The 144,179-nt window shown below is 32.4% G+C and overlaps 6 protein-coding genes across 8 annotated transcripts; 3 read left to right on the top strand and 3 right to left on the bottom strand.

Moving 5' to 3' along the window:
* The first annotated feature begins 9,123 nt into the window (after positions 1 to 9,123).
* Positions 9,124 to 36,561, top strand: LOC125069947 (runt-related transcription factor 1). The gene is made up of 5 exons (XM_047679575.1): positions 9,124 to 9,306; positions 9,563 to 9,779; positions 26,120 to 26,317; positions 35,747 to 35,908; positions 36,054 to 36,561. Exons 1-5 carry the CDS (start codon positions 9,124 to 9,126, stop codon positions 36,548 to 36,550), a joined length of 1,257 nt encoding a protein of 418 aa, XP_047535531.1. The 3' UTR covers positions 36,551 to 36,561.
* A 693-nt stretch (positions 36,562 to 37,254) lies between these two features.
* On the bottom strand, positions 37,255 to 48,937 carry LOC125070126. Its single transcript, XM_047679826.1, has 15 exons — positions 48,535 to 48,937; positions 48,298 to 48,452; positions 48,025 to 48,185; positions 47,531 to 47,656; positions 46,346 to 46,442; positions 45,028 to 45,174; positions 44,333 to 44,590; positions 42,466 to 42,571; positions 41,854 to 42,039; positions 40,390 to 40,523; positions 39,954 to 40,114; positions 38,509 to 38,631; positions 38,247 to 38,352; positions 37,988 to 38,134; positions 37,255 to 37,547 (listed from the first exon to the last, which is right to left on the bottom strand). The coding sequence occupies exons 1-15, from the start codon at positions 48,869 to 48,871 to the stop codon at positions 37,272 to 37,274; spliced, it is 2,520 nt and encodes an 839-aa protein (XP_047535782.1). The 5' UTR covers positions 48,872 to 48,937; the 3' UTR covers positions 37,255 to 37,271.
* A 1,944-nt stretch (positions 48,938 to 50,881) lies between these two features.
* LOC125069903 (carboxypeptidase B-like) lies at positions 50,882 to 52,870 on the top strand. Of its 3 annotated transcripts, none has more exons than XM_047679510.1 (8): positions 50,882 to 51,036; positions 51,169 to 51,348; positions 51,607 to 51,740; positions 51,812 to 51,972; positions 52,104 to 52,229; positions 52,311 to 52,416; positions 52,501 to 52,630; positions 52,719 to 52,870. In XM_047679510.1, exons 2-8 carry the CDS (start codon positions 51,201 to 51,203, stop codon positions 52,784 to 52,786), a joined length of 873 nt encoding a protein of 290 aa, XP_047535466.1. In that variant the 5' UTR covers positions 50,882 to 51,036; positions 51,169 to 51,200; the 3' UTR covers positions 52,787 to 52,870. The 3 variants fall into 3 exon arrangements, with proteins under 3 accessions (XP_047535466.1, XP_047535467.1, XP_047535469.1); XM_047679511.1 differs by having other exon boundaries at positions 52,501 to 52,647; positions 52,719 to 52,869; XM_047679513.1 differs by having other exon boundaries at positions 52,732 to 52,869.
* A 259-nt stretch (positions 52,871 to 53,129) lies between these two features.
* LOC125069934 (carboxypeptidase B-like) lies at positions 53,130 to 55,623 on the bottom strand. Its single transcript, XM_047679561.1, has 6 exons — positions 55,498 to 55,623; positions 55,140 to 55,300; positions 54,277 to 54,402; positions 53,901 to 54,006; positions 53,672 to 53,818; positions 53,130 to 53,501 (listed from the first exon to the last, which is right to left on the bottom strand). The coding sequence occupies exons 1-6, from the start codon at positions 55,621 to 55,623 to the stop codon at positions 53,253 to 53,255; spliced, it is 915 nt and encodes a 304-aa protein (XP_047535517.1). The 3' UTR covers positions 53,130 to 53,252.
* Positions 55,624 to 76,282: 20,659 nt separating this feature from the next.
* LOC125070127 lies at positions 76,283 to 78,172 on the top strand. Its single transcript, XM_047679827.1, has one exon. The coding sequence runs from the start codon at positions 76,283 to 76,285 to the stop codon at positions 78,170 to 78,172; it is 1,890 nt and encodes a 629-aa protein (XP_047535783.1).
* A 29,151-nt stretch (positions 78,173 to 107,323) lies between these two features.
* LOC125069943 (runt-related transcription factor 3) lies at positions 107,324 to 133,549 on the bottom strand. Its single transcript, XM_047679570.1, has 5 exons — positions 133,099 to 133,549; positions 118,331 to 118,444; positions 110,112 to 110,228; positions 108,820 to 109,002; positions 107,324 to 107,946 (listed from the first exon to the last, which is right to left on the bottom strand). Exons 1-5 carry the CDS (start codon positions 133,514 to 133,516, stop codon positions 107,324 to 107,326), a joined length of 1,455 nt encoding a protein of 484 aa, XP_047535526.1. The 5' UTR covers positions 133,517 to 133,549.
* Positions 133,550 to 144,179: the final 10,630 nt, after the last annotated feature.

Raw genomic sequence — 144,179 nt, forward strand, 5'->3', positions numbered from 1 at the left:
TTTAAAAGAGTTTGTATGACGCAGCCTAACGTCTGAAATGAATATCCGACAACTGTCAAAATTGGCGCGCTCGTCTTGAAGATCGCGCAGGCGTGGAAAAGCTAGGAAGCAAGATTCGACGTCTCTGTCTTACCCAACGAGGTCTGCGGGTCGCGGCTAACCTTCGGCGCGAGGTTTGCGGCGGGAAAAATGTGTGTTTCGGTGTGCCGATAGCGGAGCGCCGCATCCCCGCAGCCCCGCCCAGCGGCCCGCACCCGCACCCGCGCCCTCTAACGCGTCTTGAGCCACTTAGTCGCTAAGACAACGCACACACTGCTCTATTCCCTATCTGGGTCATTCGTATGGACTCTTGTTTAAAATAAGGAATACACGTAACGTATGTTTTTGTATACGGTAAGGTTATTTTACAAGCTAGAATTATATTTTCAGCTTCTTTAAATGAAAAGATTGAATACATATTTTAATCAATTTAAGATAAAGTAAGTTATAAGTTTTTCAAAAATAAACAATAGTTGTAATTTTTTTTAACTTCCAAACGATTTTATCAGTTGATTTTGGTATCTATTTCATGAGGTTATTTATATATTTTAGTTTAGGACCGTTAGTTAGTATTATACCGTCAATTATTTAGGAAATTTACCGACAAGTATACCACGATAGTAATGGTATAATGTAAAGTTTTTAATGTGAACACTGTCTTAGTTTTCGGCCAGATATGGAGCCACGAGCTGTCAAAATGGAGTGGGAAAAAAGGCGGGAATGTGGCGCCGCTTTATGTGAAGCTCGTCATTGCGTTAGAACGAGAGACCTTGCATAGTTCACTGGGACAGAGTGAGACGTCGAACACAACGTGGTTTATAAGAAAACCGAAGACGTTGGGCGTGTTTGGCGGGTGGGCGTGTGGGTTTCGACCTCGTAGTTGTGTGTTGTGAATGTGTGAGAGTCCGTAAATACGTGCGGCTATGCGGTTACAGGTGTGTGGGTGTAAGACGACTGGTGTGGGCAAAGAGGTTTCCTTTTGTCCACGATATGACGCCGGCTTGAGGCTTTAGTTATTAAAGTCCGTACTTAAATTTTACGACGATATAAATTTTCATTGTCGGCTTTCTAAAAGGCGCTAAAGGTCTTTAGCGTTACCATATTAATGCAACATATGATTTTATGACCAAATTAAAAAAATATATTCAAATATAATTGACACAAATAATACACCGCTTTTAATTTTATTAAAAAATTTTAAATTGATTTAATGTTCTGTTCAAAAATACAAACAAAACTGGGCATTTTCTTATTTTTTATATTTGCTCGTTTATTAAAAAAAAAAAAACATTTCATTTTTGTATCATTAACTATATCTTAGCGTTTCTTACTTTCTTATGAAATAATTTTCAAATATAAGTAGTTCACATTTTGAACCTGAAACAGTATTTTATCTATTCATAACTATTGTACTCTTTCACTTAATTCTATAAAGATCATATATTATTATGAAAACAAATTAAAATACCGTTGATAAATTAAATTATCATAATTTTATGAGTTCACAAGTTCCACCTATGTTGAAATATCAGCATCAAGCTAAAACAGAATCAATGATAAATAAATATTAAATCAATAAATCATAAATTTTATTGATTAATAATTAATAAATATGTGTTAACACATTTATAAAAAAGCAGTTTTTTTTTCTTATTGGAATGGTTAATTTGCTATCTTAAGTTGATGTCGACGTCATACGACATAGAGTATTATCAGAATTCATTTATTGATTGTAAATATATATAATTGGGTATTTTTTATATTAATATTTTAATATTATTAATATTGTATTTTTTAATTTATTAAAGCATTCTTAAATACTTAAACATGTTATATAACACACACCTATTATATATTTAAAGAGGGAGTATATAATTTCATGGAAATGAGTTGTTTTTATTACATACTATTATTTTTTTGCTATATATTTTATATTGATGTTTTTTTAATTCGAAGCAACAATTATTCCATAGGTCTTAAAATTAGTGAAACTTAATTATGAAATCGTTTTAAATTACATATTTTTTAAAGTTTTCTATATTTTTTATTATATTCTACTATAACGGCAATTAATTTTCTACGTTTAAATAAATACTAGGTTTATTTAAATAAAAATAAGGTAAAATATTACCATATCAAATATATAGAACATTTTCTTGTAAAATAACACTTTTTAGTTATAATGTAGGTGTAGTATAAAGATACGCGAAGACGATCTCTATAGCATTGTACACCTTTTTAAATTCCTAGAAAATGTCTCTAGAATTTTCCGTAGCGGCCCCAGCGGCACATAATGTTGGTACGTAGAATGTACACACTTCGCGTACTTGTCCCGCACCTAACTATCTCTTTTAATACTTATTTGTACCAAGGGTCGCACACATTTACAATTTTCCCCCCGTGTCGCGTCGCTGCAACACTTCTCTGTGTGAGTGGACTTCTTTCCGTGCCCCTGTGTGCGAGTGAATTTCTTTCGAGACGTAATAAGGGGACCGTTTCTTTCCCGCTAAGGTTTTAATGTCGACCACGTTTCGGTGGCGGACGCGCGCCTCTCGCGGTTTCTTGAAACTTTTTTTGTGTGCGGGTTCAAGTGTTTAGTGATAGTGCCAATAGAGATAGGACTTTATTATTTTTTTAAGTTAAAGAGTAAGTAAATATTCTTACGTCGTGTGTATGAAATGTAGTTGTTTAGCGTTGAAAGTTATAAATTTAATTAATGGAAAGTTTGCGTAAGTCCGCAAACTTGGGCGGGTGGAGATGCGTGTTGTTTTCTCAAACCGCAGGCTCATTAGCCTCCGCGCTCACTACGCCGCGATTAAACTGCGAGATAGGCACATATTGTGATAACATCGGGTGAAGCGCTCGCGAACCAGATTAATTAAAGTTTTGTTTGTCTAAATGTGTAGTTGTTACGCGTAGAAAACTATTTTACATATAACATTTGTCCTTTTTTGATTTTTTTCGAGAGATATAGAACATATTATTTTAAATGTTTTTTTTTTAATACATATTTTTTATAGTAAATCAAATGTTATGTAAAGGGTAATGCATAATTTATTCGAAAACTTAACATTACTTTTCTTGATATGATATGTACTGTAATATTTTATTTTGGTATATATTCTTCGTATAATAAAACCTTTTTATTTATTACATTTCGAAAAAAACATCTGTATGGAAAATGTTTTGTAAGCTATTTCAATTACGCACGGTATGAAGCGAGCCTTATTAAAAACCAGTCCTAATAAAACCTGTGATTTGACATTAAATTAAAAAAAAACACTGATTTAAATAATTTTATAAAATTTTGTATTATGATACATGTCACAATAAAATATTCGAATTTGAAAATAGAAATCGTTCCATTAAAATTAATAAAGCCGAATTACGAAGCGGCACACCATTATACCTCCGTAACCTTGGTGAGGGACTTGTTAAAAAGTAAGTGCGAACTCCCATTAGACGCTCCCCTAACTTTCACCTGCACCTAATTGACGCCTTACGTTTAACTCATTGGACTCTATGACAAGGTGACAACTTCCTACGCGGAGAATGAACTGAGCAATTCTGTTCATTTCAACGTATCAAATTTTATAAAGATTAATATATTTGTGTTCGATAAATATTTGAAAGAAATTATGAGATGGAAATTTTGTTAATAAAAATTCCAATTGGCATTGTTAAGAAAGACCTAAGAGTATTATACTGCTTTGAACATATTTATAATTACATGAACGGGTTTTCATGGTTTCTTTTTTTTATAAAAAAATGCCTTTCATATCTAGAGATATATGAAATTGTCCTATATTACTTGTAAATTATTAACCGGACGATAAAAATAACTTATTTTTTATGTCAATGTCATTGTCAGCAGTTTAGAAGAAAATCACTTTGTACGCAAACGCAGCTTAAAATATATGTGTCACTGTTGTAATTAATCAAATAGATTTTAAACGATAATTATTATTCTCAGCTAAAATAGATAATAGTATTTCAGCTCTCAGAACAGACTATTATATTATTATTAAACCTCTTTGGATTATAAAATGTATATATAATTTAATTCAATTTTAAAATAAAATAATAAAGTGCAAATTTTAATAAATTATACTACCTTCCTTCCTCCTTATTATGCAGATAATAGAATACCTTTATAAGGAGAGTTAATAATTATTTTGTTTGGGAAAAATGTCATGAAAATTTTAATCATTTCATAATTGTAGCTTTTTTAAAAATATAATTTCCGGTAGCGAATAAATACCAAGATAAAAAAGATAAATAGTAAAACAATAATTTGAGTTATCGTTTTATCAAACATGTTTATAAATAACAATAAATTATTTCATATGCACAAACACTTTTAATAAAACATTAGCCTTTAAACGAATCCGATAATTTTATTAAAATACACGTCAAATAACTTAGCGTTGTGCTAAGAACTCATTAATTCCTCTGTTAATTCCGTGAGAGGGTGGCAATGTTTGCAGACATCTTGTTGTATTCACGAGCTTTGAATTTCAAACATTTTAGAATCTTTGTATTTGACACATTTATTAAATATTTTAGATATAATGTAGTTCTATGTATTCCCGGTATTACTTTCACTGGGGTGATCGTATGTTAAAAAAATAGTAAGTACTTATTAAAAAGCCATGTAACAATAAAAATGTGACGAAATTTTATCTTGCTATGGATAGGATTTTTTTTGTCTCAGTCCGTATAATAGTAAAATTTAATTAAAAAAAATAGTATGTTTTTATAATCTGTATCATATACCCTATGTTTAATATTGTAGGACAAACTATCAGTCATCACGTATTTAAGAGTAATATTTGATAAAAATATATAAATCATAATCATATGGCAGCAACAATACCTGTCTGTCAAATATGATTTAGAAAGTGCAGTTTATAATATATTAAAAACATTAAAAGAAAATATAGTAATCAAACTTATATCATATTTATGAAACGCTAATTGGTGGTAGGGCGTTATATAGGACGGTAGGGTAGCCTGTTTGGGTACCACCAACTCCACTCATCAAATATCCGTTAAACAGTAATACTTAGTATTGTCGTGGTCCGGTTTGAAGGTTAAGTGAGGTAGTATAATTACAGGCACAAGGGACATAACATCTTCGTTTCCAAGGTTGGTCTCGCCTCAGCCGTTAAGTCTAAATATTCTATATAATAATAAAAATTCTAATCAGTGTCATTCTCTACAGTGTTCATTTTTAATCTAAATCTAACAATAGGCGGGAAGTAAGGTAAAAATTCAAGTCGTACATTTTTATTTGAAAGGCTTGGATGGATTTTTTAATAAATGACGTCACTCGCATTCCGCGCGGTTCTTGTTTAAGTGCTTGATTGTGCGATGTTGTTTATTGTCACCAATATTGCAAGGGTCGACCCTCTCTGACTTTTTATGTGTATTGTACTGTTTTATATATATTACATTCATACATATCCGTACAGCCTCATCTTTCCACATGACAAGATTAAAAGGCTTTGTCTGTAAGCTTTGTAAAAAAAAATATAAGAAAAGTTTATTACGCAAATACTTTTATACTAGACAAATATATTGTTTAAATTAAGTACAGGACTATGCTAAGTAGATTTAAAGATTGGCTTGTTTGTGCGTCTTTTTTGGACGTATATTTTACCTTTAAAGCATTCATTAAGAGTAATCTTAAAAAGGTATCGATGTCTATGTCATAAATTCCCAGCCATCTATGTTACGAACTAAGATATTCGTTTGAGTATATATTTTCATAAGATTAATTATCATGTCGTACTCGCATGGATACAAAACTCGCTTGTAAGCAAATTCTTTTTGTTATGTTTAATTTTTAATACATCAAAGACGACAATCAATGTATTTTCAAATATTCGATTTATCATCGTGACAACTTTAGCTAAATCTCTCGAAAAGTCAACGTTCGAGTGAAATCAGGATGTCCGAGTTCACCATCTTAGCCTCTATTTGAATATCTCACGTAGGGTCCGGACGGATATTACATTTGCTAACCTATTTGTAACCGTCGCTAGACGATCATTATCCATGTCCGAAAGGTCTCTAGGGACGCCCTCAGGAATTTGTGCCGGTATTGATTCCCTTCATGTTGTCTTCTATGGGGTCGGTAATAGGCGTTAGCAATGGGTTTTCATTTCCAAGAACATATGCGACACGTTTATTGATTAAGTACTTTTTAAATCGTTTTATATATAAGAATAAATCAGTCAAACATTCTAAGATAAATGGTGCACCTAGTTTATATATAATACAAAGTTAATAAAGGATCAATTAATTTTGTAATTAACAATAAACCCGTTATGTATTTTAAAATAACAATTTTAATAAATCCCTAATTGATGTATAATTATATTAATGCAATACTTAAGTACGTAAAGATTCATAAAAAAATCCAAGATTAAAAAAAAAATGTATCTTATGAAAATAATATCGGACAATAGCGAGCAGTGAAACATAAATGGTGGATGTAATGTATCTTTACCCCATTTCCCGGTTCCTTTGTGGAAGGGTGCAGGGCCGAGTAACGAGCATTACCCACTTGGAGGCCCCTACATGCTTTATTATTTACGACCTTCGCCCTATGGTATGTTTTTAAGCTAAGATTTTATTGTTGCTCTATTCATGAGCTAAATCCACTGTGAATCTCTGCAGTGTTCATGGAGCTGTATTTCAAATTTGTAATTTAAAGACGCGACTTGTTTTTGAAAATTAATTAATAACTCGCGAAGTTGGCATTAAAATTATAATATAACTTTTTAACCTGTTTTTATTGCCTTTAACTGATGTCGTAGAATGAGTATAATTGCTATAACTATTGAAATAAAACACAAAAAGCAATAATAATTACTTTTAATTACATTGAGTACAATAATAAATACGGTACATACATTTGTAACAATTCAATTGAAATATATGAATATTAAAAGCTCGATTAAGACTCGTTAAATTAAAAAGTATATTAAGTCAAGTAAGTACTTAGTAATCATTTTACGTAATGATTTATTTTATAAACATTTGCCATTCGATATTTACATGATAAACAAGAATTCGCTCATTCCTCAAACACATCTATACGTTATTGACAAAAATATCACCAGAAGGCTTTATCGAGTCGAAATCAAAGTAAACACGGGAAAGGCAGTAAAAAGGCACATTGTAAGGGGTTCACCCTTGTAGAAATTAAGTTTAACATCCCGTTCGACATATCGCGTTTCGCAAACGTGTAACAAGCTATTCGATGTGTGATAGGGTGCCGCGACGGTTCACGAGATACATTTTATAGTAATTGGTTGGTTAGTTGCCAGGTTTCACTGGATAAAAGATTTTAATATTTTAAATTATGTTTTTACTTTAATTATCTTCGATAGAATGTGAAACTTTGGATGCAGAATTTGATGAAAAGATCCAAAACTTTGTATAATTCAGGACTTGAAAATGCTCATGTAATATTGAGTCAAGCTCAATATGAATCATTTGATTAATGTCAGACCTATTGGAATTTATGTTAGCCGAACGTAAAGTAATTTTTAAAAGTTATAGTTTCGAAAAGGGATGTTATTTCCTTTTATTCTATGTATCTAATGCGGAAATGTGAAAGAATTTGAAGAAACATATGAAAACTCTGTGGTGAACAGGCAGACTTCAATTAAGAGACTTCATACATGTTCGCACTCTCGGCCACCTCGGCTCTTAATCTGTTTGGTATTCAAAATCAATCAAAATGTTAAATTATTAAGATTCAAAAATTTCGCTGCTATGAATATTTATAGTATACTGTAATGAAACCATGTAGTTTATGAATGAAATTCAACAGAGTTTATATCAAAAGATCAAAGAGGGTTGAGCCTCGTAATATGTCTTGCTACAAGTTCGTGCGGGTTAGCCAAGCGTAGGTTGAGACGAGTTTCTTTAACGAATTCATATTTTATTCGATAATTATTTGTATGGCACTAAATTATATTAAGTACGTATTTAGACACCTATATTTAAAAAAAAATGTACTTTGTATATTATATATTTAAAATTCGAATTGTATGAAATTGCTTAGGTTTAGAAAGTCCTACTGTAATTTCTTTAATAGTATTTCGTATTTTAGGATAAAACGTTCCAAATCAATAACTACTTACGAAAAATTTAATTTTAAATCACTTTCTTTAATAATATCAGGAATAAAATATTAGACTATGTATTAAAAGCGATCATGTTTTGAAGTAAGCTTGTATAACATGTAAGGAAAACATTCATATTTTTATTTTATCCGGTCGACTAAACACCTCGGATATTTCACCCTTGTCGTTCATTGTGCCCACTCTTTTGCACGAGAACTTTTCACGTTATACGACTGTCAATGAGCCAAAGCGAATTTGTATTGCCATGAGACATTCGAATCTTATTATCATACTTAAAAATTTTGACCGTAGCAATCATAAAAATTGTATAATATTTTTCAACCAAAGCCAATTGCTAATATAAATTATGGTATGTTTGCAAAAATTAATGTATTTTAAACAAAGAACAGAATTAATTACTAAGTGTGTTAATCATTTTTATTTAGTTTCCTAACATTTATGTGATGTACGTTCTACATTTTAGATTTTTTTCTAATACTCTAGTTTATGTGTTTTGCTATCTCTATAGATGCCAAAATAAACAAAAAAAAAAAAAAATACTTGGAAATCATTTGATTGTAGCAATCCGTCACATTAATAAAGTTTAGTGTTTTTAGGAAAAAAGTAATAAACTATTTAATGTTACACACAAACAAGTAATAACGATTTAAATTTTATGAATTATGTTGTGTGGCAAAAGAAACTATCTCAGTACAGCTGACTCAAAGCACTGAACTAAATAAGCAAATATAAACCTTTTAATTTCTTTTCAGGTAAAATGACGACGGCCTCAATCTATAGAGTAATGCGTTTCGAAAACTGTGATGTAACGTATAACATCTATCGATGTCCACCTGAAGTTATGTGACAGATATTGTGAATACTTATAGACTACTTTTATTTAACAATAAGTTTTAAATGTATACGATATAATCTGTGGACGATGCATCTATCGAGTGAAGTGAGTTCGACTACAAATGGGTTGGGCCATGAGGCGCCGTCTTCTAGTTATGGTAACGCTTTGCCAAGTCAACCGCTGACGGCAGAGCTACTGGCAGAGAGAACGCTGGAAGGTCTGCTAGCTGATCATCCCGGCGAGCTAGTCAAAACCGGCTGCCCTCATGTAGTAAGTTTTTTTTAGTTCGAAAATACAGAGCGATTCTTCCGATTTAAATAATAATGTTAAACAATATGATAAAACGCGATCGACTAAAGAAAAAATTTGTTCTTTTTGCTTCTAAATATGGCTAATTTTTTAGTTGATATAGATTTTTTTTTTATAACGTGTCCGCTTAGTTGATAAAGCTAAAAGGCCGTCGCGTCGTTTTGGACATGTGATTCTATTAATTTCTGAGTTCTGAGTAGGTATATCTTTGTTTTAGGTTTGCACAGTATTGCCACCACACTGGCGGTCAAATAAGACGCTACCAGTGGCATTTAAGGTGGTAGCCCTTGGCGATGTTGGTGATGGCACGTTGGTGACTGTGCGGGCTGGCAATGATGAAAACTGCTCTGCTGAATTGAGGAATTGTACTGCAGTGATGAAGAACCAAGTGGCTAAATTTAATGACTTGAGGTTCGTCGGTAGAAGCGGCAGAGGTAAGTCTAATCATAATTGGTGTAGTGAATTTTAAATTTTCTAATTTCTACGTTACTTAGTTGTTTCTGGTAAAGGACTCTGCAAAATCCATGTTGAACGTCATGCCACTATTAGCTATTAAACCAACTCCTTGTAAATTATCCTCGTTTAAGTTGTTACCCACAAAGGAAATGTGGTTTATTGTGGTTTTTTTTTATTTTTTCTTTTTTCTTTAGGAAAAGTGTAGTTTAGTTTTTGTTTTCTTATACTTTAATTTCATTTATTTTAATTTTCGTGTGCGCGTGTATTTGTTTATGTTCACTCAGTAGTCAGGGGCCATCTGAAAATCAGTGTTGTGCATTAGCACAGCATATACTGAGATGAATCCCTTGCTACCTACACTGTTTTATTATATTGAATTGTTAAACATTTTAATGTATATTTAATAATTGTTTTTCTTGAATTTAATTATTTTCTTGTGTACTATCGTTGTAATGTATGTATATGAGTAGCAAAAATAAATGGTTTAAATGGTTTAAAATGAGCATCGACTATCAGGTAGCTCATTTGTCTACCTACATAATTATATAATACATAAAAAGTTAGAAGGAAAATTCGTAAAAAAAAATATTCAACCTTTGGCGATCAAGAGTACTTGTTAGAGTTTACTTGAATTAAGTATTAGTATTAGTTTGATATTTTAAATATCTTTCTTTCTCTTTTCCTTTCTAAGAAAATAATATACGGTCATTTAAAGCACGCAGGTGCCAAGCTTAGTCAGACAGTTCAAACTGTCTTATCGTGTTTAAATCCACTTATCTCAGTAAACTGATATTCTAATAGGTTCTTATTACTAGTACAGTTTTGTGCAAGCTTGTCAGGACAGGTACCACTAGTCAAGTCATTGTCTGTTATTTTATAGACAAAGAGCAACGTTTTTTTTAGGACGTGTAATTCTGTTTCATAACATGCACTAGGGCTTTAACACCTTAGTAATAAAAATGCAAAAAATAATATGCGTTCCCTTGCTCTGTGAAAAAAACAAAAATAAATCTATCGCTCGGGAACCGTACATTTTTTCGCGATAAAAGCCTATTTACTATTTCAGACTATAATATATTTCTGTACCAAATTTCATCCAGATCCGTTCAGCCATTCTGGCGCGATTAAGTAAAAAACATCCATCCGTACATTTATATCATTAGTAAGATTAGGAAACAGCAATAGTCAAGTGCCGAAAGTGTTCGACTGCAACCCGAAAATTCGATTCCTCGAACGCACTTCTGATTTTTCGAAATTATGTTTTATCTCCAACCAGTAATGGATCTGTTTTGGTGAACTATGACTTTACTAGAACTATTCCAATACTAAGAGGAAGGCCCGTGACCAGTATTAATAGCTCATTTATTTTTTATTATTATATTTATTTAAAGTAAAGAATTTTAATACTTGCAATGGTTCAAATAATAATGAAGGATACCTCATGGTTACTTACAACCATCACGATCACAAATAATTTTAGGTAATGTAGGTAAATCAAAGGTAAGGTAAAGTTGCTAAAAAACATTAAAATCACGTTATATTTAAATATCTAATCACTTCTACAATTTAATTGTGCCTTTACTAACTTCAAAAAAATATATTACTTAATTCATTGAGTTTCCCTATTTAAGACCCATTGGAACTTTTAAAAAACCTTTATATCACTGCGTGTTACTTGCACCGAAAGGCTTAAATATAAGTGTTCATATTTCTATTTCGGCCTAGCCATAAAAGCGTTACAGACAAATAGACAGACGGACAGAGTTACTTTGGCATTTACATATAGACATATTTCTTAGGTTAGATTACACCGCTTAAAATTTCAATCGATCTATTTGCTCATTCTGCCTTCATGTTCTGAATTTAAATATATTTTTTTTCTAACTTTTTAGCTCTGGCTTGGGAGTTCTTTTTTAAATTATACAATATTTTTTAAAATAATAAATTCATATTACCATTTGACGAAGAGCCTTATTAATCGAAGAGACTATAACTAACAATTAAATATTATTAAATATTCTTTTGACCTAATTAGTTGATTAATGAACATTAGAAATGAAACGATTCTATAGGAATGCCATGCCAAATTTAATTTATACAATGATATATATTTCAACACTTTAAAATTAACAATCATTGATATAATAATTTCATAAGTTCAAAATCCGTAAAGTACCATGGAGTTTTTATAAACTAATTTTATTTATAATGTTTTTGTTTTTGTGAAAACAACGAGAGATAACTTGGAAAATTAAGAAAAAGTCTTCTACTACTACACCTACTTTATTTAGTAGTTTGTATACTAAAAAATACTTCGAGACAAATTAGGAATTGGCATTTTTATAAGCTATATAATATATTTTTTAAATTCAATTATAAAGACATTTTTTTTTTTAATTTCTTAATAAATTTTATAAATTAAAATAATACTACTTTATCATACATCTTACTCGATATAAAAGGGTAGTTTTTATGACTTCAAAAACATTTTATTCGAAAGGGCGAAAAGGGCATTATAGTAATTTATAAGGCAATCGAATACCCAATGGTTTGCTCGGAATCACCTCAAGTGTAGACGTCGCAAAATCGACTTATGTTGAACACAATTGACCGGGTTATACTTATCCTAAGTATAACCCGGTCAATTAGAACTAATTCAATAAAACTTTTATTGAGTTAATTAGTTTAGAGAAAAGTTAATATCTTAGATGAAGTTATTTACATATAACTCTGTAAATTTGTTGAATATTATTTACAAATTAATTAACATTTAATAAACTTTTTTTCATTATATTAATAATGCCTAAAATATTTATCGTCTATGGCTCGTCTAAAATATTTAAACTTTACAACTTAACACAAAAAAAATCACTTCAATCCGTCGGGTGGCAGTGAAATCGTAAAATTTGATAAAAAATCCATACTCAAAACATATTAAATATTTCATACGTTCGCTCCGTACATATATCTGAATGTTTACGATAATGCAGACGTCTTCTCATAAAAAATCCCCCCTCGAGTGCACACTCAAAAACAAAGCCCGTGCGCCTTCTCTGCTGAATATTTCAACAGGTCTTCTCTTTGTCGGAATATTAAGTCAATGGGGGTAATTGATCTGTTAAGATTCAACTACATTAGGAGTGAGACATCAAAGTTGCTTCGTAACGCTATCACACAAATAGGTCAAAATCATTTCGATATTGTTTGCGCAATTTACATTCATCCATTTTTGATGGTAATTCTATATTCGACAGTTAAAATGTTTTTTTTTTTATTCGGTTTAGTTAGTAAATATCAAGCACGTGCATAAAAAAAGTCTACAAATAAGGTATTTAATTATACAATATTTTATTCTATACGAGATGATATTCAGGAACAACAAGCGTGTAAGTAGTTAGTATTTAGAGCTTTTCATGCGGTATATATGTGCCGTGCCATACCGTGCCGAGATGGCCCAGTGGTTAGAACGTGTGTATCTTAACCGATACACGTTCAAACCCAGGCAAGCACCACTGAATTTTCATGTGCTAAATTGGATATTATAATTCATCTCGTGCTCGATCATGAAGGAAAAAATCGTGATGAAAACTGCATGTGTCTAATTTCAACGAAATTCTGCCACATGTGTATTCCACCAAGCCGCATTGGAGTAGCGTGGTGCAATATGCTCCAAACCTTCTCCTCAGAGGGAGAGAAGGCCTTAGCCCAGCAGTGGGAAATTTACAGGCTGTTAATGTATGTTAATGTAATGCGGTATTTATAAAAATTGTATATGAATACGTATATATGTGTATAGTTGACAAAAAAAGAGTAACTACTGAGGATCTTGTAGAATTTAGTACCAGTGATACTAGTCGAAAGTGTTCGAATATCGATTAAATATTTTATTTTAATGAAATGTATTTTGAAGTCGGCACTTTATTGTGACAATAAGATTTGTTTTTTCCAATTATTCCTTCAAATAGTTCAAAAGTACAACTATTGAATCTGCATTGTATGACCAATGTAACATAAAGTTTTTGTGAAGCTACTACTGGTTAGCTTCCGGTAGAAATTAGAAAGGCTCCTACTAAGGCATTGTTCAAGCGTCGTTTACAGGATCATCTTATTAAAAACCTCTCTTAAGTGAAAACCTAAAAACTATTAAACCTCTTTCTTTCTTCTTTCTCTCACTACGCTGTGTTTTTAAAATTTCTATTATGTCTGTTAATTATAAATGTGTATTCTCATGCATATATATAATATTTTATCTATGTTTCTGTTTCAATATTATTATTATCGTATTTATTGTAAAATTTATTGTTACCGCCTTCATGACTTTCTGTTTGGCCTAAAGGTTGACTGGTAGAGAATGCCTTCAGGCATTAAGTCCGCCTTTTGTTCTAACTTTTGTTGTTGGTCAATAAAGTTTTTAAATAAATAAATAAAAATAAATTCTCTTTAGAAAATTCGGTAAGATACATAGCGTATACTGTGTGTTTCTTGCGATATGAGAAACTATTCATAATGTTTGATGTATTATAAACATCGATATAATGAAGATTTTTCTTGGTTTTATTGAACGTTGTCCACGAAGCGTCCTGATAAATCGTAGCCTATACCTACAGCTTAAATAATATACACTATTAAGTCCTGTATGTTTGGATATCATCATGTAAAAGTACAGAATAGCAATATGTCACTTGTAAATTGTTTTCTGTTCCGAGTGTCTGATAGACCAGAAACTAATCGCCGGTTTAATTTAATACGCATTTAGGTTTAACCGACTTAAGTCTAGTACTTTAGACGCAGACATTGCACTTATAGAACTTCGCAATTACGGATCTTCTTACCAAATGAAAATGATACGAAGTATTTAACCCTTTGTTTAGTGAAACTACTAACTTTAAGAAAACATACGGTCTATTAATAGATATACCTGTTGTGGGAATAGACCAGAAACTATTTACTTCGAAATAGTTTTCAAAACAGGATTCCACGTGGCACTACAATTCCATTAGTAATATTATTATTTTTAGAATATATGATAAATTTATTTTACGATCGATTCTTAATTAGTTGATTTTAATTGTTATTACAATTATCTACGTAATAAAGGTGTAAAGTTTGGGTGTAGGAGGTTATCTCTATTATAAAAAATTAGGCCAAGTGCGAGTCGGACTCGCCCGTGAAGGGTTCCGTAGCAGCAAGTAACAAGGTCTATGTTTATGAAATATATTTTTTTATTTTTTCATTTGAGTCCATTGAATGAGGGTAAATTGCGGTTTACGATTTATGACGTTTTAAAAAAAACTACTTACTAGATCTTGTTCATAACGATTTTCGATGGAAGTTTGTATGATAATGTACATCATATATTTTTTTTAGACTTATATTTTCTTAGTTTAGAAGTTACAGGGGGGGGGACACCATTTTGTAAGTGTCTGTTTGCCAAATTATTCAGTTTAGAAAATAAATGATATTAGAAACCTCAATATTATTTTAGAAGACCTATCCATAGATATCCCACACGTACGGGTTTGATAATTTTTTTTTAAATTTCAATTCTAGGTATCCCCATACCTAGAATTTACCAAAATTTACTGTTTTTTTTCTATTTCTGTATGAAAATCTTAATGCGGTTTACAGAATATATCTACTTACCAAGAGCCAACTGTATAATTCTCATAGTTTCGGAAAAAGTGGTTGTGACATACGGGCGGACAGACAGACATGACGGATCTATAAGAGTTCCGTTTTTTGCCTTTTGGCTACGGAACCCTAAAAAAGAAAGTAACAGCCTGTAAACGCCCACTACTGGGCTTAGGTCTTCTCTCCCTTAGGAAAGGATTGGATGTTCTCCAATGTAGAATGGATATATATATATATGACAGAATTTTATTGACATTAGGCACATGCAGGTATCCTCGCGATTTATTTCTTCACCGATTTATGAACACAAACTAAGTACATGAAAGTTCTGCGGTGCTTGCCTGGGGTTGAACCCGCAATTACCTATCAAATCACTGGTTACTCTAATTCCAAAATACCTTTGATAAATCTTTAGAACAGCTCGACGATGTAAAAAATGTCTTAGATTTTTGGACCTAGTCAATGTTTTTTAGGTGACGTTGGCCACTGATATCAAGTGGCCCATTTAACCGTCTACACTGTATACAGTGAATCCAAAAATCTTTTTACACTTTTTTAATAAGCTTGTTAAACTTAAGACATATCTTGTCATTCGAATTATATTAGTGTCTGAAGTCGAAAGTGTTCGAGCAATGTTGGATACAATACAAAATTTGAGACGTGGTCTATTGCCGTCGGACTTGCAGCAAGCACAATGTCGCTCAACGTGCTTCGAAAAAAGTATAACTCGCTATTTTCTTACGCGACCGAAATGGTAATGATCTTAAGTAATGCTAATGTCGCAATGGGAAGGTCAAGGTCTGATAAATAACGACAAAGAAAAGTCCTCCAATTGACGTCACGATTGCCATAAAAGAGAGTAGGTTCAAGAAGACTATCTTAATAGTACATCGTGAAACTGTTGGAATGTTAGGGAATATGACAAAACGAAGACTAATTAAAGGTAACCTGTCGTACAGCAGTAGACCTGAACCGTTGATGTATGGATGAATATTCCTGCTCTATTCCATTAACTTTATTAAGCAATTCGAAGCCTAAACATATTATTGTCATGCATGTATTTATATTTGAGATTTCAAATTCTCATATTACAAATACTATGAGACATAGATTTATGACAAACTGTTGGCAGCATGTAACTTATTACGAGTAGGGGAAAGGATGAACTATTTCCATTCAATATTCAAACAGAGAGCATGTAAAACTTAGATGCTTAGGGGTCGCGAACGGAACATCGAACTGTAAACTCCGTCTCATATTCAAATAACAGGGAGCTAACGAAGCGGGGTAACGGAAGCAACATCAACAGTGGGGGGAAGAAACTTCGCCATGTCTTATTGTCATATGCATACATATCTTCTACTGAATATAGAACAAAATCAGAAGTGTGAATATGATGTTAGTTGTCAGTACTACAAACGCAAAATGTTGTCTGTAAAACTGAAGTTAAATATTAGGAAATAAACTATTTTATGTTCTGTAGTAAACTAGTAAAGTACACGATTTTTAGATACGACCTTTTGTGTTTAGCAGCGCTGTGAATTCATGATAGGCTTCAATTACAAGTTTTTACTAGCGTCATTAAAAAAAACTATCATATTCCACTCTTCCACTATATCTATACAAACAACACGTAAATTTGTTACTTTATTGCTTTTTAAAATAAAGACAAACTACAAAGCTTGGATATTTATAATGCAGGTAAGGGAAGTAGTTGCTAAAAATAGCGGTTTTGTAATAAAATGCTATAACTATACTTACTAGCTATAGAAATAATATATTAAATCATGACTATGAACTTAATCAAATAAATACAAATGAAATTTAAAAATAATTACTCAACAAATCATGACCGCGTGGAATGGTGACAGGAATGCTAGCAAAATTTTTCCTTTGTTAACACTTTTGTTATCTGTAGTCCAATTATATGAGAAGTCACTTCGTATCACACTCGTGATATAAATAATGACAATTGACTTACGGTGATACGCCATTTTGTTATATGTATCCTATAAATTTCATAATTTTATTATAGTCAATGTCGCATATCACATTTTGACATTACACGCTCGTGATCTGCGGTGAGTTTCGAGTTTCTTCTTATAGAATAGCCCTACAGTTCAAATATACCAATTAGAAACGACATTTAATTGAAAATTTATTTCTGAAATAGTTAAAGAATATGTTTGTATAAATTGTGAACAGAAATTGTACTCGACAACATGAACTGTAAATATAATCTGAGATAACTATATCAAGTATTATTAGTATTTTTAAAAACAAAATCTGTTTTGCCTGTATATAATGTTTGACAATACAATATTTTGTCTTCTTTAATTGAATGTGAAATGGATGAAGATAGAAAGAGAAGTTATTGCTAAACTAAACACCGTATGCAAATAAGTTCGTATCTTTCTTTATTAATTCTTTGTTTTATTCCATAAAAACCTACATAATGTTTTATAATACTTTACAATATCTAGAATCGTTAATCATCTTTACGGAAACCGAATTTTGTTGAATAGTCAGCCAATTTGCTGTTAGTGAATTGATGTTCCGGAAATAAATTCCGAATTAATGATTTCGATTGGTTCGTTAGTTTTTAAGTTAAACGGCGTTCGAAAAATTTTAGCTTATTTAAATATCAGGTATTAATTCTATTTCCAATGATCGAGATATTGGTTTATAATGACAATATTAGTTGAAATTATACACTCGAAATTATGTTGCAAGTTGTATTTTTAAAATATTTCTTGATTATTAAAATTTAAAAAGATTGCTTAATGAAATTTGATTAATAATATAAAGTTCGATTAGAATACTTTTGTCATATTCACAATCGTATGCAATTAAAAAAATAATAAAAAAAAATGATATATAAGCCCTTATAATTATCTATAAGTAACTTAGTCATATTTTTTCCTTTCCAAGCCGTAGGTTACTTTTACTTTGCCTATTAGTAAGTAAGTCTACGTGATCTTCATTGAATAAATAAATTAGAATTTTTATCTAACTGATTTTCACCAACCCGCATTCGAGCAGCGTGGTGGAATATGCTCCAAAACCTTCTCCACAAAGGGAGAGGAGGCCTTACTTAAATTTCCTACAGCTGGGCAGCAGTGGGAAATTTACAGGCTGTAATGTAATGTAATGTAATGTAATCTACCTAATTGAGTATTTTGATGGTATCCAAGTAGTATTCTCAAAAAAACATCGAATAAATTTCATTTTACAAGTCAGTTCACATTACAGGAACAGACAATTGATTAAACGTTTTGTCGGATAACAAATATTGCTCTAGGCTCGCTCCTCGGGGCCTTAGCCGAAGTCGGTCTTTTCTACTGTAATATGTCGGTAATAATTCAACTTTTGTTAGAATAATATATCAATATACTACATGTTGTGCATACACAAAAAAATATAGAATGGCGTTTTATTAATTTATTTTTAAAATTAATAAATTTCAATTAACACTGAATCTTTTTATTAGTCGTGAAAACCATAGATAGGAGACAATAATTCTAAAATCAAAAAAAGAGTTCAAATTGCTTATTAAATAACATTTTGATAATCCAAAGTTAATATAAATATATTTCCAATGGCGCGTCTATAGTTTACTAATACTTTTTGACGATATTTAGAAATCGTTGGAAGACAAAAGAAATTTTGTAAGTCTAAAAGAAGGTAACTCATTAACATTTCTTAAAACAAATAAAAGCTTCTGGCCGGCGAGTGTACAAAAAACCAATATAGCCCTAAACGGGAAAGTGGAAAAGAAGTTAAGAGGTGTCTATTTGTCACGTTCCTTCGTGAATAACGCTCTGCTTTCCAATTAAGGGTAAGCGCTCTCTTTGTTTATCTTAAATTGCGAGAAAATCTCACTCAAATTATCGAGCTAAAGGACCAAGGGGAGATCGGTAGAACACAACTTTTGTTACGACTCAGTATAAAAAAGTTCCCTGATACTGACGGACAGGGCGCGGGGAATTTTTAATAAGCGAAAAATTTAATGAGGGCCCTGAACGGCCTTGCTCGTCGGTTTTCGCGTGTCAGCTTTACTTAAAATCTAAGGGATGTCGGGGATGGTTTTTAGGAGTTTTTTTGGCCCTATCTAATTATCTATTAAGTTCTTCATTAAATTTAACGATTTATCATTTTAAGTCTTGTTAATCTATGAAGATAAAGATTTACATAATTATTATGTAACTTTAAAATAAATAGACACATATTATTATTTTATATCAGAAAGATATAATGAAATCAAGAGTATATAATAAAACACATGAATTCTATTTATAATATATATTTAGCTTTGAGTTAAATTAACGTTAGTATCTAGGAATCAGAGGTAAACGAGATCGTCCTTATTATCTCCCTCGCAATAAGGGAGCAATTTACTGCATCAGTAGTCAGAGGCGACATCTGCTAATCGATTGATTGACCCCGCTTTAGAGCCTTCGATAAAAAATTATGGGGTCTAGACTTTAGGTCCTTGTATTTATAGTTAATATTCATGTTTTAAAGGTAACTCTATAGAGTTAAAGGTTGCACAAATAATATTAAGACTATTTTTTTAACTTAAATACTTGATATTCTTTTTTATATATTGCTTCTTTGTTCAAAGTTCATAGTAAAATACGCAGAATATTGTACGAGTGATGTTGATAAAAAAAAAAACATAAATACGTATACGTAAGAAAGTAGTGTCACTATTGTTTCGTGTCAAACTAGAAGAGCCTTGTTAGTCAAACATCGTTGGTAAAACGACACAATAGCACCCCTGCCCTCCCTCAGGTGGGAAATTATTTTTGTATGAAAGCGTAAAAAGATCTCCGCCTTACCTTCCGTTATTAACTCGAGAGGTTCCCTTTGATGCACCGCATGGTTACCCCTTATATATCTAATGGTTTTAAATTTGCCTTATTATTAAGGAATGTGAATATTATTTGGAATATAAATTACCCTTTGCAATTACAATTAGCGCACCGCTGAATAAATTTATTTTAAAGGCTTTGTCAGTTGAATATAAAAGAAGGCGTAAAATAAAAACATTTTTAGGAACGTACGTATATTAGATTAGAAGCATCTTCTTTTACATCTATATTATATGTATATATATTTTATTATATTGCTTTTATTAAGGGCCTTTCAGTTGTTTATTTTGTAGTACTATATGTATTTGTAATCTGAATAACAAATCCGTATGAAATAAAAAATGTAAGTAACTCTCTTTACATTAAGGTGTGCGTTTATTTCAATTTTTATTAATTTAAAAGTGGCTCTGTTTAATGAAAGAAATTTATGCGCGGTGATGAGAGAGACTGATTGTTTAAAATAGAGGGTTCCTTTCGTGAGAAAGGGAGGTAAAATTTCCTTTGGTGGCCGTCTTTTGCAAGTTCTCTTTTCCGTTTTTAATTATTGAACCACTCATTCCTAATTATTATTATTAGCGCTGGGGAGTGGTGAAAATTGAGGGTCTCCGAGAGTAATATTGACCGCTCGGCTTGAGGTGCGTCTCGGGGGAGTTTTTTAATTGTACACGCTTTTGACTTTTCTCTTGTTCTTTTGAGACGCTTCAATAAACTTGAATTTTATGGTGTCTCGATTGTAGACGTACACTTTTATTACGGGGGCAACTTCACGCGCTTGTACCTGAGAGTATTGAGTTTAAAAACGTTATATTTAAAGCAGTAGCTCATTTCATTCATATAGAAATATTTAAACTTCTATCATATAAATGGCTTTCACAGTAATCGATAACCCGTGACTTTTTAATAGGCTAGCACGCATTACACAACATAAAGGTCTTCATTCAGATATACGTAATACATTCGTACTCCGCAGCCAATCCGCTAATGTCCCTAAAGCGTATCGGTTCGCATTAGGTATTTTATATCCAAATTGCCGCTCTCTAAGCTTAAAATCCCCAGTAAGCCATGAAACCGAGATCAAAGGAGCTCGCTGCCATTACGATTGTGGCTCATTTTTTATTTAGCCGGCGGAGAACTCTTATCTTAACGCCCCCGTCTAGTTTATGACGTTATAAAGCTGATTTTTAATCTAACGAGAAAATTGCAAATTCTATTGGGTTGCCGATTGTGCAGCGTTTTATTTCAAAGTTTAATTCGTATTTAACTATATAAGTAGGTTTATAAATATATAGTATAAATAGATGGACATATAACATTCAAGACAAAGCGATAATTGAAATAAGTTATTGTCAAAGTTGAGCTATTTAGTTGGATCTTAGTGATTTTCTCGTGTGTGTGTATTCAGACATTGTTCTTTTCCAACATATTTTACTAACTTAACTTACTTATGTGTGCGTTAATTTCTGCTAATGAATGATTGTAATTCAGTTTTATTACGTAGAATAAATTAAATGTTTTCAAATAGAGGAAGGTAATAAATTCGGCTTCATACATAGAAGGCTTTTTACAATGTATACAAAAAAAAAACATTCTTATTTGTACTTACAAAGAAAAACGTTATCAAGCTTACATAGTGTACTTTACTATATTTACCTTAATTCAAAGCTATGTTTATGTATTTACAGATTTTAAAAGAATGTTGCTTAAATTTGAATAATAATATTTGATAAAACCGTAAATACAATATTATTAAAAAACATTATTACAGAAGCTAAACCTTGCATGTAATGTAATATTGAATTTGTATTTGCTAAAACCTGTTTGATCTTGATCCGTGTTATACGATGCAAACATATTTTTATGAAGAGTAGCGCCCCTCGGGATCAATATCCGCAGTTTATGAAGTGTCGCACGTGCAGCCTGCAATATGTTCACGGCTGGGGAGACGAAAGTCTTTTTATGAATAACTTCAATGATTTATTAAGTGTACGCTCAACGCATTTTTCTGTGTGCCCTTTGATACAAATAATTCTCGGGAAATGGTGTGATTCGGTTGAAAGTCAAGGGCCTTCGAATAATTCATATATTTAGGGATATATCGTTTTTAATAAAACTCGAACACTTTGAAATATTAGTGACTGCATCATTTTCTTTTTATTTTATGGTATAATAATATATTGTAGTTCCTAGTCTATAAGTTTAATATATAAAATAAAGATAACAAAAAAATAAAGATAAAATAGATTGACTGCTAGGACGTTTTAGATTCTCAACGACAATTAATTATTTCATTGTGAATTGTCGCGCGATCATTATTATATCTATTTAAAAATATTTAAAATTGACTCACTGTCATAAAACGGACAGCCTAACTCGGTAGGTCTAATAGGATGAAATTTTGAACAGATCCTTATGAAACGTCGATGAGTACTAAGAGAGGAAAAATATGATTTATTCAAATATGAAAACAGAAATACAAAGCACTCTTGAATCACCTTGTTATTGAATAAGAAGTGAAGCCAACACGGGTTCGGAATTTAGAAATAATTTAATGATTATAAGCAAATATATAACTCGGTCGCTCACCAACACATGAGTTCGCGAGGAATAAAAAGATGTACTAATGTACAAATTAAAACTTATTTGCATTTAAAAAACCCAATTGATTTAAATAAGACAATGAGAATTTAAATCAATATACGAGTATAATAAAGAGGGAGAGCCCAGATAGGCGAGTGGTTACCCCGCGTGTATCTTAACCGATGAAACAGCACTTAATTTTCAGCTGCTTAATTTTTATTTATAATTTATCTCATGCTCGACGGTGAAGGAAAACCTGCATGGGTCTTCTTTTAATGTAATTCTTCCACAATGTATATACCTTCTCCTAGAACGGATAGAAGGCAGCCGTGGCTTAGTCCAGCCGCGGGATATGTATGCTGTTACTTGTTGTTTACTTTTATAAGAATATATACAATTATACATATATTTATTTAATAAAGTATTATCAGATTGGAGGCAAAAGGCACGTCAGTCTAGATAATAACCACCACCAGACACCAAAGTAATTGATTAGTTTTAGATATATTAAAATATTGTTCTTAAAATTTTAATTGAAGTACCTATATATGCATGCAATTTTTTTTAAAAAATAATCTTAATATTGTTTTGTGTAAATGTATTTTTCAATCTAATAAAGGTTTGATAGACATCGGGTCAATATCCGCTTAAAGAAATGTATCTTTTGGTAGACAGCCAACGGCGAAGCATAATACCTACCTGTTTTCTCAAACTTATACAGTATTTTATTTCTCGACAACTGATTTCGACATATTGACTGAAGATTATTTATTAAATGCATTATTTTAACAACATTCCTAGAAAAAGTGTTTCAAAATAATATAACTATTTATATTTTGGAAAAAAATCGATTAACGTAGTTTAATAACTCCAATCGATTAAATAGTGGGTACCTGTAAGTTTTATACGGTCACCAAGGCTCGTTAAATCATCGGCGTGCATTAGTAAGTGTTTAGGTCTAAAAGTAAGTCATAGCCTGTCAATATCTCACTACTGAGCCAATACTTACTTTCCTTCTCCTTTGAGAGAAGGTATGTACCTCATTCCATTGCCAAACAGTAATACTCAGTATAGTTGTGTTCTCTTCTCTCGTCGTATTCTCTGGGTACCCCTCAAACCGAAACCGGTGTAACACATTCATTGGTGTTTTAAGGAACGATTAATATTTCTTACTGACTACCATATCATAAAAAACCACGTTGCTCCGATGCGGTCGTTTATTATAAACGTGGCAGATTTTTATTCGATATTTCCTCAGAATATTTTCCTTCATTGCCAAGAACAAGATCAATTTTAAATACCAAATAAGCACATGAAAAATCAGCGGTGTTCATCAGGGTTTGAACCTGCAATCTTCGGTATAGTTGATGTTTTAGCTACTGACGAAATAATAAACTGAAATTTAATCGTATTCACAATAAGTGTCATCATCGAGTTGTCTCTCAATGCGCCGATAAAGCGTACGATCGATGATTTTGAATAACCGAACCAAAACATGGCATTATTGCAATTCAATATGTCACTACCGCAAAACTTTATATGCTGAATGAATGGCATAGTCAGTATCTGTTTACCGCTTATGAAGCCTAGATTGCGACCATGAATTTCACCAGAATTACCATTAGGTATGTGTCGATATGGCAGCGATTGTTCAAACGCTTGCCGCCGTGTTTGCGGCTGCTCTGCGGTGGATGTGTTACGATGGCAATTCCGCTGCGTCATTGCTCCTATTCCCGATACTTATTACCTTAATATTCAGTATATAATCTATAACATAAATTGCATTGCCTCTTTTGTAGGAATAATGTGATTCCATAGTGTAATGGTGCAGCAATGTATACAACTTGTCAAGTCTTGCTCGCGGTTCTTGTTTTGATATCACGATATATTTTCTAAACACTTGTTAAGTGATAGGTTAGGCCGCAGTCACGAAATCGAATCATTTACATTGTAATGAAATGCTTCAGTAGTAACTTAATATAGCAATCAATTTCAGTAACAAACTTATATCAAAACATTTTCGTTTCAAACTATTAATGCGTTAAAACTTAAAGTAATCTTAAAAGGTTATTTATTTTCAAAATTAGATTGAAATTGTTTTTGTAACGGAGTTCAGTGTTTCTCAATCTTGGGTATATTTATATTCTGGAAAAAATTCTTTTGCACCCCGAATTTGGGTGTCTTCGGAACGCAGAACGTGCCGGCACGCGCATTTCTTGGTGACAGCCACAAATCAGCACAGAGTCTTGAAATCTTGACTATTTCTTGCATTTATCTTTCACGGACTTTAGATATCTGAAGAAACTTTCTAATAATTTAAACTATTTTGATACATCTATTGTTTTTTGGTTTTCGTTCATCTATACTAATATTATAAGCATATAAAATTTGTTTGTTTGTCTACTAATGATCCAATTCTATTTATTTTACTGGTAGAATATAATATTATTACATTATTAATATATTACGGAACAAATTATATTTATATCATATCGTTTTCTTTATGCCGAGATTCAAACCCAGGCAGGCACCACTGAATTTTAATTTATGTTTATAAATCATCTCGTGCTCGGCGGTGAAGGAAAACATCGTAAGGAAACCTGCATGTGTCTAATTTCAACGAAATTCTGCCACATGTTGTATTCCACCAACCCGCATTGGAGCAGCGTGGTGGAATATGCTCCAAACCTTCTCAAAGGGAGAGGAGGCCTTTATCCCAGCAGTGGGACATTTACGGGCTGCTAATGTAATGCTAATGTTTTCTTTATTAATAAAATGCACCCATGCGAACTCGGGTCGTGATGTTAGTGTGTTATATTTATCTAGACTACATGGTTTTGTTTGCGTATAGCGTTATTTAAATAAATAGTAACAATTGATACCTAGTAAAGGTCATTTAATCCAAACTTAGTTCACGGTGAAGTGAACTTTGCTTTATAAATTCTATCAAAATTTATGTATATAGTCTTAAACTCGCTTAACTGTAATATAGGTATGTAATAACAAAATTAGTATTGGGGTATTATCAGTACATCAAATATTGTTTTTGTTTCTGACATAATTATATATTTTTTAAATATTACATAAGTACTTTCTTTATTAAAAACAAAAGAATATGCAAAGACATCTGTCTGACTAACAAGGTTAGTTCTTTTTTTGGGACACAAAACAATTTTATCTCTACGCCAATAAACTAGAAATTCGTAAAAATAATTGTATATTTATTTTGTTAACAGGAAAATCCTTTACGTTGACGATAATGCTGGCGACGTCACCACCTCAAGTAGCAACCTATCAGAAGGCGATCAAGGTCACAGTAGACGGTCCAAGAGAGCCTCGCTCGAAGACCCGTCATCATGGATTTCACCCCTTCCATTTCGGTCCACGTTTCGCACCAGATCCACTTATGGGGTCACTACCTTTTAAATTATCAGGTAAGGATGATCATTTTTAACAAGAATAGTTACAAATGTGTACAATACTAGGTACAATAAGTCTGGGTAGATCCACCCAGTTATCAGACAAACCGTAGTACTCAGTATTGTTGTCTTCCGGTTTGAAGGGTGAGTGAGACAGTGTAGTTACACTCAAGCACAAGGGGCATGACATCTTAGTTCCCAAGGTTAGTGGTGCATGGGCGATGTAAGGAATGGTTAATGTTTCTAACAGAGCCATTGTCTATGCGCGATGGTGACTGCTTACCATCGGGTGGCCCATATATCCGCCTACTTAAATCATTAAAAAAAATATTTTTTAATTATGGTTGTAAAATTAATATCAACTAATTAATGAAGTGACACAAAAGAAGGAGTTTGTAATTAATTCAGCGATTGAAGTTACGTAATAAACGTTCTTGAGAATATTTGAGCAATATTTTCTTATACAAAAGCAATATCACGAGTCTAAATATTTATGATATTAGGTAACTTTTAGACGACGATATAAAGATGAATAGCATCAGGAAGGCGGCGTGCTCTCGACACGATCCGCACACTCGTGGATATTAAATTGTCACCGACCGTTGTCACCCGTCGGGTCCGACGCCTCAAAAGGGGATTTCATTTGGCCGAAAAGTTCTGCTCTGCTATTAATTATCTATTTCCTTTAACCCTCTTTCGACACTTCCAAGATATTGTCCTTATAATTTTTGTTTTGCAACAAATGTTTATGAATTAATTATTACCAAATGTTCTCCGATTCTTATTAGACTCGAATAAAGAGTAGATATTACAGAGTACAGGGCAATTTGAAAATATATTAAGTATATGCCTAATCTGACTATTTTTATTTTCACGGCCGTAACAAAAATAGCGTATATAGGAATAATACATACATTGAAATGTTGATATTTGTCCATGGTATGATTTTGACGTATGACGTATTTCCCTTCTCGTGTGGGCCTCGGCAACGTGTGTAACTTTAGTGCGCCGCGCCTAAAAGTTAGCTAGTGTAACGAACTATTATGCTTCTCCTATTCTACAACCCTTGGCTTGTGTTCTATGAAAGCTCATAAAACCTTTGCTGGTCACACGTCTAATCCCTTCAGCCAGTCGTCATTCATGTTGGAATGTCGTCCCATCAGTGGGATTGTTTACTTTTAAATTGCACCTGTTTTTACATCTTCTGCACAGGTGAGAATAACCGCCATTCTCGATATCGCTCAAGAGGACTTCATAATCTAAGTAATTTTTTGAGGTTTTATTAAAATCTTTAAAATACATTTTTTAAATATAAGGAGTAATAAAAAAAATGTAAACAATGTATATTTTCTCCGACTTCGATAATAGTAAACAGTTATTACAAATAAAAATACTACTGAATTTTGCTTTTAAATGTTTGCTGAAATACATTCTTGAGGATATTTTTTTATGTAGATTTGTTTATTTTTATATTATTTTGATAAAATTGGATTGTTATTAAACGGCTATTTTATAAATCGTAAATCTGCGACGCGACGTCGCACCGTCGCTCAGTTGCGACGTTGCTAAGCATCACCTTACTTCGTCTTGTAAAAGATTATTATGGTGTTTCAAATGTAGCTTTACATAATATTAAATGTTTACTTAAGAGCTTGAATAATAAAACTAAATGTGTTTCTTTTGTACTAGAATAACCAATTTTTTATTTAAGGCTATTTTCGGCTTTATGAAAAAAAAACTTGAGTATAATTATCATGTTAGACTTGAAATTTTAGTATTATTTGTATAATTAGCAGAAACCTCGCATAGATTTTGTAGATTGGTGTGATACAGGTGGAATACACTACACTATTTTGTTTGTACTTATTTGTATTAAAAAAAAACGCCTTCTCAAAATATATTTTTTTACAGTAGGTGATAATAATTATGAATTCAAGGTATAACTTCATAAATGTCTGTCAAACCAAATTATTTCTTATGAATACATAGGCATTGAATTTTGAAAGCTATATGTCACCCTTCATTTTCTAACATCAACAAAACACAAACTGAAATTCCCTTTACTTACTGAACTTTCAGTAACGTAATCTATTTGTAGGTACGTGTAGTTGTCACCTCTATTGTATCGAGGAATTTAGTGTAGGAGACGCAAGTGGTAGGCAAACCTCGTTAGGACGGGCGTCAAAGGCCCCTAACCCAATTATTCACCTCTCTTACTACACTAAGAAACGAGAATTATAACTCCACATCGGTATTTTGTAAGTCACGTAACGTTTAAAATTCGATAAAAATAATTGTAATGTTTTAATCAAACATATTTTAAATATGCTTTTATTTATCATTTATATCTTAGCTGTTTACTCTTTATCTTTATTTAGTTTTATAATGTTATTTTTTTAATTTTGCTTCGTGTTTGATTTTAAGAGCCACTAGTGAATTACATTTAAGTGTTGCCAGTGAAAAATGGCGCTTATATACTTGATCGATATACGACTATTTTTGTTCTACATACACAACTATGACGTAGTTAGTAGGTATTTCGAATGGTAAAAGTTTCTTTGCCATTTTTTATTATAAAATTTATATTTTATGCTTATTACTATGTATATGAAAGTTTAGTATTAATAAGAATAGTTGTTTCTTTTATATTCTACACACTAAAACCTCCTTCCTATTAGTATGATTAGAATTATATGAATTCGTCAAAGAGTATCTGAAAATATCGCGTCTATAGAATCATAGAAAAAACAGTGAATCAGAGAATAAATTTCAAATCAGTTAAAATGATTTGATTACGGAATAATAATAAAAAATTAAAATAGCAAGCAGTACTAACAGTTATGTACCTAATTGAGAACTAAGTTCAGTGTTTAATAAAAATAATTAGTCTACTTTTCATGTTTTTTTTAATTTTGCCTTTAAATATGCCATCAAAATAGATTTGCATTCAAATAAAGTATTAAATGCATTGTCAATACAATGATTCTATTCATTTTCTTTCAAGACTAGTAAGTGCTCTGTGCAAACACTTCAATACGTAAATTCCGCGAGATCCGCGGCAGAGCAGCGTGTCGCTGCCCTTTGCACCAATAACCCTTCCGAAATCATGATAAATTATCCACACTCACGTTTACGCACCGCGTTCTAACTTCTTGGTACAGACCTAAGAATATGTGGATACGGTTATTTTCATTCCTTCTCAAAGAACATTGAATGATTGAATGTTACGGAAACGTATTTGTACGATTATGTAAATCACACATATTAGGTCCGTTAAAGTATATTTCAGTAAAAAATATATAAGCAAGTTGAATGCGCCACTGATTCAGTTTTATAGCATACATTTTGTAGTTTCTTGGTAAAAATAAAATTATAAAAGATTAATTTATTATTCGGCTTTCTGTTGTCTCGAACTGTTCGCTGATATATTTAGCACATCCGCGTCACTCACGTCGCGCGTCGCCGTGTGAGCGCCACTTAAAGTCGCAGCTTTCGCATTATTAATGAGGGAGCCTTAGAGAAAATTAAATATAGCATTAGGCCCGGAAGCCCGGGATTGAGGGGGGAGAGGGGGAAGAAAGAGTAGGGGCATAACCCTTCCGCCCACCACGCGACAATGCGGGTGCATAATTACGCATTTGTAAATTTTAAATGTCCCACCCACCTCATACAGCCTTTTGTACGGCGTGATTCGCGCTTTTACCGAGACTTTAAACGCTTTCAAATGAATTCGTATGATGATGACGCGAGCTCGATTAACTCTAAATGCGAACAATTTTCACGACGCCATATACAATATGCTTTTTATTATGCACGGAAGATTCATAATGGTTTTATAACATAAATGATTGTATTAACGACTGCTCAATTTTCCAACAATTGTAAAATATAATGAAAATGTATCAATCATGTTTTTTTTTTTTAATTTTAAAATGACTTTATTGAACATAATAGTGTAGTCGGTACATCATACGGACTTAATCTTTCCTTCCCCACTAGTCAACCTTTAGGCTAATCTGAAATACATACAAGATGATACTATACTGCAACCACTATTAAATTAAATAGAAACTACAACTATAAAAATATAGGTAAATATTATTGTTACAAAAGTAGGTATCTTTAGTACATTGGTTGACATTATGAAATGAACAATTCCGCTAAGTGTCGAAACTTGCCGCTACTTTACAAGAAAAGGTTAATTAAGCTAAACAAAAAGGGGTTAAACAAAATCAATAGAGGCAAATTCATTAAGTGTTAAGCAGATTGAAGTCCAACATGGCGCGCAAGATGGCGTCGGGTTAAGGCGCGTTGACAAAGCGGCGTCGTTAGTTCGCGAGCCCTCTTATTAACCTTATGATGTACGGGACGCATCAGTCTTGGCTTACGTCAGTGGCATCCCACGGTTTTACTTAAACTATAATATAAATTGGGATATTATTGCGTTTATCCTTTAATTGTAAACTTTGTCTGGTGAGTTGAGAGAGTGAGATGTTAAAAGTTTTAAGAAAAAATAGTTATGAATTAAGATTTATTGCATCGATCGTTTAATTTGTCTAGTATAACTAACAGGTACATAACGCCTGATGAAATGTGATGATGGAAATTCTGCCACATGTGTATTCCGCCAACCCGCATTGGAGCAGCGTGGTGGAATATGCTCCAAACCTTCTCCTCAAAGGGAGAGGAGGCCTTTATCCCAGCAGTGGGACATTTACGGGCTGCTAATGTACATAACTGAAAAACAATTCGATATTTGTATGATCATTGAACGACAGAATATAGGTATATAATTTTTTTTTTTCAAATCATATTTCGTAATTATTGACTTTTAATAATAAATAAACAGACAAACCGCAGGATTCGATAACCAAGGATTGCAAAATCTTAATCGAAAATGGTGGATTTTAATTTGTTAGTTTACTACTGTGTACTACTGAGTTTTCATGTGTTTTATCTGTGTCTATCATTTCCTGTTCGGCTGTGACCGAATATTATGAGAAGTCTTCATGTTTCGAAGGTAATTTTCAATAAGTTTGTATTTAATATTCATTTTTAAATTATTCTATGCCTTTTAAGTCAGAATTAATTAGTTCTTTTTTTCGTGCCTATAAATTCAAATAAGTACATGTTTATATATAATATGCAGGCGGATGATCAAATGGGCCATCTAATGGTAAATGGTGACCGCCCATAGACTGTGTGTGCTGTAAGCAATATTAACCATTATTTACATCACCAATGCGCCACCAACCTTGAGTACTAAGCTGTAATGTGTAGTTACACTGGCTCACTCACCCTTCAAACCGGAACACAACAATACGAAGTACTGGTGTTTGGCGTTAGAATATCTGATGAGTGGGTGGTACCTATCCAGACTGGCTTGTACAAAGCTTTACCACCATGTAAAGTTTATTCAGAATTCAAACATTGCGTTTTGTTATTGATTGTCAAAATTCTACAACCGGTTCGGAAAACGACACCTCATACTTGAGGAGAAGCGGTGAAAGAAACTGCGGGAATTATATTTAAATACATATATTTCTGTCTGATGAGAGTTAAGTGCCTAGCTGCCATAAAAGTCTCTTAACGAAATCAATTCTCACAGACTACAACATCTCAAGATTCGAAGGGATGTAAGATAATTTCTTAAAAGGCTAACCCTTTTTCCTAATCACTGTGAAGGGTCTCAGTCGTTAAAAATTCCCCTAAATCCGGGACATCGGAATCACACTAAAAACGATAATACTTTTATCTACGTAATCCCGGTCGTCTTCACGGATTAGCGCTGTTGAAAAGCGTCAAAAAAAATGCAAGAGGCAATCTAGGAAATGGTATTAAAATGTTTTGGTTCAACCCTCTCGCGTCGCGGCTATTTTTCAAACTGGGAAAAAATCCCTTCAAACGGAGTAATGTAGCGGACTGGCACGTCTTCGGAGGCGCGCCGCCTCGTTGTGCTGCGATGTAAACGTTTTGATACTTGTTTTGTTATAAATAATATTTATTAATGCATGTTATTTTATTTTATGAAACAAGTACTTTTGATAAGTTCTAATGCAAAATTTATTGTTCTATGTAAGGTAATTAGCAAACAACATTTTCGCATTTCGCAAACGTTAGATATGTATATATATAAAGACTACTTTGAAAAGTATTTATATAAGTATAAATTAAGAAATCAATCAGATTCCTTTAGAAGAAATACTTTTCACAGTTCCTCTTTTTATAAAACTGTACACAAAGAATTTGAATCGTATACGTTTAAAAATATATAATAATTTTTTAACCAAATTGTAAACATGTAATTTTGTTTATGTGCTCTATACGCCGATTACACACTATGAACACAAAGCAAAGTATTCCAGCATTTTTAACGAATGCAAATAGTCTGGCGCTACCCTTTCTTCTGCAACTTTGAACAGCAAATACGAAATGAAACAATGCCCTTAAGTTTTAGAATCGAAAACTTCGACTAATATATTCTACGTTGTTTGTGATAAATTGTTTTTACATAAAATTAAAAAAAGGGAAAGAACGTTTTTCTATTTACTTATTTCAAGGTCAGACATTTTATTTAAAGAACGCTTATAAAATTCACTCAGCCATGTAAGTACGCATGTAAACACGGTACCTGCTTTAATATATTTTGCCTACGGTTGTTAATATGAACGACCTTATGCTGTTTAGTTTGCGAACGTCGCGCCCCCTCATTACGATGTGGACACGACGATGGATATTCTAATTACTGTGTACAGAACCTTGTATTATCACACAAGGTGATGTCTATCAATATGTTGTGTACAAACATGCATAATAATATAAATCTTACCATTAAATAAATTAGCGTAAATATTCGACACTCGTTTACATTTTAAGCGTGTTACTGATATTGTAAATATATTAATTATTTATAAAAAAACATGGGACAGTCTAGCCTTATCTTGTTCAGGAGCTAGGACTAAATTGTGTTGTGCGTAATTGTTCCTTTTTTACTATAAAGTTTTATTATTATTTTTTGAAATCCGTATTTTAGTTAAAATTATTAGTATTTTGAATAAAGTTGAGCTATAATCAACAAATTCAATTACACTGCTCAGCCTAAGCCTTTAATATGTATTGAATAACGTTGCTACACTTCCTAAGTCAGCTACGATTGACAGATTGAATTACAATGCGTAGCTTAAGTCTTTCAATATGCATTACTAAGCGTAGCTACGCTTTTCATATATATAACCGATTGAATTTCAATGCGTAGTTTAAAACTTTCAATATATTCACTTAGGTTATAAGGCGTTGGGACACTATTCAAGGTTGCGTGGCAGTCTACAGTCTTACTTGAGAGCAACATAACATCGCCATGAGCTCATGACGATGTTATGGTGCTCTCTTGGTATAATTGAAATTAACTTTGTTTTTAGATCGAACTAAGAAATTAAGTAAATTAATTGAGATTACATATAATTATAATAACAATACTAAATATATTTATGTTTTATTGTCAAAAACGAATTAGAAAATAACGAATTTAGAGGACTCTCGTCTTTTTTATTTTTAAGAAAACATTGTCTTACTAACACTGTATGGGCTAGTCCCGAAATGATAAAAATAAAAAAAGTTTATTATTATTAATTTATTTTGCGATTTGCAAACCATTACCGTTTTACCGCTGTGTTACCGCTTTTTCAAATGTATGGAAGTATGAAGGCAAGTAAATAGAGTAGTTTTTATTGTAACTGCAATCGTCCTGCATGTCCTGAGTTCGGTTTCAGCTTATTTTTTTTTTATAATTATAACGTACTTTCATAATATTGTTCTTCCGTTTCTATAGATTTAAGTAAAAATAGATAACATTTTAAAGACGTATATTATATCACACACGTAAGTAATGTTTACACGGTGATGTTGAACATTGTATCCGTCTTTCCGAAATCTTAAATACCAATTAGGCTAACGATGCGAGCCATTACGAGGATTTAAAATTCGATCCAACTCGCTCAACGAAGATTCAATATCTCGAACGTTATCGTAAAAGCTATTTCCAAGGATGATTAAACGGATAATCCTTAAAAAGCGGCTTTTGTCTAATTGCACCCAACTCATGAAGCACTACACCTATAAAGGCTAAGCGGTCGGATTCAAAATAATGTATTTTACATTTTCGTTGCGACGGTATCAGCGACATAAAATGGTCTGTAATTTATTCTATTGCTGAAAGGGTTGGGTTGGCTCGGGGTGGGAATTACCCAAGGTGGGTGCTAAAGGGTTAAGCCGAATATACGGGGTCGCGGCGCCGGCGAACTTTGTTAATTTATGCGCTTAAAAATGTCAACTGGAAATTATGACGCCGAAACACATTTCCTATTTCATTAACGTGTTTATGATGATACCGTTTATATTTTATTCATAAAAACATAACCAGTTACATACTTTTACGTCTTTTTGTTTTCTTTGTTATCTATTTTAACATATCTAAGATTTCTTAATGATAATGATAATTGTTTTATATATATAATATTTTTCTAAAGTGTGTTCAGGACTAACATTATTATTATTATTCTTTTCATAATTTCTTGTGGTTATTCTACCGAATAATTGTTTGTACATGGAGAAACAATTTGAGCATATCATATAATTTCTTATCATAACTAAGTGCGTTTTTGTATCTAGACTACGATTAAAAAGCGTGAATTAACTTTTGAATCACGTTAAATTTATACGAAATCGACTTTGGCGCTGACTTATATTTAATGCGCTTATACTCCTAACATTCGAAACCCGATATCAATGAAGGTGGCAACAATTGAGGAGTGCCGCGGCGGAGATAAGGCGAGGATTGCTCGTTCTGATGAGGGAGGCGGCTCATTATTTAAATACTTTGACGAGTGCGTTAAGTAGTAAGCGTTAGTAGAGCGCGGCTCTTATTGTTCTGTTGATTGAAATGTTTATACCAGTTTCAGAAATGAACTGGCGATATATAAACTTTTACTTTTGATATTAATAGCGCAGAATACTTTCATGACTATGACGTAGTAATATTCAACATAACTTTATGAGACAGATAATTGAACAATAAGTTCTGTCATAAAATTAGCGTTATGACTCAAGTTAACGTTAGTAGCATGAAGCATCTTGTATTCACATAAATTTAAATTCATATATCTTCATTCAATATAGAAGCATTACATACTATTGATAGTAAAAACAAAAGACTATCACCGTTCGAAGAATAAATTGCTCAGACCAGAGAAATACGACGAAAAAGCACACGATTTTTTTGTTAATATAAAAAAAATATATAGTCAATTTTCAATATTGGAAAGAAATAGCACGGACATCGTTTAATTTCCTACATGTGATATTGTTTAGATAGTCCACTAATTTTAGGTTTTTCTTTTTAATTTATCAACTTAATACCGTAGATTCAGTTTATATATTTTGTTTCAGGTATAGCTCATCAATTAGCTGGTCTGCCCGGTGGCGAGTGGGGAGCGCTCGCTCGTCACTATCCGCCGCCGTTACTACCTACACATGCCCATTTTACACCACATGTCCTACCACCAGCGCACGCGCAACACCACACAGTCCCACCACCGCCACATGAAACAGGTCAGTTTTACTAGTCTGTGAATATTTATTATCTACTTATAACCAGCAGACAACTTTTTTCATGTAAAGTAAAATTTTTAAACAAATACGAGTTTGTTTAATTTATGATGATTAGTAATTAATGGAAAATTAAAATCTTTCCCAGATTTAGCATCAGATAATCCAACTACGATGCATCCTCACAGCACTACTAGTCCCGTTAATTCAAGGCCAAGTTCACCGCAAGACGATGACGATATATCGGTTACCGCTTCCAGCAGCCCGCCACCTGATGATCGTCCAGGAGCTTTTACTTCAGTTACGAGGCCGAGGAAACCACTTCAGCCTCTTCCAGCACCATCTAGTCTATTCCATAGCGCTTTAGCAGCGCAATTATTCCTTAACTCGCCACTCCTTCCAACACCACCCGCTTGGTTGTACTCCCAACTCTACGGAGGCTATGATTGGTGGCTCAGACCTCCACCACAACAAGACGATTCAAATTCAAGTCCCGATAGAGAAGAAGAAGCTGGCTCCACAGCATCCAGCTCGACGAAAAAAAGACCCGCCTCACCAGAATGGACGGACCAAGGTGTTAGAACTCGCAGCAAATCATTAATAACTTCAGAGCGAAGACCGGTCGATGTGTGGCGCCCGTATTAATAAGAGTTTAACTTGAACAAATTACAGGAAGTGTTGTATAGTGTTGGTGTACTGACCGTCCGGTGTGCAGGTGGACTTCATAGTAGTGGTACGTAGAACAAAAATGGATACGAATTCGATAAAATAGTGATAATTGTCGATAGATGTTTTTACGTTAGATAAATGAATGTGAATTTCAAATTGTAATGTTTTAATTATTGTTGATTGTATTATAATGCAAGGTCTGTAAATAAAGTTATTGGAGATTTTTAATCGATTTATTTTATCTTTAAACATATTTGTTATAGCATATGGAAATTGTTAAATAAATATTATCGAAATTAAACTTTTGGCAACCAGTGATGTGAAACAATAAACCAGCGTATTGGAGCTCGTTTGATGGCGTGGTGTGAGGATACATTTTTGGATTGCATCCATATTATTCGAAACCGCAGCGAAATGTATGGCCTTTACGTTCATAATGAACAAAATATACGTTGCATATTTTTATTGCTGTTTGAGTGTTTTCATTAATTTTATATAAATTAAAATATTTAATTAAAAATTAACCTACATATAAATTATTATTCTCCATATTTGTATTAAAATTATTAGTAACGGTGGAAAGGGGAAATTGAACGAAACAATACGTATAGATTTTTTACTTCATAGTTTTCTTTTTGATTTAGTTACATAATTTATATATATTCATAATAATGATTCATCTATTTTGTGTTAATGACTATGATTTTGTACACGCACACGATTGTGTACTTCGACATCGTCTATCAACAAAATCCATCAACCTAATAATACCACACATTACTTCATTGGCTGTTGACATTATTTCTTCTTTTGGTAAGAGAAATCTGTGTGTTTTTCCTCGAAGTTCGATCATGTAGGAGTAAAGGATGTTCGCTACAGCATAGCTCCAGTCAGTGCTGGTACCGGCAGCATAGTACATGAGGTCTTTAGTACTGCCTACTTTGTATGTGTGCCCACCACTACTGAATATAGCCTGAAAATTTATCGGACTAAATGACATATTTTTTATTATTTTGTATACAGAACAAGATGGCGTAGGCTTTTTACCGAAGATCGCAGGCGCAAATAGAGATAAGCACTGAGGTTAAGACTGAGGTTTCAGGTGCCTAATTTGTGTATATAGTTCATCTCGTGTTCGGCTCGTGAAGGCAAACACCCTGCAGAAAATGGTGTGCATAGGAGCAATGTCATGGCTTAAGTTTCAAATATATTTTTTCCAAAAGCATTTACAGGATAGAAGCAGTATTATTATATCAAATACTGTTTCGGTATTCGGTTTAAAAGAATCTCTTAAAAATAGACCTAAGAAAATTGACAGCTTCATATTTATAGAGGAAAATTCTTTTAGGGTCATACGATCTATTGAAAATTTTCTAAATGGTTATTTAAATTTTAGATGGAAATAAAAATTACCTTAGCCATAGCTGTTCCTCCTTCAAGCAATTCTACATAATCAGGACAAGGATCGCCTGTGTATCCCCAAGGGAATATAATTACTTCTCCGTAACTATGGAGTGATAAAAATACTTTAAAATTTGTCTCCGAATCTAGTATTACTCGCTGTAAACAATACAATTATGTTAATAATTTAAAAAAAGATTTTGGTAAAATAAAAAAACATATATAATAATAAGGCTAATTCAATAACGAACTATGTTTTTTTTATTCTTACTTTAAGAGCTGCGGTTTCAGGTTCTGAGAATGGTTTGGGACCTCTGTAAAAGATATTACCAGGATCTTCTGATGAACCCTCTTCGCCTCTTTCGCCCCAACCGTAACTTAAAAATTAAAATAATCGTATAATAATAATAATTTACTTTATTTTACGTATTTATTTGTAGTTTTGTGTCTCTTCTCATATCTTTAACAAGCTATCTGTATAATCTAATAATTTTTGCTCCTACACCGAATAAGCATTTAGAGTTTGACTTTACCTAAAATTTCTATTAAGATCGACACCCACACATTCTCCATATCGCGCTCTGTTCTTACGCCACATACGGTCGTGTGTGTGTGTGTATTCATAGCCGTCTGGATTTAAAACTGGAAGCAAATACCTGGAAAAAAGGAATTATGATACGGGTGTCAGTACTTTTTCATTTAAAATGAGGTTAAATGTTTTAATTTCAATTGACTGTAAAAGTCTCCGAATTGGACAAAGACTTTATCTCTATTCATAAATAAGGTTTTTGAAGCTTATTCCATCATCTTCTTCAGTGCGGATTTCTGAATACACATGAGGTAGAATTACACCAACAACATACATATTTCCTTACGTTATCCTTCAGTGCCTGATGAATTATACGAGATAAATTATAAACACAAATTAAACACATTATGCCACACGTTCACGATCCACATTTTTAAATATTACTCGTTATTGGATCTTATTTATATAATAGCAACACCAATAAAATAAACTTTACCGTTCCTCTACACACAATGCTTTAAAATAATTATTATTAATGATTATTTATTTGATTTATTAGAAAGTAATCGGTACTTAAATAAGATTAAAATAATATACAGCCTTGGTTTCCAAAGTAAGTTTACAGAGCAGAATCTTAGGAAACCAAAAATAAAGTGTCACAAATTGCTACATATGTACTTACATACTATTGACTTATAGCGTGATTATGTTCTTTCAAATATCATGCTGACATTATAAGGATTTAATACGGATTTTCATATTATAATAGTGAAAAGTTATGGTATGGACAAAGGCTATGTAGAATATTTATATTGATCTTATTTTGTGAAGATCGAGCTTGAAGTGGAGATAATAAAATATAAATTCGAGAAAATATAAAGATCACTTCTATGAGAGCTCCGTAAGGTTACTCCTAGAGGGTATATTTTAATAAGGGGTGTATTGTAAAATTAGAAAAAGCATATAATAAAAACTGGATATACCTATTTCAAGAAATCTACAATACAAGATACAATTTTTTTTTGTTTTTTTGTTTTTAATCTTGTTAATTTATTCGTCTTATTTTTTTATAATCATTTAATTCAACCTGTACATATAAATTACTATTTACATTTAAGAGTTGAGCAAAGTACTATCAAATAATATATTATGTGATGTTTAATCGCATGAGAAAAAGTGCGGATTGCGGTATAATTTCTAACACAGTACGGGCGAATAAATTGCTAAGCTCGAAAAAGATTATATATATCCTTAATAAATATATAGATACTTATTTAAAAAGTACAGTAAGTAAAGTCGGGATGGTATCTAGTGTTTTGAAAATATATAAAATCTATCATGATTATAGAGATGCTGAAGTTAATTTAATGTAAATTCAAATATATGTTGCGGAATTAGTACCCTTAATTGTATACGACTATATTCGTATGCAATTAAGGGTAAGCTTACCAATCCTTATTAGTGACGCTCTCGGGTTGTTCGTGGAACGTTCTGACAAGCCGGTCTGCGATGTACGTCACTACCGCCGCACTGATCCATTCGCGCGGATGGATAGATCCGTCAACCCAAACTCCTGTGTTATCGCTTTCACCGTTGGATATTTTTAACATCTAGTCAAATAACACCAATTTTATATAAATGAAATAACGTAAGTTGCCGTTTTTAGTAATTGACTAATAGTAATGCAATAAAAATGTATGTAAAAAATATGGTTTACGATCTCACACTAAAAGCTACGAATCTGGTTGATGTGGAATTATAGGTAAATATGTGAGAAGTTATTTATAATTTTTAAACATAAAAGCCAAAATGCTTGCAAAACTATAACAGATAAAATAACTTTAATATATTCGAATATAAGATAATTTGACATAAATAACGTTACCCGTAAATCTCTTCCTTCGACCGACTTGCCAATAACATTCACTGAACACAAATACGGATACAACGAAGCCAGTTCGTCCATAAACGCGTAAATAACGTCGAGACGGTGATAACTTTTCCAATCCATAGCACGACCTTTGATCACAATATTTAATTAAAAATGAATTAATTCATTCTAAAATAGTCCATATTAATGATCACTTATTCTAGTAACAAATTAATAGTGTTTCGTTAATGGATAAATATGGAGCGATATCTGATTGGGTAATTTTTATTTGGGTTTCGTTCTGTAATAATGTCACTTAAACAGATTTATTTATATAATTTTTTTATTTATTATTATAAGTATAGGCCCCACGAGGCTAAGGCATCCTCTCCTCTTGGTGTTGGAAGACGGTTTGGAGGTTATTTCACCACGCTGCTCCAATACGAGTTAGTGGATTTATTAATTACTTGTGATTGATTTTTTATTGTTTTAGAACTATTTCAAATAACATTTTGAACTTAACGAACATTACAAATGAATGAGTCTATTTGGCAAACATTACTTATAATAAAAAGTGTACGTCCTGAGTGATGGCGCACAGCGCATGTGGATCCGTCAGCATAATGCAAATGGTCATGTGCGCGCCCGCTCGCAGGTAGGACAGGTTCAAACATTTCCAGTATATTTGTTATGTGTGTGGCGGATATTTCATTAAATTATATATTAAAATTAATTTAAAATAGCAAATAAATATAAATAAACAAATGATCATATCTTATATTTTTGTTCGCTTTTCGCATTATTTGGTCTGAATTTATTACTCTATGATATATCAAATTTGAACCGATTTTATATTGCCAGTTGTCTTTGTCCTTGTCCTTCTTACTATTATAGTTTATTTTTTTATAAATATTGGACAACATCACATACATTACTCTGATCCCAATGTAAGTAGCTAAAGCACTTGTGTTATGGAAATCAGAAGTAACGACGGTACCACAAACACCCAGACCCAAGACAACGTAGAAAACTAATGAACTTTTTCTACATCGACTCGGCCGGGAATCGAACCCGGGACCTCGGAGTGGCGTACCCATGAAAACCGGTGTACACACTACTCGACCACGGAGGTCTTCAGAATATTTGTTATTTAATAATTTGTTTTAAAAAAAATTCTTAAACTTCCATCTTTTTTCAAATAAATACTTACTAGTTAGTTTAAGAAACCTAACCATTCATAATGACTTCTTGTTTTCTTAATTCTATCATACCAAGGACCAACTGTTCCAAGTTATATATTTCATTCCATTCAAAATGTAGCTTAATGTTTTTTATATTACTAATATTAACACTTCGAGAGATCGTTTACTAGATACAACAGTTAAGTAATTGTTATACTATATATATACGCCTATAGACGCCTATAGACGTCTCAGAAAATGTAAAAAACTATGATGTGTAAATAGTTAAGTTACCAACTTATTTCAGAATTGCGTCTAGTCTTTTTAATAGCATCCTGTTCTTTTTCCATCAAGGTTCGAAGATCTCCAATGGCTACAGCATACGGAATTTCTCTTTCATGCAACATTCCAGCCACCTGGCTGGACTGCGCCCCTTCCACCATGATGTCCATTGTACTACGCTCCTCTTTCCAAATGTTAATAACTGTAAGATTACCTAGACCTTAAAAACTAATTGAATTCAACTATTTTTGTAATACGTGTCATTTCAACTGTCAGCATCTTTCAATTGATTTATCATTAGAAATATAATTCAAATATCGTAAGTAAAAACTGTGTCAACAAGAATGTATTCATCATAACAAAAATCTAAGATATACAAAATAAATATGTTGGTGGTTAGAAGACGTGAATTATAATCGTTGATTCTGAATTCAAACTCATTCACGGTGGTGAAGGAAAAATTTGGCCAAAAATTTGGCCAAAACCAGCATTGGAGGTCGAGTAAGTTCCAATCATTCTACTTAAAAAAAGAAGTGAAGGTCTACCCCAGCAGTGGGAGATAAACAGATTGTTACTTTAATTTAATTAAATCAGTATCCTTTTTTGAATACTCAAAATAACAACATACCACCAACAGTATCCAACGATTTAACGAAATATCTTTGTCCGTCATTCGCCAATCTTAGTTCCCAAACTTGGGATTTATGACGTATCGCTGCCACCTTGGTGTCTTTTATTTATGACCTTTGAATGTACCCTTTGCAAAACGAACGGTATGCAATTTAATTTTAAAATTTAAGTTTAATTTTTATTTACTTGAAATTTTGACTAACAAGAGGTAAATAACGCATGACATTAATGACAACCTAAATACGGCGAAGAGTTAATATTTAAGAAGTTTTTATTTAATTCTTAATTAAAATAATTTTTTTCTCGTTAAGAATATTGGAGTTGATTTTGCAAATAGATCAAGTGATAGTTATTGTCTGTGCCCAATGATATTTACATTAAAAATGAAGAATCAAAAGTGTTTACAAAAGCGCTTTTATTTCGTCATGTTGTAGTGTAGAATTAAATGTATAGCTACTACCACCGGTTCGGAAAGTAGATTCCAACAAGATCCCACAGGGAGTCTCGAACTGCAAAATTATAAATTGACAGGACAGCTCATTTTTGCAGAATGAAAATAGTTCCAATATCTGTAGCCTTACTCTAAAGTAAGACATAATACTATGAAAGTAACCATTATATACTAATCGAGCAGTATCAAAATCAGTTAGTTGTCTAAATTTTCTAAATGATGCGTATGATGCGGAGTTGAGTCCTCCTGTTAAGGATGATAACTGAGGATACCTAGAAATACTGTAGTATCAATTCTATTTAGATTACTATTATTTAAAGCTTGCTTTAAATTTTGCTTTCTTACATTAGATACGGTAAACAGTACGCATTATGTTTTTTGACATTTAGCACTTTTTTTTTGTTAACTGGCGTTGTATCAGTGATATTGTACAGTATCAGCACCGTTGTCATCGTCGTAGTTAGCTTGTTCGGCAAATTCACGTAACTTCTGATCATCTGATCATTATTTAAAAAAAAACAACACTTTATTGTAAAAAGCGGGCGTAGTAACGCATCTAGATGCATGAATAAATAAGAGGTTTTTTTTGTAGCATTTGGATATTCCTTTAACCACTAACCATTTTATTGAATGAAATGTAAAAAACGACATAAAAACCTATTACGCAAACATCATACATATTAATTAAATAATATCAATAATTATGTCCCTGATTTTTAGTTTTTGAAATAATCAAATTAAAATCGAATATTACATAAGAATCTAAATCAAATCTCATCTTGAAAACTTTTGAGGAAAATACTTCATTGACGCGACTACGATAGAATATCTAAATACTGATACGCTTAAAGTACAGCACGATTCAAGGAAAGAAAAAACTAAAAAGAAACATACGTAGATCCTATTATTGTGTATCATATTTTCGAAAATGTTCTGTTAATTTTGCTGGTATCTATTTCACCTTCATAACCTATCGTCGAACAAATCTTGTATCTATCTTTATCTTCTAAATGAAACAATCCATTGTCAATCAAGACATATTTTACATATGATCTTCACCTGCAAAGCTAAAAGGTTTTTCTATGAATATAGTAGTAGTTGAGAATTCAACTATGCGAAAGACTAAATAAAGACTTTCCCGTAAAAATAGTCGGCTTTAAAATAAGAATAAAAAATCATTTATGTAATACCATTAAATACGCTGTAACTTATCATATTACGATTACGATTATTAAATGTTCTGTTTTAACTTACGTTATTTCTAGAGGGAATGTTTGATATGTTTCGGGATGATTTAGCATCATGTAAATGATGCCTTGAAATATTTTGACGTCGTTCTTTGAAAGACTATGATGTTTCTTAGTTTAATTTTAAGTAATATAGAGCTTGAATAATTTTGATTGATATATTAATTATTATCGTTGTCATTTTTAGATTTGTTATCAATATGGTCCATTAGCGCTTTAACACAGTTTAATATCGCCCTTCCAGTCTCTTCTATTTCTTCTTTCGGTAATCTGAATCTATGTTTCTTGCTTGTCAACTCTATTAGATAGCAATAAGGTATACCGGCTTTGCCGTAACTCCAGTCATTGCTTGTACCAGAGGCTCCGTACATTACATCTCTTGATATTCCTACCTTATATGTATTTCCACTGCTTTCGTATATAGCCTGAACAAATATATAACAAAGATGAATTTAAATCAGTGTGATTGTACACAAACTTTTTTTAAAGGATTATATGTAGGTACGACCTTGATGGAATTTTCAATTTATATTGTTTTTTTTTTTAAATTATGATGTGATTTTTCTTGACCAATATCAGCCACAGGGACCTTTACCAAGATAAGCAGGATATATTATTTTGTAGGAGTGTGGTTACAAACACAAGTGAATCTGCAGTCTTATGATTCAATGGGATGGCAAATCAGACGCGAACTGAAAGCGTAAAGACGCAGAATATACGTGATTTCCGTGCTTTCTAAGGTACAGGACAGTAAAAATTTGAGGATTTTTAAGACCGGAGCTAAGTTAAAGCCAGGTGAGTGCAGTGGCGAAATAGAAGCGATACCATAATAAAAAACACGAATAAAAAATTAGGTTTTAACCTTAGACATGACAGTGGCTCCTTCCAGTAACCGCACATAGTCGGGGCAGAGTTCATCCCTGTACGCAAATGGGAACAGTATTACTTGTCCATAACTATGGAGGGTAATGTACACTTGGAAAGGAATGCCGGATTTATATAATATATCCTAAAAATAAAAAAAGTTTCTTAGTTAACGAGATTTAATTAATAGTAATTGGGATTAGTAAATGTAATTTAGGTATTTGTTATTCTATCTTATAGCTTGAGAATAAGAAAAGTTAAAACTGAAAAAACTGAACCTAAATTGATTTATCTAGTACTTAGTTCTTTTGTAGATCTATCAATGTGATTATTTAGCAGTCTTTTCGTCACACGTCAATTCTGGGCATTTATGGGTCCGACTTTGAGGTCAGTGAACCAATGTAGCATCTAAGATCCATTGATGGTACAACAAGTGCAGTTTTTCTTGAGTTCCGATGTCCATCAGCGAAACCACTTAATATCAGGTGTTTTCTTCGCTCATCGGCTTTGTTATCATAAAATAAAAACGGTCGACTCGACTTATCGACCTCGACTTATGCACAAAAAATATTTCAGGTTTTTTAATATGACAACTATAATCTGGCGTATTCATTTCCTTATGATATCATATCTAGTAGTCATATATTACACAACGGTACAAATATTATTATTTTTAAGTTATACTCTCGAAACTGTTCTACATCGAGTAAGTTTTATAATTCAATTAATCTGAAAACGTAGATTATAATTCCGTCGAGTTGTAAGTTAGTAAATTAATTAAATGCAACAGAATGTTATAAAACCGTAGCAGTGAAATTGATTTACGACTAAAACCTGTTTGCAGTTTAATCTCTGCGTCCAGCGTCGATGACACGATTTCGGTATCAACGGCACATTACAGCTAAATGACGTTGGATTTACATTTACCTGTATTAATATATTGGACTTTATTACATGCATCACTTTGCTTTCATGGATCAATAGCAAAAACAAATAGTTTATCCACTTACTTTTAAATTATTTATATAACTATAAATTCATTAAATACTACTTGCATACTTTGAACATTAATCTAGACATACAAATGTGTAACGCTGTTTAAAACATAATTTATATTTGTGGTCACTCTAGTGCATTACCACTTGTAACTTTATTTATGTATGAAATATATTTAAAGTTCTGAGATTTACATTATATTCACTAATTGATTCCATAATAAGAACAAAATTGCCTTAATCATTTGAACCAGACCTATATTTTCACGTAACTGTTATATGTAAACTAAGAATATAAGTTACTATAGAAATGATTCTTACTCTGATAGCACACGACTCAGGCTCCGAAAATGGTACTGGGCCTCGATAGAAAGCATTGGTTGGATTATCCGAGGATCCTTTGCCTCCCCATCCATAACTAAAAGTAATAAAAATGTTATGCTGGATAATTTTCTCCTTCCAATTTTTATTGTCCTCGTCGTATCGTTTGTATAACTCGCGGTTAACATATTTATTTTATAGTCTTACATATGAATCAACTGAGATACTTAATTTTTCACCAGACGAAGCTAGCATACGAGCCAATAATATATAATGATGGCCATTCAAGCTGTTTCAAGTAATAAAGTATTATCAGTTGTAATAATGTTTTCGCTAACATTTTTTAACTTTGGTTTCTTTTATTCCAAATATTTTTATTACAAAAATAGCCTTTTTTTTGAGAAATAGAGACTAAATCGTTATTTGATGTTTGTCTATCTAATCAAACAGTTATACTCTTTCATGTAATATAATTTCCTATTAATTCTTACTAATATTATAAACACGAAAGTTTGTATTATGATGGTCTGTTACTCTTTCACCCAAACACTACTGAATGGATTTTAATGAAATTTTACAATAATGTAAGCTTATTATATCAGAATGACACAAAGTATATAATTTATAAGGACGTGTTGTTTTATATGTATGCCATTATTCCCAAAATAGAGAAACAAACATACAATGGTGATAATTAAAAATTGATAATTTATTTTTAATGCACCATTTGTAGTAAGAATGTGTTGATCCTTATATCAAATGAATACTTTTATCGCATCCGGTATTGTGTAAATGCGATAAGTCTGTCTGTTTCTCTATCACAGCCATACCACGGAACCGAATTTGATGAAATTTCGTATGAAGCAAAATTAAGTTCAAGGAAGGACATTTTGGAGGCCACTTGAGGAGGCTACTTTTTCTGCCCAATACCAGCCAACTGACAAGCAACTATTAAAACGCGAGCGAAAACTCGGGAAAGAACAAAAGTAAAAAAACCGCAGGTCCAGAAACGTACTGCATCAAAATTCAACAATAAGTTACATCAGAGTGAATAATCCAAATACCTTTTAGATAAAATAGTTAATGGTCCAATTCTCATGGAATGGTATATAAATTTCAAAATATACATCATTATTTTTATGATTTGATGTATCTTTTAATTGCACGATTATATTTTATAAATACCTAAAATTTCTATTAAGATCAACTCCAACACATTGTCCACCAAACCAGGCTCTATTTTTTCGCCACATACGATCGACGGTGTGCGAGTATTCATAGCCGTCGGGATTAACAACTGGATGAAAATACCTGTGAATTGAAATATTGTAATTATAGCGGCAGACTATTATTATATAAGCTCCGTCTATCGGAATAATTATTATTGTTTAAAAGTTTTGGTTTTATTTAAATGATAATATTTTACAAAACGACTTGTTAAAATAGAATGTAGTTCTTATATTAAGGATTTTTGTATTAGATTAAACGTGTTTTACTAATTTCATTCATTCTACAACCATACATAGGTACTGTCTGTAATTGATTCCAACAAATCTTGATACTTTTACTGATAAGAAACGTGTATAATTTGCTTATAAATATCAAAATATCTTGTAGCGAAGTAATACAAAGTTATTTTGATATAATATCAGTATGTTGATAAACATTACAATATTTACCAGTCTTTATTTGTCATACTAGTTGGCAATGTCGCGAAATTTCGTACGATATGATCAGAAATGTAGGTAGCGACGGCGGGTGCGATCCATTCCCGTGCATGGATTCCTGCATCCATCCACACTGCCGAATTACTTGCATTACTGTTTGAGACCTTGAGAATCTTAAAGACAAAAAAAAAAAAAAAATAATAAAAAATAAAATAAAAAGATAACACAAAATTGAATTCGATCATGATGTAACTATTAAATTTTGATCTCATTAAAATACTTTACCTTCAATTTTCTGCCCTCTATAGAATTTCCAATGACTCCTACAGTACATATCGATGGAAAATCATACTCCAGGTCATCTAAGAACGAATGTATTACACTCAACCGATGATATTCAGTCCAATTTATTTGTTTATGTGTTTTGTTTATACTTTTCTCTAAAATAGATAAAAATATAATATTTATAAACTTGAAACTATACAATTCAAACTCGTTTTGTAAGTTCATTCAACTTCGTACTTTCAGCTGTGTCATATCCTTTATTGTGATCGCTTTCGGGTTTTATTGTTGATTTTAATACTGATTCTCCTTGTAGTGTTTCCTTAAAACATGATTCGGATTTTAGTTCTTCTTTCGGACATTCTATGTCATTTTCAGATTTCTTTTCACGAACGTATCTCTCATGACATACTTGCGTTTCTTCATCATTAAAAAAATGAATAGTTTCATTATCAAAAAGTTGTACGTTAGTTTCATTATCTTTCACATCATCATTAAAAATATAAGGATCCAAACAACTCATATCAATAATGGGATGCGTGTAGCCTCTGTTGTAAAAATTGTTTACACTACTCATTATTTAAGTCAAGTATAGGTTTTATAAATGAGAACTGCCTTCAATTTTGCTGTTTATATATTTATAGCCGGTTGTTTGCATTTTAACCCAAAATTTATTTAAACTATTGCATGATTAACTTTTAAAGTATGTTAGGTATCTGTTACGTAATCATGCTGATAGCAATGGTGCTATTTTGACGATTTTGTGAATTGTGACACAATGTAATTCAATTTCTCTGTTTAATGACATCATCTGCACATTTAACGGCAATTAATTCTGGCAACGTCACGTAGCATTGAGCAGGCCATAAATAAAATTAAAGTTTTTTAATTATAATCTTAGTTACAATTTAAAGTGGATTGTATGAATCCAAAATTGCAATATTAATGGTTTTTAATAAACTTTTATGTAATATTAAACAATAATAAATGAGGTCAAAAAATTATGTAACTATATAAAATGTAAGAAGTATACTTATATAGTAATACTTTTACTAAAGCAAGGGTCCGATTATTTTTTTTAACAGTGAAATTTAGAACTAAAATAAAATAACTATAAAGGGATCCCGATAAATCTAACAAGCGAGTAACAAGCTAGAGGGAGGTTGGAGGCGCAATTAAAAAGATAAACGCGTGTAAGACGAAGTCGAGGCGACATTTGGGTGGGGGCGTTTGGGGACCGCCGTCTGGTTAGCGGGTTACCATGAGACCTACCCCTACTATGTTTTTTTATATCACAATGAATATTTACTTAAAGTAGAAGATTATATAATATCTACTCATTTTGGAATACAAATTTATAACCAGGTTTTGAAGTATGAAAAGGAGCACATTTTGCTATACCTACATTTTACAGATATCGATATTTATATTGTTCTAATACTCGTAATTATTTGGTCGAGTAAGAAAAAATGAAAACTTACACAACTTTATAGTCATCACACAATGCCTCCTTTATGTAATTCGCTTTATATACCTATTTTTATTTCAGAAATATTAATATATTATGCTATTTACTTATGACAATATCTCAAAGATAAAATTATTATCATCAACATCATTCTGAATCTCACTGCAAGGTGTGCGATTTACAGGATACAACCGTTGCCAGAAATCTTTGTCAATCGTTTCATTGTCTAGGGGGAGGCCGTCTCACACTACGTTCGCCTAAACTCTGGAACCGCCTCCACGCGAGAACTATCTTAGGTTCGTTTACTCTACGGACTATGTCAGTTGGTATTGTTTTCCACACATTGTGTTTCGGAGTTTTTATTTCCGAGAAATATATAGCTCGCTAAATTATATAATTTGAAATTGAAAAGTAGCTATACTGTCGGTTTCTAGACTATCAAGGTGAAAATCCATTGTTCAATGACAAATCTGTAGGGACTAAAGTATAATAGCATTATCGTTTAGAATAAATAAGATATATAAACACATGAAATTATAATTACTTAACTAAGATTGAGTGAATAGAAAGTGAGAAAAGGAAGAGTAACCGATGGTAAGGTATTTTCATTAAAAGGGAGTGCATAGGCGAGGGACGGAGAGGCGTTTACTGAAAATATCTGATTACATCTAATTATCGAGCGAGTGGCGCGGCTCTTAGCGCCTTAGCTCTTTGAGCCTTCTTGATTACATGGCTATTGTTTGCTCACATTTTTGCGACTGAAGAGTTTTCGATGGCAAACTCTGTATGAGCTTGTGCAAATTATAAAAACAGAGCTGTTAGGCAAATTAGGTATTTTAATGAAATATTTAAGGAAAACATAATGAAAATTGTGAATTTATTTTATATGATGATACGTATCAACAGAAACAATATGAATGGCTCACATAGTTATCTAATCTTAGCTTGAATTACAAATACCTCATTCTGTAATAGTTTTAACTGAAATATATAGTAATCATTGGTATTTCAAGAAATATAATCGGATTATTAAAAATATAGATCCAAGTCTATTAGGCTATGGTTTAGTAGTACAAAAAAAATATCTTACGATTTGTTTTCTGTCAATTATGTCAAAATTCTAGTGACTATTTTAGAAACCTAAAAAAAATTTTAAATTACTGTTTATAATTTGGCAAAAGTGGCACGAAAGGGCAGTCGATATCAAATATGGGACGTAAAATGCGTAAAAGAAGGACAAAAATTATTTTTGAAAAATTTAGATAACAAGGGTGGTAAGTTTTCTTCACGATAATTGAAATTATGAAAAATCTATTTTGAAGATGTGAAAATGCTAAATACTTACGTGTCTTTTAGAAAGCATGAGTGCAGTTTTTCAAAATCGTTAATTAATATTTTTATTTAAGCTATTAACATCTGCAAGGAAGGGACAATTGCTATGGACGTAATGGTGGATGCAAATCGAAAGATGCAAGTTGAAAAATTACTTCGTGACAGAGATATAGAATTTGAGGTCACAGGCACCGACGGATCGCGTAATAAAAGTCCCACCACCGGCTACCTCAGCCCAAGACCAAAGTCACCAAGTAAATAGATTCACATTACCTATTTTTCGATGTTATTTCATACATTGGATTTTTTAAATATTTAAATTTTTATGGCAAATGGTAGTTATGTATAATATATATTTCGTTTCATTTTAGTAGTTGATAATTAGATGTATCGCTGAAAGATTTTTAAAATTGTTTACAATCAACCAAATCTTTCAACAGATGAGGATAAGGCTTTATGTATCTATTCAACAAAAAAAAAACACAAAATTTTATTATTGACTAATTTTCCAGAACGCACACTGGATTGGAAGGATTTCTATCCCCTAAATGTAATCTACAATTTCATGGACAATTTAGAAATTCAATATCCTTCATCGTGTTCCGTGACCTCTATAGGTCAGTCAGTGGAAGGAAGAGATATAAAGGTTGGTAAAAATATTACTATATTCAACCCAGTGCATTATTACGTAATGAAGTAATTGTTACTTGTTCACAGATGTTAAAAATTTCTAACAGTAACGCCGGCAATTCCGGTGTATGGATAGATGGGGGCATTCACTCACGTGAATGGATTACTGTATCTGTTGTAACTTATATTGCTGATCAGTTTGCAAGAAATTTAGACAATCTTCCTGAAAATATAACTAATAAAGATTGGTAGTATATTCTAACATTTATGTTTTTATGACCTAAATTGTTTCATTTTGTGTAGTTGTTGTTTGCTAGTGCCAGAAGTGGAAGCTTATAGTGCTAGCAAAACAATTTCAAACATATATTTTTATTTTTAGGTATTTTCTTCCTGTTGTGAATCCTGATGGCTATCATTATTCTCACACTAATGAACGCATGTGGCGAAAGAACAGAGCTCGTGTTGGAAACTCAATTTTTGGTGTTGATCTCAATAGAAATTTTGGGTATATGCGAAATATTTGCGTAAGCAATTTGTACATATTTTTGGTATTATTACTGACACAGTTTTCTGCTTTTTCATTCAGATATTATTGGGGACGAGGTGGGGTAGATAGTTCTTCTGAAGATCCAAGTCATCTTAACTTTAGAGGATCTGAACCATTTTCGGAACCCGAAACTGCTGCAATCAAGGTGGTTTATACATAGTTTATATATAGCTATCTACATTTTTAATTCTTAGTTTAATTTAGTTGTTGTTACTGTTTTTGGTTACAGGATTTTATTTTATACTCCAGTACTCGCTTTAAGATATTCCTAACATTCCACGCCTATAGTGAGGTCATAAGTTTTCCATGGTGTTTTACGGCTGACCCTTGTGCCGACTATGTTAATCTCCTGGAAGGAGGTACAACGATGTCTAAAGTAAATATTAGAAGAAATAACATAGTTCTATGATAGATAGTTTATATATATTTTTTAATTTTATAAATAAGTTTTTATTTTCAGGCAATTTATAATGTTAATGGTCGTATGTATAAAGTTGGGAACTTTAAGGATTTAATGTATTTTGCAACCGGAACAAGCATTGACTGGAGCTATGGAACTGCGCGTATTCCATTTTCTTATTTAATAGAACTAAGGAGCAGACAACACAAGTTTCTATTACCTAAAGAGGAAATTTTAGATTGCTGTAAGGAGATTCTACAGGGTGTAAAAGCGTTGGCTGAATTTGTTGATAAAAAGAAATGTTTAAATTGTAGCTTGTTTTATAATAAAAATTGTTAACATGTATTTTATTATTTACTAATTTAACATACATTATATACATTGTAAAGTATTATATAAAATATAGATATATTCCCCGATCGCTTATTATACAAGTAAATATTCCATAAATTAAATATTTAACTATAATTGCGATTCATGATGCGAATCGATTGTCATGAAACAAATTTACTTATTTTCTTGTTTTGGATGAATTGTATAGATTTATGGCATAACTAAAAGCAATTATAAATTTCTACTTTTTAAATGCGTGACGGTTGATCAACAAATTCCATTAAAGCCTGCACTGCCTTCCAGTTTTCATTACACGTGTCCAGGATTTGGTCTTTCGGTAACCTGAACTTGTATTTCTTACTTCTTAATTCAATCATATAGGTGTATGGAATTTTCGCGATGGCGTAACTCCAATCTATGCTGGTACCACAGGCGTAGTATGTTAAATCTTTTGTACTGCCCACTTTGTATATGATTCCACTGTATTCAAATATTGCCTGAATAAATAATATATTAATAGTATTAAGTTTGTTAAACATTTCACTAATTATTTGGAAAAATAAATATTTGCTTGTATTTTTAAATTTACTCGCCATACTAAGGTATGGCGACATTTAGATCATGTTTGGTAAATCTACTCTACTAGTTTCTTACGTGGACATGTTACCCTTGCCATAATCGCGCCACCTTCTAGCAAACGGAGGTAGTCCGCGCAGGGCTCGGTTTTGTAGCCCCACGGGAATATGATCAGCTCATAGTAGCTATGAAACGATAGGAACACTTTGAAAGGTGTTGACGAACTCAATATGGTATCCTAAAAATATTATTAAATGTAAAACCTTCTTATAATGTAAACTGTATTTTTATTAAATAATTTATGAAATATATATATTTACCCTGACAGCTGCTGTTTCGGGTTCCGAGAAAGGCTCTGGTCCTCTATAAAACACATTATTTGGCATTTCAGAGGAACCTTCTTCCCCATTGTTTCCCCAGCCAAAACTGTACAAAAATATTGATAATAAATAATTTTGGTTTTTAGTAATTACTCGGACTCAGTTCCCAGAACTTATGCCCATATGAACATGTATACTCATTATGTAGGCCTCAATCACTGAATGGAAAACCAACCAATCAAGCCATGTGAAAATCGCAGGTTCGATCTTGAGCCTTTCAGGAAATTTTGTTTTAAAAAATATAACTTATTAGTTATCACAATAGTTAAAATATAACATCGAAACAGTTTTTCTTAAAATAAATTGAAACAGGAACCTAAAATTTCTGTTGAGATCAACTCCAACAAACTCGCTATCGTGTCGCGCTCGATTCTTTCTCCACATACGGTCTCGTGTGTGTGTGTACACGTAGCCGTCTGGGTTCAACACTGGAACTATATACCTGCATGAAATTGATTAAATAAGTTACTTAATAAAAATAGTCTTTTAGTACATATTCACTTTTATGATACTGTCTTACATTTTGTTTGTTCGGTTAATATCTCACAAGCGAATGAACTCTAGTGTGCTGATATCTAATACGAAAGTTTCCAAATAAAAAAAACTTAAGCATTTTTGTCAAAGTAAAATTTTTGTCAAAGTTAAATTTGTTGTTGGATTTTGCTCAATTAGTCTTTAGACAGAACTCTTACTGTTTTTGTATATTTTAAAATTATCTCAATTGAATTCAATATCATGATTGATATCAGGACTTGGATGGATATAGAAGTAGGGGACGACTAAAGAAACGATGGATGGATTTTGCGAAAGACGATATGGCTAGAAAGAATGTTACTTGTAAGATGACGACATACAGAAAAGTGTGGAAGAAGAAGACATGCTGCGCTGACCCCAAATAAAATCGGGATAAGGAAATAAAAAAATACGCGAGGAAACCTACGTGCTGTGGGATGAAAATCTACTATATATGTATCCAATTAATACACACTGTAGTTTGGAGTAGTATGTTAGAATAAACCTAAAACCTTATCCCAGAAGTGGGATATATTCAGACTGTACAGAATCATATAAAGTACTAAATACATTTAATCATTGCGACGAATAGTTTCGTACTTAAAGTAGAAAGACCTGTATAGGAAAAAGAAGTTGACAATCCTTATAAGTAATAAAATACGTTACCAATCTTTATTAGTAATAGAAGAGGAGGTGTTCTGAAAGTTTCGGACAATAATATCGGCAAGATAGGTCACAACAGCTGTTGTAATCCACTCTCGTGAATGTATGGATCCGTCTAACCACACTGCAACATTGCTTGCGTTGCTGTTCGATATCTTTAGCATCTACCATAGAGAAGAATTGGAATTAGCATCAGTAGAAAGTATTCGACTTATTTATCGTAATGTAATTTTATTCATTGTTCATAATATCAGTGTCTGTTTCACGAAAGCTATGAGAAAATCCAAGTGCAAAATGTATTGGAAACAAAAACAATATATTTTTAATTATACTGATACATATAAATATTTTGCTTTAGTACCTTGATATCTCTACCTTCTACAGATTTACCGATAACATAAACGGTACAGATAGCTGGAAAATCCTTTTCCAATTCATCCATAAACGAATATATAACATCGAGTTTATGGAATCTATTCCAATCCATTAACAGTACTGAAAGTTTTTTAACATTTATATCAATAAATTAATTAACAAGTTTATTACATATATATATATTTTATGTAAGACAAAGTTATTATTTTTTAAATTAATATAAATATATTCCTTACTTCTTCTTCTTCTTGGTCGTTCGGATGGAGCTATTTTTTTATTTTTGCTTGTGTATTTTTGAATCATTCCGCTTGGTATGTGATTTTCTACAAAACGATATTTAAGAAATATATATATTTAAGTTTAAAAAAGACGTCATAATTATAGAAGATTAGGTATGTAACTAACTTGGGCTTACTAATGTACCCCTTCTCTTTCGGAACATCCTTGTTTGTGTACAACTTTCGATTTTTTGAGCTACTTTTTCAGTTTCTTCTGAAGAGTCATCACTGCTAAAGAGATTGTTATGACGGAAGGGACTAATACTTTGTTCAGAATAATTCATTTTGACAATAAATTGATTGATAAACGGAAAACAAAGACAGATGATTTATGTTTGTATTTAAATCGAGATTTTTAATTGTATCAATACATATTTGTTATTATTGTATAAATGTAAAATATGGAATAGTTATTCTTTAAAAACAAACACTAAAATTTTGCACACAAAATAGTCACCAGTTACCTATATACAGGAAACAATAAGAGGAGACGAAATGATTAAATATGATTTAAAGGACAGATAAAGGCAAAAAATATAATTATTCAAACGTCATTTGCAAAAATAGGTTTTATATAATTATGTGTAAAGTTTTTTCAAAAGAAGATGGTAATGAGATAAAAAACTGAAGCCATTTAATAAATTTTCTAAAAATACCCTGTAGATAGTGAACTAGTAAATAAAATGAACTGCTCTCAGCAGTGACTGAAACGTGAACAAATTTCGGTCTCGGATTAGAAAACCGCGGGCAGAAAACTGCGCGTCAACTGCGTCCGCGTCCGCTTGCAATCGCAATCATGATGTCACGAGCGGTGTTATTCTGGAATTTGTTATTTGACGTCCTTAATTAAGAAAAATATAATAACAAATAAATATATATAATTTTATTTTATCCTCATTACATAACTCAGAGCTTTTCCAACAAAGAAAATTAGGAAAATGTAGGTATGTACATTTATTTATATGACTAATTAGTAGTTTAAAAAGAAAATTATAAAAGTACAAAGAGTGTACTCACTTAATGTTGTTTAACCGATTTCTATATGGTTTGGTACGAATATATATTTTTTTCATAGGGAAGATTTTTGTGATATATATTTTAGTGTATGTACAAATATACATATAAATTACAGCACGTCACGTTTTTAAAGGTCAATTCTTTTTATTAAGTAAAATAACATAGAGTAATAATAGTTTATTACTCTACGTTTAAATTTTGTTTTAAGATATAACTTGCTCTTAAAAAGATTTAAAAAAAACCTAGTAATGTAATTCTGTTATAATGTAATAGCTGTTAGAAAACACAGGTCGATGTTTTTTTAAACAAAAATGTTATCGAAATGATATCGTATTAGAATCGATTTTTGGAATAGAATAAGTATCAAAACTTTTACAGTTCAACTTTGAACAGTCGGTGAGCGCAGTCCCGTTAATTGTAGACAAACGAGATTGATTGAAATGGACATGCAATTTCTAGCTACGTCGCTTTTTACATTCCTAATCGACAGGTAAAAATTAGCTAAGGTAAATTACAGTTTAAACAACGATATATTTAGGTAACGTTTGTTAATGATTAACATGTTTTGGGTGTTTAAATTTCAATAGATATTGTTTAAAATTAATGATTATTTACTTTCGTAGGTAGAAACTAGAGCGATTCGTATCAGTGAAAATTTACAAACCAATACTATAATTAGAATAATCTTTTGGTATATATATTTAACTATAATTATCAATATTAATTTTAATGTTAATATTGTTAATAATAGTTTTCATGACGTCATATACGATGTATTTATGTATTTGTTTACGTCTATATCTACACATTTTATATGTACATGTAGGTATGATATATATATTAGAGAGTATTGACTTGATTTTTTTAATATATAATATAATATCTGCGTACTGTTTATTGCAGAGTTTTAAAGTAATATTTAAGTTTAGTTTAAATTTAGCATTTGTTAAATGTATGTATCTATATCCTAAGTATTTGATACAAACAATTAACATAAACGGAATACATTTTAATTTGCTCATATAAGATCATAAAAATGTATTCAACGTTAATCTCGTCTAAAAGGTGTGGGGGGAGGGTTCCGAGTTCGATTACCGGGCGATAATTAACACGATTACGCGGAGATAGTGGCGTGAAATGTCGACATCCCAACTAATTGAAATGTAAGGCATACACTACATTGTTTGGCTTAAGATATTTGACTAAAGATTCTGTAACAACAATATACTAACGAATTATGTATGTTTACTCGTACTTACCTGAGTTTAATTATGTTAGATGTTTAATGTGTACTTTTTGTCGAATAAGAAAACTAATTTATACATACAGAAGAAATTTTAAATTAGCTTTATAATTTAAAATTGTTATTTATACTAACTATCTATATTAAAAGCTACAAGAATTCGAAATGTAGCCTGTAATACTATGAACATCAACAAATCGATAGTTGCTCTTGTGTATGACCAATTAAAGCAGACAGCCAAAAAATCTATGATAATATGAAATGTAAGAATTATTTAAATTGAATTCATAGTAAAAGCTGAGACTATTGCTTGAGGGAAATTTAAGCCTTGTCATTGATAAATTCTGAAATAATAAAAAAAAAAAACAATTGAATAATAACTACGTATATTTTATCTATATTTTCTACTTATATAAGATGAGTAGTTTGTACTTGGAACATCACTTTAGTGAAGACAATTACTCGCTATTCTAGTTAGAAGCATTCAGCGTGTTGCGCGTTGTGTGGAGAAGATTAGGTACATAGTTCGGTCTAGGTGATTGCACAAAGTGAACTGACTTTATCATCTCTACGCAGACTGTCTGCATTTGAATGAAGATATTTGATTCGATTTTGACACTTTGTTTAAATCATTTTGCACTGATACCAAGAAAATAATTCTACGCTATTAAATTCGTGTCGAAATATTCGTTATTAAAACAATTTTAGTATTTTATTATTGTTGAATATCTTGTTTAGGTGCTTACTTACGATCCATATGGAATTCATTTGTAATATATCATTCTACGATTTATGTCTTTTTTTCGCTGGAACGTTTAGGCATTTTCCTCACTTGAAAGTGGGGGGGGGGGTATGAGTCCCACATACGCCATGGGAAACTCGGACCCTAGACGTCAAGTACACCGGAATACCTACTAAAACCATCGGTACGGTCTACGTTTATTCGGCGAGCGCCACGGGATAGCTTTCGCGTGCTACCGTGACGTTCCGGTTTATGTTCCGGCCTGCGTTGTATGTCTATTAATAATTTTAAGTACATTTTTAGGTATCTATAACTGAAGTCCAAATAAACTCGAAATACATGTCACAATCTCTAAATAAGAGCTCGATAAAATATCAATAAAATCAAATTATCATATAATATCGTCACAAGGTATGTGTGCTAAATAAGTGTATTATCCGCAAAAAATGTATAACTTACACTATGGACCAGTGCCTAAAGAAATATTAATGTACGCATAGGAGAACGCAAACCAAAAGATATTCGAAGTCTGGGTACACATGTATTAGTTCGGTAGCCTATTGCCGAATGTGATATCTTGGTGACATTCTCATTGAAATGTCATATTTCTATGTATTACTGTTCAATCTTAGTTGGCTGAAACTCATAAAGAAGTAAATATTAGTAACGTTTCAGCGTATAGAGGGTCAAATTAAATGTGTTATACCGATCACTTATCTACGAAAAGAGTGAATGCCTTGAAACGAATGTACCGTGGGTCGTTTTAATGTAAGTCGATTTCGTGTAAACAACGCTGTCACTGGCTTCCTGCGCCGCTGGCGTGACAAAGAGAAGACGATTTCGCAGACGTGACTTAAAATCGCTAATCTTATGCTTAAAACTTTGTATAGTTGCAAGCATGCCATTCATTCATATTTGTATAATTAAATCAATAAAAATAGAAACTAGATGAGAACTCTACTTCGCTCGGGTAAAATATATATAACTAAACAAATACGGCTTATCCTTTACGTTTAATATAACACGCCCGTAAAAGTCAAACATGGCCGCCGGTCGAACTTCATGTAATTGAATATCGAAATAAATCTATTATAAGAATTTTGCGGATATAAGAATAAATATAAGAAATGTTGTGCATAGGTTTCGATCTATCGTGGACCTGCACAAAATTATGAATATAGAAGATAATTAATTATTACTACTTTAAAATTGTAGTTTCTTAATAATTAGGAAAAACCGTATATTTATTTATTAAATTAGAATAAGAAACTGATATATTTTTTTCAGTGTTTAAGTTGAATATGTATATATAAATATCTTTACCGCATTCGTTTTATGTCAAGGTCTGTTGTCAAGTGTATGATAGCGCGATGTCATCGTTGAAACAAGGTCTCTCGAACGAACCTTTGGATAAAGGACGAATACAATATTTTACTCTATGGCAAGGACATAGAGGGAGACGGGTAGCATCAAAAAATTGTGCTTCCAATAAGGGACATCATTAATTCTCGCAGTCGGGCTTGTCGGGGGATTGCCTGCATTACTCTAATAGCTTCTGAGAAAAATAACGGATCAATATCCGGAGATCCGGCCGGCTTTTGTTGTGGTCGTTTATCTGCCCTGATTGCGTTTAAAGTCCCGTGTTTTCTCATGTGCTATCAAAATTTTTTTATTATTGTTTCTTTTTTTGAATACGAGTTATTTTTTTTATTTTACTTAAATTCACATCTTCGGTCTAATGATGAGATTTTGTGTAAATAAAATTTACGTTTGATGTTTGTTAAATGATGCACTGTCAATGTACCTATACGTGCAATTGAAAAATGCAATAGATTTTCACTAATACCTGTGACATACTTTTTAGTGTCATGTTTTCTTGAAACGTAAAGATTTTACAAAACTGGATTATGTTACTAAGGTTCTTCTATGTACTTTAACGCATATTTAATTCAGTTTTTGCCATTAGGTATAATAGTTAATCTCTTTAAGAATGTTAAATAAGTACTTCTGCGAGATACTAAAACTCTAATAGTCTTGTAAAAATCCCTCGAGTATCCAAGTATTTCTTTAAATAATTATCCGAGAAAAACATCCGGATTTCTTGCGGAGTTCGTTAGGATCTTACGGGCCCTCCCTAAGTAGAATTAATGATTCCCTTTATTGAAAGTTCAATTTTTTGATTAGGGGCCGCGGCCTTTTCCCCGAACATTGTTCAAACACCGGATAACAGGGTTTTATTTGCATTCGGTCAATACTGATTTGATTTGATTTATATAAAGATACTCCGTTTTTAAGATGCAAACAGCATAAAACATGATTGAAGTCGCGATTTTGTTCGTCTACGCGTTTGCTTTAGATTCTAAATGACGTTGTGCTTCGGTTTGAAGGGTGTTTGAAAAAGTGTAACTACAGACACATAGCATCGTAGTTCCCAAGGTGAATTGACGTTTTAAGGGATGGCACGTTTCTTACCATCATGGCATACATGCCAGTCTGGCTACGTATTTCAAAATGAAACTGGAGTCTCGTTTTAAGTACGACACTGTGATATTATATAAATAAAGAGATCAATTATCTTTAAACGAAAGACAGTAAGTTGTAATTGAATAGTCATTATAAAAGTTAGGATTTATGACAAAACATCATATCGTAGATGTTGTAATAATTGCACATCTTAATTCCCGATTAGAATAAGAATACGCCTATTCTTATTGAAGATAATTTTAAAGGATAAATTTCCACCGATGCGGGTATTGGAGTAGCGGGTCGGAATATCCTTCAAATCGCAATATGTTTTTAGAACAGGCCAGTACGAATCCTACAGGCTTTACATTACTTTTTTCTTCGCATCCCGTCGTCTGTACCTTTAGATCTTATAAACAACGGATTTTAATGCGGTATTCATCAATAAAGAGTAATTCAAGAGAAACTTTTATATGTATTATACATGCATATTATAGTAGAGAAAAGCCGATGATTTCAACTCTCTTAGCCGGATAAAAACAAGAATCTTTATCATTCTGATTCTTTTTTAATCTAATAGCTGTTTATAGATCTTTTTGTATCCGTGTGAAGTCAGGGTAGGTAGATAGTACAATAATAACAATTATAGGATATTCTGAAATATGTGAAAGTGTGAGAATTTAAGTGTAGAGATGTAAGTGTGTGAGAATTTATAATTACCAGTATTCATATTAAATTGTTTTCCACTTCCTATGCACCATTATTAAAATTCTAAGAAAATAGTATTGTACTACTGAGCAAATGTGTGTATACATCGTATACCGAGTAACTGCAAGGCTTTTTCTCCCATTCGCGTAAATAAAACGTAGGTGTGATGAGGAGAACAATACTGTTATAAAAAATTCATAGATCGTACGTTCTTTTGTGTAGTTGTGTAGTCTTACAAATGGCAGGAGGCACGGTGGCCGAGTGCTGTAATCTGTTGGCGAGTGAGGCGAATGAAGCCAGTAAGGGCCAGCGCATACCGGTAACTTGATACTAATTCGATTTTCAAATATTCAAATTAGTACTTACAAAACAAAAAATGCTGTTTGTATATCTAATAGATGTTACGAAATAACTCATACAGTAATGGAATCATTTGAAGAATAATTGAGCAAGTCTAAGCAAGCACGAATACTATCAACATGAAAAAAGTTTTTTTAAATATCAAGTTATATATAGGATATTTTATAAAAGTTAACCTAATATTTACAATATAAAGCTGTTATTGGTCAATAAATCAATTTAATACATCATATTCCGGTATTTTTTGCCAAGATCTGATAATGATTTTAATCGAACTGACATTTTGATACGTGCCGCGGTCAAAACTTGTATAAAAAAAACAATGTTTTTTAATTGTATTTATTCATAAAGAGAAAAAGGAATGTCGGCTATGCATTTAATTGGCAAAATATTTTCTCATTCGTGTGTGTCGGTCCTGAGGCGAGTGGGGCGAGGCGGTCCAACGCGGCGGGAATCTAATTTGGTTCAGTAGTCGTCGCTCATTTGTTCAAATTACACCCCACGCCGACGCCGCCGGCCGAGACGCGTCGGAACTCGAGACGTCAGGCTAGATACGAGATTACAACCTTGTAAAATATACGAGTGTATCTCAATTGATACATTTTATCTATAACGGTAGACTTTAGCCTAGAATGTTAAAAAAAAATTATTGTAAAAGTAATGTACACTAATGAGGGGGATGTTTTTCCTGTAATGTCTAACTGACAAATTTGTTAAACCAATATACATAAAACTTTGCCAGGCGTTTTATTTCAGAAGTATATAATAATATTATAATAGTAATTGTGCTTCGTAGTTTCAACTTTAATTAATTATAGGCTGACGCGATGAGCTTACATTTAATGTTCTTGTATCGAAAATATAAATTATTTGCTTATTTTTGTTTTTCTTTAATGTTATTATCATTTGACATTTAAGTATAAATCTATTTTATAAAGTATTCATAATATTACACAATACTTTCACGGTCCTTCGTCCATAGAGAACCCCAGTTTCATAGAGGAACTCTAACTATTCATCCCCGGGGCTCATCTTTTCTTTGTAAAACGATCTTTCCGGCTCCATTGTTGATTGCAACGCTTTGAGGCGGCGCGAGCGGGTCAAATCATTCTCTCCTCAAGATTTTCAAAACACTCTAATTAATAAATATTTCTTTATTTGCAGTTGGCTTTATTTATGTACATATTTAGCATATTTCTTATAGATTTATTATTTTTATAGATATTATATTGGCAGTAACATGTAATTAAAGTCTACGAGGGTTTTTTATTTCCAATTGTTTTACGGTAAGTTTGGTTTGATGTTTATGTTTATTGATACTTAAATATGCTCCAAACCTTCTCCTCAAAGGGAGAGGAGGCCTTTATCCCAGCAGTGGGACATTTACGGGCTGCTTATTAAATATAAATATAATATTAAAAATATGTAATTCGCCACTGAATGTCCAAGTTCTCAATTTGTATATATAATTAATATCTTGCTGGGAAGTGACGACAAATCAAGTCTTCCATACTTGGTGGTAGGGTTTTGTGCAAGCCCGTCTGGGTAGGTACCACCCACTCATCAGATATTCTACCGCCAAATAACAGTATACTGTATTGTTGTATTCCGGTTAGAAGGGTGAGTGAGCCAGTGTAATCACAGGCACAAGGGACTTAACATCTTAGTTCCCAAGGTTGGTGGCGCATAGGTGATGTAAGGAATGGTTAATATTTCTTACAGTGCCTTTGTCTATGGGCGGTGGTGACCACTTACCATCAGGTGGCTCATATGCTCGTCCGCCAACCAATACCATAAAAAAAAAAAAAAAAAACGTGGAGACTCTGCTCGGTACGTTCCAAGCCTTTGTAATTGTAAGCCCAGTGGGACCTACCTATATATTTTATATTCATTTTGTTACTTTTGTTATGTGAATACAGAATCATTTATATATCATTAATATATGAACTGATACTCTTATATGTATATAATATCCAGTGCTAATAACCCCCGTGTACCTTTTGTTTCAATACAACTACATAGCTCAGACATGTATTCTCACGGTGATTGACTTACGTAATGAGAACGGTCCAACGCCTTCCGGCTATACGTAGTAGCTTGTTAGATTGCCTATAGCTATTGTGCGAGTATGTATAGGGCTTTACTCTGGCGTAAAGCATTTACACAAGCTTGGCTTATGTAATGGAATCGCTTTAGCACGTTTCAGCTGTATGCTTTTACATTATTAGTTTTCCTAAAGAAAACATTTATGCAGATTACAGTAACTTTGAGACTTTGAGAAAGTCATTCAATTTAGACGTAATTTTTTAACTTGCTAATCGATTGTAAATTTTGTGTTATTTAATTTAAGTGCGATTATTATTTGATACCGATTATTTTAGATATAACTATTGGCATTCGAATTGTAAATTTCGATTGCACGTTAGTTATCATTAAAGTAATAATATTCAGTATCTATCTATACGTGCGTTAATTTATGTGTTGATGGCGAATAATTTTACATACAATCTCATATTGCAATATTCAGAGCTTACCTTCGTAATAAGCCACATTTTGATGTCGGTATGGAATATTAATAAAGTATTAAAATGTTCGGAGCGAGTTGTTTTCGTAGAATTTTAATGTTTGCCCTCGTTAGGCGATAATAAGGCGGGGCTGTATCAGTCAAATATTGATTTTGGAGCTCCTCATTGATTAGCTTAGCTTTTTACTGCTCCGATCTTGAGATTTTCAAGAAATTATTAAATAAAATATAATTTAATGATTTTAAATCTAAGAGTAGAATTTTGGCATTGAGGTTTTTTATGGATATTGGTTAGAACCTGTGAGGCCACACAAAAATTTAAAAGGGATAAATATAAAAAGATACAAAATACCTATGTAAGATTATATAATAGAGGTACACTTATTATATGAATAACTTTGACGTCTGGTTTTATTTTTGTGGTGTATTATTATTTGTTCGTAGGTATAATTATTACATAAAATTTTAACAAATAGATCGTTACCGCTAAATCTTATGGAATATTTTTAATTATGGCCTGGAAGAGAAGAAAATGATCTCTTAACGATAAGACTGTTTTTCGTTTATACCTTTCATTAAATATTTTTTGCTTATAGTTGAATTTCAATTATCTCTTTTGGTGTACAATAAGAAATATACTATAATTACTTACTATGCTGCAGGTTAATAACTATATATGAATGTAGATAACATATATATTTTGATAGTTACACTAAGTGTTTGGAAGCATATATCAATTTATAATTAAAGTATGTCTGAACATTAAACCAAAATGGCACTTTTGATAGTTGCAGCTCGCATTGTTATCTCCGTATCCGCGAGAACTTCGACAATATCCGACCTAACGTAACTAAATGTGTTTTATTCACCAGAACTAGAGACACCTCGTTCTTTCACTATTCCTTTACATTTAACGCAATTTAGAAGGTTTCGGTCGAATATGAAGGGCCTTGTGTGTGTGGTCGGGAGATGTAACCGTGGGGCGTGTTTTTGCTTTATGTTGCGTGAAATTTTATTGTCGCGGACGCGGTGTCGGCGTCGCGCCAATGTCATATAACCAAACATAGTTGGTAATAAATGACAAATTTTGAGTAATGAGATAGAATTATATTATTTTTTTTGATTCCGTAAATGTATTAAATTACCTACTATCGCACTATGGCTAGTCTTGTTTTATAGAAGAACTTCTTGCTTGTTATCGCCCCACTTAAGTTTTGGTAAATAAAAGGTTTCGATATTGATTTGATAGTAAATTACAAAAATAATGTCTACTGTGTTAATTTTCACGACATAATTGACCTTTTTGTAAAGGACAAATATTTGAAAAAAAAACATATTTTAGTGTTTATTTTTAGTTTTAATATCTAAGTGATGTATTACCAACATTTTAAGGTACCTTTCTGCAGGATTGCGCTTATCTAAATTCATGATGATATTGTCCTCTTAACCACTTAAAATCACAGCGACTATTCGTAAAAGTGATTAGTATACTACGTGAAATATATTATAGAGTTTGTGCGCAAACACAACATCAGTTTCATTATCACTCTTATAATCTGATTGGATCAGATATAATAAGAGCTCAAGAGCAGGACGAACGGTTATACGTGGTGTCCGCTGAACGGCTGTTAAACACCAACTGCGAGACTTCGGGCTGCTACTGAGAATTTATCTACATAACATTCCAATCAATTTTTAATGGTCCGACTCAGAAGTTTAGCCCATGACCTCTTAATATGAGGCCTTATAAGCTAGAAACTAGATTAATGAAGCAGTCATCTTCATTAATGATGATTAAGACTGCTATGAGGCAGTTGAATACACATAATATGCATATACGTTCTCTAGAGTGTCTCGACATGCTAACCCATTAATTACAAGCATTAAATTGTTATCAACGCTAACCAATAAACCCAGGCTCTGTGATCCCTAATATTATCCTTCTTGCGATTGCTCGCTCAAGTGCATGTTACAATTTACCTTCTTCGTCTTACGCGATTGCCTCGTTGGTCTAGTCACTAGTGCGTAGCTTATAATGATACATATCACGAGACCCTGTGCTTCATCCTCGGGTTGAGTCAATAAATAATTGTAAGATTTTTTCATAAAAACAAAAAAAAGTATCAGCCGAATTTCAGAAGTCGACAGAGCTTATATTATCGAGAAGCACTTAATTTAAGTCGCTAATTTTGGTCCTGGATACTCTTTCCAGTTTCCGAGTTCTCGTCGTAAGTGAAAAAAAATATTCAAAAACAGATTTGTCTTAGATATACCTAATTCAGGAAACACACCGACAATTTTTTTGAGGTCGTTGCTAACCAGCTCATATCAAATACAAATTAAAAAATATACTTAATAAATAGCAAATATTAATATTTAATATTAACACGCATTTGCTTCTGGCTGGCAGTGCTATAATTCAATCCTAACAATGTTACATACATACATGTCGAACTGATATTTTTTTAATGGCGGTTAAATGAAACAGAGTTTATTTTAGTTTATAAATGTACATACATAACTTTACTTATCTTGCATAATTGGTTACGATGGCCGTTGTGACATCACCATCACAATTAAACTTTAAAATAGAACTAATTATTTTTTTCAAATTAATACACACAATACATATTTAAAGAATACAAGGCCTCTATCAACAATGTTAAAATTTACTAATTGAAGAAGTCGAGAATATGTAAAAAATAAGTCCATATTTGCTTAACATTATCCAAATGAGACGGCGCGGCTTTGTCGGACGTCTAACTTGTTAAATGAGAGCCTTGCTAAGTAAACAGAGCGGCGAGTGGGTAAATACGGTAATACGGTAATACCTTCAATGTCCAGTCCGGACTCGGAGATTCGACTTTATAAAAGCTTCTGGATGCATTACAATATATTATTATACAAAAGACAGAGACAGAGCGTACTGAATCAATGGCATACATAATATTATTTGTAAAAAATACATTAATAAAAAAAAGTATAATATTTAATACATGATTATATAGATGATAAAAAAGCGTGGAGCTAATGCTTGTTGACTTCCAGGCAGGATATATTATATAGATATATAATTGTATGTAATGTACCTACATAATTAACTAACATAACTTTTTATTTTAAATATTGAAAAAGAGTACCTACTACTGAGTTTCTTGCCGGTTCTTCCCGGTAGAACCTACATTCCGAACTGGTGGTAGCATCACTCAATATAGTTTGTAAAATGGCGATTCAGAGTGCTTGTAAAAGCCTACTTGAATAAAGTATGTTATGATTAATAAAGCTGTTGAAATAAAAAACGATATCCAGTGGAAGTTATTTAAAGGAATATTTAAGATTTCACAGTTATATTGGTCAATTTGACTTTTCTTTACTAATTTTATAATTAATAACTTCAGTTTTTGTTATTCCACCGCAACGCAACAAAACTGATTTAATTAATTTCGTTATGTAATAATGGTGTTTTAAAAAATGTGTTAAATACATTGTATTACAAGCTTCGCTCTATGAAATGTTGTAAAACTAGTGTGTAAATATTCCCATGGAGATAATTCCAAATCGATAAAGTTTTTCGGAAAGCAGATCTTATAAAGACAGCGAGGAGAAGTATGTACTTTATATCAATTATTCAAAAGTACAGTACAGGATACGAATATTCCGACGGAGACGAATTGGAAGTCACTATAATTGATGTCGAAATTCTGAAAATTTCTATTGATCAAATTTCTGTAATTTAAGTAAAACGAATTTTGAAACCGTTCATGTTTGTCAAGTAACTCTTCATTTGCATCTAAATAGCAGACATCGGTAAAATCGATAATGACAAGCAAAAGCGACTGACCCAATAGAATGTTGGTTAGATACTTTGAAATCACTTCAATGATAATGATATATTGCAAGTCTTAATTGAGATTATTATTGTGCGGTGACAATTTTTTATGATGGTCAAAAATGCAGCCGAATTTTGTAGGCGAATTAGTCGATATCATATTACATTACATACTTTAGCAGCCTGTAAAATTCCCACTGCTGGGCTAAGGCCTCCTCTCCCTTTTGAGGAGAAGGTTTGGGGCATATTCCACGATCCTGCTCCAATGCGGGATGGTGGAATACAAATGTGGCAGAATTTCGTTGAAATTAGACACATGCAACCTGCATTTGCATCCTTCACCGCCGAGCACAAATTAAGCACATGAAAATTGAGTGGTGCCTGCCTGGGTTTGAACACGAAATCATCGGTTAAGATGCACACGTTCTAACCACTGGGCAATCTCGGCTCTCAATATCATATGTAATCTATGCAAAGATAAGGTATTAATAATGCTGCATACTTCGCAAGCTGCAAAAAACTACAACGTTAGACTTATTTAGCAACCGAATAAGCCCAATTCTTAATTGATGATAAAAGTTACTTAAGATAAGATCGATAAGATTAAATATTTCACATGTTTGTAAAGTTGCAGCTACCCTGCATACGGCTAGTATTAGAAGGGAATGATTATATCTTTGTAAAGATTGAAAAGATAACAGGATATGTAACGCTCCTTTGCAGTACGCCAGCAAGGAGGTTAGTTCAGTCAGAGTCCGCCTTAGCACATATTGAGCACATGAAATGAAAGTGGTCACTAAGCCACCGTGCTTTAATTTATAAAATCGTTATCGCAATCGATCGTTATCGATCGAAACTATATAATTTTCCAATTAGTATTGAATTCACGTCAGAAATTGTTACAAAGTATAAACGTATTTCGTATGAATTATGATAATTTCCGAACGGACCATTACCGTTTGTCGTTACTCAAACGAGCGCTGTTGATCAATATTCAAAGCGAAGTTCAACTTTTTACGTTAGAGTATTTTTCTTATATACACAATCCATTTCGCTGTCAGGAAATCACATTAACCTGTTACTTGGCATTTTTTTTCTATGAATCGAGGCGTCCCACGAGACAGTTCCATCAGCGTCGGCCCTGAGTCGGAAGGTGGATGCTATTGTTGAGAAAATTAAAATGTTTTGTCGCGTTAACTTAACAAGAGTGACTTGTAATTGTGTAATAGCATATTGAAGATAGATCGCAAAATATACTAAATTAAACCTTCACATTATTATCCTGAAATCAAGATAAAAAACTGTTGTGAATATAAAAAAAATATATAAAATATATAATAATTGACATTCTAAATTTACAGAGCTGATGTGCGGTGGTGTAGTAGGTGTAGTAAATCTATATTCAAATTCAAGCAGTCGTCAGTTTTTTTTTTTTTTTAATGATATTGGTACGCACGGGGAAATGAGTGACATGATGTTCAGTGGTCAGCACCTATTGACATAACTGCTGTAACAAATAAGTTCTATAACGAATATTAACTATCCCTTACGTCGCCAATGCTACACCAATGTTGGTAACAAAGCTCTTACGTTCCTTGTGCTTGTTACACTGACTCACTCACACTTTAAGCCGGAACACAACAACACTAAGTAATGCTGTTTACCGAACTAACATCTGATCAGTGGGTGGTACCTACCCAGATTTGCAAAAATGATTACTAAGTATTAATATTATGTCAATTATTAAAATTATGCTAAATTCGTAATATTATTATTATGATTAATATTACGTACTCACGAAAGATTTATTTTCCTAAAGTAAATAAGTACTATCGAAGTTAGAAGCTCAAGTTTAAAGTTTCGTATTCCAAAGTAAGAATCGATATCGGCTCTAAATATCACGTATTACGACATGAACCCTTCAACTAACAAGTTCGAACTTGTTTCAAACTTAGAAACAGCCTCTCGGATATATTGGGAATATAAATATCCTTCATCCCCAGCCCTTTCTCAGCCACTTAAGACATCCGCCCTGGACCCTCATGTCCAACACTACAAGTACTTAAGCAACGTCTATTTTGAGTTACAACTCTAGCTGTCCCCATGGGAAAGGACGCATTTGAAACGCAAAACTTGATTCTGTCTGTATTTTTCCTCTCACAAAAGGGTAGACTACAAGTAAAATTAAGCGGAAAATCACTTTCAATCTGCTATATTGTAAAAATGGACAACTGTCTGAACTGTAACCTTAGATAAAAATAGTATAAACGATTTTGTAATAAGCCGGTTGATGAATAGTCACCGCGACAAGCCACTTATCGCAGTTTTATGAAAGATAAAAAAACACAAACAACTAATTATAACATTATTTATTTGCTCTTTACCTGGTTTTTGTTTCTTCTATATTTTTATTATTGTACAGCTTTGAGTCTATTTTATATATATATCTATTATAAGTGTTGACAACGAATAGCGATGTACGGATAAATCCAATAGGGTTTTTGTTCCATCGTTCTTAATACAATAAAAATAAATTATAAATAAAATAAATGGTTAATATTTAATTTTTATAGTTAGTAATTTAAAATATATATAATTAATTTATGTTTTTGTAAATATATTTTTTAATTCTTTACGTAACTATTCCAGTCCTTGGAAACTTGATTAGTTTAGGTACTGTTCTATGGTTACGTTTGTTAGTCGAAAAAAAATAAAATCGTATTATAATATATTTCATGTTCGATACATGATACTAAAAAGGCAATGGTACTTTCGTATGCATAAAAATACATGTTTCGAAGACCACAGTTGTCTAGATTGGTTATAATAAAAATAACCTTTTTTTTTTTTTGATTTCTTTGTTTTTGATTAAAAACAAAGAAATCTAAAAACTATCTAACTATAAAATCTACTTTGGTTAAAGTATATTCATTATTTATTTATAAACTATGCAACCTAGCTATGTATTATTATTGATTACTTTAATTTAAAGAGGTTGATTAGGCCCCAGTCTAATACTTCTAACTTATCTTTAATTTTATATTTAATAGTGGTATTTAAAAACAGCAGGACATTGTAGGTATTTAAAATAAATAATAAAAAATATATTAACATTATGTTTACTGAAACAATTTTTCCGTAATTTTTACATGTCAAGTATAAAATTAAATTAAAATAATGTAATCACTTCTATCCATATTTATAATGTTTTATATCCACATTTATGTATAAGAGTATCAAGACTGTTCTGTTCAGCAATACTTAAGATTCCTATACGCCCTCATTTTGGGTCATTGCAGATTGTAGTGATGAATTAATTCTCGTCCTTTTATCTCTCTGTTTACGTGCAGACGAGCGATTAATTTAATAACAACTAAGAGTTACGAAATTACTCTGTTCAAGACTGTAAAAAATGTTTGAAGATCCGCTTACATATAATAATAAATATTTTTTAATTGTTAATTATTATTATATATGTCACCGTAACATTCTCACGAGATTGTGAACTGTTGAGAGATTGTAAACCGTAACATAGTGCATAAAATTTAACACATTACTTTTCGTTAGATTATAATCTACCGAAGCTAATAATTGAAGTTAAATTAATAAAACTCTAACCTTACCGAAATATCATAAACAATCTCAATATTTGACGTTTTATTTTGAGCTAAAATGACAGTTCACAATATTTCGGCAGTTTATAATCTCGCGTGGTAGACTACAATCTAACGGTATTTACAATTCTACGGTATTATATAGCTTTCATGTATTGCATCTCTGACCAAGATTTATTTAACAAGTAAAAAGGTTAGTATACAATTATTTTAATTTATTTTGATTACCATTGAAAATGAAAGAGCGCCTAAAGGAGTTACACAGTGCTGCTTTAGTGATGTGGTCAGTTAATTGCCAGTTTAATTTAGGGCAACATTTTATCGTTCTTACTAATTCTTGTTTATATACAATTGTTACGGAAATAAAAATTCTTAAGAATATTAAGTATCGAGATCGAAATGCAATGCAATGTTTTATATGCAGAGTATTTTTCGCTTTAGTTTTTTTACTATTACCAATAATAAGTTATTGTCTTATTTAATTACTACGTATCATAAAAGAGTCCTACATAACTTACTGGCTTACTGGCAAATATAATAGATAGTAGAACGAAACAAATATGTCGAATATGTCAATGACAAATTACTTAGACATAGACAATTATTCTACTTTTTATTTAAGATATATAGATATACATAATGTAATTATAGTAAAAGTGTAATTGATAAAGAACAAAAAAAAAAAGGAAAAGGTATATTCATATGCCGTATTGATTACTATTTCTTTCGTAAACCAAGTTTCGGCCAACGGTCACAGAGCGCTACTTAAGTTAAGTGTGCAAGTTTTTCTATAACCGAGGGGTGTCCGTCGTGCTCGTTTTTGCGTTAAATTAACGAGATGACAACCGAGAACGAAATATCTACTAATAACTATCGATCGTAAGAAATTACAGATTTAACGTAAATGAAAGCGAATCTTTAGGTTAAGATAGAGTATATATTAATTTATTCAAACGTTCTAGAAAGAAAGTCTTCACAGATTAAATGTGTAGGTACTCTTATATAATTAACGGACGAAAAAAAAACAAAACAAAACTGTAACTATAGGCACGAGAGATACAACATCTTAGCTTTGAAGGTTGTTTCTCATTGGCGAAGTCAGGAACAGAACCTAATTATAATAAAACCTTTTTTGATTTTTTTATGTTTCTAATTTGACTTTATTATTCGTCTTATTTGTTTTATCTTCACTAGCCCGCATTTGAACAATACTGTGGAATACGCTTCAAATAATTTTGTAATTAGGGGAAAGACTTTGCCCAGCAGTGGGTTATTAACACGCCGATAGTACGTGTCCATGGGAACAATGAGATCGATTATTCTAGAAAACGTGTTATGCTTACGCCAGTCTTCGAAGTGGTAATCTTAACGCGGACGTTAACGTAAACGGCGTATAAGCCCGTAAATAAGCTCCCATATTCTGGCTCAGTCACCTCTCAATCTCAGTAGACATTATCAGGGGACATTATCAACACCACCAAAGTCAATATTATTTGCTGCAACTAACACATATAAAGAATGATGATAATAAAGCAAAATACTATTATATATTATAATAACGAAATAAAGTTATATTATATTGAAAATGATAAATTAATATTAAGGGATTTCTTGTTCTTTTCGTTCATATTTCGTAAATGTTAAAATCTACTGACCGGTCGCTAGATTAAACGTGACACACTTGTCGACTAATATACAAATGCCTTCTTATGATCATTATTTCAGTTACACAGGATTCAAAATCGTTTAACCGTGTCTGAATTCGTCGTGCAGACATTATTGGTCTGATCACGGGGTTGACACGTGGGACGGTACATACAAACTTTGCCGACGTCTGCAGCAGAATCAAAGATATCCAGGTGTATTTTAGTAATTTAACGGATAATGTATCCTTGAATCGAAAGCTAAATAATTAGGACTTCACCTTATAATCGGTCCTGGGTTCAGTTGCCTGGTCAATGCCGTCAAATGTTTCATGCATTTTCTTTCAAATAATTTTACACTTTTGTTGGTAGTAGTTGGTAGTAGGTAGCAGATAGTCTTTATACTAATATTGGTGCGTTCCGGTTTAAAGAGTGTGTGAGTAAGTGTAATTATATAAACAAGGGACATGAAATTTGAGCTTCCCCGGTTGGTGGCGTATTGGTGATGTAAAGAATATTTAATATTTTTTACAGCAGGAATATCTATGGGTGTTGGAGATCACTTACAACCAGGTATCCCATTTGACCATTGCAAACTAAAAAATATATGCTAGAAAAAACAGCAGTTTCAGCGTTTGTAATAATAACGAGAAGTGAGAAAATAGAGAGTTCAATCAAAGGAACCTAAGATATACCACACGTCTCCTCTACGAATATGCAGATCTACATACATGTTCGTTATACAAATGAGACCCGTGTCTTTCTTGCAGTTTTTTTGCTCAACTCTCCGAGATATAATATTTATTACCTTCAGGCTTTTAGTTAATACTTTATAACTGATATTTTTTTCTAATATTTACACGTTTAACGACTAAACAATAATCCATCTCCGTCATTATTTAAATATACCTGCTAGTTAACGAATTACTATACAATTAAATTTTCTATTATTATTTTCACTTTCAAATATGTTTCGTGATCGCTTGGTGTCTGATAGAAGTCTCTATAATACTTATATCATTTTTCATGTATCGACATGGTGTCGACAGGTGATGAGTGTTACACAAATATGTTGCTGGGGAGCGTCGCGTCGACTGAAATACCATGCCATTATTGACGGACAAATTTACCTTGTAAGTAATTCAGATTAAGGCATTAATCATTATGCCATATAATATAATAATACCTAAAATACATTAGAAAACATGTACAGAAATATTATTTTGTGTTATAATGATATTTAAATTGTTTTTTTTTTTTTAGAATTTATATTACATGTTTTTTTTGTTCATATTTATAATACAAAGAGTGGAATGAAAATTTAAAGCGAAAAGTTGAATTAATTCGTAAAGAAAAGTTATCGAATGACTAAACAGTGTAATCTTATCACATGACATACTCTTGTAAAATAACGAGTTAAAAATAAATAAAATTTTAATAAAGAATGATTACATTCGGTTAGAAATCAGGCAAGGATAGAACCTACGATTACAGGCACTAAATTGAAAAATACTCTGTACTTACTAGTCGTTTTAAAATATAATTTATTATTCCAAAACTAATTACAATTTTGTATATATGATCTATTATACAATAAGCACATTGTTTGGTCATTAGTATAACTTACGATCTATGTGTAAACATAAGTTAACGATAAGCAAACAGAGTGACCTAATAAACGATACGACATAACCATAGTGGTATATTTTATATATTACTGCTTCTATATATCTTATGCATTAAATTAAAAGCGTATTTGTTGATTAATATGCAGGATCAATTTAATTGTACTTTACTAAAGTACTCCGTAATTTAAATGGTGGAAAAGAGTAACTACTGAGTTTCTCGTTGGTTATTTTCGGTAGACACTAAGGTACCTGACCCATGTAAGGCCCAGTGCCTAATAAAGCCCATGTTTTAAATATTTTAAACTACAAAGTCAAACGGATTGAGCTATCATTGTCGAGTGTCTAACCTTGAATGGCCGCCGTTGCCATAGCTACCGCCTCGCTAAGGCGAACCCGTCGGAACTTGCAGTCGAAAGAAAGGAGCGCGTGCGATCGCTAGTAGGCATTTATTAAATTACGACGTCCAAAAATGTAAGTATTTTCAATATTACTTAGTGAATCTTTATTCTAATTATATATAGTGGTTTATTAGCATTTTATACATGTTGTTATCTAAATTTATTTTTAAAATAGAATTATTATGTACATATATTTCTTTTTTTTGTAAAGTTACTACTCTAGCCTAATAAGGCCCATCAGAATTTGACCTGGGCCTTATTATGACTATGTTATGTAAAGGTTTTTTTTATATTTTTATTTCAGAAGAATTATGGAACCAGTCGATGAATCAGCAAGTCGATGAATCAGCATCTAAACCAAAGCAACAACGTGCGAAATGGTCCGAGCACCAGATTACTTGTGCTGTGAGGGCTGTACAACGAAATATACTTTCCCAAAGAGAAGCTGCTAAAAGATATAACATTCCACGAAGAACATTAAGGAACCACTTAAAAACTGGCTCGATGGAAAGGAAATTAGGTCGAGCGGCCACCTTAACACCAGAACAAGAAGAAGATTTAGTGGGTAGAATAATACGCTTGGCTGAAGTGGGAATGCCTCTAACACCTAAACTTGTTCGAAAGCAAGCATTTGTTTTTTGTAAAAAAAACAGCATACCTAATCGCTTCAGTGATACTACTTCTACAGCTGGCAGAAAATGGCTGAAACTGTTTCTAAAAAGGCATCCTCAACTAACTCGGCGAAAAGCCCAAATGATGAACCCATCAAGGGCCCAAAAGCTAAATAAATTTATTGTCAGTGATCATTTTGATAAAGTAAAAAGCTTACGAGAGAAACTTCATATTGAAAATAGACCGGAATGCCTATACAACATGGATGAAAAGAGTTGCCGTATATCACTTCATCATCAGCAAACCGTGTTAGCCCAAAAAGGGATAAAAAGACTGCATCAAATAGCTAACGAACATGCAGAAAGCGTTACAGTAGTCGGCTGTGTAAATGCTGTAGGAAATGCTATTCCACCGATGATTTTGTTTAGAGGCAAAAGAATGAAACCTGAATTTACTGATAATTTACCAGCAGGTTCATTGGTTAAAATGACTGCAAAGGGATACATGACACATGAAACTTTTATTGATTTCATTGAACATTTGGCTAAACACAAAACTTCTGGAAAATGTCTTCTGGTGTTTGATGGAGCGGCGTGCCATCTCGATTACAGCATAGTAGAAGAAGCTGTAAAACATGATATAGCACTGTATTGCCTTCCGTCAAATACGACACACGAACTCCAACCCTTGGATAAATCGGTATATCGTTCATTTGAGCACCACTGGGACCAAGAACTGTTAAAATTCGTTTCAAAAAATCCAGATAGAAAATTAAATAAATCAAGTTTCAACATGATTTTGTCGGAAGTCTGGCCAAAATGCAAGACACATGATAATATCGTAAATGGATTCAAAGCTACCGGTCTTTATCCATTTGACCCCGAAGTTATACCTGAAGAGGCGTTTGCCCCATCTGCATTAACAGAACTATCTATTCCAGCAAGCAGTGAGAACGTTATAGCGTCCACCAGTCACGGTATTGTACAGAACACAAATATTACCCAGATGACTGGTTTAAATGTCAACACAGGCTCTGAATCTGATTCAGACTCCGATAATATCCCATTATCTGTATTAAGAACCTGTGCGGTTTCTACTACCCCAAGCCAACTAAGTACGGAAGTTTTCGATATCAATGACGAAAACCGCAACCCAGAGCAGCCGTCTTATGAAGAAACTCCTGCTGTTGATCCCTCAGTAAAACATGACAGCAATACAGTCGCGGCCAAGTCACCCTTTCAAACACTCATTCCAACGCCAAAGATCCTTAAGATTAACACAGCTGCTCCACGAAAGAAAGCATTAAATTATAGAGGACAACAAGTAACAAAAGATCTATTTGCAACAAGAAAGGTAAGTACATCTTCTACTAGGCCAAAAGGAAGACCAAAGCCCTCCAAAGATAGAGGTCAGAAATCTGGAGTGACTAGAAAGAATCAGCAGTCATTAGCTGGGACTTGGTTTTGTCATGCTTGCAAAGAAGATAAGATTTTGGACATGAGGCAATGTAAACTATGTGGTGCATGGTTCCACGAGATATGTGTGGGCCTTGATGCCGATGATGAGGATTTCGAATGCCCTGTGGCATGCATTACAAACTAACTTATGGCTTGGTTTTTTGCTTTGAATTTAATAGGATTGTTAGGATTTTAAGAGTTTATTACATTTAAGTAAATAACAAGACTGATTCTCATGAGTAGATATTTACGGTTATTAAGAAGTTCCTAATTTATTTGTTTTTTTAATTAATGTTTAATTTTTTTATTGTTATGTTTTTTCTCCAAAATCAGAACTAAGGTAGATACACAAGTTATTTACAGAAGCTTCAAAAATTTGAATTTATTAACTTTATTGTTCCTTCGAAGTTTTATGAAGGCCTGTTATAAATATTTTTTTTCGTTTTATTTTTAACATATAGTGTATTTTGTATTAAGACTTGATTCCAAAGAAATTACTGAATATTAATGTTAAGATAAACATAATTCTTCCATATGCCATAATAAGGCCCGGGTATGGCCTTATTAAAGCACGGTGGTCTGAATAAGGCCCAGAAGTCTCTTTTTTTTAAAAAGCTTATAGATAATAGAAAACATTGTTTTCTGAAACAAAGGTATATTTAATACATTGATTATTAAATAAGTGATTAAATAAACATTTTTTTTTTATTAAAACATTCATAGTGTTTTTATTTTACCTAAAAACAAATAAGGTTACATGGGTCACCTACCTTACTTTCAGGTGGCATCTTTACATTTCATCATCATCATTAGCGACCCATACTTGTCCACTGCTGGACGTAGGCCTCTCCATTTGCACGCCACTGTGCTATCTATCTATCTTTGGCTACTGGCATCCAGCTCCTGCCAGCCGTCTTGCGCAAATCGTCACTCCACCGTGCCAGAGGACGTCCTACACTACATATTAAATTTAATTTAATTCATATTAAATTCTACCCTACAATGTGACGATTTTAAAGTGTTTTTATGAATCTACTCGAATAAATAATGTTTTGATTTTGATTTTTGGGAAACGCTGGAGAGTTTGTGCGACTGAACTTGGAACTTTAGGGATCATCCATTTTAAAATGAAAAAATAAACTTACCGCAATGCAGGCTGCCTTTTATTGAGGAAAGTTGTAGGTTTTTTATAGCTATGACCCAAAGAAGAAGAGTAATAACCGACATTACATAATACCTACCAATTTAACGAGGTTAAATTTAAGATACAAATAAAAACAAAACGGTTGCAGCCTGTAAATTTTCATGTGCTGGGCTCTTCCCCTTTGAAGAGAAGGTTTGGAGCATATTCCACCACGCTGCTAAAATGTGGGTTGGGAGATACATAGGTAGCAGAATTACATTGAAATTAGACACATGCGGGTTTGTTTGTTGACTCACAATGTTTTCTTTCACCTTTCACGAGATGAATTATAAACACAAATTAAGCACATGAAAATTCAGTTGTGCTTATCTGGGTTTGAGCCCGCAAACATTGGTTAAAATGCACGCGTTCTAACCATTGGGCCATCTCGGCTCTCATTAAAACAAAAAATAAATTAATCATTAATTTATGAATTTAAAGGAATAAGTAACGAAGCTCTCTTAGGCTGATTGCTATTTATAGAGGAATTTCAGAAAGATATAAATTAAATGAGTGAAGTCTCCTCTCTTACTTATGGGTTTACTCCCAGGCCTTGGATTTACTCCCACCATACCGACTCTGTACAGGTTATACAAATGCAACAAAATTTTACCCAAAAAATTCTATAAAGATTGCTTCCTTCACTGCCTAGGACAGTGTATTAAGTAATATTATAGTATACAAATTAAGTAAATGAAAATTCAGTGGGCGGAATTGAACTCACGAACAACGCTTAAGATTCACGTTCGATCCACCTAGCCTTCTCAGCTCTTATTGTATTGTACGTTCAATGTAACTATATTTTAAGTTGTTTTCAGTTGTAAAATCATGTCATTTAAATCATAGCATATTCGATATTATTTTTATATGAAAACGATGTAGGTAATATTATTTTATATGCCATGATGTAAAGCACCAGGCCAAAGGCTTAAAAGCAATAGCACATTTTTTAATTAAAATGTAAACCATATTTTGACATTTGCCAAATTATTTAAAAAATCATAAATTTATTTTTGAATATCAACAATATTACCCAAAAGACATTGTTTTTACCTATACTGATTTCCAAACGTAAGGGTTGCTGATATTGGCCACAGAATTAATTTTAAAAACAATAATTGTGTGGCGTTAATTGCAGATATGGCATTACAACAATATCACAAATTACAGTCAGCGACGGCGGCAGAATTCACGCGGCGACGGCATGCCTCGCGTGCCGATGACTGTCCGGTATTCAAGATATGCGCCCCGATCGGGGAATACCTGGGATACCTGATGTGTTTACGACAAAATGTACTTTTTAATTATTATGTACTATAATCAATTCGCTACTCTTATTTATAGAAAATTGTTTAATGTTATATTTTTAGTCACATAATGTATAACATAAGGAAGAGAAAATATGTTTAGAGTAAGTAAATATTCGATTTTTGAGCGGATATTTCAGCCTTTTTATAATGTTTTAAAAGGTCTTTACGTTAGCGACGGCCGACATTCTATTTAAGGTATCGTTCAGTAAGTATTCTATGTGTGGGTATAATAATATAAGGAAAGATCTAGAATATGAAGTGTAATAAAATTGTAAAAGGTTTGTGTTTTATATAAATTATAGAAACAAAGTAGTTTTTCTTTAAGCTCAGCTGTTCGTTAATTCACAAATGATGAAGACTCTATTGATGGATTTCAATGCTTATATTTACATAACTATATTTAAAGTCACAGTGGAGTTAAATATCCTAATTTCATTATAAATGAAAATATAGATAGATATACTTCTGCTTTGCTAAAATATTCAACTTTAACAATAATGTAACTGTAATTTTATTCTGTAAGTTCAATAAGAAAACAAGTTAATGAGTGACTTTATTTTTTTACTAGAAAAGGTAAATTCAATCAAAGTCAAAGTCAAAGTGAAAAATCTTTATTCAATATAGAAGTATTTACACTTGCTTATTGATGGTCAAAAATCTACTACTGGTTCGGAATTTAACACCTCGGACCTGAGAAGAACCGGCAAAAGAAACTCTGCGGGATATTTTTTTTTTGTTTTTTTTTTTTTCCATTTTGCATGTACAATAATAATTATATTTTAGTTATTTGAAACAGCCTGGAGGCGATCATTTCATTCCCAAGGTGTGCAGTCAACTAAAAAGTCATTAGTGTTGTAATATCCAATATTCTTATAACAACCTAAATGTAACCTTTATTTAAAGTCTAACTGTGAAAAAAAAAATGTAAATTTTTTTTTAAATCTTGTAATGTGTTTTTTGCATAGAGTTTTGTACCATAACAGATATACTAAAATGTAAAAGTATTTTTTAGATTAGTTTGAAGAGGACGCCGCGAGCAAAAATTAAATATTTAAAGTGAAGCAAGGTTTAAGTGCACTCTGCTGGCAAAGCAACGTGGATAAGTACGCGTGAAACTTAACCCATTCTTAGTTGAATCAGAATTTAGGAAATCTTGCTTCGAAGAACTTGAAAGACAAGCTTAATTCCACTTTCGAAACGTTTGGTAAACTGATACTACATGTTCTAAACTCAGTGACTTGCCGTAGGCAGCAGCGAGTTTAATGGTTTGTATATTTTTCAAATTTCATGCTAGTATCGACCATTCAGTCTGGATAACGGCTACGTAGTAATATTGTATATTAAAAAACGCGGGTATTTACATACTATTTAATTTTATTATATTAAAATATATGTTCCAGAAGGAATGTTTAAAGTGTACTACACAAGAGATGTCATTGTTATTTTACAAATGCAGCTTATAAGCAGCAATTGTGATATGTCATACTATTTCAAATAAATTTATCAAATCGCCAAATAAACGAATTTTAATTTGAATATATATCGAAGTCACACCGTAATAACCTCAAAAGGTGAAAATCGAACAAGCGATACGTACTTACTTATAGTTATATCACACCATAATATCACTCTTAGTTATTTTTAAATAAAACAAACATTCAAAGTTTTAAATAATTTAAGCAGTTCAATATATGAGTTAGACTGAAAATATTTAAAAGATCTATCCTTTATCCTTTAAGAGCAAAAAAAGTCTAAGCTTTCTAAAGCTATGCAAATGTACAAAGGTCTTGAGGGTCGAGACGTTAGGCTGGGAGGGGGGTGGCGAGCGGGCAGTGGACAAGGGGCAATGCGAACAAAATGCCATCGCTTTGTAGCCCACGTTAATCCTTTAATAGCAATCGGGCGGTGCACGCTAATAGTATCCTCGGTTGAGGATAGACTCGCCCTCTGTCCTTTGTCTTTTATAATCAGATCGTTAAGCTATTCAAGAAATGTTGCCTGCATTCGTATTAGACCTGTGTATAAGGAGATAAGTGAATTGGCTGCATGTATTGATAATATAGATCGAGATTCGTTTTTTTTTATGATATCTCTCGCTTTAAATTTTATATACATTGCGTATCTTTATGTTTGATTATTATGTTTTATAAAATATATTTATATGATGACGTGATCAATCCTCATACGTAAATGTAATGAATTATTATTTAATGAAATTACAAAGTTTGTTTTAAGGACTTTTTTTTTTTAAATATTGGACAACATCACATACATTACTCTGATCCCAATGTAAGTAGCTAAAGCACTTGTGTTATGGAAAACAGAAGTAACGACGGTACCACAAACACCCAAACCCAAGACAACATAGAAAACTAATGAATTTTTTCTACATCGACTCGGCCGGGAGTCGAACCCGGGACCTCGGATTACCGTACCCATGAAAACCGACCTCCGTGGTCGAGTAGTGTGTGGTGTACACACTACTCGACCGTCCGTCGACCTCCGTCCGTCGTCCTCGACCGTCAGGACTAAGTTGGTCGTTCAATGCATAATGTAGCGTTTTAGCAAAAAAAAATAACCGACTTAATTTTATTTTTTTTAGAGGTTAGAACGCGTGCATCTTAACCGATGATTTCGGGTTCAAACCCAGGCAGGCACCACTGAAATTTCATGTGCTTAATTTGTGTTTATAATTCATCTCGTGCTCGGCAGTGTAGGAAAACATCGTGAGGAAACCTGCATGTGTCTAATTTCAACGAAATTCAGCCACATGTGTATTCCGCCAACCCGCATTGGAGCAGCGTGGTGGAATATGCTCCAAGCCATCTCCTCAAAGGGAGAGGAGGCCTTTATCCCAGCAGTGGGACATTTACGGGCTGCTTATGTTATGTTATGTTATGTAAACTTGAAATTTGGCAGGTAGGTATATAGTAGGTATGTAGTAGGTATATACTCTTATAGGGTGTAGACTAAACTTTGACTCTAAGGGGTTGGATGTTTGTGTTTTATAAAATTCGCACGGATGAAGCTGCAAGTTCAGCTAGTTATTTATAATCACAAAAAACAATCTCAATTGTATTTTTTCATAAGAACAATTAGGAAGCGGGATGTAGGATTGTTATTTCTATCTTCTGTAACTAAAGTCACAGTATTCCCCGAGCTTGTTTCCAGGCCCACCGCGCACTACGTCACGCTGAACACATATCTCATAGACACTCCAGTATTTATCATTTCTTTGTCCACCCCAGAGATTTATTGAGTCAAGGCCCTTCGAGGCGATACTATAACTCAGCGACCGTTTTATTTATGACTTATGTGATTTTGTTATCTTACGTGCAAAATTGGCGTCGACTGTTTTGATTGTTATGTAACTAAATGTACAATACTAGCCGCTCGTCTGGTTTTGCACGGGAATCATTGATATTTAAATTAGTGGGTTTTCAAAAAAAAAAGTAAATTTGTTAATTAAGGAATTACTAATATTCCTATTTACACCTCCTTTTAAGCTTATCGTTAGGTTAGGTTAGGTTAGGTTATTCGTGTTAGGAGTGGGGACGACAATAGCCTTTAAAAATAAGGCTATTGTCAATAGGTGATAAGGCTTTGTGCATGCCAGTCTGGGTAGGTACCACTCATCAGATATTCTATTGCCAAACAGCAATACTTAATGTTATTGTGTTCTGGATTGAAGAGTGAGTGTAAGTACAGCCAGTGTAACTACAGCCACAAGGGACATATCATCTTGGTTGCCAAGATTGGTGCGCATCTGCGATGTAAGGAATGGTTAATACAGTGCCATTTTCTATGGCCGATGGTGACCACTTACCATTATATATATATAAAGGCGCGAACGTTTATGAGAGTTAGGAGATAGAGAGGACACTTGTGTCTGTGCAAAGAACACAAGTCTGTCATATAAAATGTAAATTGCTTAGACTTAGCTTGAGAATTGCAACAGTGACCAAAATCAATCAGTAGGACTCACTTCTAAATGTAAATTTAACGTAAAATCATTGCAATAGAATATAAAATTGAACACAAAGCGTAATATACTTAATACCTTTGTCTTTTAATCAATAATGATAAATTAAAAAAAATAACAAAAGTTTAAAATGCGATTCCGTCATTATTCTTACATAAACATCTAGCAAAATCTCTATTAATTAAAGCTATTAAGGAGTTTCGGTTGTAATTTAATACTTTGTTTAGATTCGTATCTGATTAATTAGTAAGGATAATATGGAAGCCTCTTCGAGTTTGTCTAATAAAGAAACTTCCAGAAAGTCTTTTTGAAACTTTGGCTCTTTGATGAGCGTTGCGCGGGATTAGAAAAGTCCTCCTCAAATATGTTTTCTCGCTGTTCAACAACTTAATTCTTAGAAAGTCGCTTTCCTTTTAACATTTTCCTAATTATGTTTTTCGAACGTTATTGAATTTTACTTTGAATTATTGATAAAAATAGATGTTTAAATAAATACGTATCTAAGATGTTCGTAAATAATACTACTTTGTTTAAATATGGGTAATTCTAAGACGTTTTTATTGTAATTAATGAGTTTATTATTTTCATTAAAATCAGTAAATATTTAACACTGTTATATTATCTAAAAAATTAGTAAATCAGTATTAATAAACACGAACAAAATTATTGTACGAAAAACGCCGATAATGTTCAAGAAAAGCATCTCTCGTGATCAAGAATCAACCAACGTTGGTAAAACAACGGACAAATGTTTCAATGATTCATTTAAAATAATAATATTAAAATAATGATTCATTAAAATATAATGCATATATTACTTCTTTATCGAGTCAATTAATTTTGGCTTTATTCCAACATCATTAAAACCATCTCAAATAATATTTATACCGGAGTTTATTCTTAAAAATCCGAAAAATGTTTAGAATATTCCGTAACAATCGGCTATAAATCATAGACACCCCTATCGAGCTGTTGGCCGCGAGGGATGAACTTATCCCGTCTTAATATACTGCGAGAAAAAGTAACCTGATCCCGCCGGACAAGGAAATACACTTATAAGGAAACTCTACGTACCTATATTTGGACTGCCTTGAATAAACTAAAAATGGGTTCAAAGGGTAATCGATTTATAGTCCTTTACTATATAGTTTTAACATATAATATATATTTTTACATACATTTACAGATTGAAGAGTCTTATTTTTTTGTATGTTGTATATTTCATGGGATATATATCTAGCTTATTAACGTAGTCGAATTGAAAAATCCGTCCGGGCGCTTTCCAAGCAAACGCTGCCAAAACTATAAGCGATACAACTAAAACATTGTAAATAGCCATCCATTGTAAATGCTTATGTTGTAAGGAACTTTCATACTGTAAATTTTCATATCAAACGAACACACAAAATGAATGTCCCCTTATATATTTTGTATATTATTAGTGCTGTCTTTCAAATTACTAAACTAGAAATTGTAAGATTCCATAACCCGGCGGGACGTCATATCCGTCACAACAGAAAGGAGGAGGACTGACCAGGAAGCAGGAATAATGGCATTATGTAATTTTCAAAACACGGAAGTGTAAATATCTGCCAATAGACAAAATTCGGGATGCTATTAAAGTAAAAAATAAAAAAATACAGAAACCCATTAAGATTCGCAGGACTCCGGATTTGACCCTAAGACCTAGACCCCATATAAGCTATTAGACCAACGAGGCTGAACACAGTAATTAGTAGCCAAATTACTTCGATTTCTGTATATGTCATAAAGTATTCTATACATTCAACCAATTTGTAAACAATACAATCGTGGCTTGTAAGAAAAACTACCCACAATCCTTTACCGCGTCAGAGGTCGCAGGCGGCTCGCGGCCTCTGTACAATAAATCAAGCCTCTAGGAAATTGCCGACGGCGGGAGGGAAGGAGGCTTGGGGAGGGATTTAATTAAATCTTGCATCGAACTCCTGAGGCCGCCTAACGAACGACCATTGTATTTAAATAATGCGTGTGTCGACTTTTTGTGTCTGTAAGAATCGCTTGATTTGATTTAGAAAGGTCCCTTTAAAAAGGTATTTTTGACACCAGCGGGATATTTGTATAATTTATGTATGTTTATTTGTTTGTTATTTATAAATGTACATAAATTAATTTGTTCGAAATATGTTGAGTATACAAATATATTATATATTCTTCACAAAGGATGATTTTATTTAAATGTGTTTATTGGTAATTCTATAGCAAATATGTCTACTTATTACGTGTAACTTGTAAGTTAATTTTAATCAGAAGTAGTCTTTATTATAAATAAATTTGAACTTTATGTCAAAGCAGAGGTCGGCAGATATATAACGGCACATACTGACTTGAAACACACACCAAAACAATTTTACTATTCTGACTAAATCGAATCTCAACACAACCATACTAAGTATGTAGATTCTGCTTTCTGACGGTAGAATATATCATGAGTAGGTGGTACCGGCTTACGGTAATACTCCATGTTGATGTATATCTCTGTTGGATTTTTTATTCAAAATATTTGTATTTTGCATAATCACCAAGTTTCGCGAAAATTATGAAGACACTCCTTTAATAAGGTAATACTCCAAAGGAGTGGGTACCACCTACGTACAATACATATTCTACCAAACAGAAATAAATAAGTTGTCGAGTATTTTAAAGATTATAGGGTGAGTGAGCTAGTGTAAATACAGGCAAAAAAAAATCAAAATATACTTTATTCAAGTAGGCTTTTACAAGCACTTTTGAATCGTCATTTAACAAACTATTTAAAGTAAAGCTACCACCGGTTCGGAATGTAGATTCTACCGAGAAGAACCGGCAAAAAACTCAGTAGTTACTCTTTTTCAACATCTAAAAATACAGTTATGTTAGTTAAATAGTCATGCTAGTTAAATAAGTAGGCACGTAACATCTTATATCCCCAGAATTGTGGCGTTTTGGCGATGTCCTTAACCGAGGTGTCATGACTGCATATAGACATTTGCACCTCAATCTACTTATTTAAAAAAAAAAATGAAATGTATATCGTATAATTCGAAATTCTTCCAACTCTAAAAATCGTTTTAAATTGTAGATAAATAAATAGGTATTGTTCATTGTGTTTTCCTGTACGTAGCGTCAAATTATATGAGCAGAAGGGTTGTATGAACGACTGTACTTAGTACTAACTCTCCTCAATTGCTTATATTTCATTTAGGGGCGTTAAATAAGGCTTTATTACGTAAATAATAACCCCAAAATATTCTCTCTAATTAATATAAGGGCTGTAAACCGGCTCTCAGAATAGCTTGTTAGCGCGTGTTTGCGTTTAAGCCTTTGCTTAATCATTTTTCATTTATCTTTAATATTTTATGACATTTTTTCAGTTTTTTTTATAATTTTATTTGAAAAAGAAACTGCCCTATATTTTACTGGCCGTGTGATAAAAAAAAACTTATATTTATTCTTATATATATTTTATATCAAATAAAATTGAGAATGAAAATCATGCAGTCTGTCTGGGGCTATCTTATTACTAGGGTTACAGACATCACTATTTCATATCATTTCTTGAAACAGTCGTATAATTAAATTAATTTTATTACAAAAATAAGTTTCATTTAGTGAAAGGCTCTGAACAATAGAGTTAATGTTTGTTTTGTTTAAAACTCTTTGCCTATTGTTAAATTAAAAAAATGTATAATGCTAAAGTAATACTCAGTTGGCGGTAGAGGTTTCCGCACGCCCGTCTAGGGTACCACTCACTCATCACATATAATGCCAAATAGAAACAGTTATAGAAATAGTATTGTTGTGTTTCGGTTTGAAGAGTGAGTAAGATGGCGTAACTACAGGCACAAGGACATAACATTTTAGCTCCCAAGATAATTGGCTAAGGAAGGATTGGTTAATATTTCCTACATCAACAAAGTCCATGGGCGGTGGTGACCTCATTCATACCATCATGTGGTAGATCTGCCCTTCCATATGTATATTATAAAAATACAAGAATATGGTAATTAAATAGTTTATATTTGTTAATTCGCTCATTATATACATAGTTTAATATTTTTATTTATTTTAGAATTGTATAGTTTTGTATAATGTGTACGATAACGTTAGAATCTATGTTTGGGGCAGGTTTTACTTTACATCCAATTTAATATAATTTTGATTATGATTTTAAGGATTACGCCCAAGAAAATCAACGCTAGTGTCGATTTGAAGAACAAAGAAACAATAAAATTGTTTCTCTTTACAATAAGTCATAGATTCGTGTACGTCATCAAATTTTCTGAATGTATTACGTTGAGTTTATAGAATAGAATGTAACTTTATACAATAAACAGTGGAGTAACAAATCGATTTATGCTTACATTATGTATGGCAAGATCGTCGGTGCATTTGGTAAAGGAACAGATTTACATACGTTTGAAGAGTCCCGGAGCTGACCGGTATTCATTATTCAGGAGGGGCTGGAGGTAAATGTAGGTACTCTCATCATCGTTTAAAAAAATACATAAATAATATATGGAATTTAAAAGTTATTTTATGTTACTACGAATGCTTTCATAAATATTTAACAAAATGAATATAAGTATGTAATATTTTATAACTTTTTCTGTTTGTATATTTGGGTTAAAATTATATATCAATTATAAATAAGTACAAACAAAGCCAGTCAGATCCATCTAACTGATTAAGTTTAGAATTTGAAAATTTTCACCAATCTGTGTGTAGTTTTAAAGCATTGCTTAATTAAAATATGTATTTAAAAATATTGCTTTTCATTTACTATAACTTATTATAGAATTACATATCTCACGAACTAGAAGCGCTTAAATTAGAGGTTTTCAGGGTTGTTAGGCGTTGCTTGACAAAATATTCCATCATTATATAATACTACTAAAATCCTGAAGTATATATCGACAGTAATCCTTATATATATTATATTGATAATAATCATAGCGATCGGCAAAATGGTATAGAAGTCGAGGTGCTGTGTCTCGCCATCTAGCGGCCGATTACCACAAAGTGTATATGACCTCCTCCATCAAAATATGCATCGTTCAAAAGGTTATTAATTTCGAAAATATACCGACAGCCATTTTTTAATGATTTGATAAACCGTCCAAGTATTATGAGTGTGAAGAAACTCGAACCTCATCGTTGAACAAAAGGGTTATATGTCAGATTCTGACAAGCGACATTAATCATAATAGCTTTAAGATGCACGTATCAAAAAGTCGTATTACCGTAAGTCGGTTGTCAACGTTTCACAAATGAATATGATAATATGAATATGTATGTAGTATGTAGGATTTCAGAATAACGCTGTTGATTATTTGGTACATACTGAGACATTTGCGCTCTAAGAAATACTTACCAATCCAAAGTGCCAGAGTCGAGATGGCCCAGTGGTTAGAACGCGTGCATCTTAACCGATGATTTCGGGTTCAAACCCAGGCAGGCACCACTGAAATTTTCTGCTTAATTTGTGTTTATAATTCATCTCGTGCTCGGCGGTGAAGGAAAACATCGTGAAGAAACCAGCATGTGTCTAATTTCAACGAAATTCTGCCACATGTGTATTCCGCCAACCCGCATTGGAGCAGCGTGGTGGAATATGCTCCAAACCTTCTCCTCAAAGGGAGAGGAGGCTTTTATCCCAGCAGTGGGACATTTACGGGCTGCTAATGCTAAAAATGCTCCAAAGTGCCAAAAATCTTGGGAGCTAACATGTTAAGTCCCTTATGCCTGTTACGATGGCTCACTCACCCGAAACATAACAATACTAATTATTACTGTTTAGTGGTAGAATATCTGATGAGTGGTTGGTACCTACCCGCTGGGATAGCACAGAGCCCTACCACCAAGTAAAATGTACAACTCGCTTATCACATAGGTATAACGCTATAAATTTTTTTTTTAGTTTTGATTTATTCCGATGTGAAAGTCTTGTGATCCAGTATAATTACATGAACAGGGGACATAACATCTTAATTCTCAAGATTGGTTGCGCATTACTGTAAAATATTTCTTACAATGCAATGTCTATGGGTAGTGGTGACCTCATATGATCAGGTGACAAATATGAAGACTACATTACAAAAAAAAAAACTAATCGATTAGCTCGATAGACGAGAGAAAATCCGCGGACAGAAGCCGGTAACTTATATAAATACGTAGGTCGTAGTCCCGTGAGACCATGTCCTCTGTTGAATGTTTAATGTGCACTCGAATCACAATAAGACGACGACTTTCAAAGGATATCCATTTGAACATAATGTGAATAGCAAATAAGTATATGATGTGTCGGATACATAATATATGAGACTGTACGCGTTAATGGGTACCTAGTCTTTCCTTTCTATGTCTTGCTTTTCTTCTTTAATTGACTTTAGTTTTGGTCGTGATTACGCCCAGATTGTAACCGAGACGATCCAGACTATAGTACACCAACACTATAAAAAATAGCACAATTTATTTGGGCATGAGTTTTAATGTCTACGATGGTTTTACAATCGTTTTAAGTTGCATGGTCTCATTTCCATTTCTCACGAGGATTGATTCATTATCGTCCAACTACCACAAACTTTCAACATTGTACTCGTATCTACTTATTTATAGCATATATATAGCATATATTTATAGCATATATATATATAATATAGTAGTACATTTTCCTATATTATGGATTATGGATATTGGCCCAGCCTATCCGTGTGAATAACCCGCATCTGTGACTCAAACAATATAGTTGAAAAGTAACATTCTAGTACCTAAGTGTTATTTGCGTAACTACTTGCAACATCATTCTTTTGATTACGACATTATATAGGTATCATTTACATCATTAAAAGCATGCATATATTTACTTGGGGGTAGGGTCTTGCTAGGTACTGCATGAGTGGGTACTCATCAGGTATTCTGCCGCCATACAGCAATACTTGATATCGTTGTGTTCCGGTTGGAAAGGTGAGTGAGCCATATAATTACAGATACACACATAACATCTTAGTGTCCAAGGTTGGTGTCGCATTGGCGATGTAAGGAATGGTAAATATTTCTAACAGCACAAATATCTATGGGCGGTGATTACCACTTAACATAAGTTAGGAGGAGGTAATTGTCTCATTTTCAGCCTTCTCTTCTTTTGAGAAGAGGTTTTGCAGTTTATTCTGACACTAAGCTTGCTCGAATTGCAGGTTAGGAAAGTACAGATTTGTGGCAGAATTTTATTCTATACAAACAGCTTTCGTCACGATATATCCGTCACCGTCGAGCACGAGATGAGTTATAAACACAAATTAAGCCCATGAAAATTCAGTAGTCAATCCAAGATCCGGTAAGTTTTCTTGGGTCATCTGCACTGAGTTTTCATGTAGAAAGGAACCAACTAAAGGTTTCACTTAATTTGTGTTTTTCAATAATTTAAATTTTTCGATTGATAATACAATAAAATTTGTAATATACCTTTATTATGTATATGTAGGTATAATATGTACATCAATGATGAATGACTAGTGATATTATTTCGTTCTTTAAGATATTTATATAGGTATGTCATTTTCTAATAATAATAATTGTATAAATCAATAGGTAATTATTATAATTATTGCTTTTTTATTAAACAAGAAACTACTTCGACTTAAGTGAGCTTTGTAGAGAAAATACGTTGATAAATGTTATTACGATTTTATAATCTAATAATGATTTTATTAATCTTCGGTTATGTTTGACGCAGTGGGTTCGATTCTCGTCCGCTATGAATATTTGTTCGCCTCCGGCGTAAGCTTATTTTACTCGCAAATAGCAGCCATCGTCGTTATAACAAATAACAATATTCTCATTTTAAAACTTGACTATAAAATATTTGAAACGATAGTATTCATTATGTTATTTTCATATGAATTCCATCTCAATGAACTGGAATTGTTTGATTTATGAATACCTATATTTATTATGTATACTGAGCCCTTAAAAAATTATATGAATGATAAAAAAAAATACTCTTATAACTCTACCTATATAAAACTAAATCACTAAAAAAAATAAAGAACTATGATTGTCTAAAATAAATTCTTAATTAGCAATGAGGCGACACACGATTCAATTATTAGTTACTAAGCACAATTCTGTTCCGTTTTTCGATTTTTTAGATTACAATTACCTGAAATAGAAATAGACTGTAAACTGTACCTATTATTACTATAAGTATTGAAAACGGGACAATCATTTATATATAATCATATTCAGTCTCGTGAAAAAGACATTCGTAGATAATGTCGAAATATCGAGCTCCACCAAATATAAATAAAAAACATGGTAAATATCCCGTTTTAAATACTTATAGTAATAAAAATAACCATGTTAATTTAATATCTTGTACCTTTTATTGTTCAAAATAGAAATACGATTAAACTGATACGTATCTAATTTTAGAAAATTACTCTTTTTTTTCCATAACTAATGGATGTGTTTAGATATGAATCTAAGATCATATTTACCGTAGCCAAAAAAGTGGTTTTCTCACGAGTGCAGTGTTTAAAAATTTGTTTTCTACGTGTTTATGTGATTGGCCTTTTCATCAAAATAAGTTATTGGATACGTTAACTTAGACAAAACATTATCATTACGGTTTTAGGTCAACAATATTGCTTGCGTAATTTTATATTCATTGTACTTATAATTTGTTGTGAAAATTCTGAAAGCTATAACGTCACCTCGTGTACAGGAACATACCCGAGGAACATTTTTTTCTGGTGTCTTAGTTCCATCGATCCACTGCGGTTAGAACCGCGCCACTTAATGAAATAGAAATTGGCGACCTCTCGAAGACAAACTCCTAACCCTCACCCGTCCCTCTCCCTCGAGGGGGAATGGTCCGCTCAAGAGCCGAGGGAAAGGGACAAAATATATTTATACAAAGTCAAAGACGACCGACGAGTGGGACAGCTGTATTCATTATGAATATAATGCGGTCGCGGCTGTGTCCGTGCGTCTGTACACCGCGTGTCTGTGTGCGTCGCCTTCTCAACGAAGCCGTGAATCAATATTTCATCTTTGTGATGAAGGACGATGGCCAGTTTAGGGTCGACTTAGTATCTCTTATCCGCAACTTAAACCTCTACCGAATCCAAGCTACAAATACTCGCCACGAAATATTTATTAATGATAATAAATTTCAAACCTCGACTGCATTCTAGGATTGTACACTAGGGGACATCTACATACCATAAATCATGTAAATAACCAACCGCGAGTCCTTATTTGAAAAATGAGCATTGGTGATGTATTAATCGATAACGAGAAGTGAACGTCTCGCGTTGTGGTTGGTTTGCGGTTAAATGGGCGTGGCTTGTGGTTATATTTACGATCCCCATTGGCCGATCACCTGACCTTTGCGGTTAGTCCTGTGGTTTCTAAGATTTTCACCCCGTGGAAAAATATATACCGGAAAATATACGCGGGTGTGACGTGATTGGTCGGCGGTGATAATTTGCGGTTAACCGCGAAAGGCTATTCGTTAAGATGATAATGGGTGGTACGACACAATTGGAAGGATTTGTCATCGGTTTGTTTGGCACGCGTCGAACTTGCGCCGCTCGTTGCGGTCGGAGGTGTCGATTCTGATTCGTCCCGAGTGGCTCAGTGCCGGCTCTATAATTACCTAAACTGTAGTACACCGTATTTACAAGAATATTCTAAAATCAAGAAAATATCAGTCTTATATATTAGTATCTAGTAGTAGTAGTTTTTCAGATTAGAAACTACATAGATTTTATTAAAGTATTTCTTAACGTTGATCCAATATTTAAGTATAATAAAATATAATAATTTAATTACTTATTACTACGTACATTTTTTTTTTAAAATAGAACCGCGCCCTCTTGCGAAAACGGACGGAACTTTGTAGTAACTATTTTTAACAAAACTCCTTCAAGTGCGAACCTTTTAGCTTTCTTCGCCTTCTTAAGAAAGCAAACGCCTTAAGAAAGTTCACGAATAAAACCCCTCATCACGTACACAACGACATAACCCTCCACACAAAGCGAGAGGGTGCAAAAGCTGCGCAAAACAGAAAGGTTATAACGCCTTTTCCAAGCTGTATTTGTAGTACGCCTTTATTTCATTAAAATACATTCGTTATGAATTTTACTTTGGCATAGAACTTACGCCCTTTTGGGTTTTATTTTAAAATTTTACTTTTCATCAACATTATGTTAAAATGTCTTATGTACTACACGTGCAGATATTAAAATGTAAACGTTATTTCGTTTGAGTAAGACTTACATTTGAGTGCACCTTGACTCCGAGTTTCGATAAAGTTGTAGCGTTGTATTTTTGGCATCTTTTCTTGAATTTGTCTGTGTGTGTCTTTATGAATAGGACCTAGAAAAGTGTGTGTACGGTGGCGCTAATGTGCTCAAAATGTAGAGAAGGTCCGTAAGATGGCAGTACTTGCAATCTTTGCGCTTAGATAAGGTAAAGTAGGAAGTTTACTTGTTTCGAATAAACATATGTATATGTATAAAGTGTATTGTCATAGCAGGCATAGTTAGATATTAACGATGTGGTTGTGGAACATAATATTTTTATTAGTAATTTTAAAATTAATTAAATGTAGGAACCTAATATTTTTTAAAATTTTAAACCTAATATTTTATATGAATTGTGTAACATTATCGGTACATATAATTACATTTTTACATTACATTAGCAGCCTGAAAAAAAGTTGAAATATTATTGAGTTCTGATATAAGTTACCTACATAAATGTAACGAAATTATTATGACAAAAGTTTTTAATTTGTTACACTCAAATAGGGTTGTGTTAAATTTAAATTCGTTTAGCACTTTCGTTCAGTCTAGATCGATATGCAAATTCGGAATGATTTAATTTAGTCATAAAATTCGTAAGAGGCTTATACACATTCTGTGACCGTATGATATCGGTATCCATATCCCTGTCTGCATCATAATCTACTATTCAAAATAAGTCTACATTACTATCATCACTGTTGTAATATTCCATAATTAATAGAAATTACACAGAATTATTTTAGAAAAACTAAAGTTATCGGCCAATTTTGACAGATAAGCGAATGACGTTACTAGAGATAGCTTCGTCTATCCGAGAGTAACTTGAAAATGTTTTTGATTACTGGGAAGCACGATTGGTATGAACGTTCTTATCTCTGGTAAGATATCCGTCCTCTCGATGACAGATGACTAGTTTCGATAGGAAATGCTAACAGATTTGGCTATCTTTAGTTACTGAAATTAGGGATAGATAAGTTATTGAAAACGGCCGTTAATGACGTTTAATTTTTTTATTGCAGCACTATTAGCTACCTGTCACCTACTAGGTAAACATTATTGGTAGTATTTTGTTGTGTTTATAGGAATACAGGTATAAGTAACGTCTTATTGACGGATAGACGTAGACGAAGGATGGTCTTGTAAAAAGAACGAAGCATAAAAAAACGGAGTTAAGAGTAAGTTTTTTGTGCTCCCATGTTTACTAAATTTAGTTATATACGTTGTGAGTTTATCATTAAATAATTTAGCCTAGTTAATTTAATTAGTTACATTTGTAAGATAAGCATCAAAACTGAGATTATAAAAGTAAAGGCAAATGGAGCGTGCCGAAAATTATAGTGAAGCAACAAAAATGAATACAAAATCAAAAGCGAAAATGGAAATTTCCGGTACGAGAAGGCCTTAACACGCAGAGGCCATTCCATATTAAGTCCTGGAACTTATTCCTTCACGCTGCTCGAGTAGCGGATATACTCACCTACCAGTGCTATAATTTAATCCGGACAGTTTTCGTCACGACATAATTATTACCTTTTTATCATTGACGAAATTTTGGAAACACTGACGTTCTTGTCAGTTGTTTTAGTAGAATCTACATTCCGACATCTTGGTAGTTTGATCTAAGTATAAATAATCTTGTAAAATGAAGATCAAAATTACTTGTAAGAGTTTTAATCAAATAATTATAAAATTAAGATATGTGATAGGTGATCTTTGGTTACTTACTATAAACGTGAGGATCAAATTTATGGTCAATAGAAAAATATATGAATCTTTAATATAAAACTCTTAATAAAAATACATGTTAATCTAAGTGTCTATGAAGTTGATACCCATATATAAAGCTGGGCCATACAGAGACAAGCGTCTTGGTCTATAAATATTTCGAAGCAACCGAACTGATTAAAGTTGTTTAATTAAGCAATGTGAGCGCAGCGTTGCACCATGAATGGAAATATTTAATTATCGCCCTGCGCGTAAATTTCCCACGACTGCGATAAAGAATAAACATCGGCATTGTCTTGAACCCTCGTAAGAATTACAGCTTTTAGGGTTGCGACAAAGCAATCGTTAAACAAAATTATAATCCGATAAATACTTACTTTTTATTTTTATATAATTTACAATCTCAAAATCATCATTTTTTTTACTTATCTACGAGTAAAACAATGTTAAGACTCGTTTTCTTTAGGAATTATTATGCAAACGACTTTCAACTTACCTAGCCCGGAAAAAAAAGATTTTTCCTTTTTATGTTTTATCTTTAATCTAATAATTGTATATAAATCCTCGTTGTATCTATCAATATTTAAATGGGACAAGATGCTAGTCTTCTATACATATAACAAAAATTGAAGTGTCTGTTTGTGATATTAAAATAACCGCTTTTACTAAATGCATATGTATACACGGTACATATACTAAAAAAAGCATTTTTATTTTTATTTTTACCTGTCTTTCTGTTTGTTCCGGCTAATATTAAATTCTTCACATTAACTTAAGCTATGTAGTTATGTATAGTTTCTATAAACTAAGCGAACAAAATATTTGTCCAACACAAACAGTGACTTTGTTTTATACTATTTTAAGATAAGCATACATAGAGTATGTTGATTTATAATAATCTCTTTTTCTTCTTACGGAGTAATCTTATTTAGAATAGTTTTTATTTCCTACCAAATATTTATTATTATTGATTAAAAATATGTAAGATTTTTATTAGTGTTTTCCAATCGTTATGCTTTAACCCCGGTATTTCGATAAGTCACCATAACCTTTACCCACTAAGCTAAGGCAATTAAAAACACTGTCTTTAACCAGAATCGATACGAATCTGTATTACAGACTAGGCATACATATTTAAGTTAATTTGTGTAAAAGGAACAGTGTAGTTGCTGTAGCAAGACAAGTTGAAATATCAAATCTTTTTTTTTTTTATTTCGTCAATGAACTGGCAAAAGAGCCACCTGACAGTTAGAGGTCATCATTGTCCATGGAGATTGGTACTGTACGGAATATTAATCATTCCTCAAATCACCAATGCAACACAACCTTGGGAACTTCTTTTTCATGTAATAGCTAGGCGGACCGGCAAATGGGTCACCTGATTTTAAGTGGTGGTTAGATATATTTACCATTCCTTACTTCGTCAAAGCGCTACCAACCTTGGGAACTAAGATGGTATGTCCCTTGTGCCTGTAGTTACACTATCTAACTCGCCCTTTAAAAATCAACCGGAAGACAGCAAGACTTTGCTGCTTGGCAGCAGAATATCTGATTGGTGGTAAATACCATCTAGTGGTTAGATTTAAAATCATCTTTGATCTTCGACCAAAATATTAATGTATTAAAAGTTTTATTCGTAAAAAAAAATCGTAATTATTTCGATGAGGAAGTAGCAACCCTTATAAGCAATGTCTCAAGTCGTCGCGGCCGTCCCAAAGGGGCCATTACGCGGTCACCGGCTGATTACCGCCCGCCTTGATTTCAACCCTTCGTGTACCACCACCGTACGCTTTTACGTTAACACTTTAATAACTACATAAGCATTAACGTTATGTCATATTATTTTACTTGGAATTAGCAAATTATGAAATATAGTTAGCAGATCTGAATTTTGCAATTTCACAAGGGACGTAATGTCTTAGTTCCCAAGGTTGGTGGCGCATTGGTGATGTAAGGAACGGTTAATATTTCTTACAACGCCATTGTCTTTGGGCGGTGGTGACCACTTACCATCAGGTGACCCGCTTGCTCGTCCGCCTACCGATATCATAAACAAAAAAAAAATGCAAGTTTTATAATATGTTGATTTGTGTATCAGAATGGTATAGTTTTTACTTAGTTACTTGAAAGACTCTGGTTGTAGCTTTTTATTTAATATTATCTAGTAAAATGATGAAACAAGAGTGCTATTAAGAAGTTAATTTTGAATAATAATTACTTTTTTTATGATAAATTTACAGTGTAATATTCGAAAAACAAAAAAAAAATACTACGCAATAAGTGAGTTACGAATTCAGTGAAAATTTGTAACTAGTACAAAATCAAGAAGTAGTACTTATTTTGTTCAGATATCTAAGCAAAGATTGAACTAAATAAAATTCCTTTTCATAAACTTAAAATAATATATTTTTTAAACGATATCAAATATGAAACAGTGATTTTAATACAAATAAGTAATACTTTTTTTTCGTTTTAGTGATCAGCGTGTCTAATAGGATTTTTCCAGCTGTTTCTGTTTTGCTTTGCCGTGTTTCGACCAAATTGTCGCTCCAATCTTCTTAATATAATTTGTCTATCTTTTTATATGTCTATATGTCTTTATTCCGATCAGATGGTTGGTGTTAAACGCTCAGGATCTATAATATTCTTCCATAAAAGTCTGAATGTACTCAACCACAAAAAAATATTATTTACTTCTTAAATAAACCCTTCAACATCAAATATTTAAAATTGGAACGTGTGTAGATATTTATGCTTGATTATTATGAATATGTTCAAAGCTGAATAATTATGTTCATTAAACAAAATTCGTTCCCTACAAAGTGGCGTCAGACGAGACAAACGAAGCGTACACGGTTATTGTAATAATTGGCGTTTTCATATAAACAAAAGTACAAAGACGGTTGTAATTAAGGGGTCCGTATGAAAGGTCTCGTAATTATGGATACACTTGTCTACAATTGTCAATACAAGAATTAGTAGACTTCGAATTATAATGGATTTAGATGTGAGTGTCTTGTCTTTGAAACTTAATTTTATTTTGAATGCTTGCTTAAAACAAATATAGGTGCACTGTTACGTAGTCAGAGTAAATGTTATATATAAAAAAATAGTATTGGTTGGTTGGTCATTTGACCGATTAACATGAGAGTTGGTGCATAATTATATATATTTAATAGGTTTTTGTACGATCAGCTTTGCGGTTTCTCGCCACGAGATGGCATTGAAGCATATCAACTTATATATCGCTAAACATATCTCCATGACAGTTGGTAAATGAGTACATTTGAGCACGGAGACTATTTTAGCGTATGTCGTGTAACACAATAGTTTACAATGATCTTTAAAGGTAGATTGCAATTTTCGTGCCGAGCATTAGGTAGCTTTATGTAACTCAAAACTAACCCCAACATCTTATCTAGTTGTTAATGAACTAGTGGGGTACTGTTATACTTATCTCCAGGGTACCTATTGGTTCTTTAGAAACATCTTAGTTATTTTGGTTGGTCATGCATTGATCTCGTATCGCTTATCAAATCTCTTTTTTTTTCTTTTTAGTTGTTTTTTCTTTTCTTATTCTATAAGTTCTTTGTTTATTTCAAATTTTTTTGTCAGGATGTTTTTTTATATTTGTCCTAATTGTGCCATGTCCTAAATAAAATATTATGTAATGGTCGTTTTGCGAATTGATCAATTTTATTACAGAACCGATGTTCGCTGTTTTTATTAATTAATAATTTGAAATGATTATAGAAATATTAAAAAAAAAATCAATCCTATAATATTTCTATGATACGCAGCAATATAGACATAGAGTGTCGCTTTCCACTTTACTAATTCTAGACCTTACAGAAAGCCAGCGATTTAGCTTGTTTCTTTTGTTGCTGCCGCTGTTGAGTGTGATTTACATTTAAGTCGTACAAAACGTTGTTGAGGTACTTTGATGTATAGTCTTGTAATGAAATATAAGTATTTTTTGTATCTTCTTCACTATTATTTAATTCATCTGCATATATCCTGTTTTAAATAAAAAAGGTTGACAAAATAAAATACAATTTACTAAATGTTTAATAATAATATTAATAATGGTGTTTGTAATCAGTGCTATTTTAACTTCAAGATTATATAAATTAAAATGTAGTTTTGAAGCAGAACATGTACAGTCTTACAGGTCTAAGTGTGCTTTACTTATTATTAGTAGGAGAAGTAAATGTTGAAGTAGCATAATCATTAATAGTGTTTTCGATACGAAGTGTGACTGAACCAGTTTAATTAGAGACATACCATCATACGATGTAAGAAATACTTATAATGCCGTTGACCATTAACAATGGTCTCGACTGTATCCGACTAGTATCTCCCTGCCTTAAGAAAAAAAAAACAACTGGGCAAGTGTGAGTCGGACTCGCGCACTGAAGTTTCCGTACCCCACACAATATCGAAAGATTTACCGGTTCTCGGATTTTTTTCTTCCTAGATTATCTCTTATTAGATTATATCTTTACTTGTGCTACAAGATATTGCTTCGTGACAATTTTCATGATTCTAAGCGAACGGGAAGTAACCTAAAGTTTTGATTCGACAGAATGCGACATAAACGGTCATGTCTTTTGATTACTATGTTTTTTCACAGCTCCCAGGGACTGCAAACTGTATTTGGTATTAATTTCAACTTTATACCTCTACGCGTACCTGAGAGGAACAGACAGACAGACAATGTAGTGAAACTTTTTCCTTTAGATGTACGGTACCCTAAAAATAGTTCTATAGTAATCACAATAAAAAAGAGTTTCCGTAGAAGTCAATCAGATCGATTTTATCGGTAGTGGCACACTTAAACAGGAATAGACCGCGGTTTAGAATATTGACGGCGACATCGTATCTACATGGCGTGCATTCATAGGCGACACGGCACAAACGAAGCGGCACAATTAAGGCGGGTACACACCGTAGGCACGGCGCATTTGCCGGTGTCACGTACCGACCGCCTCGCACTTAATTTCGCAAGGGGGCGCGCGGGGCGCGGTGCGGTTTTAAATTACGTTCTCTCCCCCATCGCATCGACAGCCTAGTTACGATAGATAGTTCGATGATTTAGTTTCGGAAGTGAATTTTGAATGGCTTTTTGATAGGTATCGAAGACTTTAATTTCATACTTGACTTTAATCTTATACATATTTTCAATGCTCAAGTTTGAAGGTTTGTGGCACTATCATAGCCAAATTATCATAGTTAAATTTTAAGCGGATTACTTAATTCTGAACGAAGCGTTTCATTATAAACAATATCGATCATATTAAACTCTACAAATCACAAACTATTTTCAACAATCACAAAATTTGACCAAACTTTATTCATAATATTGCAGTTCCAAATGTGAAAATTTTAATATCGTCGAAATAGTATAATAATTATTCAACGAAATTTCATCTCGTCCTCTGTATAAAGCTATTTAGACGCCATATATTACGAACGAGGCATAAATCTGTGCGGGCGAAGCCAAAATGTTCGTGTATTTAATGCTAAAAATCAATAATTAAGCGATATATGTAATTAATACGCCGTGCCCGCGGCGCACGCATGCATTATAGAGGAGTGGATACATGCATTATGAAAATGACGATGATAAGCCCCGTCATTCACGACCCTACTTATGTACTTTTATGTTTACTAATATATTGACGTTAAAAGGCTTTAGAGCGAGCTTTGGCTTTGGTATATAATATAAATTTTGCCATAGATTAAATATATTTTTTACTTTATATCTACTATTGACATAAGCCCAACAGTGGGTCATTTACCGGCTCATATTACTTAGTACTACTATTGGCATAATTACATTAATTCGTATATATGTGATAGTGAAGCATAATTATTATTTTTTGTATATTTTTTTCTCTAATTATTATCTATTTTCAACCGTTTTCAGTGACCAGCTTAAACATGAATAGTATTGGAAATAGAAGTTTATTAACATAATAATTGATAACATTAAATGCTTAAATATATACAAATATGAATTAAAAATAATTACTGTATGAATCTTGACCGCGTGGAATGGTGGCAAGAATGCTAGCAGCATTTCCCCGTTGAATCGCAATTCCTATCGTCTGGGCTAAAAACGAACTAGCCCTCCTGTCACCAGTGGAGGCAATAAGGCGAGGTGGAAATTAGCTCCGAAATTACCTTATATAAATAATTATTAAAAATATTTGATGAGATAAGACTTCAGAAAAAAAGGGCGTAATAGTGAGACAAATTGCGCTTAAACTGTTCGCATTGCGCACAAGTCTCTATTCATTCATTCTTATAATCCGATCCAAATTCAACAAGACTGGAAAGATCTTAGGTTCGGGACCAACGGCTTCACGTGTTTCCGAGTCACGGGATTGTGCACACTTCCAACTTCCAGACCCAGAACTGTTACTGAGAATTTTTCGATCCAATAACTTTTTATCAACCCGAGAAAATTCCTAAGACCAGGGTACAAACTCCGGGTTGATCCAGTATAAAGTTATAGGGTCATTCTGATGGGCATTTCTCAGGTCTTAACCGATGATTGCGGGTTCAAACCCAGGCAAGCATCTCTGAATTTTCATTCGTTTAATTTGTGTTTATAATTCATCTCGTGCTCGGCGGTGAAGAATCGTGAGGAAACCTGCTTGTGTCTAATTTCAACGAAATTCTGCCACATGAGAATCCACCAACCCGCACTGGAGCAGCGTGGTGGAATATGCTGTAACATTATCCTCAAAAGGGAAAGGAGACCTTGGCCCAGCAGTGGGAAATTTACAGGCTGTAGATTTTGTTATTGTTGTTATGCACTCTCATGCTTCAGAATATATGTAAAATAATTTCTCCTGCGTCCGAACTCTTTGGTACTGTTGGTTTTTCTGTTCTAGCGGATTATGAGAATGAGAATAATCTTCTGAAATTGTCACCGTGGCTGAAATCGGTAAGGAGGACATAATTAATATTATATTTTTTTTATTATATTCTATACGGAATAACTGCAAGAGTTTTCATCGATGAATCGTTGTTGTGCAAAAACATCTCACTTCTATTTTTTTTTTTTTGTAAATATGACATGGTCTAGAAGGTAAGATCCAGTGGATAGAACTATTCTGAAATTCGCAAAACCTTTATTAAACACAAAGTATATAATTAATATCAAGCTCGACAATGGATATGTTCGCGAGAAACTGCAATTCTACAAAATGCGTGTATATCTTTCAACCCGCACGGGAGTAGCTTAGTGGAATAAATTTGTCCAACTTTGCGATATTATTAGGAATATGGTACGAAATGTTACTTTTGCGTGTAAGGTAGCGATGTATATCTAGTATATAATAATTTAATATATAATGAGCATATATTTGAACAATGTATGTAGTTATGTGATGCCGTTATCTGCCCCGTACAGTGTATTGTAGTTTTCGCTCGACGGAGCGCGAAATTATTGATTGTTGTAATTAATTGCAAATACAACGATAAAATAAATATACATTTAAAAATAATCAACATATCATTTGTATCGGGAATTTATAATGAGAAGTTTTTATACAACCACTATTGGAATGCGCGTTATATTTTATTTTATGTTCATTGTACCACAGTAGAATAAAAATATTTTATGCAAAGCAATTAAAAGCTATGCATCCTCCTTTCTCGGCGAATGCATAATACAATATTTTTTTATTAGGGACTGTAAATATTTTGTACTTTGTGGTAGGGTTTTGTGTAAGCCCGTCTGGGAAGGTACCACCCACTCATAACATATTCTACCAAACAGCAATGCTTTGGATTGCAGTATCCTGTTTGGGGTTTAAATGATGATATAACAAAGAAATATTATCCATATTTCTTTATAATAGTATCATGAAAAGTCATTGAAAATATACAAATTATATATTTTCATAAAGATTGTTTTTTTTATTAAAATTCGGTCTTTGATAATAGATTTGTAACTTAAGCAGTTTAAATTCTACTCGTTGAACGTCATTCTTATATTAAGTGACTGATTTTACGTTACTACGAACTTCTTTTATATTTTATGAGACAAAGAGCATAATTATTCAGCATTTATTTAAAAAAAAAAAAACCTTTTTTTTCATATCATTAAAACGTATTTGGAAATAGTATTGAATATTTCAAACATGCAAACTGATATATTATTGGTTTAATTTGTAATTATAATTAATATCGTCGAATTTTGATCACTGGTAACGAAAGGTTTAAATTCCAAAAAAAACTTATCACTGCTGTAAATCGCTTAAACAATATAACTATAGATAGTTTGAACTCGATAAAATGTGCATTAAAATCGTATCGCTTGTACCGAGTTATACCTGCGGCGCATCCATCACTGCCAGTATCGCACTAATCCTCATTAATTACTTCGCAATTTTAAATCTCATTATTGTCGTCCAAATCGGCCTGCCATCGATTTTTCCCTCACAGATGCTCGGGTGGGCTCGCATATATTATCGTAGGTAATCAGGTGACATACTCTTGTTGCCATCGATTTTGTAACAGAAAAGGACAAACAGATATACAATGTAATCAATCATAAAAAAATGGATGTTAAAATTAGGTAATTTATTTTATACCCGTACCTATAGTGATTTATAAAATAGGTATTTAACGAAATCAGATATTCGCATTATTCAGAGATCTGCGCGGATGATAGGTACTTGTTATAGTGAAATAAACTTGCTTACCGATTTTGCGTCCGCGTCACTGCGGCTTATCGCAAAGAAGGAGCATCCGGCGAACATGGAGATAATACAGGTGCATTAATTGTTTCTTTCACAGTATGATGGGGTGGCAATGCGAAACGTCCAGAGAGTGATTAGGTGGAACACAGCTTTACGTGTTTTTAAAGGCAGGCAAATTTTTGCACTTGAATTTCAAAACTGGTGCCTTCCGATCTGCAGCTGTGTGCAATCAGGCAAATAGAATAATTAAATTATTTTATTTTCATCAAAATTGTTGTCGCTATAAATTAAAAAAAAAAAATGTTAGTTGTAATAGAGTGTAAAATATTTTGATTAGGTTGTCTCTATGTATATGGACAGCATGGTCCGCCTACACGCGTCCGTCTGTCCATCGTATCGCATTGGCGCAAATTAATGAGGGTGGGATATTTATTCCAGGGTTTCGTTTGCCGTCGCCCGACAAAATATCAATTCGCCGATTTGTATGTGTGCGTGACGTCAGGTGATATGCAAATGTTACGCTCCACGGCCGACTGCAGTAATGAGCTCATTAAAGTTGATATACCTATTGAAGTTGCGGCTCATAACGGCTCAACTATTTAACTGCTGTATTCCGGATCACGGTATCAAATTGTGAGCAGACGTACTATCAAGTGGTTTAGTGCACTCTGTTAAATTATAATTCATGAATTTCGATTTTCAGTCAGGATGTTTATGCAAAACGGTTTAGATCGCGGTTGCTATATTTATTATTTATCTGTGTTAATGTCAACAATATCAAGACACGTGTTTTAACACTTTATATTTCTTATTTTATTGAAATAGTTTGTATAACTTTTTTTTTTTAATGTGTAATGTTTGTTTTGAGGGAAGTATTTTAATCAAACAATAAATATTCATTTAGAATTTATTTATACAAAATGAATACCGCTACTTGCAGTGAACATAACGTAACAACAAGCTGTTTCACAAATTAATTGCTACGCAAGATTTACAATTTTAAAAACAACATTACAAAACATAATAAAGTCACTATAATTTTAGTACAAGTTTATTATTGAAATTAATTAACAAAATTATTTATGTATTTAATTATTTAAATATATTGAAATAAACATGTAAAGTGTAAACTTGTTTACTTTTGGCTGATATTCATTTTTTAAAACAACGAAAAATGTGTCACAACCATCAATTTTTCTGCTTAAAAATAACAGTAAAATTCCAAATTTTTTTTCCTAACCGTATATTAATGTTGCCATTTAAAAAATAAAATACATATCTTGTTGCAATTGAAAACAATTCAATTATTTTATTATATCCAAGAACGTATAGCTTAAACATAACGTAGCCAATTTTAAGAATAATAAACTAGTAAAAAATATAAATCTGAAACAATTAAAACCTGCTTTTTAAATAGAATCCTATGTTATTTTGATTATCTACAATGGACAGACTTCACATAATCAACAGATAATGTTCTTATACCTAATATTGTATACATCTACTCAACTTTTAATTGCACAACTATTGCACTTTACAAGATGCATTTACAACAAATTATTCACATTTTTATGTACAATCATTTTTATATTTGAAATTAAACATTAAAAAGCGAAAAATATCGTGTTAGCGTTTGTTGATAACCATGAGCAAATTTCTATTACGAATCGTTTGTAAATATGAAACTGCATATTCATACGATTCGCGGAAAGCATGACTTTCTCCGTCGAAGTCATTCACATTGTTTGAAATCTCGTATCATTGGAGGACGGGGGCGTTTTATGTTTTATGATCGACATCGCCGAATCAATTTCTTTTTTAAGCAATTTCCTATTATTCCTTAAATAAATCCCAATAATTACAATACCTATTTCGTTGCAATAGATTAAATTATACTAACAAATTCATATCTGTGACCATTTTGTTAAAATATACATATTTTTTTATGTTGCCTACTATATTCTTAGACTAGAACTCGAGGTCTTGATATAATGAGCGTGTAAACGACACGTATTGTTTTCGGAGTACAACCTTTTTTTGTTAGAACCCTAATACGGTCGCCACACGGTGTTACTGTCTGGTTGTGGATTACCTCGTTGGCCGAGGCTATTAACCCTACCATCTTCCCCTCTCGCTGCCGCTGCGGCACACGAGTTCCCACCTCCTAATAACAAGTCCCCTTGTCCGTGACTCCCGTGCTGCCTGTGATTGTTAGTCGTTGACGATATTTGATCCATCATCGTCTGCAACTCGTTATGGTGATTCTGCGTCGAATGAATTGAATTCGAATGCAACGGATGAAAATTATGCGTTTGGTTAGCCGCCGTGTACAACTGACTATACAACAAACTTGCCGGCAGAACGGGATACAGGGAGTTGTTACAATTACTGCTGCCGTATGACGCGTTCTGAGATCCCATTAGAGAAGGGAAGTTGGAACTGTTTGAATGATTATGTCCTATATTTGTATTCGAGTTAGAAGTTAGTAAGTCATCTTGAACCGGTGATTCTGGCTGAGAACTGTTGTCGCTTAGCGATCGAGGTCCCGTTGATAAACTGTAGTCAGTGTTGTTGTTGTAGCGTGGCAGGAGGCTACCGTGATGAGACGGCGAGGACCCGACGAGACCCGACAGCTGCTGGTCCAGATCTACTCCCGTCGTATCCGGCAGAACTGCATAAATAAAGACAAATGTTTCTAATTCAGATGCAATATATTCATTTGAGATAGGACATAATGTTTACATTGTTTTAATATGGTTATATTTTTCGTGATGTGCGCGGGCACGCATCGGCAATAAATTCATCGGCTGGATCGGACGTGTCCGAGCTGCTGTAAATTATAATGAGAGCCGGTTTAATGTCCGCTGCGTCGGCGGGCAGGCGCGTCCACAACGTTGCACGTACAGTTTCAAGGAGGATGTCAGTCGTAAACCATGTTGGTACATTTAATTTCACCATTCTGGTTTGATGGTTTGTGTCCTATAATATACTAAACGATAAGCTTCCGATAATTTCGGTCAAGTCTATAAGGAATATTACAATTAGAGTTGTTTTAATTTACAGTTAGTTTTATTGACAAATTTTGTATTTCATTTATTAATGATATTTATATATAATGTATATTATTATTTAATAAAAAAATATATGTAGATATAATGTTAGGTAGATGTCCTAAAAAGTAGTTATTATGAAAGTAGTTTATTAGCAAGATTATGAGCTGATATTCGGTTTAACTCGCTGTAATAACGAAAGTCAGTCGTGTATTGATGAAACAATTTATGAAAATAATCCGATAGATACAAAATGAGGTCTCCATACTAACTTAAATCGCGAATGACGCCGCGGGATTTAACTAGTGCTCTTTATTGTTTAACTGTTTTATTAAACAATACAGACAGATACATTTTTGACACATTTTATAAAAAACTTTATTTTATATTTTTTTTCTAATGTTTCATATGGAGATTAAATCAATTTAATTGAACTTCATATTTCAAACAAAACACGTAGGTTGTGTCACAAGAACATGAAAATCATAATTTACCTGTATTATTCGTAAAGTCTTGCGTAGGCGTCTGGTCCGGAACGGTACCAGCGAATCCGAGAGCTGGTGGGTTAAACTGCGTAGCGGCTGGTGCGGCGCAAGATGGTAAATATGCGGGGTATGCGCCTGCTCCTCCATATCCCCAGTGTGAGTTACTCGAACTAAGACCAAACTGGCTCATATCTGTAAAAAAATTATCATTAGGTCTCATCAAACATAATTCATTGGAAAACGTTAAAAAGAGACAAAATATTTCGTAAAAAGTCTTCGAATTTGACTCATTATTATTGTCAAAGAATTTCCTTTTTAAAAACATTCGCTCCTACATTACAATAGACACAAATTTACCGTTCTCATCTTTCAAAAAACTTGACCGGTCAGCAAAAAATACAAATGCTAAATTTATACCGTGCATCGAATAGAGTCGAAAATAATACGGGCACCACTTATAAAGACATCGAGAGTGGACAAAACGCACGCTACAGCAAGGCAGCTCGCACGTTGCATCCACTTTATTTTTTCCGAAGTATTACAGGCTTTTATTTTTCGGTATCACGGTTCCGTTTTTGGCCGACGATCGGCGGACTCGGTTTTTATACGATACGCGCTCGCCGCGTCGATTTGTGAATGTTTTTTTCCAGTTTTGACTCGCTCGAGTTGTTTTGGGCCGGTCGTGGATTTTAGCGGACTCGATGCACGCTTGTTCGATTGGGTTCGCAGTCAGCTTTCATCTGGATTTTTTTTCGGCGACTGATTGAATCCGCGCTTTAGTGAACGTAGTTTAGCGTATCGCTGCGCGGTTTGGTGACTCATTCACTTTTGAGCTATTGCGCGTTATAAGGTTTAAGTGCGGTTTCCGATTGAGATTCTATCATGCTATAAATGGAAAAACTTTTTTTATGTTTTCTTTAGTTTTGGAATCGTAGTTAAAATACCAACTAGGGACTTTTGTTTGAATGAACAAGCAACTATTTTATAGTAACTGGAGACTAGCGAACTAAAGATAAAGTTTCTAACTTCTACGTAATTTTTAATATACTATTTGTGAATATTCTCTTGTATAGTAGATATATACATATAAACTATTTACTGTTTTATTATAACACTTTATCATATGATTACTACACTACCGTCGTTCTGCTTTTGAGCTAATTATTATTGCATATATTCTTACTAATATTAAAATTTATACAACCTATTGTAACCTGTATTTTGTTAAATTAACACAATTTTATTTAGTACACAATTTAAGTATAGAAAGCGCTCTACAATACAGCATTTATGGTACTTACTTTGACATGTTGTGATAGGTGGCATCCGGAATCCTCCAAGCGGGTCAGGCGGGAAGGGAAATGGTCTCTGACCAAACGCGAAGTGGAACTGCTGTTGCTGCCCTAGCAAAGACAACACTACATCAGTACGATACCGGCTGTTCTAGGTACCAAGCATTGAGATTATTATTTATATATAAGTGACAATAGTAATTTGATACTAATTAAGTATAATACAGTAAAAGGTTGATTTACAATCAAACTCCTTGGTCATTAGATAATTTAATTCATTACACACCTATATGCTAAATAATTGTAGGTATCTATGTGTTTAATAATAAAGCTTCTAATAGAGTTTAAAAGGTCGTGTTAAAATCCAAGTACTCCCAATTACTGAAGAACAAAACGTGCACTAGAGAGTTTTGATAAATTAAATTAAATTAGTTAACTAAAACTTAAAAATATATATGATTTAAAAGCAAGTACAAAAATAACAATTACATAAAATTCTATTATATAATTGTTATTTTTATACTTTTTTAATGCGACATTCCTGAAAATAACATCCAATTTGTAAACAGTCAAGCAGAAACTAAATACAATTTAATATAATTGTATTTAGTTTTTATTTGATTTAAACCTTAAAAAAACCTTTAAAAACTAAAGTAGCATTTTGTATATATACCACTGCTGGTTTTAAACCTCCTTTCCCTTTAAGGAGAAGGCTGGGTGTTTATTCCACCTCTCTGCTGTATTATGGGTTGGTAGATACACATGTGACACATGCAGGCTACCTAGCGGTATTTTCTTTCAACTTAAATTACACTCGAAAATTGCATAGTGGTGCTTGACTGAGTTTGAAGCCCTCAATCCCGATGATTGAGATTAAGATGCATGCGTTCTAACCACTGGGCCATCTCGGCTCTTGACTGAAAATATCTGCTTTGCTTGAATGGGTTTGGACCCGAAATCATCAACAATCTCTAAAAAATGATACACCTGATGGTAAGTGGTTACTGTAGCCATAAACTTGGCGCCGTTAGAAATATTAACCCGTCCTTACAACACCAATGGGCCCAATTTTCATGTCCCTTGTGTCTGTAGTTACACTGACTCACTCACCCTTCAAAACGGTACACCAAAATACTGAGTATTGATGTTTGGTGGTAAAATATGTGTCAAGTGGGTGGTACCAGACGGGCCAGAAATTCTACTACGAATAAATTAATTAAATACTAGTAGATATAAAGTAGTGTACTAGCGAACAGCTGTTTTTTGATAAAGTTCCATTATACAGAAAGCACTTTGATCGGTTGCTTCACTAATAAACACACTTTTGCATTTATAATACGAACAGGGATTTGTACCTGTTAATACTGTAAGGTAGAGGAGCGATGTTATATATTCAATTAACACTCAACACTCGAACCCTCCTGTTTATCAACCGACACTCCACAATTCATTGACACTTGTGTTATGTTCCCCGTCTCGCGTCCTCGTGTGAGGACGACTACTAATACTCTCGTAGATATATTGTCTCGGAGGTTTTTTTTTGGTCTTCCATACAGTATAGAAACATATTCTATGTAGAAAACGACAATACCTCGGTGAATGTAATAAATCTGAATTTTTACTTGGGACATATTTCACAACAACATTCTTAAAAAAATCATGCAGGTAGAATACGGATCGTGAAAGACATAGACTGACAAACATATACAACATATACATATACATATGGCTTTGTGTACAACCGTATTATTAATTAAATTACTCACATGATTGGAAACGTTAAATATTTAAACTGTGAACTCTAATTCAACCTTGAAACTATGCCCTTAAAGCGCAAAGAAGTAATTGAATGGAGGTTCCATTAAAGGGCCATAAAGTAAAAACAAACCAAGTCCCCAAACGTGCCTCGCATGCCATACCGAGTTTGTTCCTGATTCAGTATTTCCGAATTGCGTTACAAACCAATCGTCGACCCTAATCAACGCACATGTATTGACAAACGTAGATGACTAGCAATTACAATTTAAACTTACTTACTCTAACAGTAATATTTACTAACGAATTATTTTAGTGACAAAAAGGATAGACTTTTCATTTTACTTAATATTAAGGAACTGGGGGGGGGGGGGCGCGTGACAATTATTAGTTTATAGCTTATGTATTAAGTCTGAACTATTTGAAATTCGTCTAGCCGTTTTTGCGTGATTGAGTAACGAACATCCAAACATACAAACTTTCAATTTTATTATTTTAGTAAGATGACATTCTTAAAAGGACATAGATTAGAGTGTGGCTTTAAATATATTTATAAGAAAGACAAGTATACCTTAAAAGAAATATCTATCCCATACCTATATCTGTCAAAGAAGCAATTTAGTATTCAACCAATTTTGAAGATTAACCTTCAAACATTTCTTAATACAAAAATCTTTAGTAGCAGGATAATTAAGGGCCTTCCCTATTAGTTTCGGCGAAACTTTCTAGCGATTCATTAATTCATTACGAAAATTATTTAATACCGATTAAAAATCCGACACACCGGTACTTTCACATAAGCGCATTTATTCACTACATTAAATTGACAAATGCACACATTCGAAAACAATTGGAAAGCGCCCTTACACACACGCATCTTATTACACACACATGCTCGTTTCCCGCGTAAAAGATTCAATGTATAAATCAACGGCGCAACAATTACACACTTTCATGGCAAGTTGGAATTAGAAACTGTCATTTGCACCGTTCGAGGGTTGTGTGGGTGGAGGGGGTATGTTACAGATGGGAGGGAAAAATAGGGTGCCGGCAAGGGCTACCGTGGACCTGATTAAAGGATTACACTGGGGTGGCGTCCGGTCTAGTTAGATTTATTATGCCAAGTATTTCAACTAGTTAGTCTTGCTTTAGCATAAGTCCTGTGACCGATACGTAAGTATACTCTGAATAATAGGATGTTTTTTAATAGTTTTCATTAAAATATATTGGTTACAAGTAGAATCGTACTATATTAACGTCCGGACGTGATTTGGAGAATATTACTGTTTTGTTTACAGACTTTATTTTCATATATATTTTAAGTTATCTTTGAATAGCGTTTAAAATGCAATAAATTCCCTAAAAGTTTCCTTAATTTGTCTTTACTTCTGTTATATATTTGTATCAATACATGTTTTCGAATATACAACTCATAAAATATTATAAATTTAATTATATTTAAATTTAATTTATGGAGATAAGTTTATAAGTAACGCGTGAATATTTAGTTCAAGTAAAAAGCCAGTTCGAATGTCACTGTCAAATTGTAAATACCGTTAGTTTATAAACTGTCGAAAGATTGTAAACCGTAACTCATCTCTTACAATTAAAGTATTATTTTTCGATAGATAATATCTCTATAAAAATAAATTTCAGTTAATAAATTATAAAAACTATAATCTAATCTAAAGATTATAAAGTATCAAAATTTTATTATTAATGGAAAATACTACAAGATTCACCTAATCACTATAACATCGATATCTTGAAGAAAGAAAAATAACGCCTAGGATGTCTCTTAATGAAACATTCATCATTAGGAAAATCGTTGCACTTAAATCAAAGTAAAACGACTACATTGAATAGTTATAATTGTTACAAAGATCCTTAACTCAACAAACAAATTGAGTTTGAATAAACAATCATGTAATCATTAAAAAAGTATTGTACTTCAATGTTTGAAATGTTGATAAATATACATCATACGTGTGAAGTACGCAATGAAGTAGAAACGAGCTAAAGTTAACGATTCTTGTAAGCGCGGGTGGTCCGGCGCGTCGACGCATCAAAAATAGCTATGCCTTAAGAAAAACATTGTTTATAGTTTGCTCGATTATTAAATTGTAGGCGGCTACTGCGCGAAGCCGTAAACTGAACCACCCACCCAGATCTGGTAAAAATAAGATTGGGGGAAGAATACATTCCTCCACTATTGTAAGTCTACATCTTAAAATTATCTTATAATTGGATAATGTGTAAACAAATTCACTAACAGTTAAAATATTAAAAATTTTACATATTACATCGTGATACGATACGTTTTTAATTCCTTGATCGTTTCTTTTTTAATTAATTATACCGACGATGTATAAGTAATGATGACTGTTTCATTATTTTCTTTGGTAACAAAAACTATACATAATATTGCTTAAATTTCAATACAACGGATTAGTTATTTTTTTAAATACGTCCTTTCTTGAAAGTAATCTTTCAATGACTAATTATTAGGAACATTTTTACTATTTTTACTTTCTGCTGATAATAATAATAATAATCTGTAAATATTGCCCATATTATAAATTGAGTTCATTTAGTACTTATCAATATGTAATTATAAAGACCTGCACTTTAAAACATTAAACGTATAATAAAAACCTGTACGTTATGAATGTGGAATTCAGGAAAAACTGACGTATTAAAATAAGTACGTTTTTACTGAATAAAATATGTATATTATTTAAAATTATTTCAGACACAAATCCTGTATGTAAATTAGCGAATACCAAATGTAAGATTTTATATATAATCATGAATTGAATAATATAAATAGATTCAAAGATACAACGCACCATCCCACACAACAAACGCATACCGTAATGGTATCTTTTAAGTCATTAATAATCTCACATCTTCATATGGATGTGTAACTCGTCGGAACTTAGAATTAAATAATTTATCGTCGTGGAGGCTGGCATAATAAATCAATATGCAGGGCATGCACACACGGGGAGGTTAGCCCGACCTCCCGACCCGGCCCTTTCTTGACTAATTAATTAAACAACCGATTCATTACAGCCTTCCTTTGTGCCCTCACATTCGTCTCGTGAAGGGGTACAGACAGCAGATCCTTTACATTTTTCATCGGAGATAGTTCGAATAGTACAATCGTGTCTGTTGAATTAAATAGTTGATTAGTTTCTGAACGGAAATACCTTGTATTGGGATGTTTAATTAAAGGATACCTGATGTATTTTTAATGTAAGGCCTTTACAAGATTATTTAAAAATACATATGTTTATATATAGATGTGTACTTTAAAACTGAGCACAATTTGGGAATATGTAGACTTGACTTCATTAAATATGTACGTTGTTGGAAAATATATTTTTTATTTCCTTCATTTTTTATAAATTTACAATTGCAATTCGGTCCCTTCGTGGACTCCCACAATCATCAATACTTTGTTTACGGAAAGAGATAAATCCAAAGATACATCGGGCCGTTAACTGTTAAAGAAATAGGCTTCTCCTAATATCGATCTAATTTTTAAAATATAAGGTATATTTATTGTCTTATGACATTATATTTATGTTTTATGACGTACATTTAATGTATTAAAGATTAAAATGAACTATAAGTTATATAAAGTATAATAATTATTCAATACATTTTAATGACAACTAGTAAATCTTAATGATACGAATTCTATGTTTTAAATATTTCTGTTTTCGAAATATGACGTATTAAGTTAATAGCAGAACATCGTAACGAATCAGTTTTTAATGTATTATTTGATCTTGATTTTAGTATATATTATCTACTCTTGGTTGTATTGTCGTAAATAAATATATAAATATCAACTGACAGCTCATCATCCTTATCTGTCTCCAAAAATCTTTAAACGACTACTGTATTTGCATGTTTATATTTATATCAAAAATATAAACATATGTGCTATATATACGTAATAGTTATATAATCACTAAGAAGATAATCTTGTGTTAAATTAACCGTCTAATGGTGCAGGTAATGTTTAATTATTTTCATTCATTCCCACTATACAGATTGATTGAGCATTCTGCGAGATTCGGGACGGCTCTTGTCCCTCTATTCGTTACCGCTGTATCTACCAAACTATTTAAATTGCTCCACTGAACGTGTGTTGTATCTTGTCTCTAATAATGTATTGTATTTCATTTATATTGTTATATCATTTGTATTGTTGATATTATGATAATGAATCTTTTCCCCAATTAACGTATAAAAAAATATAAATTCGCTACAATGATATCTACTTTTATACTATATTTCTTTGCTAAATAAATTTTAGTACCGTTGACTCTTTTTAATTTTTCGTTATCTGTGTAAGAAATATTACACGCAAATTCAGGTACACTCCCCATTCGATTACTCTCATAATCCTATGGGACGTCAATCCAAACTAAGAGCTTCCTAACTAACTGAGCCTCTAAACATAAATCCTTAAATTCTATTTAGAATTTATTGATCGAAAAATTCAATAATTATATGTTTAATAGAATTTGAAATTTTTATTTATATTTTTTATGAAAGAGTACCTGAATTATTCCTAATAATCTTTATCTGGTAGAATTGACTGCATAATAATATATTATATAATATAATAAAGTAAAAGCCTGAAAATGTTCCCACTGTTGGGCTAAGGCCTCCTCTAACATTGAGAAGATTTTTCGAGCTTATTCCACCACGTTACTCCATTGCGAGTTGGTGGATTCAGATGTGGCAGAAATTAATTGAAAGTATAATATAATTCATAATATAATGTTAGTATAATAAAAAATACTGACAACTGAATGTTAGAACTAATGATCTCGAAATATAATCTACTAGCGACCCGACCCAGCTCCTCACGGGTGCAATGCTGTTACTAAATATACCATGTCTTACAGCGTTCACAGTTTTTCAGTCATTAGACAGTACAAACCGCTGTGTCCCTTGCGCTTTAAATCTGTAATATCTTCGAAAAAAGATTTATATTAAATTCACAAATTATTTAAGGTACTTAATTGGATAAGGATTAATGCTCTAGTGCTTAAAATCGCTTCGAAAATAAGCCATTATTTCTCGTAAAGTAAAGGATAAAAAAATGGTTGTTTTTATAATGTCATTTTTATATGTCTAACTCTTAGGGATACCTAAGAGTTAGACGCCTATACATATACCTTTTTTGAAAACATTTTTAAGATGTACAATACTGTAGTACATTATTGTACTACAGTTAATTGTTTTTGATCTATCTCGTGGTGTTCAGCCAGCGTTTGCAATGTAAGAGCAAAAAATGTGCTTCTTTACGAAATTACTTCAGAAACCTCTAAAATTATCAGGGTTTCTCTACTATATTGCGCATGTTTTATACATATAAACCTTCTTCTTGAATCAATCTATATATTATAAATAAACTACATCGAAATTTGTTGATTATGTATGAAACAATTTACAAAAGCTAATGTAAACTCACCCATACAATGTGTACAATAATTTATAATACTACTCACATTAGTAAATTTTTTTTTGCCATTTTGACTTTACGAAAGTAGTAATAATATATTTGATACTTATAGGTGGATCTCCGTAGTGAGGAATAGTGTATGTTTTATATGGAAAACATTTTTTCTCTAATCCAAGACAGAAATACAAATTATAGCAATTATGGATTAATGTTATGAGAAGTATAGTTGTCGTCCGCGACTTCGCTTACGCTAAAGCGGAACAGATCGTCAAGTGATAGGTATAAAAAAAGCCTGTCCTTCCTTGAGCTCTTGTTTGCTTTATACCAAGTTTTATCAAATTCAATCATTTAGCCGTGACAGAGCAGTAGACAGGCTGCCAGATCAAGTTACTTTCGCATTTATAAAATTGGTATATATTAAATCTAACATACCTACCTACTTGAAAACTAAATGATTTAAAAGGGCATTTTTTAATCGTAGTTTTTTTTAGACCTGAAACAGTTTCAGTTTCAGAATTTAACGTCTATCGAAAAACAACCTACTACGAAATTCCAGTCGTCCATATAATGTTGTACAGGTTTTCTTTGGTTGTAGTTTTTAGTCTGTGTATGAACCACTCATCAGATGTTATATCAGCAAACATTAATAAGCAATTTGTAGAGTTTGTTATTATGTATTCTAGTGGAGGGGGTCATTGTAAATTCTAAGAGACGTATCATCTTAGTTGATATACTGGTTGTTCGATCATTGACGTTACAATAAATTGTTAACACTTCTTAAGAAAATACACTTTGCAGTATTTTTCAAACGAGTATAGCGAATTTAATTAGTGAGTTGAGTAGTTTTTGGGTTCATCCATTACAAATATTTTTATAAACTATCAAATCTTTCTCTTTTTATATTATTAGTGTTGATGAAGATTAGATCAAATATATCTTGAATAATCAATGTGTAATTCTAATTTTATCATTTTATAGTACTAACTGGTCTTTGATCTTGGCTCCCTCGGTCCGTCGACGGTGACTTTGATGGCTTTGTTGTATGTTGTCACTTGCGGTGGCGTTGTTGATATCGTTATCGTTAACGTGAATGATTTTCCTGTAACAAATAATTGCGTTATATTAGAATAAAACCAACATTGATTATTGATATTTTTATACATTTTAAAATTATACAAGTTTATTTACAAAGAGCTGATTCATTCAATTCGTGAATGTTATTTCATACCTTCATCGAATGTGGAGCAATTTTTTTTGCAAATAAGTATAATAAAATTTATAAAAGTAAAAAGTTACAATAAAAATGAAATAATCATATTTATTTACAATAAAATGCCTTCATTAATATGCGTGCTCAAGTTCACCAGAAGTCTATAAGGACAATACCTATTGTATATAATATTATTATTTACAGTTACATAATTAATCAGTTGTTTTTGCTGTAACAAAAAAAAAAATGATGAATCAAAACAGAAGAGGTTTTAGATGGTAAGATACCACACATGGAATAGGTAACCCTGAGGAATACGATTGGCTTGGAAGAATTGCCTTACATTAAAAATGAGTATGTGCACCACACTACTTGAATTGTTTGGATTGAACCGACCACATTTTTTAGCTTTAGATGCCCTAAATATTCGGCTAATATTAAGCTAATTTCAAAGTTTCTTAAACCAATTTGTTGTATCGTTAAGATTGTTGTGAAGAGTTGGTTGCTCAATTTCAACATTCTCGAGATCATTATTATAAATAGCTGAAGCATATTTTGCGATTAGTTTGGGAATTTATTGATAAGCAACATGATTATTCTCGATTTACATCTTAAATAGCCCATTTAATAAAATCGATGACTTGATTTAAATATCGAACTTTGTAAATGTATGTAAACGATAGCTTGTGAAATAGATAGGAAACTGGCAAATTAATAAATTTTCAACCGCCGAGATAATTGGTAAAAATGTTCGGTTGTAATGGAACTATGAAATCGATCAAGCCGTGAAATATTTGTGCAAACTTTTTACTCTGAATGAGTGGAAGCAATAAATTCAATCTGTGGTCGCTACTCTTTTCGCGAGCGCCCAATTTTTGTAGTTCGATTTTGATCGCTTGTTCGAAAAGTTAAAAATTTATTGCAGGTTTGCTTTCAATTTACCAGAATCGAATGGAATTCCAACTAAAAATATTATCACCAGTAGTACCTATAAAATTTAAAATACTATCTCATAAAATCATCAAATGAAACTTTTCGAATTACCGCTCTCAGTCGAGAGTATGCGTAATAAATTAAATCAACCCTAAAGCAATGGCCATACAAAACTCCAATAACTCGCCAACTATCAAAATACCGAACAAATAAGCACTTGAAGCGAAATGACGTTTCAAAGTGGAGAACATAAAAGAGCAACTCATCCACAACATATCAGAGCACGTCACAAACAACAGGCCGACCACTTCATCACAGCATAACGCCGGCAATAAAAAAAACATTTCCATCTGCGGAAAAACCACAGTTAATATTAAATGACCGTCCGTCAAAGCTGTATTGTAGAGCGCTTTGCCAGCCGCTCGCTGCGGGATGCAGCCAATACCGATTTTCAGATTTTTCCACCCCGTTGCGGGGTGGCGGGAGAGTGACATGTAAGCTTTAATGGGGCCTGAAGCGGCACGCCGCTGGCTACACGCGAAAAAACTGAAAAAAGCCTCATTCATACGTGATTTCATGTGTAGGCTACTTTCTGCGGGCACGGTGTGTGCTCGTTAAAAATGGAGGTCGTACACGAGCCGGCTTGTTGCGGCTATCGGAGTTTATTAATGCGGCTCGAGAGGCGCTCACGTCGTTAACACTTATGGGAATACTCGTGTTTTGTGTCATGATATTCGTTGTATGTACCAAGATTTATTTTATTGGGACTTTTAAATAATTTAACATCATCTTAAATTGTATGAATTTATACTAAAACTGTTAATTCTAAAACTGGACTTCCTGTTATAGATATTCTTTATTAATCTTATTATTTTAAATTTTTCGATTTACTATAATCATTTGAATATCATGATATCCATCACAATAGTTTTCAACGAAACAATGCTATGTATTGAATAAGCTAAATAAGTTAAATGAATAAAATATAATCGAAAATTCCTTCTAAATATTTACGTGAAACTGTTAGAAAGAACAATCTAGAAAGTATGAACATAAAAGACGTACATTAAAGTATTCGTGTAAAAAACATTGTGTTAAATAACATGAATGTATTGTGTATCAAACAACAGTTACGGAAGAGTTATTAAAAAATCAAAACAAATAGCTCACAGCACCAGACAAGTGATGTGCCGGTGCCAGTCGCGGGGTACCACGGAGTGCCACGAGAACAGTGCGCCTAAATAAATAACCCCTACTTAATGTACCGGCGCACGACACGGTTTACGAGTTCACAATTTCCTCACACACCCCCTTGTCACACGCTAAATGACGGACGTTTTATTTTTCGAGATTGATTTATGTGCGACTTGATTTTATTACACAAGCTTTGGTGTTAAACGAGAATGTAAGGATGCGAGACTGTTATATTTAATGGTGACTGTATTGTGTTCTGTTGATATTTTAATTGTTTAATTTTAATACTATACGCAATAATTTCTTCAGCAAAGATGTGGCAAAGATCTTTAAATAAAATATGTCTGTTGCTAAAAGTAATTAAAGGTTTTTGATAAAACCTTTGTTGAATCTTTTCCGATGCACATGAAGCACATGAAATCAGTACCAAAAAGATTATAAGTTTTCGTTTTGAAATAATTGTCTCCCAATATAATCTTAATTGATGTCTCTATTATTGATACTATAATTTATTTTTAGTGTCGATTTTTTTTACAGAAATTAATAGGTACCTTTCGTACTTAATATTATTAAAATACGTATAATTATTTTTAAAATAACCCTAATAGCACATAAGAAAGTTTCTACAATAGAGTAATTAAAACACGGAGATTAGAAATACTTATATGAATGTACTGTGTAGTATTGTGTCTTTGTGTTCAAGTCAATTGTACATTTAATTGTACAGCAAGCGGTACACATGACGCAATTAGTAACTAAACTGTACGAACAGCGCTTAGCGCCGCCACTCGCGACTACAACTCCAACTCGTAGGCTGCTCGAATGGACAAAGCTGGATAAGACAATACCTTTGGTATTAATACTTTACAAGTACTATGTTAAATGTATCCCTTTTAATAATATTTTTGGAAATTATTACGTTTTCGTTAAAATATTTTCCATTTTGTTTTATATTTGTATGTCAAACTAAAGTATTTTAATTACGAGAAATGAAATGGTTACGGGAAAGTTGGAACATTTTACGTTAAACGCCCAACATATTCGAGGGATTTATTTAACATCTAAAGATTTATATTCGGAGCAGCTCGAATGACAAATTAAGATAAGTAACTTAAAAATAAGATGTTTTATTCTATATTTTTGTTGTTAATTCCTAAGACATTCGTCGTCGAATTATTTATTTGCTTCTATCATTTTGTAAATGTCTTCTATTATTGGCAAATGTTATTTATCTTATATCTATAGTGAAAGAATTTAATTTTTTAATCACACATTAAACATTTATCAATATTATTATGCCACATCCACACAACAGCGTCGTTCTCTCCGTCGACGCAGACGACATTTCCTAATAGCTGGATGCAATCCAATTTGACACCTGTCAAATACACTCCTTGCCGTGTCAGTCGCGGCGATTACGACGACGTCGGACGTAACGACGTGCTAATGCTTACGTGCGCGCTAATTGACTGAATTAATATGCTGATGTAAGCTGTGTGTTTCGTCTTTGTTCGATGTATCTTAATCACTATGTTTACAACCAAGTTATATTTACCTTTAAAAATTGTGTAATAGTTTTGCGTTGTTCTGATCGTGTGAAACTATTCGTCTGAGCATTTATATTTTAAATATTCTGACCTTCACTCTTATACAATGATGTCGGCTGTGAATCAGCGTGATACCACAATGCATAGTTACGTAACTTGTGGGCCGCGCTTAGTTAGCGCAACTACCCCAAAACCGAGAGGCAACCATAAATGAAATGGTAGTTTTCCGCGGCTAACCGGGCGCAGCCGGGTCGACCGGGCCGGTAAACCGGGCCGGCTGCGGCCGCGTTATGGTTGACAAGGGCCTGTTACGGGCGCCGACCGCGTGCGTGCCACAACCTACACGATGTTTGCGTGTTGGCCGCAACCGCTCAAGTTTGTTTTCTACTTTTTCTTATTTAAGACACTTAGACACGCTTTAGTAACTTTGTAAGCAGATTAAAGAATGTATTTTTTATAACCCGAAGCGCAATATGAAGGTAAAATTAAGATGTTTATTTGAAAAGTTTCGTCGGTTGATAAGTAAGCAAGGAATTCGAGTCGTTCATAAAACGGGATGCAACAGTAATCAAAGCGAGGCCAACGCACCACAATATATTCGTATAAAGAATTTCTTCAAAGGAAAATTTTTATTCAAATGGCTATGTGACCGCAGGCGTGGCTCCGCCTCCGCGAAAGACGCTGCTTTTCCGACCTTTTCTATTGGTTCGCGCGCGGAAGGCGGGCCGTGTCTTCTTCTTCGAGACCAACTTTTCATTTGCACAACTCTGAAATATTGCCAGATTAAAACACTGCGCGAAACTTCTCAATGCGGTTTCTCGAATAGCTTTTTTTCTTCGGAAGATTTCTCATTACTTTCATTACCATAAATATCGAAGCTCCCCCATTCCCTCTCATATGTTATTACTTCATGTAAATTCTTCTTGTTGTTTCTTACATTTTTCATTTCCATAGAAATTTTCGAATAATTCATTTAAAAAAAAATAATATATTTAGAATGAACACAGAACTCATAATGGTTATGATAATATATGTACCTGGGCCGTATTTTATTCACTTTGATCTTTACTTTATACTTTTTTGTACACCACATAGAGAAAGTAAATAAATACAACATGGATCCAGCCCAATAAAAGAGGCGTATAATTTACAATTGATCTTCATTTTAATCAAGAATCATTTTTCTTATCATTGTAAGAAATCTTCGGTTTTTTAACATTCATTATAAATATTTCAAACTTTACTTCTTTTTTTGAGATAACTATATACGAAAGAACATTCTAGAGGTAGACACATATATTTTAAAAACCAAATATGAAACATAACCGATATCACGAATAGACTGCTATAGAGATTTTAAGATTTAAAATTAACATTGATGACATCCATTTTAATTTTTCAAGTTTAAAAATATCTTCGAAATGTAGACTCAGAAAACGTTTGAATTTTTTCAGCCCTCTTATATATATTCCATTTTATATATTTTTATATGTATAATATGTTCCTCAATGTTTCTTTGCTGACTTTCAACCGAACTATACGGTTGCTTTTTTGTTGGATAGATTATACTCTTGAAGTATAATCTATCCACCATAGTAAAATAACAGCTTAATGAGAACATTCTACCCTCAAGAGGATGTTATACCCTTATGTTATTCCTCCTATTTTCATTAAGTAAATTATGCTTAATCATTATTATAGGGAAATAATAAAGTTTTCTAACGATTGCATAATGAATGCCTGCTTTTGTTCCTAAGAACTATGTACCTATATAGTTTTTAGGAACAAATTTTGCCACTTGTATCTGATTTCTGACTGGCCGAGTTAGATTGCTTATTATCACTTTGTAAATGTGAATGGAAAATGCTTCAAAAATCATCTATACTATGTATGCGATATATTAGGTATATAAAGGTAAAATTTGTTTTTTGTTTGTTAGGGGGAAATTACTGGTATTTTTCATTACCAAAGTTTAAGTCATGAAGAAGAATACTACTTAACGTGACTTTATATTATTAATCCTAAAATAGGTATGTAGATTATTAACGGAATGATTATAATAAAATACATACTTATAATACATAAAATAATATTATTTCGTGTTTGTTTTTTTTTTCAACTAAAACTAATATTAGGTAGTTTGTCTGTTTGTAACGTTTTCGTGGTTAAAAATTTGAGAAATTTGCTATGTAGATAGTTTAAAGCAATTGGCATCTGGGCCCGATATTGGTATGCGATATTGCCAAATATAATCCAAGTGATTTCTATAAAACATAAATATAAAACTCAATTCAAGATTTTCCATAAATATGAAGTGGGTAGGTTAAGATATCCTTTGCTTGTTTCCCTTTATAGTATACTTGTAAACATAAGTAATTTATATATCAGGACTCGCTCTAATTGGTGGCATAATGATCAGTCCCGTGCTCTGTTTATCGCAATTTATGGACTTTTTACGGATAACTGATGTGATTATGACTTTTCACGGACGGTTAGTAGTTCTTCGAACACCATACTTGCTCATTGCCACTTCAGCAATCTAAGTTTTCAAGCTTTATCGGTTATCTTCGTTTGTCTTCGTTTTTCTATCGTATAGCAAAATAAAGAGCATTGCTCGAAAAGCTCGTCTTGAATCCGTGTAGCAACACTGTTAACACGTAGTGCTCAAATACTTCAGACTGAATACTGACAGAATTTAGACGATAAAATTGAATTTATTTCCTAACATTGCTCGGCGTCGACCTTTTCTCGAACTTGAACTTATCCTTCTGGATCTTTTGTCCCAGTCACATATAGTCACTGGAAAATTCTAAAGCAATACCTATAATAACAACCATAAAATGTAGGATAAGAAAACCTTATTCTTATTAGCAGACACCCTTATTGAAACACTATTCAGGTCTTCTAGCATGGCATTGAGGTCGTCGAGCGATTACACCGAGATCATTGTCGGTAAAATAAAGGTGTGTTGAAATTCACACTTCAATTAAACAATAGGATTTTTCCACTCCATCCGCTTAAAGTTGCAGTGGTAAACAGTCTTGGGTAAATTCCATTTGCCCGAAACCTTTTTGAAATTGGATGAATTTAGTGCCTTTGTCGTGTACTTGAAGCGATATGATGCATCCTTGAATATGAACTTCAATACTTCTATGTACCAAAGTCCTCGCTGCTCGGGTTCCAGTAACGTCCAAGTCTTGATGGAATCGAATAATTTCTCATACATCATAATTATGGGCAAAACATACAAAATAAAATATTTATTCCTCGATCTTTTGTATAATCTATTATCGTGTTTGTATGTGACACAGAAACACTTTGTATGTTAAATAAGAACAGTTACGTAATATGCTAAAAAAATAATGAGAATTAATGAAATGAATGGAGATTTAACTTTAAAACACCATTGAGGGTGGATCGAAATTAAAAATGAGTGTATTTTTTTAAATTATGACATGCATCCATATTTTATTATAATTTTAATATTATAAATGCGAAAGTAACTCTGTCTGTCGGTCTGTCTCGCTTTCACGCCAAAACTGCTGGACCGATTTTAATAAAATTTGGTACACAAATAGTCTAGAGCCTGAGAAAGGACATAGGCTTTTAATTGGAAAAAAAGGGCTGTAAAGGGTTGAAAAGGGGGATGAAAGGTTGTAAGTTGTTGAAAGTTTTGTTATTTTTAGAACTAGAAATATAAAACTTATATGTACACTTATAAACTAACATATCAGGACACCCACTAAGGAGCGAATTTTGGAAATTCTACCCCTAAAGGGGTGAAATAGGAGTTGAACGATTGTATGGAAGTCTGTTATTTTTTAAGTTAGAAACATGAAACTTTATTTTTGGGATACTGATAAAAAGGAGTAGATACTTATTTAAGTGTTTCTGCATATTCTTCCCCTACGGGGGTGAAATAAGGGTTTAAAGTTTGTATAAAAGTCCGTCATTTTTAAAAAAAGAAATAAACATGAACTGTATTTTTGGGATACTGATAAAAAATGAGTAGATACGTATTTAAGCGTTTCTAGATAATCTACCACTAAGGGGGTGAAAAAAGGGTTGAAAGTTTTTATGGGAGTCAGTCTTTTTTTAAGTTAAAAACATGAAACTTTATTTTTGGGATACTGATTAAAAACGAGTAAATACGAATTTTAGTGTTTTTTGATATTCTATCACTACGTGGATGAAATAAGGGTTGAATAATTTTATGGAAGTACGTCATTTTTTAAGTTAAAATCATGAAACTTTGTTTTTGGGCTACCGATTAAAAATGAGTTGATACGTATTTAGCGTTTCTGGATATTTTACGCCTAAGGAGAGAAATTGGGTACACATTTCGTATAAAGGATAGTCTGGAAGTCCGTCATTTTTGAAGTTAGAAGCTAGAAATTTTATTTTTGGGATACCGATTAAAAATGAGTTGATACCTATTTAAACGATTCTGGATATTCTACCCTAAGGGCTGTAATACACACCAATGTGGTTCACAAAGAGGTCTTACATTAACGTAATATTTTAAGTTAATTTGTTAATATATTCATTATCTACGCGTGTATACGCTAAATTTATATATTTTTTTTAAATTGAAAAATGTGGTAATTGTAATAATCATTAGTTCACCCAAGGTTCATTAATGTGGCAACGGATAAGCTCGCTTCCAATTTTAATTTTTAAAATTACTGGTGGCAGGTAGTGTCTGCTTGGTTAATTTTATTAGTCACTTCTACAACGTTTTATCGCCAAATATTAACACTTATCTACATACATACATATATAAAAGCGATATACAATTCACGGATTAATCACGAAATCTCAGAAACTATAGCACCCAAAAACTTGAAATTTTGCAGGTAGTGTTCTTTTAGGGTGTAGACATCCGCTAAGAATTTTACGAAATCAAAATAGGATATTACGAAACTCCCTAAGGGGGTAAAGCGGAGTTGGAAGTTTGTGTTTTATAAATTTCGCTCGGTTAAAGTTGTAGGTTCAGTTAGTATTGTATAACGCTTGGAAGGGTTGAGTGAGCCAGTGTAATTACAATTATAAGGGTCATAACAACTTAGTTCCCAAGGTTGATGAGCAATTGATGATGATATAACGGATGTTTAATACTCCTTGCAGCGTTAATGTCTATGGGTGTTGGTAACCACTCAAGATCAGATAGCACTTGTAAATCTCAGGCAGATTTACTATTTTGAATAAAAATACTTCTTAGATCACATGGTTGGTATTGACGATGTTACGTATGGTTTAAAATTCTATCATTGTTACTAGATATGACAAGAATTGACTAGAAATAAATAATATCTATGTATGTATTACGAAAATGATGAATGTGTTATGTGTATAAATCTTAAATTTCTATCTCGTCTAGGCTAATAGTTATTGCGAAATAAAACCTTAGCTTTAATTACATTATATTACGTAATCTATGGATAGATTATCTCATTCTATTCCGGGACGGACCGGCCGTTGACATCTTAAGCTGGGAGATATGCGCATATCCCAGTTACATTAACCTAGCTTACTCTATTACATATTTATCTATTAAACGAGACCTAGATAGCCTAATGCTAACCGAATGTCACGTGACAGTCCCTTTGTGCATTATCTAGTTATCCGCAAAACCACCTTGGTACAAACTAGACAATTAAACATTAATATATAGGAGTTAATAGGTTCCGTATGTAATAGCAAGCGAAACCCTATGCGAATGTTTATGTAAATTCGATGATAAATTAAATATGATTTATTTACACTAATGAGTATATCGAAAATCCTTACATCCTTTTTTAGTAGTTTAATCAGCACAGACTAAGCGCATGCTGATTAAGAAGGCAAGCGTATGTACAAGTTATCAATGAGTGAGTTACGTTTTTAATTAGTTATCTTTTAAATGGTTTGGGGCAATTATTGCAACTGAATTAATTAAACCAATTTCACCAAACAAATTGAACTGAATACATTTTTAGTGCGAAGTGATATTTTCATTTATTTCTAAAAAAAATCTATATATTTACTACTAGCAACCCGCTTGGTTTCGCACGGGTGCTATTTATTAATAAAGAAAATGATATGATTTAAATATTTTAAGTGGTACCAATATAGATAGGTATAGGTTTGTACCAATATATGCTTAGTAGCATAGATTAAGAAATTAAAAAAAAAATCGTATTTTCTTTGATTTATAAGAAAAGACTTCCTTGTGTATTCAGTGTCTTGCAGTCTATAATTGCATCCTCTCAGGGGTTCAAAGAACGAAAACAGAATGTCTCGGCAACTTTGAGACACGATGCTAAATGAAAAAGCCATAACCCAAAGCTATTTTTAGGAATTTTAATGTTCTATTTATAAATTAGGATATTTCAAAGTACAATATATGAATATCTATGTATATGAGGTACAATCAAAAATGATGTACTCAAATAATAATCTGACACACAGACAAATGTTATTAAAAGAATATTTAATGTATGAAAATATACTTCATTCAAGTACGCTCTTTTATGCACTTATCAACATCCTTTTACAATGTTAATTTTTATTTTAATACTACCACCAGGATGGTTAATTCTATGGAGAATAACTGGCAAGAAACTCAGTAGTTAATATTTAACTATAAAAAAAATGTAAATGAAATTATTATATACAATTACGAACATCAAAGTGTATTAAGTTACTTTACTATAACAAGCCCTTTTGTTTGTTTTTTTTTTTTTATTGAACTCTAGACAAATGTAAAATGCTCTGCGGAATTTGATGGTAAAATCGAATAATCTACCCCGAGAAGGATATACAAATGTGTGAAGTCGAAAGCTTGCAGTTGAAAATTTATCTTTACTTCTTGTACTTTGTTACAAGGGACAATTAATATCTCATATAAGTTAAGTATGAGTTGACAATATCACAAATTTAAAAAAAAAAACGTAAAAAAAGATCTAATTAATGAAAAGTAGCTCAATTGGGGTAAATATTATATCTCATTAATTTGGTTGTTTTTAGTACAAATATAATTAAATTATTTTTTAAGTATATTTCGCCATAATAATATCATAATATCCGTTTCTTTTGTAATATTATTATTTAGGATTATTATTGGTTATTTAGGACAGCTAGATATGTCAGTTTTTTTAATAAGTGTATCACATTAATTTTACATATAAACAAGTATTAATTAGAATATTCTATATAGATATATGTTTAATTAATAGGACCAATATATTTTAAAATAATCAATCAGCATTAGCGTGATACATGACGGCAGATGTGATCTATCGCGAATAGAAAATGTAGTAAGCGTCAAAGCATGCAATTAACCAAATTTAACAAAAAAATCGCAAATGTCGCCCCTAAATCATGTATAAATCTAAATTATTATCCAGGTTATAATTCAATACTTTAGATTCAACGGTTCGAATATAAATTAAAAAAAGAACTTGCGTCATTGGGTATCAAAATAGTATTTTTTTATTTAACCCATGTTTTTTATCAGTCTTGACAATATAATATAATTTTAACGTTATGAATGTTCTTAATTTAAGCTAAATTACTTTATACAAAAGAAGATTGCTCAATGTCCAATATTTTATGAATATGTATAACCAACATCGGTAGTCACTTATCTTAATAAATAAAAATAAATGTCATTGTATGTAAGTCCATTACGCCTTCCTAAGCCTGGTTGTGACAAAACTTTGTTGAGGTGAATTCTGCGTACAAACATTATTATTATTCTGCGTAACGTTGTGCTCTTCATTCAATATCAACATTTTATTTAGACCCTTATTCACATACGAAGACGGGACTGGTAGCCAGTGAAGATATTATCAAAATTTAATTAATAGTTCATTGATGGCAGTCTGATAATCATGGTTTTACCGATTTTCTGTAAAATGTTTAGTGACGTATTCAAATAAAAATTGATCCATCATAAAAACCTTCTTTAATAGAAAGATTAAATCATCAAAATCTGTCTAGCCGTTTTCGAATAGATTCGAACATGAATATTTTTTTAATTCGATTTTTAAATTGTATGTATTACATTCTAATTATTATTATTACATAATTTATATTATATTATTATATTTTTACTCTGTATTTTGTGTTATTTTTTAATACAAACACTGTGTAGTAGTTGCTTTATCATAGTGCATACAACGCGACAACGATGCATTAAAATATATGCGGGCTTCAAATTGTGCGATACGTTTGTATTTATACGAAATTTTAGTACGATAAAGGCTAATTATTCGCTCTTTGCATAAATACCAACGTAAAGTAAGAGATTCCTAATTATTTTATTTTATTATTATCTGTATTTTCCTCGATTTAATAATATATTTATATTCATAAATTATAATACAAGTCGAGAACATGAAATTCACGCTTGTAATATATATAGTCTGAATTACAAACGAATCTTACATTAAATAAACATAATGTATACCTACTAAATCTTAGTGTTATGTTTATGTTACGTAAATATGTATATTGGTTTAGGAGTTTACCCGAATATTTAAAAAAAATAAAATAAAATGCGACCTATTTGCTAATAATTAATTTACGCTACGCTATCATTTAAATTTTAGTTAATGTTATGTTATTTATATAGAATAACATAACATTATGCTTATAGGTTATTTATTTTTTTCAAGCCGTCGAAATCGTTTCTTTTTTTATAATACCTATATATATACAATATTGTATATATACAATATTGTGAAAGGCCTGACAGGGGTTTTTAAGCGATTTTGTTTTGTTTTATTTTCTTGTATTTGGCTGTTTTGTACAAGTTTATAATTATGAAACTTTAGTTACATACAAAATTGCATAATATTGACGTAAGTTTAAATGAATAATTTATATAGCAGGTAAAACAGACAGATTTGTATTTATGGAGCGCTATAAGAGCGAAAGGGCTAGTAATTTAATAGTCGATTAATGCAAATATCTGTCCTCGAATAGCTTTACTTAACCCGTTACATATATAATTAATTATCCATTTATCTATATTCTATATAAAAATATAAAAAGGGGGGAGGGGCTAATCGAGATAAACACCAAATGTTGTATTATTTATGTGTTTGTTTATGCACGTGCATTATAAAGTTAAACCGCTCCATAGAATTTATCATTTTAATGAAATTGTTATGGAGCTTATATTCAGGATCAGTATAACACTTTTTTCTGGAAATAGGGTTCATATGATATATCAGGCTATAGGTTATATCGTATCACAATAAAGTATCATAAAAGTTGTCACAGGTTGCGCTATTTGTAATAATTTTAACTTTGGTATTGTTTGGTTTGGTATTGTTATTTATTTCAATTGATTTTTTTTCTAGTTCTAGTAAGTATTTAAAAATATTAAAGGATTAAGATATCATTCATCAATTTAAGGCATAATGAAGCACTTGCCTGTGGAAATTGCTTGACTATAAGGACTTTTAATTAGGTTAGTAAATTACTATTAGATAAGTTTTTTGTTGATTTATTTTTTAGTTTAGTATTTACTCATCTAAGAAACTCCTTTATATTATAAGTGATTTTTTTAAAATTCAATATATTTGTTAATATTTTTTATGTACAGACATCAATTATGTTAGTTAATATACAGGTAAATGTTATAGAATATGTATTGAAAATTAATTAATTCTTTATTTCGAATGATTAACGATTATTTTTATAAGTTATTAATAAAAATATTACATATGTTATATTTGTATGTTTTTATAAGACACACATACGGTTGACACAGAAATAGAGTATTATTTTATGTCTGCATGCATGTAGTACAAATTATGTATAAATAAACTGTCCGTTCTTGTTTGTCAAAAGGAGTAGCTAGTTATCTATATTTCTATATATTGGAGTGTGAGAGAATATATTAAAAGACCAGATAAGTTTATTGCAAATATCATGTGAGAAATTCAACTATTGTAGCTCCGTTGTTTTATATATTCCCATTATAATATGACAATTTTTGGTAAATTTAATATTTGTTTTCAAAGCAAATTTCACGAGAGAAAATATGAGTAAAATACTAACTATTTGAATATTTTGAAACGTATATATTAAAAAAATTAATTTCGCGCACTGTTATTACCTCGTGGCAAATACAATATTTTTTTATTTAAATATTCAAGGTACTTGTGTATATACTTTCTATGTAAAAAATCTTACTTAAATTGAATAATCTCGATTTGAAATTGTATTGATTTTGTTTTATTTTGTAGATATTATTTTAAAACAACTACGTTTATTAATTTCAGTGTATAATTACGTTGATGTAACATATATAATTATAATATAAGCAAAATTCCAACAGTGTTTTTAAGTCAAGTCAATTTTACTCTCGTGAAAATCTTAAGGGCGGAGCAGGGCGGTTATGCCGGCCATCCCGCCCTATTTGACATTCACGAACTTTCTTAAGTATCTCGGAAAAAGTTTTGATCTCTTCCGTTGTCGCTGAGTTTACCCCACTTTGCAACTTGGCCAAAACATTTGAATGTCATATTTACTTCTATGCTAATCTTCGTGAGAAGTTTTACTTTTAATGCATTTGATTATTATTTGCTTAATTTTATAATAAAATTTTGATCATTTATATGTATTTTTGGGAACAAGATTTCAAATATTTCAATGTGGAAGCTCCTTGTAATAGAATTAAATTATAAGTCTGCGTGCTACTAAATAATGAAAAGTGTATTTCTATAAAGTGTTTTTAAACACTACATATTTGTAGAAAAATACTATAGGGTGGTCTATGTTCTACCTTTGCTTATGTTGTTTTATGAGATATATCTTTATATCTTTTAAATGAGTATATCATTGTGTAACAATAACTGCACCTTCAGCACTCACCGCGACCACTACGGCCGACGAATCTTAAGTCGTTGAACTTCGCTACTTGGTTTTTCATCACAGCAGAGCTGTTCCGCAACTCCGCACAGCAATTTTCGTCATTGCCGGCCCGTACTGTCACAAGTGTACCGTCTCCGATGTCACCCAGCGCCACTACCTTGAACGCCACGGGTAGCGTTTTGTTTGAACGCCAGTGTGGAGGCAGTACCGTACAAACGAAATGCGGACTGCCGGTCCTCACTAATTCGCCTGGATGTTCTGATAAGAAGTCTCCTAGCGTCCTCTCCGCGAGTATGTCCGAAGTCATCTTCGTGTACGTTTCGTGGAGCAGAGTGGAGCTGGTGTCGGGTGACACGGCACCACTCGACGCTCCCGTAAGGTGCATCCTCGACACCCTCGCGCGCTGCGTGCTGCACATAGAGTCCACTGTGTCCGCACCTACATCGCACTTCCCACTCCACACTGGTCACATCCACTGGAATGAGCTAACGTCACTCGTCGTCAACATTGCACACCCGCGAAGTTGCACTGTTGCGGAAGGACCTATGGTAAGATGCTTCACGTTGCTAGGGAACGAGCGCGTGGCCACTAGATGCGGTGACGTCACACGGCCTTGCCACACTTTTTTCCCGGTGAATGAAAGGTTCGGCGGCGGGCGGAAGAGGGACGCGAGGGGCCGATTTTTTCCGGTACAGAGGGGTGTCTCCCCCGCGCGCGGCGAAAAAACTTTTCACTAGTTTCAATGACGGCGGCACTTTTTGCGCTCCGTATTTACGATCGCACGCACGTGCCTTTCGCTTTCAACGCGATCTGTTAACTTTTTTCACTTTAAAAAATTACGCTCAATTTCGGTTTCAGTTTACGTTTGGTATAGTCGTGTCGTACATGAGGGTGCGTGCGTCGTAGCGCGCGGTCGTAATGCGACTCAGCGGATGTATGGAGCCGCCTCTGATCGCTCGGTTGTGGTGTCCGCTCGCGGTGGCTATTAATACGCGGCGTACGTCCGCGCCCGTCGACTTCGGACAAAGTTTCGCGGGTGAGTCGGTGCGGCTCCGCGGCAGCGGTGGCGGCGAGCGAGAGGCGGCGACGACGCGGGCGCGGCGGGCGGCGGAGCGCACTTTGCGGTCGGGGTGGGTTGGGTTTAAAGCCGCCGAAGGATAAAACATACAAATAAACACGTGTTCGCGCCGGCGCGAGCGAGAGGTGCGTCGATTGCACTGGAGTAAGTGGGATGGAGGCCGCTCTTGCGGCATTTAGCAGCCGTTCTGCTTGCCGGCACCCGCCTGCCGCCCGTCCGCAGTTGCCGTTGCTGCCGTCATCAACGTTGCTATAACACCAAGTCTTGGACCGTTACTATTTCTGATGTTCGAACAAAGTGTGAATAGTGTCGTGACAACGCTTCTATTTTCAACTCATGTGACTTCTATACATATATATTTAAATTAATACAATAATTTAACCAGATTACGGAAACAGCTTTAAATTTGTATTAGTTATATATAAATACTTATATAAATCATGTTGTCGACATACACGAAACCATAATATTTTCAATAATTAAATAGAAATTCTTATTATTTGTCATGATAAATTGGGGTTGTGACACCAACTAGATATTTGTTTCAAGTTATTTTTTAAATTATAAACATTACTGAAAGATACTGTAAATATTTTTAAATAATGATAAAACACTTATGTTTTCTTAAATAATATACGTAGTGATGTATGTCATTTACTGTATAAGCGAAATTTTATCAAAATTTATGTATTAAGCTCTAATTCTAACTAAACATTATACATGGAATCAATTTACCTGAAAACGACGATTATAATAATATTCATTAATAAAATATTTGACTAAATTGAAAGTTATTTGATTTTTAAATGCCAACAATGACTTTAAACACTACTGCCGATTCAAAAACATATCTTATTTTTAATGTCTGGTGTGGTTGAAAATATTTTATTGTCATCCTATAAAACAGTACTTAAAGTATGTACTACTTTTATATTTTGTTACACAGTATGTATCGTAATTAAACGAATTATATATAGGTCACAAAAAATTGCTTAAGGATGATTTATTTATTTTAGAATTTTCAGGGTAACATTTGAAGTAAATGCTGACTTTATGTAATTAATTTTTTGTATTTTTTGCGTGTAAAGAAAACATTTAAACAGTCGACATTATAAGGTTTCTTTATTTATAACCGTGATCGTGATTATGATCAAAACGTATCCTTAAAAATATATTTTATAGTTTACAAATCCTAAATAACGCTCTTTAATTAATGATAGTGTCGTTATGTGTTATTATTACGTTATTTAAGATAGTGTCTTATGTAGCAGGTTGTGACTTGACGGATAGGGAAAGGGACACGAGGACTCGACTTAATAGAGCTCGTTTAAAACCGAGACATCGTCGTTATCGTATATTCGATTATAGTTTAGTCTTAAATAAATCTTTTTATAAATATCGTGAATGGTTAGATATAAATTAATTTCATATTTAATTAAATTTACCTTAAAATTTTAAAAGCGCTCAATGTTAACAATGTGCTATTTAGTAAGCAGTAACAGTTTATTAATGTTCCTTCTTTAGAGAAGGCGCTTATCCACTACACTAATCCAATGCGGGTTGATGGATACATATGCGGAAGATTTTCATTATAAATGCAGGTTGCCTCACGATGTTTTCCTCCACCGCGGAACAGAAAATTAATTATAAAAATAAATAATAATTAGATAACATATTTCTTTTTATTGGTCTCTATTGTATTTTCAATATAGATTCACGACGACAACATAATATTTTTTAATATACTGAGGATAAATTTAAATCAAACTCTTATATTTATTAATCTTAACAAACATTTGATCCAAAGCAAAACTTCCTAATAAATTAACTGAAAAACTATGGTTATAGTTTTGAAAAGGCTTAATGCAGTTCTGCAACAATAACATTTCCTTTATAATTGTCAAATACAATTATAATTATTTCACCATCTAAACGACGTTCATAAATATCAAATTTCGTGAGGATTCACACGAACCTCACGGCGGTGAAGCAGTCCATTTTCGACCCCTTCTCTATCGCCTTACACTGCTAAGCATTAGCTGGACCAGTTTTAGTAAAACAGTCCTTATACCCATAATTATAAGGTTTCTAATTTTGTTTTTCTTTGACATATCTCACCCATTTCATTTCGCGTCATGTAGCTGCTGATAGCCATTAGTGCCGTTCACTGCAGCTGTCACTTTCACAAGCGCCCTGACTCAGATTTCACTATTTGATACAAGATCTAGAGAGAGTGAAATTAAATGAAAAGTATTGAATAAAATTATATGCGCCTTAAATTAATTACCTTCTTAATTAATACATACAATATATCGATCTAGAATTTGTAGTCATGTATTTCTCTCTGCTAGTAAAATAACTATTTATTTAGTGCGAAAGCCTCTTTTGATGTTTAAAGATGGTTCAGATTCTTACCTAGTGGACCCTCTATGAATGTGAAACTGTCTTTAAAATTTCTGCAATTTAATTATATTGAACATTTGTAATGAAAGATAAGTTATTCTAACTGATTTTTTTTTTTTCGTTTGATCAGTGGTAGATTTTTGACTATCAATAAGCAAGTGTAACGATTCTATTTTGAATAAAGATTTTTTTAACTTGACTTTGAGATAATATATAATTCTACAATTCCGTACAAGCAGTCGGAGTTACCTACTTATGTTCAGATTAATAAGCAATCACATTAAACAACTCAATATTTTAAATTAAAATTGTAAAACATTTAGTTCGATAAAAATACACAGTCCACAACGAACACTATTTTGTGGAAAAAAATAAATAACATTACATAACGAATAAATTACATACATATGTATATGTAGAAAGTTTCGTCACATTTGATTTTCACTATGTATCTAAAAGAAGAACTAATGAAACATTCATCAAAAGAATGACGTGAGTTTTAAATCAGAGACAACCTCAAAGCTACTAATGTATAATAAAGGTATGCAGATCAGTCGGTCCGCTCGGCAAATATTGGAGCGCCCTTACAACACAAAATCAAACCTTTTATTTAAGTCCGTGCACACAGAGGGCACATTGTTTGCGAGGGTCGAGGGAGATAGTTCAACAACCCTTTCGCTGACCAGAGCGTAAGCAGATTCTCTGAGCCATTAGAAATTGTATTATCCTCTCACCAGACGGTTCAAATCGTTGAAATATTTTAAAATGGCTGTTAGAATTTTATGTTTATCTATATAATATGCGTTGTTATTCTTATAGTAAACATTTGCCTGAAATATATATTTTAACTAAAAAACTAATATATTAGTATTAGATGATTGGTTAATATCACACAAAGGAGGTTTCGTAGCACGGCTACATCGTCTTCTATTCTAAATTTGAAACTTAAATATTTTCCAATACGTTATCTTTTGGAAAACAAAGTAAAGTAATATTAACTTATATTTATAATATTAATATATATTTAATTTTGTTCAGGTAAAACTGCATGTATAGTTCGTTTCACTTATAAACGTGAAAAAACGTATTGAAAAGAGTTATCAGTGGAACTTTAGTTTGACGCTTTTAAACACTCGTCGGGCTTCTGAGTTAATAAAAACACAACTAAACATATTTTCGTTTATCAGTAACAACATATCCATATCCAAATGAATTTAAAATACTTAGTCAGTAAACCACGTTATTTTTACTATAGTATATATTTTTCGCAACGCTTAGTTAATATAGATTGTACGGTTGTTTGTATAAAATAAATTAACAAAATAGTTTTCCATCTAATCAAACAAGATTCCAGTTAATATTCGGGGGCTAAAATCTAGGATAACAAAAGGGCAGTGTAAACCGGCTAAGCAGCAGTTAGCCGCCAGATTGCAATAAACATAGCCCAGTGGACGCGTAGCCCAATGCTACGCCGGACATATCATGGCGCAGCGAACTGTATGGAGCTGATACGATTGGACTTTATATCCTTTTCTAGTGTCCACATCGGTTTTTATAATTATTTTCTATATATCTTGTAAAAGAAAGCCTTCGTGTGGATTTAGATTTAGAGTAAAGTGTGCTTATGATAATATGAATTCATAATTTACCCACTAATACAAAATCATGTTGAGCAGACGGCTCTTTTTCTCTTGAGGAATAGGTTTGGTGCCTAATCAATCTAACTGCTCTCGATCAGGTTTGGAATATGTCAAAATTGCGTCTTAATAATGAAAACTCAAAAATTGTTTAGTATACCTACTACTGAAATCTAATTATGCACACAAATTAGGAAAATTATGAAAAATTCTGAAAACGAATTAGCAGTTACAACTCAGTAGTGATTTTATCGCCTTTGTATAAATAATTATTTAAATCATAAAAAAAATATAATATTGCTTATTTCAAGTGATTGATTTTAATTAATATATATTTTTTCTATTACCAATTAAATCCATATTTTTAATAAATATTTATTTTCTTTAAACAAATGATTGATAATAAGTTATTTTTATTATAACCGTCAAAATAGGTATTAACATACTTAAGACATATTTCTAAAACAATGAATTAAAGAATTTGATTTCGAAGACGACTCCACACTTACAGAAATGCAAGGTCCCAGTCGGTCAGGCCGTCCGTCGCCCTCGTTAGAGGAGCTCAAATTAATGCAGGCTATTCTCCGCCTGACGCCCAGTTGTTCTTAAATCTAATTGCCAGCTACCACTACGCAAGGACTGATTAATCGGACTACCCTGTATAATGTTGACTATATACGGCAACCATTTACGTCGGCTAAGGTGTGTGGGAATACAATTTGATCTCAAAAGTGAAGAAAGCGCAACTATTTTGTTGATTTTTTCCGTTAGGTACGACTATATTTAGATACGTTTACTCCGTGCTTTGATATTATCGAGATGTATTTAACTGTAAGTTCTATGCAAAATTTAAAGTGAACACCTAAAATTAATTAAAAAAAAATTATAACATATCTTAAATATATATATATATATATATATATATATATATATATTAAACAAGAGCGGACATTTTGTCTGTCGAGATCAAATAAAAGTAAAATCTCTTTTATAACCAAATACATTTAAATTAAAGCTGAAAAAAGAAACGTAATACCAAAATATAATTTAAATTTTCGTTCTAGCATGATATATTTGTTTAATATACTTCTGGTGCTTAAATATTACTATATGAAAACCCGGATTCGTTCGGGTAAAATATATAAAACTAAACATATACGCTTTATCCTTTACTTTTCATATAACATACAACTTTTTCATACATGTTGATCTATAATTTATTGTGGAAAGTTTCCATCGAGCACGAAATTATTATTTGGAACACACTTTCTGAACGCACATTTAAACGTCAAACATGACCGGCCGTTGAACTTCATGTGATTGAATTTTATGGATTTAGTATCGAAATATCTCGATTGTACGAATTTTGCGGATATATGTTGTCGAGTAAAAAATTATTATTTTTAACGATCTATAATTGTAGATAGGTTTCGATCGGGTCTATCATAGACCTGCACGAAATGATTACTATATATTATAATTTTTTTTTTTATTAACCTATGAAATTTTAAAATGTACTTCAGATGTCATGAATGCAGTCTTCCATCGATATTACCCTGTTAAATAATGAAGGACAGCAAAATTCAACCGTTCCTTACCACTGATAAAACAATACATTTATTATAATTAGACCGAGTTGTGTTGGGCAGAAATTTTCCCATCCGTAGTAATAAAACTATTCTCAAATGTCTTTTAAATAATATGCATGATATAATATTCTGAGTAACGGGGACTGTGAACATCACTATGCAAATATCAGTACATACATATAACAATTATTTTCTCTGTCAAACCTTAATAACTTTTATTTATGCTACTGTGGTTGCACCACTTCTGCACAATGTGGTCCAATTTTACATAACGCTTCAAGTATTATCATAGATAGCTATTCCTTTTTTACATACAACTACATTTTTACATGTTCTTTTTCTCTGTAAAATTCTAAGAAGTTAAAAGGTTTTGATTAAAAACAGAAGCGGTCAAAGTATCAATAAACTTATTTTTAATTTATGCGTAATATTCTTTTTATATTTATCTGTAATTCTCGCATTAGCTAATTAAACTGTTCAGAATATTAATAAGATGATAATAAAATAAGCCTGTACCCTGCTGTTTGAGGTTTTATAGCTCACTGGTCATTAACTCGAAAAATCTTTGTATTATCCTGAACGCTGCAAGATTTTTACCCACTAACTCATTAAGATTGGTCAGCATTGATACATATTAGTCTTTAAATACATTTTAACTGCTCCTCCATGGCAAGGTCTAATTGTAACTAGGCTTGGTATCCAAGCTATGGAAGACCAAAACGACGTCTCGATTTTCTAGTAGATACCATTCCTCTAACTTTTTTTGGACCATGACAACCGCTTTTCCAATCTGGAAAACTAGTGCACTTCTCCAGTAAATGTGCAGGATGAAACGCAAGTACTTCAGGTAAATGGTAACATGGGCGCTTGAATGGACACACACGTACGCCTGCGAGATGGATAGTTACTTGCTCCTTGGTAGTTTTAGAAAACAGTTAACGCATCAATTTGTTACGATATACTTATGAGTAAATTTTTGCAACTACACTTTAAACCATTTCCAGTATATACGAAATGAAATAAACTAATGTACTAAATTGTATTTAATTTCGTACTTATGTCACATGAAAGTCTTTTTATCATCAACTTATAGACTAAATATTAATCGTTTATTGTATATGTCATTCCAATTAAAGCATTAAACGAAATTGCGGGAATAAAGTGAAACAGATCGCCGTTTTAAAGTCCCACCCGAACTTTTTGAACTTCCACAAACATGTGAGGACGCCGCTAAAATAGAAGTTGTAGGCGAGTTTAGAATTGTTTCAACGAAAAAAGGAACTTTAATTTTCTACGTTTTAAAACAAAAGTCGGTCTCACTCGGGAGATAATGGCAATAACGTGTTCACCCTTCACGGTATATTATGTGTACTGTATGTTTGTAATGCACATTTAATGAAACAGATATATTCTTATGCTTCATAATATTATATTAACGAGTATACGGAACCAATGGTAGTTTCGCTTAATATAGTTTGTTAAATGACGATTCGAAAGTGCTTGTAAAAGCCTACTTAAGTAAAGTATATTTTGATTTCGAATGAAATCATTTTTTTTAAATAAATATAACAAAAATAACTAATACTACTTTGTTCTTTTTTTTAAATAAATATAACAAAAATAACTAATATTAATTTTTTTAAATATTTATTTAAATTTTAAGCCCTACATGATTTGTCCCAATATATATATATTTTCAATTTAAAAATCACCACCAAGAACTCTATGAGATATTAACTCAATTAAACACAAAAACTTTTAACCCATGGTCTTAGGCTAGTCACGTCTTTTAACCACTACGCCATTTTGCCTCTTAATATGGCTAAAAATTGACGTCTAAAATACTCAAAATACAAATATAATAATTAGTTTATATTATATTTATTTTATTATATTATATAAAGTTTTTACATTAATTTTATTTAAAAAAAAAAACCATGTTATAGGTTGCTATTGTTACATAAGCCTTGTTAGTATTTTTTTTAAATAAATACAATTATTTTAAGGCATTTTATACAAAAATATCTAAATAAAATTTTGATCATAAATATTTTAATTTTAATAATAAAACAAAATCAGCGACAAAATTCACAACATAACCAAATATCTTTAGGAAAATAACTCACAGGTAACGTAATCTCATTTTGTAATTCATAAGGATGGATGTACATAGCGGAGCGTAGCAGATGCCTCGCGTGGTTTCTTGGCGGAATGTAGCCAGTGCAGGCAAAAAGTGCCTCTCGTTCGCTTCAAACGAAAGGGTCACTGGACTCACCCTCGCCTCTCGTTAACACGACCAGTAGCTTTCAAAGTTTTCTTAATTAATATTAATTTCGCTTTTTTTGTTTACATATTATTTTGCAACGAGTAAAATAATTTCAAGCCTAATATTACGTATTTGATTTAAAATAATGATATATGTTTTTAAAAACTAATAAAAAATGAAACAGAAAATATATAAAAAAATAGAACATTTTTTTATTCGTTTAAAACTATATTATCTATACTATTATTATTATCGACGAAAAAGCTAATAATAGAATATTTTCATATTCTATCTGGACTACTTTCTACTTACGTAATATTACGCGATAATTCATAAAACTATATTTTTATGTGCCCATTATAACGTCTATGAATATTGAATGCGATATACAAAAAATGTCGAAGTTTGAGAAGCACTCCGATTTGCATGCTATATAAATCTATGTATAATTTTGCCGCTTAGTTGCCTAATGAAAATGAGCCCTTTCTTCCGCGCACCGACGGTCAGGCTCCGGACATCTCGCGTCTGAGGAGCCCTAATGTGTTCGTGTGTTTTAAATGGGAATCGCACTTGCAATTTATGTGAAAGGGTTTAGAAAATCGTTCCCTGCCGTGTTTATGCGTGTTCTCGGGCTAATTTTGTCCGATTCGGGCGTTATAGGACAAGTGCTGTTGTTACCAGCTGCGAATCGTTATTAATGGTTTTACTTTTGTTTATTTTAAATATTCGTGTGTACATTCAATTGAAATGAACACTAAGCATATTTATATAAAATGAAAAAATATCTGGTGCGTAGATGACAATCCAACATAAAAATCTGATGGTTCTCGATTTGATTTCGGCGATATTATATACCTAATTGGTCATACAATAATGATTTCTATTTGGGGTTTGTCCTTGAGGCTTTTTTTTCATTGTTTTGCAATTACAATTGTTTTTAACATTACAATATTTGACAATAGTTGTTACAAATTGATAGAACTATTACAATTACATGATTGAGAACTGATGCGGACTGCCGAACTGCACACACATAAGTATGAACACAATAATAAGAGTTCTCTTTATAACCTCACTATCATAATCTGATTGGAAGGGAATTCCGACGCAATCGGAAATAATTCGCAGTCATCAATGATCGAGAGTATTGAAACTGCCAACTTCTAGACTTCAAAATCCAATACCATTGTATTGGCGCGAACCGGGTTTGAACGTAGGACCTTGGTGTCGGTGACATTATAATCCAGCCACTAACAACGAGGCAGATAAAATAAGTTTATTTTAACAATTACTAACTTGTCATGCGTAAGGTTTTCGGGAACAAAATAACATTGAAATTCTACCGATATGGAAATGGTTTTAAGGGTTATTAGTATAAATCCTAATATTACCGCAAACATTTTTTTTATATAGATATGTAGACTGTCAAATAGGACACGTAATGATGAGTGGTCTCCTCCGCACACACTTAGATAATATATAAATAATTTCATGCGCCATCTTGGGAACTAATATGTCCCGTGTGCGTGTACAATAGCTTAGTCACCATTAAAATCAGAATTTAGCAATAAGTATTGCAGTTTGGCGGAAGTTTTTTGATTAGTAAACTCAACTACCAACAATTTTGAATATTACTACTATTATTATATTGACAAAAAAATCGAAATATCATATTAAATTAAATATTACCGTATATCGGATTCGCTATTCATTTGTTTACTGAATTCTAGTAACTGAATTACATTTTCCAATAGTATAAACGTTCGCCGAATTGTTTGTAAATGATGTTGATTATTCAACGTAATAATTCTAAACTTGCACGCAATATTGTCACCATAATCCACAGAATGTATTTCAAATGTGATTTATTACTCTTCGCATTATCACAATGAATCTTAATAGTGTTAATTATTCGAACCTTTATATAATCATACATGGCAAGAAATATTCAATGCAGTTTTTATGGTGATATAATAAAGAAAGGAAGAATGAAAGGTTTTTGCATCATCTGTCCAATAAACCTTTAGCAAAATAAAATCGAACGCGTGACAATATATGAAATTTTTGTTTAATATTTACTTATATTGGAGTTGTATTGATATTATTTT

Source organism: Vanessa atalanta, chromosome 16 (genome assembly GCF_905147765.1).
Source record: "Vanessa atalanta chromosome 16, ilVanAtal1.2, whole genome shotgun sequence".
Classification (NCBI taxonomy): Eukaryota; Metazoa; Arthropoda; class Insecta; order Lepidoptera; family Nymphalidae; genus Vanessa; species Vanessa atalanta.

What these genes read in the sequence shown, in the direction of transcription:
- LOC125069947 (XM_047679575.1), top strand. Translation starts at nt 9,124, where the DNA reads ATGCATCTATCGAGTGAAGTGAGTTCGACTACAAATGGGTTGGGCCAT. An exon ending in AAACCGGCTGCCCTCATGTA is followed by an intron (nt 9,307 to 9,562) that starts GTAAGTTTTTTT and finishes TCTTTGTTTTAG; the next exon opens with GTTTGCACAGTATTGCCACC. An exon ending in ACCACCGCCACATGAAACAG is followed by an intron (nt 35,909 to 36,053) that starts GTCAGTTTTACT and finishes AATCTTTCCCAG; the next exon opens with ATTTAGCATCAGATAATCCA.
- LOC125070126 (XM_047679826.1), bottom strand. Translation starts at nt 48,871, where the DNA reads ATGAGTAGTGTAAACAATTTTTACAACAGAGGCTACACGCATCCCATT. An exon ending in AGGATATGACACAGCTGAAA is followed by an intron (nt 48,453 to 48,534) that starts GTACGAAGTTGA and finishes TATCTATTTTAG; the next exon opens with AGAAAAGTATAAACAAAACA. An exon ending in TAGAGGGCAGAAAATTGAAG is followed by an intron (nt 48,186 to 48,297) that starts GTAAAGTATTTT and finishes TTTGTCTTTAAG; the next exon opens with ATTCTCAAGGTCTCAAACAG.
- LOC125069903 (XM_047679510.1), top strand. Translation starts at nt 51,201, where the DNA reads ATGGACGTAATGGTGGATGCAAATCGAAAGATGCAAGTTGAAAAATTA. An exon ending in CCGAAACTGCTGCAATCAAG is followed by an intron (nt 52,417 to 52,500) that starts GTGGTTTATACA and finishes TTTTGGTTACAG; the next exon opens with GATTTTATTTTATACTCCAG. An exon ending in TGTTAATCTCCTGGAAGGAG is followed by an intron (nt 52,631 to 52,718) that starts GTACAACGATGT and finishes TTTATAAATAAG; the next exon opens with TTTTTATTTTCAGGCAATTT.
- LOC125069934 (XM_047679561.1), bottom strand. Translation starts at nt 55,623, where the DNA reads ATGGATTGGAATAGATTCCATAAACTCGATGTTATATATTCGTTTATG. An exon ending in GATCTCAACAGAAATTTTAG is followed by an intron (nt 54,007 to 54,276) that starts GTTCCTGTTTCA and finishes ATTTTTGTACAG; the next exon opens with TTTTGGCTGGGGAAACAATG. An exon ending in GTGGCGCGATTATGGCAAGG is followed by an intron (nt 53,502 to 53,671) that starts GTAACATGTCCA and finishes TTATTTATTCAG; the next exon opens with GCAATATTTGAATACAGTGG.
- LOC125070127 (XM_047679827.1), top strand. Translation starts at nt 76,283, where the DNA reads ATGAATCAGCAAGTCGATGAATCAGCATCTAAACCAAAGCAACAACGT.
- LOC125069943 (XM_047679570.1), bottom strand. Translation starts at nt 133,516, where the DNA reads ATGTGCAGCACGCAGCGCGCGAGGGTGTCGAGGATGCACCTTACGGGA. An exon ending in ACCTATCACAACATGTCAAA is followed by an intron (nt 109,003 to 110,111) that starts GTAAGTACCATA and finishes ATTTTTTTACAG; the next exon opens with ATATGAGCCAGTTTGGTCTT. An exon ending in AGACTTTACGAATAATACAG is followed by an intron (nt 107,947 to 108,819) that starts GTAAATTATGAT and finishes TTATTTATGCAG; the next exon opens with TTCTGCCGGATACGACGGGA.